The 125,843-nt window shown below is 50.6% G+C and overlaps 5 protein-coding genes across 6 annotated transcripts; 4 read left to right on the top strand and 1 right to left on the bottom strand.

The window, feature by feature from the left end:
- Positions 1-4,245: 4,245 nt before the first annotated feature.
- Ihh (Indian hedgehog signaling molecule) lies at positions 4,246-11,012 on the top strand. The gene is made up of 3 exons (XM_075951297.1): positions 4,246-4,996; positions 7,360-7,621; positions 9,208-11,012. Exons 1-3 carry the CDS (start codon positions 4,682-4,684, stop codon positions 9,864-9,866), a joined length of 1,236 nt encoding a protein of 411 aa, XP_075807412.1. The 5' UTR covers positions 4,246-4,681; the 3' UTR covers positions 9,867-11,012.
- Positions 11,013-20,550: 9,538 nt separating this feature from the next.
- Cfap65 (cilia and flagella associated protein 65) lies at positions 20,551-54,481 on the top strand. Its single transcript, XM_075951365.1, has 33 exons — positions 20,551-20,615; positions 23,186-23,344; positions 25,098-25,282; positions 27,481-27,583; positions 28,355-28,521; positions 28,643-28,842; positions 29,092-29,237; positions 29,738-29,960; positions 30,317-30,582; positions 31,407-31,607; positions 31,818-32,192; positions 34,463-34,600; positions 35,859-36,104; positions 36,759-36,983; positions 37,851-38,009; positions 38,181-38,331; positions 38,633-38,761; positions 39,832-40,045; positions 40,343-40,471; positions 46,132-46,308; positions 46,511-46,577; positions 46,742-46,852; positions 47,892-48,083; positions 48,172-48,330; positions 49,241-49,384; positions 49,673-49,786; positions 49,962-50,069; positions 51,339-51,383; positions 51,596-51,798; positions 52,421-52,549; positions 53,020-53,493; positions 54,079-54,216; positions 54,329-54,481. Exons 2-33 carry the CDS (start codon positions 23,225-23,227, stop codon positions 54,438-54,440), a joined length of 5,550 nt encoding a protein of 1,849 aa, XP_075807480.1. The 5' UTR covers positions 20,551-20,615; positions 23,186-23,224; the 3' UTR covers positions 54,441-54,481.
- An 8,300-nt stretch (positions 54,482-62,781) lies between these two features.
- Positions 62,782-66,873, top strand: Cryba2 (crystallin beta A2). Of its 2 annotated transcripts, none has more exons than XM_075951718.1 (5): positions 62,782-63,286; positions 63,474-63,638; positions 64,255-64,396; positions 65,750-65,892; positions 66,267-66,873. In XM_075951718.1, exons 2-5 carry the CDS (start codon positions 63,478-63,480, stop codon positions 66,412-66,414), a joined length of 594 nt encoding a protein of 197 aa, XP_075807833.1. In that variant the 5' UTR covers positions 62,782-63,286; positions 63,474-63,477; the 3' UTR covers positions 66,415-66,873. The 2 variants fall into 2 exon arrangements, with proteins under 2 accessions (XP_075807833.1, XP_075807832.1); XM_075951717.1 differs by having other exon boundaries at positions 63,471-63,638.
- A 3,516-nt stretch (positions 66,874-70,389) lies between these two features.
- On the top strand, positions 70,390-74,011 carry Fev (FEV transcription factor, ETS family member). The gene is made up of 3 exons (XM_075951455.1): positions 70,390-70,560; positions 71,223-71,297; positions 73,055-74,011. Exons 1-3 carry the CDS (start codon positions 70,509-70,511, stop codon positions 73,630-73,632), a joined length of 705 nt encoding a protein of 234 aa, XP_075807570.1. The 5' UTR covers positions 70,390-70,508; the 3' UTR covers positions 73,633-74,011.
- A 20,970-nt stretch (positions 74,012-94,981) lies between these two features.
- Cdk5r2 (cyclin dependent kinase 5 regulatory subunit 2) lies at positions 94,982-97,485 on the bottom strand. Its single transcript, XM_075951703.1, has one exon. The coding sequence runs from the start codon at positions 97,294-97,296 to the stop codon at positions 96,190-96,192; it is 1,107 nt and encodes a 368-aa protein (XP_075807818.1). The 5' UTR covers positions 97,297-97,485; the 3' UTR covers positions 94,982-96,189.
- Between the last annotated feature and the right edge of the window lie 28,358 nt (positions 97,486-125,843).

Genomic DNA, 125,843 nt, shown 5'->3' with positions numbered 1-125,843 from the left:
TTGCCTCGGCACTTGGGGAGCCGAGATTACAGGCATGCAGCACCACGCCTGGCATTATTCTCATTTTATGAATGAGAAAGCTGAAATTCTGCAAGGTCACACGAGCGGAAGGTACAGAGACAATGCTCTGCTCCCTCCAGGTCTGATGCCGTCTCTGCTGGCTCAGAACTGCTGTACCCTGAGTCACTGCAGGACATCTGACTAACTGCGTTCCTGGAACCTCTCTGGTTGTGGCCCAGCGCCACTGGGTTTAGAGCTGGATAAACCTGGTCAAATGGCAGAACTATGAAGGGGAAAAAATGGGGAAAAAATCCATTTTAACAGTATGGATCCTATGTAGTTCGTATGTGTATGTGAGTTTAGAGCATGTGTACCTATATATATATATATCATTATGTACTATAAATATGCTGCATTGCTACTATAGCATTAGAGTAAGATTTACTAAAGCTGCAACATGATCGTTTGCCAAACAGATGTTTAAGTTATTGGGTCCTATGATATATTTTCCAATCCTTTCTCAAAACATTTTTGTTGTTTTTTTTTTTGAGACAGGGTCTCTCTACACATCCCTGGTTGACCTGGGGCTCACTAATGTAGACCAGGCTGGCCTTGAACTCACAGAGATCTGCCTGCCTCTGCCTCCTGAGTGCTGGGATGAAAGGCATGTATTACCATGTTGGGCCTTAAAAGCATTTTAATGAGAGAGAGAGAGAGAGACAGAAATAGGAGAGAGAGAGACATGGAAGGGAGAAAGAGAGGAAGGGAGGGAGAAAAGGAGGGAGGGGAGGAAGGAAGGGAAGGAGGGAGAGACACAGAAATAGAAGGAGAGAGAGAGACATGGAAGGGAGAAAGAGAGGAAGGGAGGAAGAAAAGGAGGGAGGGGAGGAAGGAAGGGAAGGAGGGAGAGACAGCGCTAGCTTGTGGCTTGTATAGAAGTCAGAAGACAACTTGTGAGAATATGTTTTCTAGAATATGTTTTCTCCATTTACCACGTGGATCCAGGGAATCAAACTCAGATGGTCAGGCTTGGTAGCAATTGCCTTTACCTGCTGAGCCACCTTGTCGGCCCTTGTCATCCAATGCTTTACAACCCATTTGTTTTCTAACTTTTGCTTTTATAGAAAAGAAAAGAAATTATATTTCTAAAGCAATAAAGTTTTCTTTGTTCTTCAAAATAGAGATGATTGAGGTCTAGGTGAGAAAGGAGAGAGCCTGGGGTGTGCTGTGCCCTGATGAGGCAGTCACTGACGCCGGCTGCTGAGGATGAGGTCACGATATCCCAGACCATTGGTGCCTCCAGAATGGAACACCTCAGTTCTCCAGTGTTAATGTTGACAGCTTGGTGGTAATCAGAAAAAGCATTAGGCTTTGTCTGATATCACTCAGGAACCGGTCCAGTTCAGTAGCCATCTGTCATCTCCTGAGCAACTAAGAACACAAGCAGCAAAACAGTGTTCTAAGTTCTTTCACATTTTTTAATTGTTTATTTTCTGTGTATGGTTGCTTATGCACCACACGTATGTGGAGCCCATGGGAGTGAGAAAAGGATGTTGGATACCCTGGGACTGGAGTTATAGTCAGTTGTGAGCTGTGGGTGCCAGAACTCAAACCCAGGTCTTCTGCAAAAGCAGCAAGTGCTCTTGATAGCTGAGCCATCTCTTCAGCTCCAATGAACCAAGTTCCTAAGGCTCTGACTTGAATTTAAAAAGCCCCAGGGTATAATGGTGCATGCCTATAATTTCAAGGTAGAAGAGGCAGGAGGATTGCCAGTTCAAGATCAGGCTAGGTAATATAGTGAGATCATGTCTACAAACAAACAAACAGAGTTTCAAGTCACTTCTAGTAAACCCCACCATCCTTCAGGTTTGTTTTTCAGTAATGGGGACTGAATCCAAGGCTTTATGATTTCTTAGTACTCTTTTCTTGGGTGAAGTGGAGGAGGTGGATATGATTGCACGTCACTGTATACGAGCATAAAGCTTAAAGAATAACATTTGTAGAGGATTATTTCAGAGAATCTAACATCTAGGTATCTCTTTGCTCTGCCGCTTGTCCTCTTGTGTCTCCTCTTTCTGACCTTTTGAATGTAAGTCTCTAAAGATCCGATCACTGTCAAGTTGGAACTACTTACACAGTGGAGCCGCCTCTGGGCATCAGGGGTGCCTCTGCAGAGCGGTGCCCCCTTAGCTGGCGTGGCTTCCTTGGAGGCTCAATCCCTCTCAGCCAAGTTGATCCCTTGGGTGCAGTGATTGGAGGCAGCTGCCCTTCATGAGGCACACTGTGGAGGCTTACCTGTCTCAAATCGTCTCTTTGTAACAGGTGCTTTATCTAATTAGCAAAATCTCCACCTTTACCTCTCCGTTCCTCTCTGTGCAGGTTGCTGGTGGTGGGTAGGTGGGCGGGCTGGTGTATGCTGAGGATTAAATCCAGGTCCGCACGCATACAAAGTACCTGCTTATGTCTACCACTGACATTCATGCTTAGCCCCATGCCTAGCAGGCATTTCTCCCATTTTTACTAATCTTTACAACTCTGAGCTTCAAGAAATAACCCTGTGATTACTCTACCTGTTAGGCTAAAGTTTGATCTCAAAGAACTTGGAGTTAGGTGTGGTGGAGCATGTCTGTAATCCTAGCACTTGAGAGGTATAAGCAGGAGGATCAAGGTCTACACAGAAAGGTTCAGGCCAGCAGAGTGACATAGTGAGACTTTGTCTAAGGGGTGGAGGTGGGGAACTGGAGAATGCTTTACACTCCAAAGCTATCCTCTTTCCTTAGGACGCACTGGTGCTTAGAGAGCTGAGTCTTGAACAAGGGGTAGTGGCACCTTTTAAGTATATATAATAAACCCTTCACTTGGGAGGCAGAGGTAGGAGGATCAGTAATTCAAGGTTATCCTCAACTGCATAGCAAGGGTTCAGCCTGGTCTACATGAGATCCTGTTTCAAACAAACAAGTAATTGACCTCAACTTCAAATATAAATCAGCAGCAACAGTCCAGTCTCCTTTAGGAGAGGAAGGTGGGCAGATGGGGTGCATGTATGTATTATAACCATCATGATTTGTCTAGCGTGTCGAGCACGGTGGTCCTTGCTTGTAATCCCAACACTCAGGAAGTGAAAGCAGGAGAATCCAGAACTAAAGGCTAGCCTGGACTACATACTTGAGACTCCATCTGTGAAGAAAAGAAAGGGGGGGGGAGAGCTTAAACTTTTAAATTCTAACTTTATTGAATTTGTGAATATGTTGCAACTGATGTGTGATTTGACATTGTGGTGGTGATTTGTGCCTCTTCTTGTTTTGGCAGATTAAGTCATTCTGCCTTCCTGAATGTCCTATTAAAGTGTACAACCAAGTTCCCTTCCTCTGTAGAGTTCATGCCCGCTTTTATTTGTGAAGTAGACTAGAGTGACCCCGTGCAGTGCCTGTATGCAGGTGGTTTGGGATCCTTTTGGCTTTCTTACCCAGCCCGGGCTCCTCGAGTCATTGTTGCTTGTCCCATGGCACCAGGTGCTCTTCCATCTCTGTGACTGTCCTCATTTTTGCTACTCTGTCTTGGCCTTTCCTTTTGCAACTTTGTCCCACTTGTTTTAACAGTGTTTCCAACTCAGAAGCCCTTTTTGACCCTTGACAAGGCTGCATTCCCCACCCCAGACCAGTTTCGTACATGGCAGGTATAGGGTCGTGGAGTGTGCACTGGGTCAATACAGAACTCGGCTCCTCCAAACTGAGAAGGCGTGTTGCCTGGGCCAGGGTGGGGCACGGAGTTATGAATGGCCTCCAGCTTTTGGGTTTGCTTCTCCGCAGGGGACACTGTAGGCGGCTGTGCGGTCCGCCACTGCCCCCCGCCCCTTGTGTCCGGCTGCGACGTGGGTTGCGGTCTCCGTGGGGGTGGCATCTCCTGTCCAGGAGGTTTGCGCCTGGCGGGGCTCCCCGGAGCCGCGAGGAACCGGGAGGCGAGACCAGGGCGGGGTGAAGCGCGTCCGGGCGAGGAGGACAAACGCAGGCAGCCGCGCAGGGGGCGCAGAGGGCAGCGGGCGGGCGGACGCGCGGCTAAGGAGCGCGCGGGACAGGGCTGACTAGCCTAGGGGCCGCCCGCCCGAGGGGGAGGAGGCTGTGCCGCCCTTGCTGCAGGTTCGCTGTCGAGCGCGCAGGAGGCAGGGACATGTATAGGGTGCGGTCTGCGCGGGGCCCCGAGCCCGGATCTCTTCCATTTCCCCTCTCACTCGACCCCGAGCTGCGCCGTAGACGGCAGCAGCTCCCGCTCTGCCCGAGCCGCCTGACCGCCGGGCCGGGGTGCTAACCGCGGGTCCCTCCAGCCCGCCGGCCCGGCCAGCCCAGCCCAGCCCGCCGGCCCGCAGCCCCGCCGCCCGCCGCCCCCCGCCGTCGCCGCGTTGCCAAAACAAACGGGCCGGCCTATTTATTGGCGGCCGGCGAGCCGGGCAGCTCAGAGTCGAGGCGCCGAGGGGGACAGCACGCCGCCACCAGCCAGGGCCCCGGGCCCCCGCCCCGCACCTGAGTCCCGCCGGCCTTGAGCCGCGCTGCGCTGCCCATGGCGCCCCCGCCTGGAGTCCCCAAGAGCCACCCAGACGCCTGAGCCCCCGAAGCTCTCCCAGCCACGCGCCCACCCATCAGCCCACCAGGCGCCGTCGCCTGCCGCTCTCCCGGGCTACCCGGCCATGTCTCCCGCCTGGCTCCGACCCCGACTACGGTTCTGTCTGCTCCTGCTGCTGCTGCTGCTGGTGTCGGCGGCGCGGGGTTGCGGGCCGGGCCGGGTAGTGGGCAGTCGCCGGAGGCCGCCTCGCAAACTCGTGCCGCTTGCCTACAAGCAGTTCAGCCCTAACGTGCCGGAGAAGACCCTGGGCGCCAGCGGGCGCTACGAAGGCAAGATCGCGCGCAGCTCGGAGCGCTTCAAGGAGCTCACCCCCAACTACAATCCCGATATCATCTTCAAGGACGAGGAGAACACGGGTGCTGACCGCCTTATGACCCAGGTGAGAGCGATCGGTCCTTCCAGCGCGCCATCGAAGCACCGCCACCTGCCCGGCACTATCCTCTTGCCTGGCACCTTTTCCCGACTGCCTGGCACGCCCCCTGGCACCTGCCCTCATGAATCCAGGGTGTCATTCTGCCCAAGACGGGCTGGCCAAGGGACCCCGCGGGAGTGCTGGCATCCCGGATCCCGCTCGGTGTCTTTGAGAGGAGTTCTCTGCTGCTGCCAAGCCCCACAGCTCAGCAGGTTGGCGGGCGCCTCTGCCCGCCGCTCAGGTCAGATCTGGCACTCGAAGGTACCTCGACCTGGCTGCCTCTTGAGCCTCCGGGGACCACGCCATCCCTCCTGGCCTAACATTTCTCACAGCCCAGCTCTGGTCATTTCAAAAGCCACTTGGCACCCCTAAGGCGGAGAAGCTCAGGACATCAGGGACCCCCGTGGCCTTTCCTCCCCATGTGCCACTTGGTTAGCTGCGCTGCCCTCTCCTGGAGCCCTGTCTTGGCTGGCTCTGGGATTAAGGAATAGCAGGGAAAAGTTGAGTTTGGAGGCAGAGGTAGGAAAGGGAACCAGCCGGGTAAGCCCACGTGTCTGTCGCGAGGGTTGAGCAGCGCGGTTGCGGTTAAAGGGTGGGGTACTGAAGCCTTCAGGCTCTGAGACCAAGCTTGGGGGAATCCTTGAGCTTGGTGGCGCGGACGAGAAGGATGGGGAGTAGGAGAAGGGATGCCTAGGAAGCAGAGATGACACTAACTTATCTCTCCACGCGCACGCGCGGAGCAGGACCCAACTCCGCCAGACAACAGGGTCGCACACTTCCTTCTCCGAAGCCTTGTTCGCCTTGGGAAAGACGTACGCCCCTTCCCGTTGGGGTCTACCGTCCCATTCCCTATGAATAGGCTGCCACTTTTCTAAATCTTTAGAGAAAGCAACTAAACCACGGCCTTCAGCATGCGCCCTGGCGCCGGGGCTGGCCAGCCGATGTCGGGGCCGAAGGTTGGCCGGTGGCCGGGCCGGGCTGGGCGCCGAGGAATGCAGATAAGGATCCGGGCCACAGGCTGGGCAATCATTGACAGTGAGCGCCCAGGCTCTGTACCAGAAGGAGGGGGTAGAGGGGACTAGTCGAACGAACGGGAGCTGGCTAGTAAGGCAGACAGACATACATGAGGTCTAAGGACTGTCAAGGGTCTAGAAGCAGCCCGTGGAGCTACCTCCCCTTACTGTGGGTTAGCACCCCCAAGCAGCCTGCGCAGTTGGGAGGACTGACTAAGCCTTGGATTATAGTCACTGTTGACTCCTGGGAGGCTAAGTCCAAGGGTCTGTGGGGCCCCGAGCTCAGTGGGGCAGAGGTAGGTTGATACTTGGCGGGCCTGGCACCTCACTTCAGCGGAGGGCCCCTTCCCCGCTTGTGAGAACTCCACCCCCTTTCCTCAGTCAACTGCAAGGTCCTTCGAGACCCTTGAAGAGGCAGCCACCACCGATGATCCTTGTCCCCAGGGCACAGCTCCACTCCCACACTGTTCAAGGAAGATTCTGAGGATTCCGGGCGGTTTCCTGAGATCAAAGGCTCGGGTTTTTCACGGGCCTCTTCCTAAATAGGGACAACGCACCCTAGTAGAGGTGTGAGAGCTCCCTGGTCCCTGGCGGGGGGGGGGGGGGGGAAGGGGGCACGACCTCTCTGTCCTAGTCAGATGGACAGGGTACTGGCTCTCTGCCTGTCGTATATCCAGCTAAGCGTGGGCAGACGTGGGCTCAAAAGAAGGCCCCGAGAGGAACGTTTCTGTGGCAGTTATTGGAGGGATCTAAGCAGACCTGGAATTTTCCTCCAACACACCCCCTGACCCACGCTGCTGGCCGGGTCTGCACCTGCCGTGCTGGCAAGGCTCAGTGTCTCGTGGCCTCAGCTCTGGGGCTGCGGTGACACCTACTGGGCACCTTTGGCCTTGCATGCCTAGCAGGTCAGCCCGCAGGCAGTCGAGTGTTACAATCCCTCCCCGCTGAACGCCCGCCTTGGTGCCTAGATAAAATGAGGACCTCGCCTCTGGAAAAGCATAGCTACACTGTGGCGAAACCAAACTAACCAGGGGAGAGGGAGCCAAGCGAAACTCCACTGACTGGAGAAGAGTCCCCTGAGGGTGCGTAACTCCATGCGCCTTCCAGATTTGTGGCGCCACTATGTGGCCTAGTTCCCTGGAGACTCCCGACTGTGGGAGAACACATTTAGAGTGCTCTATTCCTAAGGGAAAAGGGCAGAGGTCCTCCCAAGTTTTCCAAGTCTTTTGAGTGGTGTGGGAGAGTCGGCTGAAACTTCTGTTACCTGCACCTGGGTAGGGCTCCCTTCCCTAACTGCGAGCTCCTTCCCCTCCGCAGCGCTGCAAGGATCGTCTGAATTCGCTGGCTATCTCTGTCATGAACCAGTGGCCAGGTGTGAAGCTGCGGGTGACCGAAGGCTGGGATGAAGATGGTCATCACTCAGAGGAGTCTTTACACTATGAGGGCCGTGCGGTGGATATCACCACCTCAGACCGCGACCGAAATAAGTACGGACTGCTGGCACGCTTGGCAGTGGAGGCCGGCTTCGACTGGGTGTATTACGAGTCCAAGGCCCACGTGCATTGCTCTGTCAAGTCTGGTGAGCCGCTGCCGGGGGGCTGGACCCGGGGCCGGGGCCGCAGGGCATGGGCAGGCAGCGCAAGGCCCAGTAGGGCCAAGAAGGTGAAGATGGCCTCCAGGGGATGGAGGCGGGGAACCAAGGGAAGAGGATTTCGGAGGCGGCAGCAGCGCTCCCCGCCGCTGTTTTGGACTGCCTGCTCCTCTCATGTCCGGTAGTGCTATGGCAGGAGCCTAGAGAGACAGGGCTTATTCCCATGCCACTGAGTGCTGACGTGGTGGTTCACAGCCCAGAGACCGCCACAGGAAGTACAACAAGACAGAACAAGTTGAAGAGATGGAGGAAGACAGGCTGGCAGGCATCACGCCCCCCCCATCCAGGTCCATACAAAACAAGGCATAGTGGGGTTAGGGGCCAGAGTGTGTCCAGACATCAGTATGCCTGATCAGGAGATCAAAGGTTCAGAACCTACCACTCAGATGAGGTCAGGCCTCCCAGCGGGGCGCAGGCGTCCCCAACCTCTTCCCCAGAGCCCCAAAGCTGGAAAATTTGGGGTAAAAGCCCAAAATAAAGTGGACTCAATAAAGTGGATTTTCCCAGATTGGCCGCCTTGTTGATCGGAGCTGGCAGGCACTGGAGCCTTGTGCCTCATCCCCCGTCTCAACAGTGTCCTGTCTCTTACACTTAACCCACTCATGAAAGCTTCACATGGTTCTCCCGCGGGCCTCTGTTGGCTGCAGGCTCCACCCTCTACATGGGACCATACAGTAGTTGCACGCACAGACTGACACATAGATCTTTTTCGATGTTTTTGATCCACCTGGGTTCACAAGGGGTGATCCTACCAACACCCCCTGCCCACAACCTGACCCTTCCAACGGTGTGTGCTTACAATCACATCTCCCTTCATCTAAAACACTGACCTAGGGTCAGCTCCCCAAGTGGCCGCTTCTGCGCATGACTCCTGACCCCAGACAGTGTCCTCCATTCCGCCTTCTGATGTCCCTGTGTCCAGTCCCTGTAGAAGTAACCAGCACATGAACTGAAAATAACGATTGTTGTCCGTGCCATTAACTCTCCCCTGAGCGCTCACTCTGAGGGGTCTTAGGGGTTTGTTTTCCCCAAGGGCTGGCCTTGCTCTAACTTCTATAGACACAGATGGTCAGCTCTGTCATAGCGCTATACTTGGAAGGCCAGTCTGGGAGGGCCATTTCTTGGAAGTGTTTTATCAAGTGGCAGAACAGACTACCTAGACCTCTGCAAAGCTAAGCAACTTCCCATTTTCACAAGATGGCAGCTTTCCTGGGGTCAGGCTTAAGCAGACAATGGCTCTCCTGACCTCCAGCCTCTGGCTGCTTTACAGAGGAATATGAGCAGACAGAGATGCCACCTGGTGTTGGAGCCCCTGCCTGCGCCTCTCGTTGGCCAGGGTTTGGGCTGGGGAGAAGAGGGACAGATTATCATAATACGGGTTGGCGTGGGTCATCAGAAGCTGAGGTATAGTGATAAGGAGATTGTCTAAAAACAGAGCAGCCACCCCTGGGCAAGGGTGGCCAGGAGAGGGGCACTGTACCTGAGTAACACCTTCATGTCCCTTCTACCCACAGAGCATTCCGCTGCTGCCAAGACGGGTGGCTGCTTCCCTGCTGGAGCCCAGGTGCGCCTAGAGAATGGGGCGCGTGTGGCCCTGTCAGCTGTGAAGCCAGGAGACCGGGTGCTGGCCATGGGGGAGGATGGGAACCCCATCTTCAGTGACGTACTCATTTTCCTGGACCGTGAGCCAAACAGGCTGAGAGCTTTCCAGGTCATTGAGACCCAGGATCCCCCACGTCGGCTGGAACTCACGCCTGCGCACCTACTCTTCATTGCTGACAATCACACAGAACCAGCAGCCCATTTCCGGGCCACGTTTGCCAGCCACGTGCAGCCAGGCCAATACGTGCTGGTAGCTGGGGTGCCCGGCCTACAGCCTGCTCGGGTGGCGGCTGTCTCCACCCATGTGGCCATGGGGTCCTATGCGCCACTCACGAGGCATGGGACACTGGTGGTGGAGGATGTGGTGGCCTCCTGCTTTGCAGCTGTGGCCGACCACCACCTGGCTCAGCTGGCCTTCTGGCCCCTGCGACTGTTTCCCAGCTTGGCATGGGGCGGTTGGACCCCAAGTGAGGGGGTTCACTGGTACCCCCAGCTGCTCTACCGCCTGGGGCGTCTCTTGCTAGAAGAGAGCAGCTTCCATCCGCTGGGCATGTCTGGGGCAGGAAGTTGAAAGGACTCTAACCACTCCCCTCCTGGAACTGCTAAGCTGGATCCAAAGGCCTCCTCGCCAGGAAGGCTCTGACCCTGGAAGGCACCTGGCCTGAGGACGCTGGTCTCCATCCTCTGTCCAGAGCGGAGACACCATCGAGACCTGACTAGGTGGTGCTGGGCCCACACCCTTATCTCGGTGTAGTGGTAGAGCTGTGAACTGAGCTGACTGGGGATGGCTCTCTTTTCCCAGAGACCTTGAAACCCAGCGAGCCCAGGTGGCTCTTCACCTCCCACCTCCTTACAGGGGAGGACCCGTTCCATCTGCCTTTGGACTGCTTACGCCAGTGTTTCTTGGGGCCTGGGTTTGTGATGTCCCTGTTGGCAACTGGTCACAGTATGAAGAGAGTCTACCTGTCTGTAGGCTTACAACCTCAGTTAATGCTGCTAGATTCCCTAGGAGCCAGTGGGGAGTTGGCTGGACTCATTGCCTTCCAGAACTGAAAGACCACAGCCACCCTGGCCATCCTGAAACATGACCTTTATCTGAAGGCCACACTCCTCCAGACACGTCCCCAGAGTCTCTGTTCCAGGTCGTGTTACCCTAGTGCCTAGGACTGGGGGAGGAGCCTGGGTACCCTTGCCATCCCTGCCCAGGCTAGTCTCCCTCTTCTGCTGAACCCCAACCCCCAACCCCTCCTCCAGTCTGTCTCCCTCGCCTTATTTATTTGTACGGAGGGGAAACCCATGGGAGAATTTTGGGAATGTTTTGGTCTTTCCTTTCTTTTGTAATAAAAATTATTTAAGTTGTTAGAGCCATGGAATCCAGGATTCTGAGTGGAGCCAGTATATGGTTAGGTGCAGTCCTGCATGGGTCTAGGAGCCTCCTTTAAGGGCAAACCTCAGAGCTCCTAACCTCACTCCAAGCCCTTTTTAATTTGACAGATGAGTCTGGGCGAGGGCTTGCTTACTGTTTTCCCTAAACATGGCTGTGCCAGAGACACAACAGAGGAAACTAACGTGTGGCCTTGTCACGCCCCCAGAACCATGATACTGTGTCCTAGTGAAAGTGGCCCTCCTGTTTGTCCTAAACCTTCTCAAGGAGGGCCCGTCTTTTAAACTCGTTTCTATCGGTAATGGACTGAAAAGATTCTATGGGATTCTGACTACTTGGACAAGTCAGAGGTCCCTAAACCAGCGGTTGTCAACCATCGGGGTTACCTGGGCAGCTTGTGTAAAGGATGCTATTGACTTCCAGGCTTCTGTCTTCATAGCTCCAATGTGAGGCCCAGGAATTAATTTTTAAATATCTCACACGTGGCGAATGGTCTGTGGATGCCGGTTAATCTCCTGTCACCAGGAGAAAATACTTGAGAAAAAAAAACAAACAAGAGAAATGGTTTATTTTGTCTCACGGTCTCTAAGGTTTCATTTCCTGGCCAGCTCCACTGCTCCTTTCATGACATCTGGGAAACAGAGACAGAGAGAGCAGAAGGTCTAGGGTCAAGTCCCACCCTTGGAGAACCCACCCACCAGTGACTTCCTTCCTTCATCCAGGTCCCACCTTCTCACAGCCTGTTCAGGAACGAGCTCATCACTGAAGGAAAATGTTAGTGCCGCTACTAAGCTTTCATGGGGGGACATTTCATATCCCAAACCACACCACCGCACGGAAGTGCTGCAGTGTCTACTGCAGTGTCTGGAGAAGGCTCAGTTTATTGCCAAAACAGAAAAGCACCCCTCATTTTCAGATAACATAAGGCAGATTTTCCTGCCCAAGCCAGGTCAACTGAGGAGAAGTAGGCAGTGATACTCAGGTAACAGCAAGGAAATTGGAAAACAAGACAACACAAAGCGGTTTTCCAAAGCTGAACAGGGTGTCACTTGCCCATAAACCCAGCTCCTGGGAGGCTGAGGCAGAAGGATTGTGAATCAGAAGTCAATCTGGGCTATGTTCTGAGACCTTGTTTGAAAACAAAACAAATAAACATCTTTAGCTGGTCATGGTGGCACAAGCCCATAATTCTAGCACCCAGGAGACAAAAACAAGAAGATTGTTAGGAGTTCCAGGCCAGGCAGGGCTACATAGGACCTTGACACAAAATAAACAAGCAAGCAAATCAATAAGTTTGCCCTGGGGGTCAGGGTCATAGGTTCCCACAGACAGCCATCTGATGAAGACTCTAGACTTTACCCGTGTGGCCTATTTATTGCTTATAACAACCCGTGTGGTGTGTATGCTAATGTCGCCATTTTCCAAATCATAGCACACTGGAGGTGACACCACAAGGGGCAGAAGCAAGACTTGTATCCGTCTAGTTTGTCCCTCAGGCCATCACGGCCATAGGCTTTCTTATCCTGGGGTGAACTTGTGACCACTCCGGAAGGCCACTCCTAGCATCCCAGGCCTGGGAGTCTCTAGAACAAACCCATCTCTTCAGGCCAAAAGATTCACAGTTCTTGTAGAATGAGAAATATGAGGTGGCAGTTATGATGTCCTTGTCCATTTTCTTTCCCACTCTTTCCTGGTACTTTCTATCTGGTAGATCAGGCTACAAAGACATTTGGAGAACATGAATACATAAAGTAGGCAGCTCTCCAGGCCATGGAGGACAGAAAGAGAAGGGAAGGGGAAGGCAGAGGCGGGGGGGGCATAGGTCAGGGAGCAGGGGAGAAAACAAACATAAAAAATTAAAATAATAGCTGGGCAGTGGTGGCGCACGCCTTTAATCCCAGCACTCAGGAGGCAGAGGCAGGCGGATCTCTGTGAGTTTGAGGCCAGCCTGGTCTACAAAACTAATTCTGGGACAGGCCCCAAAGTTGCATAGAAATCTTGCCTCGAAAAGTCAAATTAATGAATTAATTAATAGTAATGGTGATGGTGATGATTACCAAGGTAACAGGAGTCAGTGGGGAAAGGCCTAGAGTCAACGAAAAGGGCCTGGAGAGCCGAAAGCAGGGAGGGACTCATGATAGGAGTTTCCAAAAGTTTCTCTGGCTTCCGTATGGAAGAGACACTAGCAGAGACAGCGCGGAAGCAGGGAGTCCACTAACTCGCAGAAGGGAGGTGACCTGGACTGGGGAAGTGGCCATGGGGCTAGAAAAACGATGACGGAATAGATATTCAAGCAACAAAACCAAAGACTGAAGCCAAGACTAGGTAGGTCATGGTGGTCCAAAAAGGACCAGAGTTAAGTTGGGGGCTCGTCAGCACAGGCTTCACCTCTCCCACCTACAAGTTCCATTTGGCCTCAGTGGCCACCCCGAAAGGGTTTTCAGGGCATTCTCAAACAGATGTCCTGTCTCCTTGCTGCCGAAAGCTGGATTCCTGGGTACATGAGGCCCTCCTCGACACTGAGGCTCCTACTCTCTCTGCCTGTATTTCCACTCCATCTTACTTCACCTGGTATCACTGTGTGAGAGATGGTGAAGAAGAGCCATTTTCTTCTCATGGTTCCTGGGGTCGGGCATCCACTATCAAGGTGTTGGCATCTTGGGGTCGGGGGCTTCCGTTGCTGTGCCGTCTGAGGGCATAATGCTAAGAGCGCTAGACAAAGCGGGGAAAGAAAACACTTCATCTCGTGGGGATTCACTTGGCAATGGTTAACCCATCTCCAGGATACTGGTATTTATTTATGCACGCACAGGAGTGGAGCCCTCCCAATCTTATCACTTTTACAGGTCCTATCTCTCGATGCAGATATGCTGAGAGTTATTTTATAACACATGAATTTTGAAATCAAACCAGGGCACTCTCATACCACATTGAGAGTGCATGGAGAAGGCACTCGGGTTATCCCTCTGTTCCCAGGTTTCAAGTCCACATGTCCCCGGGGGAGACCTGGAGATAGTGAGATCTGGAATATCGGGGTTCAGAAAACAAAACCAGATGACTTCCTAGGTGTTGGGTCTCTAGAGCTGCCTGGGGAGACTACCCTCAGTGAGAGAGGCCCAGTGCAATTAGGTACCCACTCCTGTCTGTGCTGGGGTCTCTGAATGTACCCAGCCCAAGCCAGTCCTGCAGCCTCCTCCCTTGTTTCAAAATCGTCCTGGGTGTGGCTCATTGGAAGCCAAGTGGGTCTCTCTCCTCTCTTCTTGCACAAATGGAAGACTTTTGTTAGCGGGTAGACCCTGTGCTGGTCAGAGCGGAGACCAAGCAATGGCTCTTTAGGTGGTGATCTAGCGCTGTGGAAACAGAAATAGGCCCACTCCGTTAAAAATACATAATGCTGGGCCTTTATGGCCCTACAGTACTTGGGCAAAGGTAGGTGACCGGCTCATCAGGAGCTAGTGTGTGGAAGGGAGGTTCAAGGCACCCTCAGGGGCTGAGGGAAGTGACAGCCGGCGCTAAAGGGAGACTAGTATGTGGGCTGGGAACTGGGAACTGTGGCAGGGCTAACAGCCTTTGTGAATGTTCAGCCCAGCTTCCCAAAGAGCACTGATTTTCCCTGTAAGGGAGAACACAAGCCCTATTTCTCACTCCAGAGGGTGCCCCTGTCCAGATAAACCTCTCAGGGGTGACAGCTCCCACCACCCCATGCCCTCTGGCCTCTGGATGACTGCACCTGCTGGGGCTCAGCCCCACATCCCACACCCCAATCAGCTTCTCAAAGCCTCTTTGTTTCTCAGGCTGAACCTGGCCAGCCCGGATCTGATAAGGGCCTCTTTGGGTAGATAGCAGCCCAGCCCCGTGTGCTGCGCTGCTTTGAGCCACACCCACTGCCTCGCACGCACGTACACATGCAGCTTACTCAGGATGGGCAGAGGCACGGGGACCTTTCTGTCCGAGCCAGGGTGTGTTTGTCCTCTGGTGTGGTCCTACCTGCAGCCCCTTTATAAACACCTCTGTCATCCCACAGGGAGACAGAATAGGAGAATTAGTATACCCGTTTCAGAGACGAATAAAATTAGGTTCCCAAAGCAAAAGCACCTTGCTTGTGTTCACTTCTTCCAATCAGGAACTCTTCCCAAAGGTTAAGTGTGCTAGACGTGCTATTCACATCCCTACTTCCAGCCCTAAACACCAAGTGAGGATATTGCTACTTCTTCCTTTGCACATGAAGAAACGAAGGCCCAGAGAGGTGAAGTTGTTTTCCCAAATGCAATAGCAGAGCCGAGATCAGAGGCTTCCTTCAGTAGAAAGCTAGGGAGGTGGGCTGATGCATCCATCTTAGGGGTAGTAAAAGAAGGTACTCCTAGTCACAAACTAAAGGACCTGATGAGTCCAGGAGTGGCCATAACCCTGTTAGAGAAAGATGGCCCTGGAGGAGGAATGCCTTAGTGCTGTGGGGGAACCCAGGATAAGGTATGGGGTGCTGAAAATACATTCACAAGTTCTTTGCTCTTCCCCCTCCTCAGGAAAGGCAGGGCTGGTCTGAAGCTGAGTAACTTCTAACAAGGAAGAAATGACTGTGCAGCTTCTTTCTAGTTCTTCCTAGATCTGGGTGTTCGGTTCATGGCCTAACAAAGCTCTTCACCAACAGACTGCAGCAACCGTCCGCCATGGGAGTGTGTCATCGGGGACATCATTCTAATGTGGTTCCGGGCATTGAACTCAGATTGCCAGATTTGTACAGCAAGTGTTTTACCCACTGAGCAATCTTGCCCATCCAGTTCCAGTTTGAATCAATCTCTCTCTCTCTCTCTCTCTCTCTCTCTCTCTCTCTCTAAGGTAGGGTTTGTCTGTATAATCCTGACTGTCCTAAACTCAATCTGCAGACAAGGATGGCCTTAAACTCACAGAGATCCACCTGCTTCTGCATCCCAAGTGCTGGGATTAAAAGCATGCCCCATCACCATATAGATAAAATCATAACTTTATACTGGAAAATTCTGGCAAACACCACTTTAACAAAGAGATCAAGGTTAACAGCACCAGTAACGCAAACTGGCATGGTTAAAAAAAAAATCTAATGAAGGCAAAATCTTGTGGACCAATCACAAGTGAGCTCTTTCCCCATCTTGGCCCAAGAGGACTTTCACGTTCAAAGGAAGCCAGCTGTCCTGTCTTTATTGCAGCACGAAGTCCCTCAAATCCAAGGTCTCCATTCATTGATCCTCATCATTGGCAGAGGGCCTGTCACATTTAGCTTCTCCCTTTTCGCCCACAGGGTCTTCTCCCGGCCCTCCCGTTCCACGCTTACTTGAGGCACCAGCACCACGGACAGCTCCAGCAGTCCTGGCCACCCCCCTTCCTCTTTCCTTCTGCTTCCTAGCTTCTCTTTCCTAACTCCAAGTCCCCAAAGCATAAAATGAACTGAAGAAGGGTATCCTTAGGAGGATGGTAGAGTGGAGTGTTTAGGAAGGAGCCTGGACTCATCAAACTAAATATGAATTCAATCCCATCACTTAGATTTGAGGAACTTCATGTTGAAATAAAGTCCTGGGTGTACAGTTGCTGGTAGGGCAAGAATTTGTGCCCAAGACTGAGTTGAAACTAGTATAGTAGAGCTTTTCTGGCCATTGACTGAACTCCCCACCAAGCTTGGCCTCCCTGTCTTCCTCCCACATGCCAAGACTCTCTCCCATGGCCCAAGAATTAAAGGGTCAAGACCTGGCACCATGTGGGCTGGAGGACACTGTTCTGGCTAAAGACAGTGCTTCTTCTGTGAAATACAGTGCCTACACCTTACCACGTGTTAAGCGTTTTGAATACAGCTCCCACTTGTTCCAGTTTTACAGGTGAGCAAAGAGAGGCTTTACAATCTGTCTGACATTGTTGAAAGACGGAGCCAGCCAAGCAGTGGTGGTGCGTGCCTTTATTCCAAGTAACAGAGGCAGGTGCTTCTCTCTGTGTTCAAGGCCAGCTTAGTCTACAGAGTGAGATTCTGGACAACCAGGAGAAACCCTGTTTCAAAAACAAACAAATAAACAGGCAAAAACCAACCAAACAAGAAAACCCCCAAAAATCAAAGAGAAAGGTGGAACCAGGACTTGAGCTTAATTTTTTCTTTTTCTTTTTCTTTTCTTTGGGGGTGGGGATTCATGATAGGGTTTCTCTGTAGATTTGGAGCCTGTCCTGGAACTTGCTCTGTAGACCAGGCTGGCCTTGAACTCACAGAGATCTGCCTGCCTCTATCTCCCTAGTTTTGGGATTAAAGGTGTATGCCACCACTGCCTGGAGAGTTTAAAGATGAAGGATTGGAGAGATAACCCAGCATTTAAGAGAACTGGCTGCTCTTTCAGATGTCCTGAGTTCAATTCCCGGCAACCACATGGTGACTTATAACCATCTGAAATGAGACCTGGCACCTCTTCTGGCTTGTAGGCATACATGCAGACAGAACACTGTACACATAATAAATAAATAAATAAATATTTTTTAAAAAATTAAGATTAAATATTATGGGATTGATTTTTTTGCCCCTGTTCCTTTACTCTTGGCTATGTGACTTTCTACTCTGTGGCAGTCTAAAGGACAGGTGAGGGACAAAGCTGTCTAGGAGGTGATGAGGTCTGCCTAGGAAAGCCAGAAACCCTCAGTTAGTCCTAAACAGGTTGAAACTCTTTCTTTTGGATTCTCTTATCATATGACAGATGTAATGGTTAATCCTCATTGTCAGCTTGACTGATTCCTCTAGGAGACACGCCTCTGGGCATGTCTATGAGGGTGTTTACAGAGAGATTAACTGAGTAGGAGAGACTCACCCTGAATGTGGGTGGCATCGTCCCAGGAGCTGGAGTTCCAGCCTGGATAAAAGGGGGGAAGAAGAAGCCCAGGAGAGTATAACGCTAGCATGATATTTTTTTCTTTGCTTCCTGATGTGCCAAGCTGTGAGGAGTCCCAGACACATGCCCCCTGCCATGAACTCTGCCCTGTTCCCTGCCATTCTGCAGCACACCATCTCAAACCTTGAGCCCAAACAAATCCTTCCTCCTTTAAGTCCTGTCTATTAGGTGTTTTGTCACAATGGTGAGAAATGTAACTAATACATTAGCCTCCAACCCCTCCCCCCCCGGCTTTGGAACAGCAGCTCTTTCATCTGTAAGTGCTGGGTGGACTTGTCCACCGGTCAGCAGCGCATCTCCCGGCACTTAGGTACCCGTGTTTGGCTTTGCCTACCTCAGCACAGCAAAACAGCCTGTGTCCTAAAGAAACAAAGGAGTGAGATGTGGAAAGGAGAAAATGCACTGCAGAGAAACCGAGGCTGGTAGAGAGGAAAGGTGAGGCCAGGCATGGTGGTGCACGCCTTTAATTCCAGCACTCAGGAGGCAGAGGTAGGTGGATCTCTGTGGGTTCAAGGCCAGCCTGGTCTACAAAATGAGTTCCATGACAGCCATAGAGAAACCCTGTCTTGAAAAAAATGAAAATATAAACAAAAAAAGAAAGAGAGAAAGAGAAAAGGAAAGGAAAGAAGGAGGAAGGAAGGAAGGAAGGAAGAGAAAGAGAGAGAGCTTGTGCAGAGAGCTGGGTGGATTATTTATGGAGATCAGAGGGGTGGGAAGAAAGTGTTTATTCATTGTTTTCACATACTGAATCAATCTTCACACTGTGCTTTGAAAGTTAATCAACAAGGTCTTTGTGTCAAATGCCTAGAACCCTGAAGACTGATGCAGCGGTAAGCCAGGTCTACAAAACAAGAACCTGTTTCTACAAACGAAAGAGAAAAAAAAAATTATCCACAACAAATAGATAAGGAAATTGAGGCTTGGAGAGACCATGTGACTTTTTTCAAAGCTTTACAACCAGAAAATAACAAAGGTTAATCCCAGGCCTGTCTGATTTTGCAGTCCAGAATCTTCTCTATTCCAGGAGGAGGTGGTTAGAAGACACTTGGGAAGCAAGCTTAGCATATGGATATTCTGCACGCAGTGAAGTCGAACTTACTAAATGTGCTTTGACCCCCAACCCCAGGCTTCAGACAAAGATTTCAGGTCTCCCATGCATTCTTTTTCCAACATTTTGGTCCTTATCGGCTTCCTGAATCATCATTCCCTCTCATTCACAGCCTTGAAACAAACAGAACCTGTGTCTGGGGGCTGGGGAGTGCATGACCCCTGGGATCCTGCACCTATTATCTTCCAGAGACTCTGAGCTCCGAGAAGGGGACTTCCAAGACAAGTCCAGCTTCCGCTTTCCTCCACTCACACCCAGAGCCCAACCATACCTTTCCAGGTTATTCACCTTGCTGAGCAAAGTCCAGTAGGCGGGGACCTCTCCTTGGGAGTCCCCACATCAGTTGAGGTCACTCTGCAGAGCTTCCAGGAGGCAGTTAAAATTCCACAGAAACACAAGCCACAGGGCCTCTATGTCCTTTCTTCATCCCAGCTCAGAATTCACCAAGTTATAAACAGACAGGATTCTGGGAAGAAGTGTCTCATGGATGGAAACTGAAGGACACATAGCTTGGAAGACGTCTGGCTTCATCACCAGCTTTTCCTTATTGGGGTCCCTAAGGTCCCCACCAAATCCTGCTTCAAGGGTCAGTGCTCTTGATTTCTTTCTGGCTTAAGTATGAAAAGGTCCCCCCCCCTTTTTTTGATCCATAAAGTCCAGCTGAGTCAGGTTGATTAAAAAAGAACTTGAGGAAAAACAAAAAAGAAATCATTATAAGAACTCCAAACAGCGTCAACGTTACCACGTCCAAAGTACAGGCGTTTTATTCTGAGAGTCCCATTAAAGCCAGTGAAACACTCACTGAGTTCCACATTCCAAGAAAACCCCAGGTTTCATCGGACTGGCAGACTTACCTGACCTCCTGGCCTGCCCTTCCAGCACTCCGCTCTCCTCTGGTCATGTGATCTCCCACACTCAGGTCACTTTGCCACTCCAGTTCCTCTTCCACCTTACATAACCGAAGCCCCATCCTCCACGCAGGTTTATTTTCTGGGTTTGCCCCCAGCTGTCTAGGCTCTCTCTCTCTCTATAACTATACCACACCCTTTTCATTCTGAGAAGAAGTGGGTTCACTGTTCAGGCAGTAAAACATGTTTAATTGCCAAAGAATGAACTTTGAGATTCTCAGCTTTGTCTACGGAGTCTTCACCCAGTAAGACCTTTCTCCCAGCATACGCACCAACCATGCTCCCAAAAACCCCTACTCTGTGTAAGAATGTCTTCATACATTAACTTTTGTCTCTCTTCACACGAGTTAATTCTCCTTGATCTTGGACCAGAAGACACCCTGGAAGAAAATGCCCAAGACAGAAAGAAGTTACCAGGAGCTGTTTTCAACCAAACAGTTGTGGTCATAGGAAATGATGCCCCCTGTGAGCAACAATGTCTACCCTGAGAGATTAGGAAAGACTCCCATTCAGGTACTGAGCCCAACAATAACATCCGAATATGGATGTCGACTAAAGTAATGATTGCCAGGACGTCCTGAAAACCAGAACCACTTTTACTTTGCCGGGATTGGAAGATCACAGTAGCTACTGCAGCAGGGAAAGTCTGGGAATCAAGACTGAACATTAGGGAGATTAAATTTGGGCAGCAATGAGTCTGGGTGTAACTTAGTGATACGCAAAGATTTAATTGATACCCATCACCGAAAAAGAGGAGAAGGGAAGGAAGAAAAATAGAAAAGAAGAAAAAGAAAAGAAAAAAGAAAAAGATGAAAAGGGGGAAGAAAAGAAAAAAAGGAAAATAAAGAAAAGAAATGAAAAGGGAAAAAAAAGTGCGCTCGTTTGCTTTCTCTGAACCTTGACTCTTTTGGGTTGCCGTTGTTGCCCTGGGATACCAGGAGACGCTGTGTCCCTAGCGTCCTGTCTCTATGGAGATGCCAGCATGGCGGCAGCGTGAGTTCTGAACGTTGGAGCTCAGCAGAGAGAAGTAAGTGTAAAGGAATGTATCTGTACCGAGACTCCCTTCTCCGGGAAATCTCGGCGGGTCTTTAGAAAGCCTTTTCGTTATGGGCGAGATTTATTAGACGCGGGATCAGGGAGCCCTGGAGAAACCCTCTAAGTACATTTCGTTTCCTTCGTTTTGCCCATTTCTTCCCGAACTATACTTGGCAACACTTACCCTTCCATCCCCGTTTTTCCGCCGGTCATTTTGAAAAATTTTAAGATCGGAAATTAAGAAAATAAAAGGAGCTGGTAATATTCCCCCCCACACACTTTGAAACTAGAAATTTGGTTTAAAACAAAAGCAAAAATGCAAAACAACAAAATCCCCACAACTGCACCGTCTTTTCACTGCGAAATGTTGGAAATGACCTCATTTGTCCCCAGTAGGCTCCGCGCTCACTCCCCGGAGCCCGGGCTGGACCACTTTTCTACCCTATTTCCGTTCATCTCTTCTCTAGCCTTTCAGAGATAGATTGGTGTGTTGTTGTGCAGGGACTTTCAGAGAGTTGAGGCAGGCACTGTCTGTTGACTCTCCTGAGGCTTGAGAGATCAGGAAATGGGATGACAGAAAAGTAACACCCAGCTCCCCACACCCAGCTTGCATTTCTTGGACAGTTGGAGACAGGAACTTCTTTGCTTTGTCCCATGTCTAGCAGAGTGCTGGCTGTGTAGTAAGCGTTCATAAATGCTCTGTGAATGAATGGGATGAAGGCAGGGACAGAGATTGTTCCCCCAGCTGCTGGGGGAATCCTCTATGAACACATGAGTCAACAGAGACTTTCTGGTGTGTCTACAGGAAGTGTGTAAACTCTCAAAGGTGATCATGAGATTGTTGAATCTGAATACATTATAGCGCGAGGCACTTAACCACCAGCTTGAAGAGGGAGATTTTTAGGTTAAATAAGAGGCAAGTCACAGTCAGTCAGTGATGCACTCCTTTAATTCCAGCACTTGGGAGTCAGAGGCAGGCCGATCTCTGAATCTGAAGCCAGCCTGGTCTACAGAGCAAGTACCAGGGTTATACAGAGAAACCGTGTCTCAAAAAAGCAAAAAAAAAAAAAAAAAAAAAGGAGGGGGGAGCAAGTCAAGTGATATGTAATCATAAACAGTTTTAAGGATTAAAATACTTGTTGCAACTCTTGCAATCAATACTGCCTGACTCATCAGCTCTCCGTAGATGGCCACCCCAAACTGATACTATTTTAGATATTGAGATTGTTATTTAAAGAAGTGAAAAGGGTACTGAACAGTGTAAAATATACAGATATGTTCAAAATAAGTATTCCAGCTTTGCTGTCCAGTGTGGTAGCCACCAGCCAACTCTAACTATTGAGCATTTTGAAATTTACATGGTCTGAATTGAGAAACTGAACGTAAAATACCCTGGGCTGGAGAGATGGTTCAGTGGTAAGAATTCAGTTCCCAACACACACATATTAGGTGGCTCACAACTGTCTGTAACACCAGATCCAGGAGATGGGATACCCACCCCTGACTTCCACCAGTACCCGTATGCACATAGAGCACACACACACACACACACACACACACACACAAATAAAAATCTTTTTGTTTGTTTTTTCTTTGAGACAGGGTTTCTTTGTGTAGCCTTGGTTGTCCTGGAACTAGCTTTGTAGACCAGGCTGGTCTCAGACTCACAGAGAACTGCCTGTCTCTGCCTCTCGAGCGCTGGAATTAAGGGTGTGCACCACCACCCAGCCAAAAATAATAATAATATAATATTAAAAATAAGATATACTGCTTAGTATGGAAGCCCACTCTTTTAATCCCTGGGGAGGCAGGCAGATCTCTGAGAGCTTAAGTCCAGCCTGGTCTACATAGCAATTTCCTAGCCAGCCAGAGCTTCATAGTGAGGCCGTGTATAAAAAGCTAACTAAGGGGGCTGGAGAGATGGCTCAGTGGTTAAGAGCATTGCCTGCTCTTCCAAAGGTCCTGAGTTCAATTCCTGGCAACCACATGGTGGCTCACAACCATCTGTAATGAGGTCTGGTGCCCTCTTCTGGCCTGCAGACATACACACAGACAGAATATTGTATACATAATAAATAAATAAATATTTTTTAAAAAGCTAACTAACTAACTAAAACTAACTAGCAAGGTGAGTAAATTATGGAGACGAAGTCAGTAGTGTTCCTCTATTGTTCCTGCTTCGGTTCCTGCCTCCAGATTCCTGCCTTAACTTCCTGCCCTGACTTTCCTGGGAGTTGTAAGATGAACGCTTTCTTTTCTAAGTTGCTCCTTGGTCATGGTGTCTCTCGCAGCAGTAGAAGGCAAGCTAAAACACTGGGTAATGTCACGTGTGGCCACGGGAGAACATGGCCGCACAAACCTTATCCCAGAACCCTTGCATGTGGTCTCTTGAGCGGTCCTTCAGGTCACTGAGCAAAGCTCTGGACCTTGTGTTCAGCCTTCCTTATGGTGCCACCTGAGAGCGCTGGTCAGAATAAAGATCACACCTCTCCTCCTTCTCGACTCCGGTGAGTCTCCTCCATCAACCCTCTTCTTCACGTTCTTCCTCTGCTGCCCTCCCAGCTCTGGACTCGTATTGTTGGGAATTTCTGACTTGGCAAGATGCTCATCCGGGCAAACTCCGGCCACACCATGAGGCCCAGAGAAAGCGGAGACTACACTATAAACGATGGGTCATTCCTGAGTGCCAGCACCCTGGCGAGCAGCAGTGTCACTACCCAGGTGAGCCTCTGCTCAGGACGGTGGCTCCAGCATGGCAAGACCATGTGGGGCGTTGTGACAGGGTGGCAGGGTGAGAATCTGAGCGACTGACTAGCCCATACACACTCAGGCACCCACCCTCCCGAGGCGGACCCCTGGGAAGACTAGAGTACAGGCGGGCGCTGGGAACTGACCCGGTCCTCTGCCCGAGCACAAGCGCTGTTAACTTCCGAGCTCTCTCTCCAATCCTGCTGAGCATTTATTGATGTCGATAACCCGAGGTTTCATTCACTGTCCTTGACTATGTATTGTATTAGTAGTGCGTGCACGCATTTTTGTTTTTTGGTGTGTGTGTGTGTGTACTCGTCTATGTGGGCTTGGTGGAAGCCAGAAGTTACTATCAGGTGTCTTCCCCTCTCACTCCCCACCTTACATTTTGAGAGGTTCTCTCAAACTAGGGCTTGTCAGTTTGACTAGACTGTCTAGCCCTGGGATCTGCCTGTCTCCAAATCCCCAGCCCTCACCCCTCCCCAGTACTAGGGTTATAGGCACATGCCACTGCAATCAACTTTTACATGCGTGCTGGGGACCTGAACCCAGTTCCTCATGTTTGCCCAGTATGCAAACTCAGTTCCCCAGTTTGTCCCCTAAGCCTGAGCCCCCTGATTGAGCACTAGAGCGTCTCCTTATTTTCTGTCGAATCCTGTCTGATGCACTAACTGATGTTGATAAGGGATTGCTTTTCCTCATCTGTACCTCCTTCCTCCATAGCAATCAGGGAAAGAAAGTATATTGGCCATCCAACGTTCTTAGTAAATATTGAAACTGAGACTATAACCTCCAGAGAGAAGGAATTTGTATGTCTTCTTCACCATCCTAGCCCCAGCCCCTCGCACAGTGCCTGGCACACGGCAATCAACAAATGTTTACTGATTGAATGGCCCCATCTTGTGCTATGCAGCAACAAACAAATGATAACTGGTCAAAGATAAAAAGGCAGTGAGTTGAGTGTTCATGACGATGACCGTGGCAGAAAGAGGTGTCCAGTTTACCCATCCTCCACTGTACTACCTAAGGGGTCCAGCCCTCCTCTCTCCTCAGCTAGTAAGTGATAAGGATCAATGAAAGAAGTGATGTGTTTGGTTTTCCTGTTACAGTCAGGGAAACGCTGGCACACTGAGTCTTAAGTTGCACTTAAGCTGGCCTAGGAGGGCTTGGTGGGAGTCGGTCACAGGCCACTTGGCTCCTTCCTCTGCTCCGTTAGCCAGCTGAAGGTCTGGAGAAGGGGCTGTGGAATGTCCTGCATTGCTCCGTTAGCCAGTTGAAGGTCTGGAGAAGGGGCTGTGGAATGTCCTGCATTCTGGGGAAATGCCTGGGGTGGACGATTCAGGATAGGAAGGCTTCTGGGAAGCAGGGCAGGTTGAGAAAGAGAAGGAAGCGAAGGCTCCTGAGGAAGGGTGTCTGAGGATGCCCAAGGGACAGAACCCAGCAGCCAAGACCTCCATCTGCAAACCTGATGGAGTAGTTGGACAGGGCAGCTCAGGTAAGGCCTCATTGCTGGGACTTCAATGACCAAACATTTGCAGTGACTTTGGATGTGATGATGCCAGACTCAATTTTCTCCCTAGTCCACACCCCAGAGTAAGAGATGACATCATCCCTTAAGTGCTAAAAGTGGGATGAAAATGGGGCATTTTCGTCTGTTTTCTGAGTTTTAGCCTCCTATTCCCGCTAATTGGCTTTGCCTCTTCCCCTTTTCCTGCTGCCTAAACAGCTAACAAGTTCCCTGGACAGGAAGATATGCATCACCAAGAAACGAAATGACGGGAAGAAGAGGGTGGTCTGGGGCATCGAGGTTGCCGAGGAGTTGCAGTGGAAAGGCTGGGAGCTGGGCAAGGAGACCACGAGGAACCTGGTTCTGAAAAATCTCTCTTTGAAAATCCAGAAGATAAAATACAGGTACCAGAACGAGGGACCCAGAACCTGAGCCCTCAAGCCCCCGAAGTGGGTTCTTCTTAAAAAGAAAACAAAACAACCTCTAAAAACTCACCAGTTCTGAAGAACGTCCAAAACACACGCAGTGTGAGGGAGCCCAGAGGCAACACCTAGCGGGGCCTACATTATGGGACCTTCCTCCCCACAGAGAACCATCCTGCCTCCTGATGTAATATTCCCTTGCTGTCTCCAAACGGATTTGCCATGCATGTTGGCATTCTTAAATGATATAGCTTGGTTTACCTTATGAACTTTAAGTGAAAGTGTACGAGATGCTTTTGAAACCTTGATTTGTCTTTCTGTATACACCTCCAGGTCGTGAAGGTATTCCCCTGGAGCATTTTCCTAAAGAGACTTTCTAATTGTTCTTTTACCTATAAGGAATTGCTTTTTGTGAATGGTTTGATGATATATTTCCTCGACTGAGTGTCCGATTTTCTCAGCACCATTTATGGAAGCCTTTAGTGGCCTCCTTGCCACTGGCATACTGATTGCTGATGTGTTGATGTGTGGCTGGGGTCGGCTCTGTGCACCTGATCTGCTAGTGTAATCCTGGCTTAACTGCTGCAGCCTGAATTAATTAGTTGAATTTACAGGAAACTTGATATCTGGCTCTGTGAATCCTCCACCTTCTCAAGATTGACTGTTGTTCTTATCCCTTTGAATGTTCTTCAAACTTAAAATCAGATCAGTACACACACACACACACACACACACACACACCTATATTTTGTGTGTGATAGTGGGATTTGACTGATTATAAAAATCAATTTGGGGCATTACACGCTACAGTACTGAGTCCTCCTACATCTGATTCTCAAGTTCTGGGATTATAAGCTTGTGTCACCGTGTCCAGCTATATGTAATGTGCTTAAAGTTGTTTTCATTTTTTGTTTGTTGATAGTTTTTTGAAGACTGTTGATTTCTTGTTTGCTTTGAGCTAGGTTCTTACTCTATATCCGTGCCTGACAAAGAACTCCCTACATGGACCAGGCTGGCCTAGAACCCGCGGCAGCACCAGCTGGATAGGCGTTCTAACATTTTAAAAAGTTGTTTTTATTTATGTGCATATATGTGTATGTCTGCATGTGTGTACATGCATGTGTGTATATGCATGTGTGTACATGCATGTGTGGATGGGTGACCCTGAGACCAGAAGAGGGCGTTAGATCTCCTAGAACTGAAGTTAGATGCAGTTGTGAGCTACCATGTGGGTACTGGAAACCAAATTTGGGTCCTGTGAAGGAGCAGCAAGTGATCTTAACTACTGAGCCATCTCTCCAACACCTAACATTTTTTAATTGGGATATCATTTGTTTTGTCTTTTCCCTATTTTTTATCTATCAGTTATATCAACTGACTTTCTGCATTATTTCTGGATAATTTCAATATTATTATGCTTTTTTACTAATATTTTGTTTCTGAAATTAGTCTGTAGTTTTCTCTCTGCCTATGTCAGGTTTTAATAATAACATACGGTTGTTTCAGAGACTACATTGGGACTGTTTCTGTATTATCTGAAGGAGGTTAAAACTGAAACTGTCGGGATGGAGAGAGGAATCAGCCATTAAGAGCACTGGCTGCCCTGAGAGGTTCTGAGTTCAATTCCCAGCAACCACATGGTGGCTCACAACCATCTATAGCTGGATCTGACGCCCTCTTCTGACATGTAGGCATTCATGCAGACAGAGCAATCATACATGGGAAACAAAAGAAACAAACAAACAGAAAACTGGAACCATCTTTCCTCTCCTGTTAAGTCAGAACAGCCTATCCATACCGCTCTCCATGGCTGTCATCTTCAGCAGAGATGCAGGTCTCAATGAAGGCCTGCAGGAGTAGGAGGAGTAGAGAGCCCGCTCTGGGGGCACAAACCTGCAGGATTGGGAATTCAAGGCTCCCTGTAGTGAGTTTGAGGCCAATCTGTGCTACACAAGAGCCTGTCTCAAAAAATAAAAGGAGTCTCCAGAGCGAGTTGCAGGACAGGCTCCAAAGCCACATAGAAACCCTGTCTTGAAAAACAAAAATAAATAAATAAAATTAAAAGGAAGAGGAAGAGCTTAGGTCCCCTTGCAATCCAGCCCCCTGTTGAGCTTCCTCAATCTTCCAGCTTTGGCTCTGAGCCCTGCTCTGCATGCCCATCGCCTGGCTCTTCTCTGCAGGCCTCCCAAGACCAAGTTCTTCATCACCATCATCCCTCAGCCCATCTTCCTGAGCCCAGGCATAACCCTCGCACTCCCCATCATCTTCCGACCTCTAGAAGAGGTAAGGCCTGCTGGAGCAGCAATGCAGTGTGGGAAGGGGCAAGAGAACAGAGACCTCAGGTGGGAGGGCTGTCCGAGCAGCAGGGATTTCCCCACACACCTGTACAGCCTGCATTTGGGAAACAGAGGCAGCTGGTTTTCTCTGGGTGAGGGGCCATCCTGGTCTACATAACAAGTTCCAGCCAGTCAAAATGAAATCCTGTCTCAGAGAAAAAAAAGTCAATCAAACAAACAAACAAAATATACAGCTTAGGGAGACTCCTAAAGGGGCTCAGATCTTGATCTCACCCAATAGAAGGGTGTTCCCCCCCTGGGTATGGGCTCATAAAGGCTGTAATTATCACCAGCAAGCTCCAGATTCCTTAGTCTCTTGATCCTGCAAAAACTTCCTCAGAATTTTTTTGTGAAACTCTTGTCTTTGAGGATCGTTACATTGAGTGATAGTCTCACTGTGTGGCCCAGATTACCCTGAAGCCTCTAGGCTCAAGTGATCCTCCTGTGGCCATGCCAGACAGCCACAGTTACAGGGGTATGCCGTTGTATCTGGCTTTTGGGGATTCCTTGATTCCCTCAAAAGTGGGCCTTTTCTCTCAGAGGCTAAGGCAACACAAGAGTTCAGGAAGTTCTGACACAGTGGGCTACAGCCCAGCCCACTTTCTGGGGATTATTAGAGGAATGGCTTAGTGAGGGTGGGATGGATGATCCCGAGTTTTACCTGGGTACCACACGCTCGCTCGCTCAATGCTGACTGCCTCTGCCTCCTGCCCTGCAGAAGGAATACACGGACCAGCTGTGGCTTGAGAAAGAAGAAGGGGTGTTCTGTGTGTCTCTGAAGGCCACCTTGCCCTGCTGCAAGCTAGTCTGCCCAACATCTCTGCAACTGCCCATATGTGCCATTGGGGACACAGCGGAGACTTGGTTCTGTCTGAGCAATGTGGGGTGAGGAGGAAGGGCGCAGGGAAACAGCAGCCTCTGGGAGGAGAGCTGTAGGGAGCAGAGGAGACAAGCGTATGCCCGAGGGGGCAAAACCCCAGGACCTGACCTACCCCCTCACCCTTAGGGACCTGCCCACCTTCTTCACCTGGGAAGTCCCAAACCCATTCCAGATACTTCCCAGCACGGGGTTATTGGAGCCAGGCCTGGGTTGTAGAGTCAAAGTGACCTTTGAGCCCCTCATAGCTGTCATCCATGAAGTCGAGGCACTGTGCTGGTATGGAAAGGGCACCAAGCAGAAGAGCAGCATACAGATCCAGGCTGCAGGTGAGCCTGACTTCCCATCTGTCCCCAGAGACCTACAGCCCTCCCTGGGTTTCAGACCTCAGTGTGCCCCCACAAGTCCCCACTAGCCTCTTGTCCCTTCACCTGCCCTGGCTTAGCCTTCTATCAAGTCACAGACAGCCCCTCCCGGTGGTGGGCAGGGGACCAGGACATATGTCCTATAGGGACTGTCCAGCTGGGGCTATAGAGGCCCTGAGGGACTCCCCTCCAGACACCCCATCTCTGCCCCAGCTAAATGTGCACAGCTGCTGGTGAGCATAAAGCACAAGCAGTCGGAGGACCAGGATGCCAAGGGCTTCCAGAAGGTGCTGCACTTCGGTTCTGTCTCCGTGGGCTGCACCGTGGAGCGGCAGATCAGGCTGTACAATCCATCCATGGTGTGCACTGGGAAGGGGTGGGCAAGCGGGAATGGGCAGGACTCAGGGACCTCGAGCCTCGGTATGCGTATAACCTCTCCTCGCTCCTCTCTACCCTCAAGCCCAAAGCCTTGCACAGTTGTGTCTTGTCTATTGATACAAACACAGGACACACACGTGTGTGTCAACAGCCATCAGCCGGTGTTCCTCTCTCTCCTGTCAGCTGAGGCTGGGCTCAGGTGCCCTGTAGGCCCCTGAGTGTCCTGACCCCAGGTCTAAGGCTAGCCCTCATACTACCTTTGGGTGAAGAAAAAAGATGCCCCCCCCCGCCACTTTGGGCAGCCTTGTGATGGGACACACAGCTTGGCCCCTTTGTCCTGGTGTTACCTGTTGCTCACACAGGCCGGACTGGATACCTGTTGTCCCCGATCCCTCATGTGGCTTCCTCAGTATGATGTACAGACTGCCCTGTCCAAACTTGTGACTAGAACCTTTCCTCCCCGCAACTCCTGACCCTACAGGTTAACGCCCCCTTCAAGATTGAAATGTCTGAAGACATGCTGACCAAAGACCATGCCTTCTCATGCTCCGTGGGCCAAGGTATTGTGCCCCCAGGAGAGAAGAAATGTCTGTCGGTGTTCTTCCACCCCAAAACCTCGGACAGCAAAGCCATAGACTACTTCTCCATTGTGCCTTCTGGTTGTGCCTCCCAAACTGTGCTCCAAGTCGTTGGTCTCTGTAAAGGTAATGGCCATCCCAGGAGGCTGTACTCCCCCAGAACATGAGCTTCCCACGAGGGATGTCAAGGGAGTCTGCTCCAGAGAGACCTTTGCTTCCTGGTCCCTCTGCCTAGGTGTCTGCTGTCCCCTGGTGGCCATGTGGGGAAGCTTTATGGACACCTGGTGATGCCATCTCTCCACACAGTGATGATGGAACTCAGGAGTTTTCAGGAGCCCTGGCCTTATCCAGCCTGGCCATCTGGCTCTAGGGAGCACCTCATCCCAGGAATGGGACCGCTTACGAAAGCTCCGTTGAGGCTGTCACCCCAGCCCCCACAAGGCAACAGGGTCCTCTCACAAGGCCCCATCTCCTCTGCCTAGGTCCTGATGTATGTCTGCAGCACCACTGCGTCAACTTCAGCTGGGTCCAGCTCGGGGAGCACTCAGAGCAGACCCTGTGGATCGAGAACCAGTCGGACTGCTTGGCTTACTTCCAGTTTGACATTGACTGCCAGGAGAGTGTCTTCAGCATCAGACCCACCTTCGGAAGCCTGGCAGGCAAGACCCGAATGACCCTGCACTGTGCCTACCAGCCCACACACCCGATCATCTGCTTCCGGAGGGTGGCCTGTCTCATCCACCACCAGGTGAGTGACGGAGAAGGGACCAGGATGGGGATAAGGGAGAGGCCATAAAACGAAGGCAAGGCTTGGTGGGCAGCCCCCTCTTTTCAGAACATCTAAGGCTGTCTGCCAGGGCGAGCTTAGAGGCGGAGCATGGCCCGGGTGCACGAAAGCTCACTAACCCAGGTGGGAATGCCCAGTTTGCCTTGGGCTCTGCTGCTGCTGCTGCCATTGCTGTCAACAGGCTGGGAAGGGGAGCTTTGGCCACCACCCCACAGCATGTGCAGGGTGAAGACTCCAGCTAGAACCCCAAGCCAGCCCCTTGGGCATGTGATGTGCAGTATCTGGAACAGTGACAGCGTTGAGACTGAGCTGTAGCCCCTTCTCTTCAGCTGGGCTCTGGGCTGCACCCCTCTACCTGGGGGGGGGGGGGAGTTCTCTGCCCAAATCTCACAAATGCCGCAAGAGCTCTGGGAGGCCTTGGAGTGAAAGGGTAGAACAGACCTGGGTTTTTGCCACCCCCACCATGGGCAGAGCTAAATGCTAGTCTGGTAGGCTCTTGATTGACACTGACACACAGGGAGAATGCCCAGGAAACATGGGAAGTGGGGGGGGGCAAACAACAGCCGAGCATCCTTTCTTCAGGATGAGATGCTCCTCTTGACTTGCTCTGGAGTCCCACTGTCTCCTCAACCAGCAGGCAGCTCTCAGGATGCTCTCCTGACCAACCGCCCTTCAGCCTCTGCTCCTGTCTTTCCTGTGACCACCCCCACCTCCCCTTGCCCCACCACCATGTTCTGTCTCACACGGACAAACGTCACCATGTGATGTCGACTTTGGTGTCACAGGACCCACTGTTTCTGGACCTGATTGGGACCTGCCACTCAGACAACACCAAGCCAGTCATTCTGAAGCCTCAGCACCTCACCTGGTACCGAACACACCTGGCTCGGGGCTTGACGCTTTACCCTCCTGATATCCTGGCTGCCATGCTAAAAGAGAAAAGGCTGGAACGGGATGAGAATGGGGCCCTCATGTTGCCTACTGCGGTATGTGGGGTGCCAGACATTCCAGCTCCCAGGGAGGCAGGCTGCTCTTTCCAGGTCCCCGGTCCCTTCCCTGGCAGACATTGAGTAGGCCTGTGTCCCACACCGCTGTAGCTGGGGATAACTGGCAGGGAGAGCCTGCAGTCTTTTCTGGAAAGGAGGGAACAGCAAGAAGTCAGCAGCAAGAGGAATGATATTTGAACCCTGTCCCAGTCTCTCCCTGTGCAGGACCTGGAGGACTTGCCAGCCCCGAAGTACCCCCAGATCCCACCCATGATGGAGTACTTTTTTGACGGCACCAGGGACCTGGCTGTCTTTCCCCCAGCTGTCAGTCTAGAGCCTTTTGATGTGGACTTTGGTGCCTGTCCTGGGCCTAAGGCCCCCAACCCTATTCCCTTGTGCCTGAGGAACCATACCAAGGGCAAGATCACCGTGGTCTGGACTCGCAGATCTGATTGCCCTTTCTGGGTGACCCCGGAAACTAGTGATGTGCCCCCACTCAAGTCCATAGCCCTGCGCCTGCACTTCCAGCCAGCCTCCCCCAACTGCCTCTACGCTGTGGAGCTGGAAGCCTTTGCTCTTTATAAGGTATGTGCACACAGATGAACAGGGGGGACGAGGTCCCTCCCTGTGTTTATAAGGTATGTGCACACAGATGAACAGGGGGGACGAGGTCCCTCCCTGTGTTTATAAGGTATGTGCACACAGATGAACAGGGGGGACGAGGTCCCTCCCTGTGTTTATAAGGTATGTGCACACAGATGAACAGGGGGGACGAGGTCCCTCCCTGTGTTTATAAGGTATGTGCACACAGATGAACAGGGGGGACGAGGTCCCTCCCTGTGTTTATAAGGTATGTGCACACAGATGAACGTGGGGGACGAGGTCCCTCCCTGTGTTTATAAGGTATGTGCACACAGATGAACAGGGGGGACGAGGTCCCTCCCTGTGTTTATAAGGTATGTGCACACAGATGAACAGGGGGGACGAGGTCCCTCCCTGTGTTTATAAGGTATGTGCACACAGATGAACGTGGGGGACGAGGTCCCTCCCTGTGTTTATAAGGTATGTGCACACAGATGAACAGGGGGGACGAGGTCCCTCCCTGTGTTTATAAGGTATGTGCACACAGATGAACAGGGGGGACGAGGTCCCTCCCTGTGTTTATAAGGTATGTGCACACAGATGAACGTGGGGGACGAGGTCCCTCCCTGTGTTTATAAGGTATGTGCACACAGATGAACAGGGGGGACGAGGTCCCTCCCTGTGTTTATAAGGTATGTGCACACAGATGAACAGGGGGGACGAGGTCCCTCCCTGTGTTTATAAGGTATGTGCACACAGATGAACAGGGGGGACGAGGTCCCTCCCTGTGTTTATAAGGTATGTGCACACAGATGAACGTGGGGGACGAGGTCCCTCCCTGTGTTTATAAGGTATGTGCACACAGATGAACAGGGGGGACGAGGTCCCTCCCTGTGTTTATAAGGTATGTGCACACAGATGAACAGGGGGGACGAGGTCCCTCCCTGTGTTTATAAGGTATGTGCACACAGATGAACAGTGGGAACGAGGTCCCTGCCTGTGTTTATAAGGTATGTGCACACAGATGAACAGGGGGGACGAGGTCCCTCCCTGGAGCCTGAAGAGCAGAGTCTAGTCACAAGGATGACAGGGGCCACAGGTACCATCCTCCCCAGGCTGGCTTCTCTTGTTTTTCCTTGGCTGGACAGTGCCCTCTACTGGTTCGATCCTCCCGGACTCATGGCCTGACACCGCCCTCCTGATCCCCACTTTTACGTGTCTTCCTCCGTCCCCTCCCCCCAAGGAAGAACTCAGCTAGGCTCAAGCACTTTGGAAAAACTTAGTTAGTACCTAGACAGGAAATCCCTGGGGGTCTTAAGGCTTCTAGTCCTTGAAGGAAGTATTCCAAAGGAAATGACCATTTTTAGTTGGTAGTTTGTGTTTTGGGCTGTTTTTCACAGATAGGGTTTCTGTCACTATGTAGTCAGGGCTGGCCTCGACTCATTTCAGCCTTTCTGCCTCAGCCTTAAAACATGGTTGTGGTACTTTGTTTTGTTTTTGTAGAGACGATCTTGTCTAGTGCAGACTGGCCTTGAATTTGCTGTACAGCCAAGGATGACTTTGAACCCCTGGCCTTCCTGCTCCCCTTTTCTGAGTACTGAAATTGCAGATATGAAATACCACACTCAGTCAGTTTGGTGCTGGGGACCAAGCCCAAGGCTTGATGCATGATAGGCAAGCACTCTGCCAACTAAACTATACTCTCAGCCTCTGTTCTTCTCTTTCTTTCTTCCTTCCTTCCTTCCTGACAGGAAAGTCAGATATGACCAGTGAACACCTGAAATATGGTGGTCCAAGTAGAGATGTGTATCAAATATGCCCAAATTTCACAGATTTAATATGCAAACACCTCAGTAAAAGCTTTTATAACGATTGCATGATAACGTGATTGGAGTTTGGAACTGTTAAGTTTAATAAAACATATTATTGAAATCAATTTCACATGTTTTTTTTTTAAACATGGCCGCCAAAACATTCAAACTTGCATCTTCAGCCAGAATCTGTGGCTCGTGTTATATTCCCATTGGCCAGCGCTGTTCTGGGCTGGTCCTAAAGAATGAATGCTGTTTCCCATCTCAGCCTGTTTCCCTTCCACAGAGTGTGCAGAAAGCCAGTTAGAGGCTCCAGCAGAAGGGGTGGGACATGGCTGTTCCCCGCAGTCTCCCTCCAACCTCCTCTCTTGTGCCCAACGTAGGATACCTGCAGCACAGGGCAGGGAGGGGCAAGGTGGGTCGGACTGAGCTCTGAATTTCCTCATGGCCTGGCCCCTGCAGGTCCTTCAGAGCTACAGCAATATTGAGGAGGACTGCACAGTGGCCCCATCCTGGTGTCTGAAGGTCCAAGCTCGAGGACACAGCTATTACGCTGCCTTAGAGCACCACATCCCCCAGTATTCCCTGGATGCACCCAAGGTGAGCACGGCCCCAACAACAGGGGAGCAGGATGAGGGTTTTCCTTTCTAATGGCCTCAGTAATACATCCCCATGGCCACCCTGGCCATCTGAGGGATCTAGGCCAATGAGTAGCTTGCTCTTGGACCTTGGTCTCAGCATAAGAACAGTTTAGCAATTGGGCACCAGCCCTTCTCCACTCCTTCTGGAACCTTCACCTGGTCCTCCACACTTTCCACCTCCTTCATTTGTCCTGCTCACTGGGCACCTGCTGGCTCCCAAGCCCTAGACTGGACCCTCGGGGTAAACCAGTCCAAAGCATGAGAGTTGGAATTGCTAGACCACTTCCCAGATAGACCTTGGGGACATTGTCTACCTGGGAGGTGTGGATGACACAGGACTGAAAAGTGTATGGCCAAGTGTCCAGAACCCAGTTCTGCTGTCCCTTCCCAGGTTCTGGCTCTATGTCAATTTTTCACTAGTTATTTTGTTTCTGGGAAGGGCACCACTTTGAAACAATGGCATGAGACCATCCTGCTTTCTCCACCAGCCACACTTCTGCTTGCCAATCCCAAGCCTCCTTAATATCCATTTTGAGGCCACCCCTTCCTAAAACAAAGCTCTCCTTGATGCTAAAGGGTGTCTTCTCCGATGCCTTTGGTCCCTCGCCAGCTCCTCACAGTGTGACTTGATGCCTTCCCACAGTCTAGTAGCAGCCCGCATGGCTTCCATATTGACTCACATGAACTCGCCGGCACAGAGGGATAGGAACTTGGACCAGGAATAATGGGCCTTGTGTTGTGCAGTCTGTTTAGCTTTCAGCCTACTTGTGGCCATATCCAAGCTGGCTAAGAAGTGGTTAGGAGCTGGGACTATTGGGGTTGATCCCCTTCTGACACCGGCGTGAGAATCACCTAGAAAGAGTACTCCACTCTTCTGAATAAGGATGGATGAAAGTAACACTCCAAAGTTTGACTGGAAATCACAGATAAAAGCAGTTCCTCCTCTAAGCTTGAGGACCAGTCTTACAGGCCCGACTTTCTCTGGGACCTGGGACCACTATATCCCTGTGTGTGGAGGGCTTTGGAGGACAGGAGTATTCTTTGGTGGCAGGCTGTAGCCCCCCTTAATTCCCAGGAATTCTTTTCTGGTTGGGCTGTGTGCAGAGATCTTAGGTTTCCTTGGAGACAGCATCATCCAAACCCGAGTGTCCCTGGATGTGTATCGAGGGGTGGAGACCTGAGGAAGGGTCCCTTTCCCTCTTATCCCCAACTCCCAGATGTTCCCAGCAGTGTCTTCTGGGGAGCCTTCCTACAGAAGTCTGCTTTTGGTCAACAAAGGTCCCATGCTGTTGACCTTCAGCCTGACTCCCAACAGCAGCTCAGACATTACCCTGAGGCCCTCCTCAGGCCTTGTGGCTCCTGGGGCCCACCAGGTCTTCCTTATCAGCACGTACCCCAAGGGCACCTCGTGGAAGCAGCACATTTTCTACCTGCAATTCAACTTTTACCCGCAGTATCTCAAGGTAGGAAGTAGGGATGGGGAGGCTGGGTCCTTAGGCCTTAATATTTTTAGGGTCCCTACCAAAGTAGTTTGTGGGTGTGGTTGGGGAACATTTCTCTAGTAAATGTTCATCCATGACAACTCTACTGCTCCTTGGTGTGTTGGGGCCATGGAATCTGGGGCGGGGTAGGGGGAAGCTGCAGAAACCCCAGACTCATACTGCAGGTAGTGGAGCGCTGTTTGCAGCCAGTCCATGGACAGCACTGGATAACAGACCCAATCCGACCCCATGAAAAACTAATACATCTTCTCTTGGTCCCTGAGAGTTTAATGTTTGTGTTTTAAAGACAGTATATCACTATATAGGCCAGACTGGTCTTGGACTCAAGGCAATCCTCCTGCCTCACCTAGAGCTGGGATTTCAGGAGTGATCCACCACACCTGGCTCTGGGTTCTTTTTTTTTTTTTTTTTTTTTGGTTTTTCGAGACAGGGTTTCTCTGTGGTTTTGGAGCCTGTCCTGGAACTAGCTCTTGTAGACCAGGCTGGTCTGGCTCTGGGTTCTTCAAGGTGGAAGGCAGCTTTGTCAGTCCCCGTCCAAGGGTGAAAATCTACACAGCTATGCCTAAACAAACAAGCCAAAAGGTCATGGCACTATCCTTCCTTCCCCTGGCTCAGGAAGTGAGCATGCAGAGCAGAGAGGAGCCCCTGCAGCTAAACCTGGACACCCGCAAATGCATCTTCTTCAAGCCTACCTGGGTGGGCTGTTCCTCCACCAGCGACTTCACCTTTCACAACCCCTCACGGCTGCCCCTAGAGTTCGAATGGAGAGTCTCTCAGCAGCACCAAAAGATGCTGGCGGTCCAGCCCTCCAAGGGCATCATCCATCCTAATGAGAACCTTGTGAGTGCCTGGACCCCAATGCCAAGGGTAGATGAGAGGATACCTGCCCTTTCCGTTGCCATCTCTTGTGGTTCTCATGGCCTGTAATGTATACCTACCTAAACAATTTGTAGTCATGTCCCCTCCCCTGAGGTGTAGTAGGTTTTAATAATACCTTCCTCACCCCCATCTTACAGGAAATTGAGACTCAGGGGAAGGGTATTTAATTAAGATACAGATTAGGAGTGCGGAGTTGGGACTGAACGCCGCATTAGTGATGTCAGGGTCCCAACATGGCTAAACTTAATCGTTCATGGCACCCAAGCAGTAAGATTCCTGGCATGTGGTTTGGATCAGCTGTGTGACAGCTGGGTATGGTCCAAATGGGTGACTCTCTCAACTAGGGCTGAGAAAGGAGACACCCAGATGTTCCAGATCAGTACGAAAGGGGAACCCAAATTGGCACCTAAAACAACAAACTTTGTCCCTAGTCTGAGGTAGGTCAGACTCAGAGCAGTAACTACCAATACTTGGTATCCATAAACACCCAGGGAAATGAGAGCCTAAGAGATTCCACAGATGTAGAAACTCACTTGAGTTTCTGCCCCAGCCCCCGTCACCAGGTATCTGACCCTGGTCCAGCTATTCCACTTCTCTGAGACTCCAGTTTCTATCAAAATGAGTCTTCCCTGTCATGGAGATGTAGGATTGAGGGGCTTTCGGAGATGAGATAATGTGTGTGCAAAGTACTCGGCACTCAGAAAAAAAACGGGCAGATGGGAAGTGGTGTCAAACTTTGGTAATGGGACCTCCTGCAGCCAAAAGGCAGCCCGGGAGGGGGCGTCCTGGACACGTGCATGCAAGAGTGAGTCACTTCTGTGATCCCAGACGCTGACATGGATCTTCAGCCCTTTGGAGGAGACCAAGTACCTGTTCCGAGTGGGGATGTGGGTCTGGGAAGCCAGACAGTCCCAAAAGACCAATTCCCGAGCCACCGTGCACTACTGGATTCGGCTGGTGGGCATGGGCGTTACCGGATGCCTCTCTGTGAGTGGAGACGCTGGTGGGGGTGGAGCCAGGGCCCGGGTGGGAAGGAAAGTCCCAGGTGCCCAGCCTTAAGAAGGCAGGGTACAAGGTGTGGATCTGTCTTTCCTTGGGGAATGCTCTGAAGGCTAGGGGTTGGGGAGCCGCCCGGCAGCTGGCTGTCTCTGATCTCAGGCAAAGCCAAAGGAGCTGGACTTTGGGAACGTGCTGGTGAACAGCCGGGAGGTCAAGTCTTTGGTGCTCCTGAACGACGGCAACTGCACCCTCTATTACCGCCTGGTCCTGGAGCAGCAGGGGCCCAAGGACTTCAACAATGACCCCTGTGGTACTGAGGCCTGGGCTGGGTCTGGGGTCAGGGAGGAGTGTGTCTGTGTGTCTGTGTGTCCTTAAAACAGATAACCCACATATGGTGTGGGTCGGACAAGACAGCTGAAACCCTGGTGTGTCTACTGTGTAACTGTGGCGGGTGCCAATGACATCGAGATGCGTAGTTCTTTTCACCCCAGCCTGCTCTGCTCTCAGGGAGTGTTGTGGTGACCCCGGGAAGGGATCTGGGGAGGAACATGGGAGGCCGGGACACCTCTGTCCAGTTGCCCACTGATGACCCCTGCACCTTCTCCCAGCAGCTCTAGAATTGAACCGGTTGGAGGGGACCATGCCGCCTCATTCCCAGGATACCATCTACCTGACTGCCTGTCCTAAGAACCGTTCCCAGTATTCCTGGACCATTAGCTACTGTCTCCTGTCCCACAGAGGTACCCGGGTACTCAGTAGAGATTCGGGTCGGGAAGGGGAGAAGGGAAGAGATAAACTGTGAGATATGGAGTTGGAGGCATGGCGGGTGAGGATCTGATGTGCACACTGTGTCTGTCCGTGTGATATCTATACACGTATCCCTGAGCTGTGCTGACACAAGAGCTAGGAAATGTGCTGTCTTCTGTGGAGATCACAGGCAAATAAATCTCAGTCAAACTTCAGCTCTCCCCTCCATGAGATGGAGTTGCTATCATCCCCTGTGCCGGCTGGAAGTTCCCGGAACAGGCACCAGAAGAAGATGTACTCAGTGGGATGGGATTCCTACTCTCCCACGCTTACTGGCAGTGTGGTACTTCCTAAATATGCCTTAGTTTCCCCACTAATAAAAGCAAGATGATCATAGGCCACAAAAGAGAATGAAGTAATAACATCACTATATTGACATTGAAAGCACAGTGCTAAGTGAAAGAAGCCAGTTAGAAAACACCAAGCACTGAATAATTCCATGTTTGAAGCATCCAGAATAGATAAAATACACCGACGGAGAATAGAGTAGTGATCGTTGGAGGTGGGGGAGGGGTAGGTGGGGAAGTGTTGACTAGTTGGTATTGAGTTTTTCAAGAGGGACAATAGAAACTTTCTAAAACTTGGTGGTGGTAGCTGTGTGCCTGTGAATCTATAAAACCTACTGAATTGTATATCTTTTTATTTGTTTGTTTGTTTGTTTTTCGAGACAGGGTTTCTCTGTAGCTTTGGAACCTGTCCTGGAACTAGCTCTTGTAGACCAGGCTGGCCTCGAACTCACGGAGGATTAAAGGCATGCACCACCACTGCCCGGCTTGAATTGTATATCTGAAAGAGTAGTTTTGCAATCTATGAATCAGGCTTTATTGAGTGAGTTTGGAAATAAATAGTGGTACACGTTCAATGGCAGGATGTGTGTTAAGGTAATGCAGTGCCCAGCACATAGAACGTCTAGACAAGGGCTGGCTGCCATTGGAAATGTGCTCAAGACTGCTTCTAGCCAGGGGAGCTAAACCCTCTGCTCTCCCCATGCTCGTGCCCCCAGACAGTGTGGCTGGCGAGACGCAGAAGCTGTGCCATGTCTCCCTGGTAGCTGTGTACCCTTTACTCTCCATCCTGGACATCTGCTCCATGGGCAGTGCTGAGGGCATCACCCGGAAGCACCTGTGGCATCTCTTCTCCCTGGACACACTCAATAGTTACTTGTCACGTGACCCAACCCTCACAGAACTCACCTACAAGGTGCCTACCCGGCACAGGTAAGCTAGGCTCGAGGTCGGGTAGGAAAGATTGGACCATCTACCAACAACACTCGAACACCAGGCCTTTCCCAGGAAGCTGAGTGTGGGGGGAGGGGTGGAAGAGGGATCGAGGGGGCAAACTCTTACCTAGTCCGAGGGGCCTGGAAGGGCAAGGATTGGCTTGAGGACTAAGGAGCTACCTCACTGACCCTGAATTCCAGACTTCTCACTTTGTACCTGGGGGTGGACCCCCAAAGTTAGAGCCCTGGCTTATCTCCATCTCCTTGCACTGAGCCATTTCTCCGCCGCACACAGCTTGAACCCTACGCCCCCTGTCTTCACTCCTCTGAAGCTGGACTTCAATTTCGGAGCAGCGCCACTAGATGCCCCACCGTCAGTGGTACTCCTGGTACTGAAGAACAGCGGACTGGTGTCCCTGGACTGGTATGGCTGGGAAGGGGGCTGTTACAAGGGTCCGAGACCAGAGCTCTAGGGACCAGGAGCAGGAAATAGCCCCCGACTTTCTGGGGCTTCCTGGGAAACTTGGGGTGGCTCCCCCACTGACAGGGTAAGGGTGTTGGAGGAGACTGCCACTACCCACTGTACCCGGGGGTATGGCACTGGCTGCAACCAGGTTCTTGGCAGTGTGAAATTCCTGGAAACTGGATGCAGCTGTATCAGTAACTTGAGTGACGGCTGCAGGCTAGACACTGTGTTTTTCCAGCCTTCACTCCTGGATCTTTACAGTGACCCTGTGAGAAAGAGGTCTCCAGATTAGTTCAAAAGACAGGGACTGAGGGGCAGTGGGCTAAGGCCTCAGTCAAAGACACCTGCTACTAGAGGCAGACCCAGGTTCAAATCCAGATGTGCCAACCCCAAGGTGCCTGCCCATACCAGTTAGTCAGCAAGAAGACTTCAAGTTCCTTCTCATAAATCGGGACTGTCTGGGCACCTGGCTGCCTGCCAGATCCCTCTGCTGCCAGAGAGGAGCCTGCCACTAGAGGGCGTGGCTGAGCAGAGTGGAAACTGGCCACGAAACAGAGTCACCTGGCCGGTCACAGGAAGCCAGGCTTAACGACCTGAGCCTGCCAAGCTTGCCCATTCCCCTGTCCTTCTGCCTTCTCATCAGAGCCCAGAACTCATGCCCGGCTTGTTCACCTGCCCGGCAGGGATATGCTTAGATTTCTTAGTAAATGCCTGTTTTCAGGGTTTCGGTTCTGGTTGAGTAATAAGAAGTGTAAAAGAAAGGTCTTTCTCTGGATCAGGCTAAGAGAGACAGGACCCAGCCTGAGGGTGCTGGGAAGGAGAGCGAGTGACCATGTGAACAGGGGCATCTGGTCGGAACCTGCCGGCCCGAGCAGAGGGTGAAGAAAGGGGCTGTGCTGACAGGCATATAATGCTTACCCCTAAACTCTGACTGCCCATGCCTTCATGGTGTTGAGATGGGGAGGCTGGCTCATAAGGTGGCAACTGATGGGAAAAGGCAGGATTGTGAGTAACTAGAAAGTTTAACAGGGGTACTGGCCTGGCTGGGGAAGCCCATAGCCTGGCTTGAACTTTAGATTGGTGCTGGCTGGCCTGCTAAGTAGGCCAAGAGCCAGTGTCTGTAGGACTCGGGATGTTGGCCTGTACCCTGGGATATTTTGGTGGACGTGGACACCCATGTACAGGAGCAACCCAGCTCACGCTCTGTGTGGAGAAGGTCTGGGGTTGGCAAGCAGGGCAGGAAAGACTCGGGTAGAGAACTGACTGGACTGGATCCTCTCAGCAGGAGCTCCAAAGTACTGGAAGCCGGCCAGGCTTCTTCCAGAGCTCAGGTGGCCTGGCTGCTGCTCTCCTGTGCTTTCTGTGCTGTGGTTCATTTCAATGTCTTTTTTTTTTAAGATTTATTTATTATTTATACAGTGTTCAGTCTGCATGTTTGCCTGGCGGCCAGAAGAGGGCACCAGATCTCATCACAGATGGTTGTGAACCACGATGTGGTTGCTGGAAATCGAACTCCAGACCTCTGGAAGTGCTCTTAACTGCTGAGTCATCTCTCCAGACCCCTCAATTTCATTTCCTAGAAGATAATTTTTGCAAACTCCAGCATTTCTCTGCTGAGCTCATAAAGAATAGATGGAGGCTTTTATTCCTCCCAGGACCTGCGGTGCAAGGGGAGTGTGGAGTTGGTCTGGAGATGGTAGTAGGCAGGATGAAGGGAGACCCCGAGTCGGGGAGGAGGATCAGAGAGCCATGAAGCTGCCTTCTCCCATCAATCCTTTTCCTCCTGACGCTTCTGCTGTGCTTGACTTTGGGATATGGTTGCAAAGCACTTTGCATTCGAGTGGACAGCCTCAAAGATGCTAAGTAGGCTTCTTACCATCACTTGCTCACTAGTGTGTTTTTCATTTCATTGGCTAAATTTGTCCCAGGTGCTTACTAGGAATAGAAATATGGACCAGGCCAGTTCCTGCCCTCTCGGTGCCACAGGAACCAGGGGCAAGACAGCCTTCCGGGATGGGGTGGTGTGCTGGGAAGGAGGGAGGTGTGACACTCACAGGGTCATGACTCACATTTGGCAGGGTGGCAGTGAGATCAGAAAGACTTTCAGGAGGACTGAGTGTGTGGTAGCTCAGGAGGGTGGTGCTTGCCTAGTTTATACAGAGCCCTGGGTTCAACCCCTAGCATGCTGGGGAGGAAGAGGAAGTGGGGGTTGAAGAAACTGAGAAAAGGAGGAGGACCTTTAATGAAGCTGAGGTACAGGCAGGGGCAGGACATGAAGGGCCTGGAATCTTCCTTCAGAGAGTTTGAACTTGTTAAGGGACTGATGAGACGGGAGCTGCCGAGGGGAACAATGGCCTGGTTAATGTTCCATGGCCTCTCACTCTGATCTCCAGGGGATGACGGATTAGTAGGGTGTCGCTGTCCTCCAGATTGTGACAGGAAGCATGCATGCTAGAACAAGTCAGGGTGCAGGCGGTGGTGGTACATGCCTCTGTTCGCAGCACTCAGGAGGCAGATGCGGGTGGATCTCTGTGCGTTCGAGGCCAACCTGGTCTACAAAGCAAGTTCCAGGACAGCCAAGGCTACCCAGAAAAATCCTGTCTTGAAACAACACACACAGACACAAACACACACACACAAACAAACAAACAAGTCATGGGAGAGGCAGTGAATCATTTCATCAGGAGGCCAGCTGAGGGACTGTGTGAGGAGATGCAGGCACTTCCCAGAGGATCCTGAAATAGTCAGAGCTCCCGCTCCGCTGCTGGCAACATCTCCCATATAAATATAAAATGAGGGAAGCAGCAGACCAACCCATACAGCTGATGGGAGAAAAGTCAGAACCCTCCCCCTCACGCTCATGCCCGTGCTGGGGAGGCCCAGGCTTGGGGGTGCACTCCGCTCCCAGTGTTTGCACCCCACACAGACGACGGGTGCCTGGCAGAGTGGTTCTTTAAAGTTTTGTATAGTGAAGGCACATACTATACAGATTTCAGCCATCATTGAATCGGCCACATCCCCTCCAGAACGCGAGCTGTGAAGGAAGAATGGATGCGGTAGAGTCCAGATAGCTCTAGTACATTCTTTTTATCAGTTGTACAACATTCTACAGTATAAAGGGACTTAAATTGTTAGGTCACCCCTGTGTTGAAAGATTTTGTTCCCAATAAAAGGAACAAAAAATGCTTTTGCCTTTTTGCCACCATAAAGATAGTTTCATATATGGCTGTATGTGTGTGTTTGTGTGTGAGTGTGTGTGTGACTGCGGAGATGGCTCAGTGTGTGTGTGTGTGTGTGTGTGTGTGTGTGTGAGTGTGTGAGTGTGTGTGTGACTGCGGAGATGGCTCAGTGTGTGTGTGTGTGTGTGTGTGTGTGTGTGTGTGTGTGTGTGTGACTGCGGAGATGCCTCAGCGGGTCCAAAGATTGCCGCACAAGCACGAGGTCCTGAGCTTGGAATCTCGAATCCACGTAAGGCCAGCCACAGGAACACACGTCTGTGGCAGGATGGGAAGAGGGGGTGGAACTGTCATCCCAGGAGCTTGCGGGCAGCTAAGCTGACATCCACAGTGGTAAACAAAGCGTGTCTCAAACAGGATGGGAGGCAAGGACTGACACCCAGAGCCGCCCTCTGACCAAATGCTGTGTCACGTGTGCTTCCCACACACACACACGTGCACATTTATGACATACGTGCACTCAGTGTGAGTTAGTATATTTTCATGTCTGCAATTTAATCGTACATGTGGATCCCTGAAAGGACGGCTTCTGGATCAAAGGACACATAGGTGTTTGATCTTAGTAGATGCTGCCAGGTTATTTCCTAAAGCCAGCAGAATTTCCCTCTCGCTCCACCAATGTTTGAGGATGTCTGCTCTTTCTGAGCTTTACCAGCGCTGCACGCATCTGTTTTCCAAATGCTTTGTTTTCCAGTGAGAGGAACTGGACAGACCCCTTGTGAGTTTGGAGTGTAGGTCCCTGATTCCTGTGAAGCTTATCGGCTCTTCTGCCTTCTATTTCTGGGTGTCCTCTGTTCAAGCCCTGGCCCAGTTTACTCCTGGGGCCAATTCCCTTCCATTTCTCAGAGAGAGTTCTATCAAGTGGTGGCCTTGGGACCCTTCGTCACTAGCTTTTCCAGATGGTTGCATGACAATATCTACTTTGCTACAGTGTGAGGCCTTGGGATGGGTGGTTCTCCTCACATTGCTGTGTCCTTCAAGATCCCCAGCCCTCTGGGAACCTGTTCTCTAGCCTGTGTCCAAGCCTCAACACCCTCCTCCTCAGGGCCCCTGGGTGGTACTGCCAGCATTCTGAGGAGCTGCAAATGCCCTCTTCCTGAGATGTAGACAGGCTGCTTGTTCGTTTCCCAGCCGCCCAGACCCAAAACAATCACCCAGAAACTGTATTAATTAAAACACTGCTTGACCAATCACTTAGGTGTATTGCTAGGTAGCTCTTGTGTCTTAAATTAATCCACTTCTACTATCTTATATTTTACCACGAGGCTCGTGGTTTACTGGTACCACGTCTTTCTCCTCCGGCAGCTACATGGCATCTCTGTGACTCCACCAACTCTCTCCCTATATCTCTCTATATATTCTGCCCTGCTATAGGCCGAAGCAGCTACTTTATTAACCAATGGTAATAAAACATATTCATAGCTTGCAGAGGGGAATCCCACATCACTGAGACCTTATGGAAGAAGGGTCAGTGGCCCGCCCTAAGTGGCTCGCGTATACAAGTGACACCCTTGGCTCCTGGTTTCCAAAAGGAGAGCCCCAGTCTTCACTTTCCTTTACTTGTTTTGTGTCTGGTTCTGTCTCTAGTTCGCTTTTGTTTGTTCAAAGATGGTGTCTTAGTCACTGTTCCATTATTGTGATGAAACACCATTTCCAAAACAAGTATTATAAAATTAAGCATTTAATTGGGTGCTTGCTTACAGTTTTAGAGAGTTAGTTCATGCCCATCATGGCAGGGAGCCGACGGGCATGGTCCTGGAGAAGTAACTAAGAGCTCACATCATGTCCTGCAGGCAGCAGGTTTGTGAAACCTTCCAAGCCCGTCCCTCCAGTGTGGCCAGACCTCCTCCAGCATGGCCACACCTCCTCCAGCGTGGCCACACCTCCTCCAGCGTGGCCACACCTCCTCCAGCGTGGCCACACCTCCTCCAGCGTGGCCACACCTCCTCCAGCGTGGCCACACCTCCTCCAGCGTGGCCACACCTCCAGCAACAAGACCATACGTCTTAATCCTTCCCAAACAGTTCCCCTAACGGGATCAAGTATTCAAACATATGAGGGGCCATTCTTCATCAAACCACCACACAGGGTCTCATTCTTTAAACCCAGCTAGTCTGGAGTTCACCATGCAGCCTTAAATTGACCTTGACTTTCAGGAGTCCTTCTGCCCATTCACCCAAGTGCTAGTGCTACAAGTGTGGGCCATCGTGTTGACTATTTCTAGGTTTGGGGACATTTATGAAAGGAGAATCCACCTAGCTACACCTACTTACCAGAACCTGGGCCAACTTCTGAACTGGGGGTGTGAAATGCAGGGGGTATATATGGTGAAAGCCCCTCTGCCTGTCTCATGGCTTCACTCCTCTCCTTTGCCTTCTCCAGGGCCTTCCTCTTTCCAAGCGACCAGCAGCTGGATCTGGACCTGTGGGTGGAGCAAGCCGAGCTTAGCAGCACTGAGCTCCACCAAATGCGCGCAGAGGACAATTGCCTCTTCTCCATCAACCCCAAGGCTGGGACCCTGAGCCCCGGGCAGGAGCAGATGGTGGAGTTCAAATACAGGTGCTCCTGCACCCCGTGCCCTGTCCCGCCTTCCAGGGGACCCTAGACAACCCCGCCCCTGGGAAGCCATCTCCTGCAGGGGAGGTCTGTGTCATCCCTGCCTCCTCCCAGCTCAGAGGTGGTTGTCTGGTTCAAAGCTACACTTGTTTTCCCACCTAAACAGGTCTCTGGAACTCACTGTCTCCTTGTCTCCTCCTTCCAGCCACTTGTTCATTGGCACTGATCGCCTCTCTGTGCTCTTCAAGGTGTCCCATGGACGGGAGATCCTGGTGAGACCTCAGATGTAGTCCCGCTGGGGACCAGCTGTGGGAGCTCATTGCGCATCCAAGAGAGGAGCAGGGAGTGGTGCCCCTGGGGACCCAGGGCCTGCATCTCTGCTGGGTGTGCCAGTTCTTGCAGGGCAGCATGCCATCCATGGGCTCTTTGTTTCCAGCTACACTTCATAGGCGTGACAGTAAGGCTGGAGCAGAAGTACGTGCACTTCACCTCCACCAGTCACCAGTTCATCCCTGTCCCCATTGGGGACACCCTGCCCCCTCGCCAGGTCGGTGGCCTGTGTTAAACCTGTCTCCATGAGGTATAAGCATTGCTCTCTGCGCGTCTGTCAGTCCGTACAAGATGGCAGACACTGCCCCACGCGGGATGACTGGGGAGATCCAAGGCCAGAATCCTCTTGTATTTAAGCCCTTTGCCAGGCTCCATTCCCACACAAATTGCTCCCCTGTTAACAAAGGGGTCTTCTAACTTCTTTGATCATGGACCACGCTAGTATATTTTATACCATTTGTGTTTCACTCCAGCGTTCCACTCACATACACAATGTTACTGCAAATCTGCTCCTATCTACAAAGTACACAAATGACATCTGCGTTTCTTTCTGCCCTGTCCTAAGTGCTAGCTATGGCCCGTCAGTTCATTTAGACCTGTTTGCTAAGCGGTCTCAGCTACAGTTTGGAAATCACTGCTCTTAGAGGCCCCTCTTTCCAGAGAGGTGAGGGTCAGAATGTGAATTCAGAAGCTGCCAACTTTTTCTTTTGTGGGTAGGTGTTTGTACGTGTGTGTGTGTACATGTTTGTGTGTGTGTATGTGTACATGTTTGTATGTGTGTAACTGTGTGTGTAGGTCAGAGCTCTTTTTTAAAAGTCATTCTCTACCAGCCAAGCTAGCTCCAGGAAGAGAGTGATTGAGGAGAATATCTACGGTAACCTCTGGCCTGCACATGTATATGCAAACATGTGTACATGCACCCACGACGGTGTCTGGTGTAAGTGTCCCTTCTGTCGGGATTTGAGGAAATGCGCACCTAGCCCACGCACCCTCTAAGGCTTTCAATCTAGTCCACGCTTGCACTAGGCTCTTGTGTAAACTGAGGGCAAATGAAGTAAGTTGCTGTTTTACAAACAGAATTGCTGATATCCTAAAATGTTACAGACGGACTATTCACGTATCAGAGGGGAAAATGACTGGGGGCGGGCTCCGAGGTCTATCGTGAAGATAAGCCGCCCTCTCCAAATGCACAGTCCTAGGCTATCCGCTCTGCAGTCCTGAGCTGGCTGGCTACCTTCCCATTCCTGCCCTTGCAGATTTATGAGCTATATAACGGTGGCTCGGTACCTGTGACGTACGAGGTCCAGGTGAGCGTTCTGTCACAAGCTCAAGAAAAAAATTTTGACCATCCTATTTTCTGCTGCCTGAACCCCAGAGGGGAGATCCAGCCAGGCACCACGGCTCGGATCCTGTGGATCTTCTCACCCATCGAGGCCAAGACCTACACAGTGAGCCGTGGCCTGGGTAGTACTGGCAAGGGTTGGTGTTGGAGCTGTGACTTCCTCGCCGTACCTGATTTCACCGGTTCCTTCCCAGGTGGATGTACCCATACACATCCTCGGATGGAACTCAGCTGTCATCCGCTTCCAAGGAGTGGGATACGACCCCTACGTCATGGGTGACACGGCTCCTTTCCACAACATCTCCTCATGGGACAACAGCTCCATATACTCTAGACTGATGATTCCTGGGCAGGTGGGAGGAAGGAAGCTTGGAGGGTCTTAGAGTCCAAGGTGGCCAGCGTCAAGGGCTGGGAAGGCGGAGAGAGAAAAGGAGATAGGTTAAGGAGGGATAGAGGGTGAGGCTCCAGCTTCAGAGAGCACCAGCTGTGCAAGGGGCTTACCCTGGCAGCCGATGTCTGGTACCCTTGGTATACTAGACGTAGTATGTATGTGTGATGTGTAGTATGGTATGCGTGGGACACTCCACCTTCTTCAGCGCCCTTGGTCCCAGCCTTGTTTGTAAGCACAGGGCTAAGATCATTATGCAGAAATCTTCCTATTCTAGGTACTGTCTTCATATAAAACAGTCCCTCTCTGGGGCTCAGGTAGATTTTGCTCAAGATATTAGTGGTCACTAATACTACCGTTAGTCCACACGCTTCTTATTGTTGGGGGGCCTGGCACATTCATCTAGTCACCCATTTATTCAGCTACCCATATATGTACTTTTTCATCTACCCATCGAACCTCGTACCACTTACAAATCTATGCATCCTTCCCTCCAACCTTGTATCTATGGCCCCACCCATCTAATCGCTGCACCTCTGCCCACTTTTCCATTAAGAGCCCCATTAGACCCCGAATTCAGGATGAACACTGGAAACCCCGGGGAACACAGCAGGCTTCAGGGCGAGGCTTTTGGGGGTTATCCTAGCTCTGCCTGTGCGAGGAATTTGGGGAAGTTGCCTGTGCCCCTGAAGCTTCACAGCTCACCCAACTCCAGGAAACAACTGTGCCTACAGTAGAGGGCCACTGTGAGGCTCAGACGTGTGGGAAACTCCTAACACAATAATCGCCCGGCTGGGGATGCGCAGGAACTGGTAGTGTCTCTACGGTTTCTTCTGCATGCCCCCAGACTGACACTGTGCTGTATTCACCAGCAGAGCGTCTTCCTGTCCCAGTCTCACATCTCCCTGGGAAACATCCCTGTGCAGGCCAAGTGCAGCCGTCTGCTCTTCCTCAACAACATCTCCAAAAGCGAGACAATTGTCTTCACCTGGCAGCCAAGGTTCTTAGACTTCGGAGAGGTGAGAGTCCTTTGCTCCCACAATCAGAACTTGTGGCCAGGATCCTGACCCGTTCTGTAGAGCCCCATCTCACCTCTTCCTGTCCCGGCCCGCCCCACCCTCTCCTATCACGTTCCACCGTGCCCCATCCCATACCCTCCTCTCCCGCCCCCTCCCATCCTGTCTCATTCCATCGCATCTCATCCTGTCCCACTCTGTCTCATCCCACCCCAGCTTGTAAGAGCCTGCCTGGTCCTATCCTCTGCCATCCTTCCTCCCAAACCCACAGGACTGTCCCTAAATCAACAGGTAACTGTGAGCCCCATGGAAGGAGAGGTGGGTCCTGAAGAGGCCACCCCAATCCTGGTGACCCTGAAGGCCTCAGTCCACGCCAGCTTCTACAGCGTGGACCTGATATGCAAGGTAGGGACCAGCTGCAGAGAAACACATGGGGGCTGAGACACAGCTCCCAAATATGGGATAGAGGAGGGCTCCGAGTTCTCTAAACCCTCAGAAAAAGGCAGACGCCAGCGTACCAAGCTAAGCTCCAGCAGAGAGCAAACAGATCTCGACTTCTCTCGCCTTGTGCTGGGCTCAGGTCTACCGGCAGAAACTCATGCATCAGTACCACAAGGACTTACAGGACTGGAATGAGGAGAAGGCTCGGCAGGAGGTGGAGTTCACCATCACAGACATGAAAGCGAAGGTGAGGAGAGTGGAGTGGGCCTGGCCTTCCCCGATCCTGCCAGCCTTACCCGAAGAGATGGAGGTGATAGCCTGAGGTAGCCACCCTCCATGGGAAACTGGCCAGTCTGCCCACTAGACTTGCTAGACTGGGCACAGCAGCTCCACAGCTCTCCTCAGCCACCAAGGGTGAGGAAGGCTGGCTGGAAATCCCTGGCTTCACGCAGAAGGATTTCACAAGAGCCTGTTGTGTGCTGAGTGCTGAGAACACAAAGGAAATGACACAGAACTCACCTTCTGACGAAGGACACTGCAGGCTCTGGAAAGAGCCTTAGGTTTGATTCTTGGTTTTAACCTTTGCTAATTGGGTGACCCTGGTTAGACCACTTCACCTTTTAGTCCCTTGACTATAAAATGAAAATAACATGAATTAGGGGTTTTCTTCCATATATTCCACAGGTGAAAGCCAGGCAAGGCAAGATTGGCCCTGAGCTGTTCAGTGCGGTGTGACTGAGTGATGGGAATTCTTTGTAGCATTTGTTCCCCTTTTTTCTGTACAAAATATGAGGATTTGGTTATTCAATTTTTTTAAACAGGGAGTTCAGCTCTTCCTGTCACAGTCTCTTAAGTGCTGAGGTTACAGGCACAAGACACCACACTCAGTCAACAACAAATGTCTTAAACGATCTTGTAATGCTAGTGAACTATCCACTGTCTCCACAAGCTACTGCTACAAGCATGACCGTGCACAGTGTGCCTACAGTCGAGCACGTATCCAGCGTGTTTCCAAAACACAGGCTGCTCTATCTCTGCCGGGAGACCAATAGCAAACATAAAGCATCCTGCTTCCTCCTAATTCCACCCCCTGCCTCCACTCACATTTGTATTCCCAGTCTCCTCTGTGACCACCACACAGAACTCGCAGGAAGCTTCTGCTGCCCTGAAGCCTGGGCCCCTCTGAATTCGCATCATATAGGCAAGCGCGACTGCTTGTCTTCAGGATGTAGGCCATTTCCTTGTCTCTCTGAGTCTCAAAGACCCAGAGCACCAAGGACGAGCACCTTCAGGGCCGGCCTCTCTCCGTCTAATCAACCTCCTTGTCCATTCTTCATTTGACTAAGCAGATTTTCCTTGTGTGTTCCTAGGCGGCACTTACCTAGGGAAGGTTCGAGAAAAGGGGTATCATGGGGAGGTGGGCAAAACCGAGAGGGAAGCAAGGTCTGGTTATACAGAGGGAAGGAAGTGGGCATGGCTGGGGCTGTCAGATCCTGAACTGGGATCTCTCTTACAGAGGAGAGCACCTTGCACAGCCTGTGAACCTGTGAAGAAGTACAAGGTGAGCCAGAAGTCCCCCGCCTGGCCATTCTCGGGGGTAGCTGAAAAGGTCCTTGCTTGTCTCCAGAGATACCCTCCAGCCCTGAGTCAACCTACTAGAAGTGAGGGAGGAAAATACTAGTAGGCAAGAAACCACCCTAGGGTGCGAGGCCAGGAGGCTCCTCGGCAGCGTGAGTAGAGCTCCCTATCACCTCTGCCTCCTTCTTCCTAAAGACCCTGCCTCCCATCACAATCCAGTCATCTCTCAGCCGACCTGCCAGCTGGAACCTGAAGCTGGCAAAGGAGGAGACATCGTGGCCGTGTCCTCAACCACCGGCGCCAGGCTTGCTCTGTCTAGGCCTCACTGCGAGGGCCCATGCCCTTGACTACTACCTGGCCAACTTCTTCTCTGAGTTTCCCCACCACTTCCTGTACCGGTGAGCTCTTGGGGGAAGCGCGGGCCACCTTCCTGTAGTCTGAATCCTCTCCCCCATCTGTAGGACAGCAGAAGCCCACACTCAACCTTTAGGAAGGGCTGAAGCAAGAATTGGGGCAATGAGAATCATCATTACTGTTTCTCTCTCTCTTTCCCTCCCTCCCTCCCTCCCTCCCTCCCTCCCTCCCTCCCTCCTTCTCTCCCTCCCTCCCTCCCTCCCTCCCTCCTTCTCTCCCTCTCTCCCTCCTTCCCTCCCTTCCTCTCTTAGTTTTCTGAGACAGGGTTTCTCTGTGTAACATCCCTGGCTGTCCTGGAACTCACTTTGTAGACCAGGCTGGCCTTGATGCTTAGGTCCCTTTGAAGAGAGTAGTAAAGAGGCCCCTGAGGGATCCACCAAGGTGTCCCACCCTCCCCTGTTGCCCATTTGAAGCCTCTGGGTCACGCTCTAAGCTAAGGGTTGGGTGCAGCTCTTCGGGTACAGCAATACTATTTTGTTAAGACTGGGTGTGTCCCCACCATATTTGTGTCCTCATGACTGGGGCAGCCACCATCATGACTTGTGCCCCTCCCCCTATAGCCTAGTAGCTTTCCAAGTCCACTCAGAATATCCTGGTCTACCTCAGGGAGCTGCCAAAGAAGAAATTATGCAGAGAAGAATCAAAAGGTTTTGAGGAAGAACCCCCTGATAAGGAGGAGCCTGTCTGGAGGCAGAAGAAGCAGCTTCTGGTTGACTGTCTCATGGCCATCATCAGGTACCCCCTGATCTGAGCACTTTCATCCTCCTCCTTCCACCCCTCCGGCTGCTTTGGACAAAGCTTCAGAAGCTCCAGTACTCCACTCCTGAGGAAAAGAGAATTTCTGCTGGAGGACCCTTGGGACAGAACCACTCTGATAGAACTGGCTAGACAGATCTTCAGGGTTGAATCCTGATTGGTCGCTTCTCTGTGGCTGGTCTGATGTTATCTATAGGCAGTTCCCCATGGCCTCGGGCAGTCTGCCCTTTATGTGCGTCTCTCTGGCTCTGCCTGTACTACATCCTGTTCACCTCTAAGACTCTACAGGGCTCAGGGTTGCCATGTTCTAAGGGCGCTCCTTCCAGACCTGGCACTTGATAGTAAAATCAGCAGCCAGAACTGTCCCTTGGGAAGCAGGGAAGCCAACACTGTCCTAGCCGAAAGCCCTTCCACTATATTCCATATCTTCTAATTTTTTTCCTACTCAGAGGCCTGCTGGAAGACAAGACCTTCCAGGAGGCTGTGGACCAAAGTCTGGTGGAGCAAGTTCCTTACTTCTGCCAGGTCTGGAACGAGCAGTCAGCCAGGTTCCTGGCCCACAAGAGCAGCTTGTACTTAGTGCCAATCCTGTCCCTGCCCGCCAGCTGCTATGAGAACGGGAAAGGCAAAGAGCACGGGGAGGACAAATGCAGCTCAGGGAAGGATGCAGAAGAGGAAGAGGGTGAAGATGAGGAAGAGGAAGAGGAGGCAGAAGAAGAGGAAGAGGAGAGAGAGGAGGAAGAACTGAGCAAGGAGGAAATGGAAGAGGAGATAGACAAAGGGGTAAAGCTGACCTGGTCAGAGATCAAGCCCACTTCACAGCGCACTGGGTCCCAGCAGTCCTTGCAGTGGCAATGGCAGCAGGATCTGAAAACGATTGTAAAAGAGGAGCAAGAAAATGATGAGAAAGAAGCCATTGGAAGGTGAGTGGCTGGGACCAGACGAGATCTGGGAGTGCCTTACGCTGAGGCTGGCTTCAGCTGCGCGGGACTCTCTTCCTAACTTGGGTCTCAGCGACAACCTCTTGGTGTAGTGTAAAATTTGGGTGTGGGATTTTCAAGAGAGCAGAACCCAGATTTATGTAGTGTGTGGTACCGGATTGATAGCGTTTTCCAGCACAGTGCTCCCAGGAGTGGGGTGGAAGTCTTCAAAGTCTCTCAGTGGACAGGTAGGACCAGAGAAAAGGCTTGACTTTTTCTGATACCACGATCTTCTGGGGCTTTTGAGGAGCGGCTTATTCTGTCCCTTTGGTATTCCTTGACCACACACGGCCACTTCTGCATCCTCTTATGACTGCTGTCCTCCAAACCTGGCTCTGCGATGGCCCCACACCTAGCATCTGTAACATTGTAACAGGACGCCCCACAGTGTTAGGGCTGGGGGTAGGGCTTCCGATGGGAATCTGGGCAGAGCCCACTGCACGCTGCACTTGTGCACAGCTAAGCGGAGAAGAGACTTGCAGATCTGAAATCTTGCTAACCAGAGCAACACCCCCCTCCTCCTCCCAGGCTACCAGCCTTCCTCAACCTGCAGGAGGCGATACTAGAGAACATGATCCAGAACATTCTGGTGGAGGCAAGCCGTGGAGAGGTGGTGCTCACGTCAAGGCCCCGAATCATTGCCCTGCCACCAGTCAGCTTGCACAGGTCGGAGCCTGGGGTTATACTCATTGCTTGGAGGGGAGCAGGACAGGAGAGGCATTCAGATGCATGTTGGCAGCCCCACCCCCATTCCTACCCTTGGCTTTCTGTTTTGCAGGCCAGACATCCTGTTGCCCATGCAACAGGGAGAAGTTTGCTCTGAGATGCAGCAACCTACTACCGACTGTTTGCTGGGGTCAGCATCCAGCCCCTCTTACGTTCCTGCCTAAATTCCCCTTGTCCTGCTAGTAAAACATTTAGTGCCCCCCTTATGTGCTTGGATTTTATTTCCCTCTGCCTGGAAACAGAAGTTTATTAAGATGGGTGGAAGGTGAGAGCTGCCAGTGTGGACGGCAGAGACCCAGCGTACCTTGAGAAATCTGAGGATGAGTTTCCCGTGGACCGGCAAGAGGGCTAGATACTGGCAGAGGGGTGCTGGACTTAGTCTGGCCAGTGGAGGGCGCTTCAGGAGGGGCGCAGTTGGCTTTGCTACAGCGCATCCTGGAAGAACTTAGTGCTAGGCCTGGTGAGCTAAACAGGTGGCCATGGAGGCGGGAAGGTCAATCCTTCTACATCTGTTCCCCAGCACCTCCAGGGCCAGCCTGGTTCCCTGAACTCAGCTAAGAGGTTAAGAAATCGAGCCGTGTTGGCACACGCCTTTAATCTCAGCACTCGGGAGACAAGAGGCAGGCGGATCTCTGTGAGTTCGAGGCCAGCCTGGTCTATAGAGCCAGTCCCAGAACAGTCAGAGCTACATAAAGAAACCCTGTCTCTAAACACCAAACCAACACCAAAACAAACAAACAAAAAAAGGTTAAGGAGGATACTGAGGTTCGAAATAGTGGGCCAGAATTAGGGTTTGGACACTTTTGGAAGTCACGGTTCAAGGAACTAGAGACGCCACTCAGTGACGTCCATTACCAATCCTCAGACCCAGAGATGTTCTGTCTTCACTAGGACGTCCGCCTCTTTTTTTTTTTCCACCTAAGCCCTGCCGGGCAGCCTCTGTCCTCTGCTCCTCCCTGAGCTCAGAGCCAGGTGGGTGGAAAAGTGACATCTGGTGTTGTTCCAGAGGCACTCAGGTCCCCGGCACCCTCCCTTGCACGCCCCCCCCCTCCGCGCGCCCGGCGGTGCCGCTGCCACGGCCAAGGCCTCTCTGCAGAAGCTTGGTTTCTGAGCCTGGGCGGGGGGAGGGGGACGCTCCGCCTCCATGAGTCAATATTTGCCCCGAGCAAACGGGCGCCCGGACAGGTGTGTGTGTGTGTGTGTGTGTGTGTGTGTGTGTGTGTGTGTGTGTGTGTGTGTAGGGGCGGGGACTGACCTGGCAGTATAAGAGTGCTCTGAACCCTGGCTAGGGCACAAGCTCCGGGGCGTGGGCTGGGGACGAAGCCAAGCTTGGCTGGTTTGGGCGGAGGGGCAGAAAAGCTGTGGAAGGTGGCCCGGGAGGGAGGGGCGAGCCAGGTGTGCACCTGTGGCGTCCGCCGCTGCAGCCGACGTGTCAGCCACAGCGGTGCGCAGGTGAGAGCGGGCGGCTAGCGGAGCGGTGGCGCTGCGCTCGAGGAAGATCACCGACGAGACGTCGCCGAGGACCGCCGCCAGGCCCCGGGTCCTCCGCTCCGGCCCCGCGACGAGCCCCTCGCACAAACCGAACCTGAGCGTTTTGTTCGTTCGGCTCGCGTGAGGCAGGAGCGGCTTCTCAGCATCAGCCCCGGGGCAGGCCAGATCGCCACGCAATCACCTGCCAGCCGCCGCCACCGCCACCGCCACCGCCACCATATGGGTCGCAGAGACTGCGCACCGTGCCCGGGGGACATCCGGCTCCCGTCAGGCTCCGCCTGCCCTGCCCGCAGACTCTGAGCTGCCAGGGACAGCTCCCTGCCGGGTAATGCGGGCTGAGCAGGCTCCAGCGGGGGTGACCGGAATGGGCTGAAGTCCAGAACAGAACCCCTTCTGAAGGTGGAAACTGGGATTCTAACCCTGATGTAGCAAAGTGAATTCTGTGGCCTTGGGCAAGTGTTTTCCCAGCCTCTTGGTTCTCTCATTTGAAAAAAAAATGAGGCAGAGTTGTTTCTCATAAGATTGAGGGCCTCAGCCAACCTCTCTATCCTAGTTTCTGGGCTCCTACTGAGTCCCTTTAACCTGGCCCTCTAAGAGCCGGTGCCCCAGCTGTGCGGCTGTAGAAAACCCGGGTGTGGTGAGCCGAGGCTTCTGTGCAGACTCCAATCTACCCCTCCAGCTCTCTTCCATGCTGCCTCGGCTACCCCGAAATTTCACTTCTGCCACCTCCCCGTCTGCCTGTCAGTCCAATCATATCTGAGATCAGCAGACACCAAGGAGAACAAACACAGGATCTTCAGACACAGGACAGAGCTCACCACCTTTCTCAAACCCCATAATCCTGTCTTCTCTGCTGCAGCCCAGGCAGACAGGCTAGACTGAGTTTAGGGAGCGCTCAGCTCAGCCAGAGTTCCGCCAAGGGTCATTAGCCACCACCCAGATCTGGGATGGGCCACCCCCTTTTCAGTTACTTAAAATGCCTGCAATGGCCTGCAAGAAGGGGATTGTCTTACACTCTGGCAGAGGAGCCCAAACCTGTACACAAGGCCTGGAGGAGAGGCTAGGCCAGAGAGGGGTGATTTCAGGCGCCTCCATTCCTGCTTCTGAGGATGGGTAACAAAGCCCAGCAGCAGACTGAAGGTAGAAAGAGGCTCCTTGTACAGCAGCAAAGCCCCCCCCCCCCCGGGCTGGTTTGCTATTAGGGTCAAGAAGCAGTGGTGGAGAGTGGTACCCGCACAGATGCCAGGGAGAGGGAAAACAGGGTTATAATTCAGAACTTCCTAGAAGCGCCGTCTTATCCCATCCACTACCCCTTTCCCTAGCCCTGAGATGCCCCCCACAGGATCTGCGGAGTTTGCTCCTAAAAAATGGTTTTAAAGTGACTCTGATGAGGATCCCAAGGCCAGGCTGTGTCCTGGCCTCTTTGACCAGGGTCTTCCCTCCTTGCCCTCAGTGGTACTGAGTGATTTACCCTCAGCAGTCTGGACCACCTTTCCTGTGTCTTTGATAGCATACACCCTCCCCCCCCCCGCCCCAATTATAGTATGGAGCTAGCTAGCACTCCTTGGGGGTTCTAGGTCTTGAGTCTGCACACAGAGGTCTGTCCTTGGAATGGCCCCCACGTATAAAAACAGCCCTTGGAAGTAGGGTGACAAAGAGAAACCACGCAGTGGGCTGAGGATCTAGCTTGGTGATGGGCATTAATTACTGCCTCTGCTAAAGCTTCCTTCCCACATCCCCACCCCCTGCCCATTTCCAAGATTCACTTTTCCAGGCCATCGTGGGGCATCTGGCCTCTCCTCTGGGTCCCTCCCTGTCAGATCGAGGTGGAGTCTGACAGGCCTGCAGGTGCTGGGATAGAAGGGGGGTACCCAGCAGCTGGTGTGCGGGCTGCCCCTCCCCCTTCCTGCTCCAAGCCAAGCCAGAGCCTGCTTCCTGTCTTCCCTGTCAGCACTCCGGGCTGGGGGGAGGGAATAGGTAGGGGGGAAGAGGAAAGGGACAGATCAGTTGAAGCGTTGCCCTTGGGGAGGGGGGTGATGGGGAGACTGGGAAACAGCAGAGGGGAAAAGGCCAAGGGGACCACGGAGAAAGAAGAGGCCCGAGAACAGGGCAAAGACAAAGAGAGAGTAGCTCAGAGCCAAGTCAGGTCAGAAGCAGAGTGGAGCGCTCAGGTAGAGAAGGGAGCGCTTGAGAACTTTCAGACGGTGGCGGAGGCTAGAGCTAGCTAGCGGGGAAACCAGGGGCAGAAGCCGAGAGAAACCAGACACATGCAGGCGTGCACACACGCACACACACGCACACACACACACACACACACACACGAGGTGTGCGTGTGAAAGAACAAAAGATAGAAACCAGAGAGGAGTGGGATAAGAGGTCCAATGGATGAACAGAAATAGAAAACCAGAGGTGTGGTGGAGGGAGAAGGGAGAGGGCGGCCTGTGGAAGTGACCCCAAGGGAGGACACAGAGGTGGACCTCAAATGGCAACAGCCGGGACTGGTAGGGTGAACACCGCCTCATTAAAAAGCCAGAAGATGGATAGGTACGAGGCTTGTGCATGCAGTCCCTGAACAGTGCCGGGCATGACTCCATCTTTCCCTGACAGGTCACTGCGGAGCAACTGCCCAGCCCCCACCCACTCCGGTGCATCTGGCGCAGCCTTGGAAGTTCTGGGTTCCGCGGCCTCTCAGGGTCCGTGTGAGAAGGGGGCTCACATCCAGGTGCTAATCCCTCTCCAGCCAGGTTAGCACCGGAGCCTTGGTGACCTTCTCGGAGATTAATCCCCATGGAGACGAGACTCGCCCCCTCACTCTGGCTAGGCCAGGTGGGGCAAGGCTGGGGCAGGATGGGGAGAGCAGGGCCTTCCTCAGACATGGCAGGATCAAGGCTGGAGGACCCCTCCAGCAGCTAGCTTAATTTACAGGCAAAGCAAGGGGTGGGGCTGGGGGAGGCCAAGGAAACCAGAGGAAGCAGAGGTCAGGTCTTCAGCTCCACTCCCCACCCTTGTTCCCTTGCCAGCACAGGGGAACTTGGAACACCTCCCTGACCTGTCAAACTTGAGTGAGCAGAGTGGCTCCTGGGATATGGAAAGTGAAAGGCCTCTTGTGGAGTGTTCTGCTGGCTTCCCTAGAACCAGGATCAGGTTGGGAAAGGTGCTCTCTGCCTTGACCCCTCCTGGTCCAACCCCACCCCATCCTAGAGGAAGCGGGGAGAACCCTGAGACTACACCATTTGTTGAGTGTGTGCTGCAGGGTGGCTCTGTGTTTTACATACATTTAAATCCCCACCGTAGTCAAGACAATGATTCCCATTTTACAGAGGAGAAAATGGACTTTGAAACAGAAGAGCTGGCCGGGTGGTGGTGGCGCACGCCTTTAATCCCAGCACTTGGGAGGCAGAGGCAGGCGGATCTCTCTGAGTTAGAGACCAGCTTGGTCTACAAGAGCTAGTTCCAGGACAGGTTCCAAAACCACAGAGAAACCCTGTCTCGACAAACCAAAAAAGAAAAGAAAAGAAACAGAAGAGCTGGGATTTGATCTCAGGCGGCAGCTTGGCTTCAGTGCCTTCATGGACACAGCTAAACAGTGAAGAAGATGCCTCTCTGCTCTGGGTTACTGCAGGGGGCATGCGTGCCCATCAAAGGATACAAGGGTGTGTTCCAATGTCAGCCCTCCCCCATGCTTGGCACATAATATTCTAATTGACAGAACAGCTGTCTCCCCACAGGACAGGGCAATCACACATCAGGTTGGTGGGATCGTTCCCCTGTACCTGTTACTGAGGATGACTGTACCAACACCCGACTGTGAACCTGTGTGCGTGTGTCCTTTCCCTGCCTCCTGCCTTCCTAGAAGAGTGTCATGGCCTTGTGTGGAAGTGGGTGAGCAGGGGTGAAACTGCCTCTCACCCCTCTGGTGGAGGTCAGCTCTCCAGTCCTACTGAGGACAGATAAGACAGGGTGGGATAGTGTGGGTGGGGCTCCCATCTGTCTGATGAACTGGGTTTGTCTCACACTGACTTATCTCTGTCTCCTGGGAGACAAGGCTTGTACAGCCCCAGGGAAGGAAGTCCTCTGCTTGTTCCAGACCAGAAGTGGGGTGGGAACCAGAGGAACCAGGCTGCCAAGGAAAGGCTGCCAATGGGACTCGGGTGCATGAGGGCACCACTCACAGAATTTGCATTTTTCAGTCCCCAAGGCCCTGGATAATTTCCCTGTGAAATTAGGGGAAGGGGTGGGATCAGGCCACCTTGAGGAGAAGACATTAGCCACCAGTACCTCTAAACTGTCCGGCAGTACTGAAAAATAGGGCTCTTCATGGATTCAGACTCTACACACAGGCAGTGTCTCTTCCCTAAGCGTTTTTTGGACCTTTACTGAGATGGGGGTGTGAATGAGAACTCAGAATTGGGTCTGGGCATTTATCTGCAGAGTCCACAAGTCCCCACATGGGATGGAGGATTTGGGTGGAGGGCAAGATCCTTGCGGAAACATTCGTGGATCTGAGGGTCAACGTGGAATGGGTATTTTCTTAAAAACATGAGTTGGGGCAGACAATAGAAGAGGCGATGTGGATAAGGTCTTAGGACTTCTGCAGTGTGTGTGTCGAAGGTCCCTGCGTGAGATGATTGCCTCAGTGGGCTCAGAGTGGAGACTGCCTCGTGAGATCTCCATGTGGTTTGGGGGTACAGATCTGAGGTTGCTGGGCTGTTTGTTTGTTTTGTTTTTTTTCCTGACTGGTCCCTGAATGTCAAATCTGTGGATGTGGAGGAGGTAAAAGGGATGGTACTGAGCTGGCAAACAAAGCCACCTGGGCATCCATCCTTCAGGAAGCTCTAAGCTCAACTGGTCTGGGAAAGCAAACAGGAACAGCTGTCGGGGGTAGAAGGGGGCATGACGGAGAAACCAGGGGCTGGAACTGGACCAGCCTGGTGGAAAAGGGAGGATAATGGAGGAGTCCACAGCATGGAGACAGTTTGGTTCTGCCGCACCAGGAAGTAGGGGCTGCCTGAGAACCTCGAGGCCTCCATCCTTTAGGGGGACCTTCCCGTTCTTATTCTCTTGGGGGACACGGGACCTCAGTTGCTGTAGGCGGTGCGAGCAGGTGTGGTGGTGACAGACGCACCATTTAGCTGACTGCAGATAGAACTGAAGGCCGTGGATGTGTGGTGAGACCTTTGCATTTTCCTGATGAGGAAACCCAGGTGCAAGCAGAGTTGGGGAGGCTGGCTGCTGTCAGGAGAACTTCCAACTGGAAAGGGTAGGCTTCTCATATAGATCACCACTCCCAAAACCAGGAGCGCATCTTTCTAAATCCTGAGGACTACTAACCATGGACTGGAAGCTACCCCCACTCCAGGCCAAGCTCCTGATAAACATAACATAATTTCAGAGGTAACACATGAGCCCACAGTCACAACAGCACAGTAGCTTACAGTTAACACCACAGCAATCACACACACACACACCTGGCTTTTTTTTTTTTTTTTTTTTTGTCAGTGCAGACTGACTCTGCCCCCTGATGGCCACCTCTAGAATTGTCCAATGGAAGCAAAAAGATCTTTTATTATTTATCATTTTTTTCAAGCCTTACTTCTTGATGCAGCTAGGACTTGTGAAACAGAAAAGAAGCAAGAATAGTAAGCATCCAGGAGTAACTGCTGCCCTATAGGGAGTCTGAACTTTTCCCCATAGTCTGGGGAAAAAAACACAGGCCTGTTACGTGTGTCTAGCCCTCTCTAAGCAAGAGTCAAGCAGCCAAACAGTAATTCTGGCTCCACCCTCAATCAAACCTAGTCAGACTTGTTCCATTTTACCCCCATGTTCTCCTGGCTCGAAGTATAATCTCATCTCCAGTTCATGTATGTCAATCCCAACAGTCATTTCTTACTGGTGAACGGAGAGGCCAAAGGGAGGTGCTGCCTACCCTGTCCCACCCCCAGAAGCCCAGAACTCCAGAAATGGGATTAGTAGGACAGGTAAACCATCACCCACTTCACTGGAGACTTTCTTGCCTTCCCCACAGACATTTGGCCCACAATTGGTCACCTTGTTAATTCACTCCATTTTAATTGAATTCCTGCTCTGTATCCAGCACCGGGCTAGGCTGGAAGATGACAACTGGGAACAAGGCAGACATAGCTCCTCCCCGTTTGTGTGGGGCTTACAGCCTAGTGAAGGAGGCACTGGTGCCTTCGTGAACTGAGGAGGGCATCTTTAGACGGACACAAGCTAGACAGAAAATAGATGAGGGGTGACTAGCATCGCCCGCAGAGTGGCAGAGGAACTAGCCACGTCAAGAGCATGTGGTTAAAACTCTCCAGGGAGTGCGAAGGACAAACGGACGGGCTTAGCAGGTTAGGTGAAAGAAGGCGCCTTAGGTAGCTTCCCTGGAGTTGGGGTAGGAGGCAACAGAGAAGAAAGCCTGGATTTTCTTAACTCTGAAACTGGCCAACTATGAGTTTGCACAAAGTTCCACACCAGACTGAGTTTCAATTTCCACGTTTGTGTTTGCAAGTTGAACCCACCAGGCTGCTGTTGAGTCTACAAGGAAGGAAGTTGGCAAACAGTAACAAATTAGTTCACCCCCACTGCCGACTCTCCTGCTGGGATAGCTTCTCACCACCAAGGAGTACTTGTTAAAGCAACTGTCTTTTGACAGCTAACAGTGAGGCCCTTTCCTTCCTGCAACCGCCTCTTTGGGTCTCTAAGCCTTTTCTCCTTTCCCCCGCCCTTAACCGCTTCCCAGCCGGCGAATTCTAGGGCTCTGGCCGCCTTGGCACTCTCGCGGGGGCTGGGGAAAGGTTGAAATGCTCTTTCTACCTAGGACAGTCAGCCCCTCCCTTGGCACTTGTATTTCTGAATCCCAGGCAAACCTAAGCGCTCCCGGATTCTTTTCTGAGTTTAGTGCCGCCTGGCGGCGAGACCTGGTCTCGACCTCGGGACGGGAGAAGACCAGTTGGTAAGCCCCGCTCCGGAAGAAAAGGACAGCAATGGACAGATCTCCCAGAGAAAAGAGGCCTGGGGGCTTGGCGCTAGAGAAGGGTCTGCTCCTCTCCGGCCTAGCGACGCCCAAAACAGAAATCTTCATTTAGGGAATTTTAACATTGGGAAGAACAGTGCTGTGCCAGGCTCACGTGGTCTTAGAAAGGCTAAACCCTAGGCTTAGCCTTCATGCCTGAGGGTCTGTGCCAGGATGTGCGTGTTCTGCCCTCAGGCTTGGAGTCTCTGCCAGGCTTAAGCCTCACTGAAAGAAAGCGCGGAGTCAGCCTGGGTTCCTGCGGACACGCGACGTGCGCCTCAGCACTTTCCGTTGTCATTCACTCGGGATGGGCCAGATCGGTGGGTGGCTCCGCTGCCTATGCAGACCAGAGCTGACCAAAGCCGGCCCAGCTGACTCAGCTTGCCCACCACGCCCGGATCCCCCAGGGAGAGGCAGCCAGACGGAGGTATAAAGCGGTGCACATCAGGCTCGCGCGCACCCTCTCCATTGTCCGTGCCTGCGGTGCTCAACCCTCCGGTGAGTACCTGGTGCTGGGGAAAGGGAGGGAGAAACGAGGGAAAAGCCCTGTCCCGGGGCAGCTTGTTTCTAGAGCCAGGAGGGATCCAGACCTAGGGACCCTCACTGCCATCGAGGACGGGCTGCTTAGGCTAAGTACAGGACTCCTGAGAGCTTAGCCGGTGATCCCGCCCTTCCTAAACAGCAGCAGCATGAGCAGCGCCCCTGTGCCGGGCGCCGTGCCCGCCTGTCTCACGCTCTGGGATGAGGAGGACTTCCAGGGTCGTCGCTGCCGTCTGCTGAGCGACTGTGCGAACGTTTGTGAGCGAGGAGCCCTGCGCAGGGTGCGCTCGGTTAAGGTGGAAAACGGCGCGTGAGTGATCCTTCTGCATCTGTTTAGCTAACTTAAGGGGTATCCGGCTTCTCTCATTCCCACCCCAGCCAAAGTCAGAGCCTGGGACTTCATCCTACACTCCACTATGACCAGAGACAGACTCATCAACAAGATAAACCTTTGTTCTCTCCAAAACTCACAACCCTCCCCAAGACAAAGATCTATGGGGCCCGCCCTGAAACCCCAATGGTTTTCTTTGTGCGAAGTCGGGTAGCCGTGTGCAGACAGATCCTTTCTGCTGGCCCCCATCTTAGTATCCAAGAAGCAGCTTGGGGACCTGGAGAGAGCTCTGCAGGCCAGAGACTCGGTTGCATCCCTAGGAAGGCACATAAATCCCTGCAGATAGTCCTTGGTCTGGTGATCTTTGTAACCCAAAACATTCCTTCTAACCTGTGGGCCATGAGTGGGAGGCCTAGGCCCTTCCAACCCCAGAAAGCATTTGGTTTGGGGGCTTCATTCGCCAGAGGGACTGGGTGTGTCTGGGAAATGGTCTAGAGTTTGGGTCCCTGGGTTTTTTTCTTTAACCACAGCAAGAAAGTGATGACCCAGAGGGAGATTGCAAAGATACCTCCCAGTTCCCCTTCTCCTTTTTCAGATGGGTGGCCTTCGAGTACCCCGATTTCCAGGGGCAGCAGTTCATTCTAGAGAAGGGAGATTATCCTTGTTGGAGCGCCTGGAGCGGCAGCAGCAGCCACCACAGCAACCAACTTCTGTCTTTCAGGCCAGTGCTCTGTGCGGTGAGCAAGGCCCACTTCCTCTCCTCCCCTGTAGCCTACCTTCAGGCTCCAGCAAAAGCATAGTGTCTTGGAAAACCTATCTCCCCCGAACAGTATATGTGAACAAAATTTTAATGGGGCGGGGGTGGGGGTGGTCGTGGTCGTGGCATTACTCCAGAACCAAGAACCGTCTGAACATTGGGATTATGGAGACACGGGTGTGGATCAGCACCATGGACAGCATCAAAGAGCCGCTAGTTGTGAGTATGCCCGGGCCCTTCAGCTTTCAATCCACCACAGGTGTAAGGGAACCTCTGTCAGCACACACAGTCCCGGGAGGCTGAGATGGATGCTGTTAGCCCCATACACAGTCTTAGAAATGACGTTCAGAGGCAAAATGTGACGTCACAAGGTCAAACATGTTAACATGCCGGTGACACTCAAATTCAGTCCAGGGATCGGACTGAGAACAGGGTCAGTGTCAAGGTGTCTCTGAGTGCTGGAATGGTGCGTGTGTGTGCGTGCACGTGTGTATGTGTGCGCGCGCGTGCATGTGTGTGTGTGTGCATGTGCACATGTGCATGTAATAATGAGCCAAATGTCCCAAAGAGGACTCACTCTCCTGCTCACTTATGTATTGCTGAGTCCTGGGGCTAGTGGTGAAGGTCAGAGGACCCAGTCCAGTCCAATTTCTCTGTTCCAAGAGGCTGGAAGGGAGATAACTCTGTAGGGGGAAGACCCTTGTGATAGGCCAGATGCAACCACCACCATCATGCCCACCTGTATGTTCTGACTGTTCCATCCAATACCCCTTAGCTGGGTCCCAATCTGAGAGAGGCAGTGATGGGGAGCTGAGCAAGGGATGAGTAGTCAATGAGACCGTTAATGAAATATCCTGGTTAGTGGGCCAGATTTTTTTTTCTCAGAGCCTGTGATTTCCTTCTGAAAAGGAGGGACACGGGGGACAGTGGTACATGCCTATAATTCCAGCTGCTTTGGAGGCTGAAGCAGAAGGATCACAAATTGAAGGTCGACCTAGTATACGCAACAGGGTTTGATCCCTGTTACCACAAATATAACAAAGAGATGACAACAGCAAAGGGTCCTGTCTCAGAAGTCTCTAGCCTTGAGCTCAAAGAATCTCTGGGAATTGTCTGGCCTTGGCACATAACTCCAAGTCTTGGTAGGGCCCAGGTGGAGCCCCTGAGCATCCCAGCGGGCCAGACCCACTAGGAGCTGATGGGGTGAACTCCTGAAATGTCTAAGAGGTGGCATGATATGTGCCGAACAGGAACTGGGTGACTAGGGTTAAAATTATATCCATGAACAGGGCCTGACCTCTCTGTAACCCCACCCCCTATTTCTGTGCCTCAGAACCACGGTGACAGCCGCGTGACACTGTTTGAAGGGGAAAACTTCCAGGGTTGCAAGTTTGAACTCAGTGATGACTACCCATCACTGCCTTCCATGGGCTGGACCAGCAAAGATGTGGGTTCCATCAAAGTCAGCTCTGGAGCGTGAGTCCTGGGGGCTGGAACAGGGGAGGCAGGAAGAGTGGGCAGTCCAAGAGAAGATGGAGAGATGATGGAGGATGCTAGAAGCCAACAGAGACTGGGGGAGGGGGGAGAGGAAGAGAAAGAGTAGGAAAAGGCAATAAAGACCAGAATCCAGGGATTTGTGTGGGAATGTGGGGGGTTGAAAACTTGGGTAAAGAGGAAATGAAGGGTGGGCGTAGGAGACAGGCTAAAACAGATCACAGGAAGACCCAGAGCAAAAAGCAGGGTTGAAGTGTGGCTTTGGAGCTGGCTGCTGGCAGCTGGGACTGTTGAGGGGACCACACAGGTGGGAGCAATGCAAAACCTACTCACTACCATTTTCTTCACTCTCGTAGGTGGGTGGCCTACCAGTACCCAGGTTACCGAGGCTACCAGTATGTCTTAGAGCGGGACAGGCACAGTGGGGAGTTCCGTACCTACAGCGACTTTGGCACACAGGCCCATACTGGACAGCTGCAGTCCATTCGAAGAGTCCAGCACTAGGCTCTCACTAAGTCATCATCACCCTGAAGATTCTAATAAAAGCTCTTGACTCTACCTCCCCTCTTGCCTCTTTCCTTCTTGCTCTCTCTCTCTCTCTCTTTCTGTTTCTCCCTCTTTGTTTCTCTCTCTCTCTCTCTCTCTCTCTCTCTCTCTCTGTGTGTGTGTGTGTGTGTGTGTGTGTTTGTGTGTGTGATGGAACCTAGGACTTGATACATTTGTGTAAATAAGAAGTAATCTCTCCTCCTCCTCCTCTTCCTCCTCTTCCTTCTCCTTCTTCTTTCGACAAGATTTATTTGTGTAGCCTTGACTATCCTGGAACTCTTTCTGTAGTACAGTCTGCAGGTTGCCTCAATCTCAGACATCCTATGGGCCTCTGTCTCTCAGATTAAAAGTGTGTGCCACCACTGCCCAGCAGGCAGGTCATCTCCATTCTTTTTTTTTTTTTTGAGGATTGTTTCTTCCAATAAGGCTCCAGAACCTTTACCTATCACTTATAACCTAACTGCGAGGAGCATGGGTGTGCTCTGGGAAGCTAGGGAAACAGCCAGCAAGAGTTGTGGGATCCAATCAGATGCAGCCAGCTCCAGATCTTGACTTGGGGCGGGGTCACACACCCGTGTAGGTCAAAGCATTGAAAATAGCCCAGATGGTGCCTTGGCCATTCTATAGATGGATCAACAATCCCATCATGAATTAGGGTCCAAAACTGAATTTCAACCACCACACACTCCTTGGGTCAGCAACCACCATGCAGGACAAAAATTCTGGACCATACACAAAAGCATTTCTTGATCCTGTATCCCTCCCACCCCAGGCCATCTTCAGTCTGCATCTTCACCCTGGTCTTCAGACAGCCAGGGGAACCCGCCAGTGTCTTTCAAAAGTCACCTTTCTTTTGTTCCCAGAAGAATTCATGGGAAGCCCCCCTGTCCACTATGCCCTTCTACAGAGGATACTTTATCACTTTGAACCCAGGCCCAAGACTATAGCAGCAATCATTTGTACCTCCCATGATATTAAACTTTGCTATCTACCCCAGAATGGAAGTTATTCATGCTTCGCCTGTGTCCAGGGGTGGTTGTGAGGATTTAATAACGGCCCCCTAAGGATATGTGTTGTGCTGTGAAAAGCATTGAAGCAGTGGATGTAGGACCCTCCACCTGCCCTGTCACGGGTCTCAGAACCAAGGGTCCGAGCTCTCAGTGGGTATGAATTCTGCTTCAGTTCTGAATGGGCTCTAGAGTCCATGGCTCCTGTTGCATTTGACCCTCATTCTTCATCTATCTCATTAACAAAGAAACTGGGGTTAAGCCCAATCAGTAACTAAGCCAGGGTTTGAAAACAGGGTCCCAGGTGCCAAATTCAGGATCAGTTAAGGCTAAGCTGAGCTGTGGCTAAAACCTCAGTTTTCAACAGAGCCTGAAACATGTGGGTTCCTGGCTGGCCATCTCTTTGCAGGACAGTAGTAGTATTAACAAAACTAAATGCATACAACTTGGTCCTTGTCCTTATGTACTTACCATGTGCTGTCTTATGAAAAGCTCATGATATGCAGATGATGCTTACACCATCAGTTCTAAGACAATAAGACTAAGTACAATACTTCCTCGGAGTCACACAGTTGGGATATAGGCAAGATTTCTGAACCAGAGCTGAATCCAAGCCCCAGGACATCTTGGCTTTAGGCCCCATCTTCTCACTACCTGTTTCCAGAAATAGGCAGTGTGTGTGTGTGTGTGTGTGTGTGTGTGTGTGTGTGTGTGTGTGAGAGAGAGAGAGAGAGAGAGAGAGAGAGAGAGAGAGAGAGCTCCCTGGTCCCTTCTCTTGGACACACAATTGATCATCCCCCTTCTAGGAGCATCTGTGGTCACCTCTAGGACCTGGCAGAGGGACCCTGGATAGGTTGCTGCTGCTGTTGGGTTTGTTTGGTCCAACTTCTGCCAGCACGGATCTTTTTAGGTTTTTCTGGATCCAGAAGTCACATTCTGCTTCCCACACCTATCAGCCCCTGGCAGCTTGTAAGGAGAGGTTGACGTCGTCACAACTGAGGGTTTTAGTCTCTGGTTCTCCCATTCTAGACAGGCTGGTGGTCTGTAGACTCAGGAGGAACCATGATACACGGCTTGACAGGGAGACAATGGAGGGGAAGCGACCAAGGAATCTCACCCCTTCAGCACCTGTGTTCTCTTCAGACTGGGCACAAAGTCTGAGCTGTTGTGTAGGACCCACAATTCTCCCTTCTGCCTCAGCCTCCTGCTGACAGTACTAAGTGGGTAAACCTCCATGCCCTTCAGCTCTTCCTGTTCTTACCTTCTTGCTGTTGGAAAGAGCTATAAGAGGGCACAGGAGGAGGACTGAGATCTTGGCAGTCCCTTAAGGCCCTTAACTGCGGTGCCCTAAGCTTGCTTTCCCAAAACATCCCAACCTCTGCTTTTGCTTGATTAGATCCCGTATCTGCATCCTAAAGTCTCCATCCCTGTCTCGATAGGATTCTCTTGAATGTCTCATCTTCCATTCTCTCACCTGTGTACCTTTGCCTAGCAAAGATGAACTCTCCCGTGATTGACAGCAAGTGAGGGTGGACAGGGTCCCTGCAGAACCCAAGTAGGATTTTTGCAGCAGTCTTCATACAGGCACCCTGGGAACAAGAACCCTGCAGGAGTCTTGTCCATTTCCAGCTCTCCTAGCTCCTGTGTTTAAGCAAGAGAGAGGAGGACACAGAAAATAGCAATTCTGACAGCAGCTACCCCCTGCCCTATGTGTCAAGTATCACATACCCAAGTGTCAGAGGGTTGTAGAAAAAGCATTGCTGACCCAGGGTACCAACTTCAGTCTCAGGGCTAGGAAGTCTCACAGGTACCCAGACACCCTGCTCTACCTGGAAGCCACATTAGGAAAGACACATGTACAGAGCCTATTGGGATCCCTGTAACCCTGCAGCTGCAGCGTGGTTCATCCATAACCAGAATGGGAGTGTTTGTGAGAGTGGGGAAGGGAGGCAGAGAAATAGTTGTAGTGAGAACTGGGAAGAGGAATAGGACTCTACAGGAGAGAAATCAGCTTACATCTATTCTGTCTCGGGCTAGACAGAGAGGCTCCAACAGGCAACCAATGTACAGGAACTGAACAGATGAAAAGAGGGGAGGAAGAAAGGAGAAAAGAGGAGAAAAACAACAGTCACAAGGCAGCAAGGAGACCTAAGAAGGAGGTGAGGCGAATAAGGAAACGACCAACTCAGAAGTTGCTAGGGGAGATGCCCCCAGTGTCCTGCCTGAGGCGTGGGGCCAGGCGAAGACAGGAAACCAATGAAAGGGGAGACCGAGAAGGAGATCGGGTCTCCAGGGACCAACAGAGAGGGAGAAGGCACGGGGGTGGGCAAAGATAAAGGGAGCCACGGCAGCAGGCCGGGAGCGCAGCGACAGGCGAGAGGGAGGGAAGCGGAAATTTAAAAGTGAAGATGCAGATAACGCAGCCTGGAGACGGGGACGGGGGGGGGGGGGGGAGGTGGAGAGTAAGCAGTGAGGGAGGGGAGGGAGAGGTTGGAAAGAAGGCTCTGGGGAGGGGGCCTGAGGCTATGGTCCGAATTGGGGCTAGCATTCCCACCCAACGATGTTTGCCGAAGTGTCGGGGTGACAGAAAAGAAGCGCGCTCCAGGCTCCCCGTCTGATCGCGGAGCTGGGGGCCCATCCCCCGCGTGTTTCCCGGGCTGCGGAGCGCAGGGGGCTGCCGGGTGCGCTTGGCTGAGGCGCTGCGCGTTGGAGACTTTATTGCGATGGGAAGATAAGAGGGGCGGGGGCGGGGTCTGGGGGGCCGAGGCGGCCGCACTTTAATTAAAACGGAAATTGCGGCCCCTGCCCGTGCGGGGCCGGAGGGCTGCAAGCCGCCCTGTAGCTAGGAGCTTCGCTCCAGGACCCCCTCCCTCCTCGCCACACCCTGGCTGCCCGCTCCAGCCAGGCCTTGCCGGACCCGCTGGCGTCTACTCTTTCCTGTCACCCACAGTCGCCTCGGGCGGGGATCGGCACCCCAAGCGCAAAGCTGACGTGCCCCCCCAGTACCGGTCCCCCCCATCTCCCACCGCCCAGTCCCCGGCAGCGATGAGACAGAGCGGCGCCTCCCAGCCCCTGCTGATCAACATGTACCTGCCAGGTACCAGGGACCAGCCGGGGGCTGGAGGCACCAAGACCCTGGGCGGGAAGTCTAGGTTGGGGCAAGGGCCAAGTTCGATGGATCAAAGGAAAGGAATGATTCCAGAGAGTCGCTTTGTGGGTGTGTGAAAGGGACTGATGGTTGCATATTGGGGCATTCAAGGTAGACAGCGAGCTCCGGGGTTTCATTGTGGGTCTAGATAGGACTCGCAGATTCCGGATCCTAGGAGGTTGAAAGCAGGGGTCTTTGGCGTGGTGGTCTCCGGGCTCCAGCTTTGCCAGAAAGCTGTTATCCGCTGGGCGTCACCTCTGCGCCCACAAGGGTCCTCACCTTCGTCCTCCGAGCGTTCACACCGGCCCAGCCTTCCAAGCGCCCCCTTCCTCTTTACGAAGGGCTCTGCTAGCTCAGACTCAGCTGGCGCGATCCCCTCTGGGTTTTATAACGCTCCAGCCGGCCCCTTCGGAAAGCGGATTTCCTTTTTCCTGGACGCGTTTCCTGACTTGGGCGCTATGGAGGGGCTCTGCGCCGAATGCGCGCAGCCTAGCTTGGGGAGGAGGAGCTGGGTGGCCCGGACCCCAGAGCACTGCAGCCCGGGGCCCTTTCTTCGGTCAAATCCGCAACTTCCGCCTAGGTCTGCTTGACTGTTTTCTTCTGCGCTGCAGATCCCGTCGGAGATGGTCTTTTTAAGGAAGGGAAGAGCCCGAGCTGGGGGCCACTGAGCCCCGCGGTGCAAAAAGGTGAGCTGAATGATACACTGGGCTGATGGAGACACCATAGTAGATGAGGGGCAGGGTTATGAACCCAATAGGACGGGTACCCCTGCCACTAGACGGGGCAGAGAGGTGTGCACCCACATTCTGGAAAATTACAAGGCTGTGGGTAGTTTGTGCAGAGACCCTGGGAAAACACTGATTTGGTCTTTAACTCCTGCAGTTTTTTGAGTCCTTGCTCTAGGTTTACGGGACAGGTCAGATGAAGGAAGGGGATCTTGGCCCCCAGATCCTTTTTGTCAAGGGTGGATGGTTTTCCAAGCTTTCAAGCGGCGGCTCTGGTGCTAAGCATCTTTTGGGGGAAGGCTCTCTTTGGAGCAAAGTCTGAATACTTCCTGTCGGGGGTGGGGGTGGGGTCAATAACTACTTTCTAAGCCATCCTAGGCTAGCAGAGGCCTTAACTGCTGGCAGGCACTTCCTGCTATCCCTGCTGTACTTTCTGACTCGCCAGCCACGCCAGCCTTGTGTTTGCTACCCAGGTTCGCTGTGGCAGACAACAGGCCTGTCAGTCAATCATCCTGCTGATGGCTGGCGTTTCAACTCTTTCCTGTAGCTCCTGCCCCAGCCAGTGACCTAATCTTACAAGAAGCCACAAAAGATGAGACGGGCAACTGCTTTTCTTTTCCCGAAGGAAGGGGATGTAACACCCAGCAAGGATGGGGGCCCAAGTCTCTGTTGTTCCCACTTGGGGCTGGATGCATCTTTTAGGCCAAAGCTTCCCGTACTACTGCTCTAAAACCAAACCCTGACCTCCCGGAAAACCAACCAGCTCTTCACCAGTCTGGTCTAGAGGAATTGGGGTTGAAACTCTGAAAGAAAGACCTTTTTTTTTAGGGGGGGAGGGGAGAGTTCCCACTGAGTGACATGGAAGGAGGAGAGACCCACCAGGCTCCACCTGAGGCAAGTCCGTTTTATTCTCTAAAAGGACTGGGGACAGTTTGCTAAGATTTTTGTCGCTTAAGGCTTCAAAGCCGGAGAGTGTGCGCTCTGGGTCACTCACCACCAGAATATTCAGGGAGATCCTCCTTGTCACTGCCAGCATCCCTGAGATTTATAGGAAGACCAGCCAGGACTCCTGCTCGATGCTTTTGCAATCCTACCTCTTTCCTTAGAGCCGCCCCCTTCCTTCTTCCCCAGCATCGCGGAGGTCGGTGCACCTGAAGCTGATGAGGCTGGGGTCGCCCCAAGAATCAGCCTCTCTCCTCAGTACCCAGGGCCTCTGTTCTTGTCTGTCCTGGTGTTACTTCAAGTCAGGCCTGTTTTACTGTGTACCTTTGGGTGGTAAAGACGGACTGTCTGGCTCTCCTACGGGTCGCACTATAGGCACACTGCACCGGGCTGTCTTGCACCTCTGTGCAGTCACAGCCTTAAATAAGGGAGTGTGCCCAGGGTCGGGTAGGGTCTGATGTCTGCCCCTTACCTAGGAAAGCCTAATATGATTCACCACGGCTTCTCCACGGGGGAGACAATGCTACTCCACACCCAACAAACCACAGAGCAATGTGTCCTAGCTCTTCCAAAATGAAAGACGTTTCTATTGTGCTCTGCTGGTCTGCACGGGTTGACCAGCTGCCTCCTGCTTCTCACAGGGGTTCTGTCTGAAGTGCCCTTGTCTTCTTCAGCGGGAATTGGCAGTGGTTTGTGTTGTTTTCTTGCTTCGCCTCCACCACCCCCTCTGGTTCCAGCCTGCCCCGTCCTTGGCTGACCGCTCCCCTTCCCCACAGGCAGCGGACAGATCCAGTTGTGGCAGTTTCTGCTGGAGCTGCTGGCAGACCGTGCAAACGCCGGTTGCATCGCGTGGGAAGGCGGTCATGGCGAGTTCAAGCTCACCGACCCCGACGAGGTGGCCCGACGCTGGGGCGAGCGCAAGAGCAAGCCCAATATGAACTACGACAAGCTAAGCCGCGCACTCCGCTACTACTACGATAAAAACATCATGAGCAAGGTGCACGGAAAGCGCTACGCCTATCGCTTTGACTTCCAGGGCCTGGCGCAGGCTTGCCAGCCACCGCCCGCGCACGCCCACGCCGCCGCCGCAGCTGCAGCAGCAGCCGCTGCCGCCCAGGACGGCGCACTCTACAAGCTCCCTGCTGGTCTGGCCCCGCTGCCGTTCCCCGGCCTCTCCAAACTCAACCTTATGGCAGCCTCGGCCGGCGTCGCGCCCGCTGGCTTCTCCTACTGGCCCGGCCCGAACGCCACCGCCGCAGCTACCGCACTCTACCCCACCCCGGGCTTGCAGCCCCCACCCGGGCCATTCGGCGCGGTGGCCGCCGCCTCGCACTTAGGGGGTCATTATCACTAGACGGGGCGGCCTGGTGAGCCAGGGCCTCTCCCAGACGTCCAGTGGCCAGTCCCACCCTCATCCTGGGAGGAGCCCCGAAGCTTTCCCCGACGTTCCTTCAACACAGATTTCATTGAAGCAGCCGTGCCCAGCCCAGGGAAGAAAAGATGGAAGCTTCTGAGGTCTTTCTAGAACACCAGGCTTCCAGCCCCCCATTATCTCCACCCCAGGAAGGGCGATTTGCCCCCACTTTAATTTTTCTCTTTCAAGTCTCCAGATTCTAAAACTCCCTTGGTGCCGCTTTCTCTTCTCACCTGCACCCCTGGCTCCCCCTCTACGACCCCTATTTTTCTAGTTTCTTTCCTGATTTTTTTTTCTCTCTCTCCGACGACCTGCTCCAAACTCCAGTACCTCCACGACCCCTATTTTTCTAGTTTCTTTCCTGATTTTTTTCTCTCTCTCCGACGACCTGCTCCAAACTCCAGTACCTCCAGGCTTCTCACACTCCTTCTTCCCGGGATCTGAGAAGGCTTGGTAAACATCTCTGCGGTCCCCCATCCCCAGCCCAACACAGGCTTCCTTCTCTCCAACCCCCACACTCTGGCTCAATGACCCAGCGTGTAGCTAACCCTTTCCTCCCCATTAAAGCTCCCAAGCTCTCTACTGCCTCCTTTCTGTTCATTGCTGTACCAGGGCCCTTTTCGGGGAGGCCAAAGACGTAAAAGGCTCAGCGTAGGCAGAGCAAAAGACCGCCAGAGAGTGACTGTAAGCAGGCCTGGGTGTCGGTGGCTGGTGTCCAGGGGTGAGGAGGAGCCGGTGGGTGGGATCCTAAGAGGGTTGTCTCTCACCCTCGCCCCATCCCATCCCAACTTTGAACCCAACGGCCACCCCACTCCACCTTTCTCCATCTCGCCCATCATTCTGCTATCCCCTCACCTCATTCCAACAGGCAACCCATAGCCTCTCCCTTCACTCGCTCCCAACCTTCCATCAGCCATTCCATTTTGCCCTTTTAATACCCTTCCCCGCCCCCACTCCCTACTCCGTCCAATTCTCTTAATACCTTCTCTCACTTTTTTTCACAAAGTCCTGCTGCTGCCAGTAGCTTTGGCTCCCACCCTCCACCTTAGATGTGTCTACTCTTTTAAAAGGATTTCTCCCCCTCGGTCTTGGCGACTAGTTCTCTTTTCCCGTTAGTGGTGCGCGCCCTCTGCTGGTCCGAGAGAGGGCAGGCCGGGCTACAGCTTAGTCTAGGAATAGTCGGTGGCCCATCAGGCGCTTCACCTACTGGGGACAAGAGGACCAGGTTGCCTCCGTATTTTCTTTAGTTTTCAGCGCGAGGGGCAAAACGAGCAACCCAGACCCCTCATCCTGGATCCGGCCTTGGGAAGTCTTGGAAATGGCCCTTGTGACCCTTATCTCTGATCTCTCCTTTTCCAAACCTATTGTCTGGGAAGTGACCTTAGACGTTCTCCTCAGAAGAAAATAGCCCTAACCAGACTTCTAAGCCAAGATCCCTGCCCTCTCTTCCCCGTGGCCCAGGTATTACTTTCCACAAGGATAGCTGTATCTCTCCAGAACAAAGGGTCTTTTTTGTTTGAACGGAAATGCCTTGGGCCTGTATCAAGCATGCCCGCATGCAGGCAGGGAGGCAGGCAGGAGATTTCCCCTTAAGGTGGAAGACTGTGCAGTTGGAGTATGGGGTGAGTATGAATGAGCATTCCTTCCCAGATGGACCATCCAGGTCCACTTCAGAAGGGAGTCCTTATCCACTACTCTTTCCCCTCCATTTCCAAATAACACATACTTCCCCTAGGGGATCCAGTCAGGCTTGGAGGTACATGCCTGTGAGCTCAACACTGAGGACTAAGAAGCAGAAGGGGGCAGAGTTTGAGGTCAGTCTGGGCTAAAAGCAAGACCCTGCCTCAATAAGCAAAACAATAAAAAATCTTGCAAACAAGCATACGAAAGGTCTCCATTAAATACCAGTTGGATAAAAAGTGTAAGGCGTGAGTCTGGTAGAGAAATCATCTATATCATCATGCGTAGGCCACTCTTTTTGTTTGTTTGTTTTTGTTTTTTGAGACAGGGTTTCTCTGTAGCTTTGAAGCCTTTCCTGGAACTAGCTCTTGTAGATCAGTCTGTCCTCGAACTCACAGAGATCCGCCTGCCTCTGACTCTGAGTTCTGGGATTAAAGATATGCGCCACCACCGCCCGGCTCCAGAGGCCACTCTCTCCCTCTGTCTAAGGCTCTTCCCTTTTATTTGTATTTTGTTGTGGTGTTTGTTTGTTTGTTTTGTTTTTCAGGACAGGGTTTCTCTTGTGTATGCTGAGCTGTCTTAGAACTAGCTCTGTAGACCAGGCTGGACCACAGAGATCCATCTGCCTCTGCCTCCCGAGTGCTGGGATTAAAGATGTGTGCCATTACCTCCTGGCTCTCTTAGCCATTTTAAAAGAGATCCATTCATTTTCTTTTATGTGCTTAAGTGCTCTGCCTCCGTGTGGGCGTGGGCGGCGCACTAGTGCCTGGTGCCTGCCAAAGTCAGAAGAGGGTGCTGGGAGCTGAACACTGGTCCTCTTCAAGAGCAACAAGTGCCCTTACGTGCTGAGCCATCTCTGGAACTCCTACCTATACTCTGCTCTTGGCACTACCATTCCAGAACAGGCACATTCCATGTCCTGTCCTATAGCGCTCCCGAGAAAGAGAATGGACTCATGTAAGTCAGAGCGTACATGAGCCAGGGGAGGGCTGACCTGCTAGGGGCCCAAGACGTGCAGGGGGCGGTGGAGGACCGTTTGCAGGAATGAAGCCCGCCAGAGGAGACCAAGGCAGGGTCGAAGTATCTGAGCTGCCAAGAATTTCCCGGCAAGGGTTAGAGGTCCTGTCCCTAGAGCTTTATATGAAGCAATGGGAGAGAGAATCCAAGCCATGGCAAGGCTGGGGCTAGCAGGGGCTGTGTATGAAACAGTGTTGTCATAGGAAACACGGTGAAATGTAGGAAAACTGGGATTTGGGCATTGATGAGGATGTGGTATTTAGGGCGAAGGAAGGTATCCCACCTCCTGGAACAGCGACCCCACCACACCCCGGGAATGAAAAGCTCAGTGTAAGCATTTTTGGAGTAGGACAAAAGGGAGTCACACAGTGTTGTAGACAAGGGAGTGAAGAGGAACAATTTTGGAGAGACAACAGTAACAGCGCTATAGTCTGGGGAAGAGTGTGAGAGCTGTCCTCACTTATCCAGAGATGGGTCCTGGGGGAGAGGACCTGCATGAGGATGACGGAGGGCAGTGCCGGGCGTGTGCTGGGCGTGTGCTGGGCGTGTGCTGGGTGTGTGCTGGGCGTGTGCTGGGTGTGTGCTGGGCGTGTGCTGGGTGTGTGCTGGGCGTGTGCTGGGTGTGTGCTGGGCGTGTGCCGGGCGTGTGCTGGGTGTGTGCCGGGCGTGTGCTGGGCGTGTGCTGGGTGTGTGCTGGGCGTGTGCTGAGCATTGCTAGGTGTGTGCTGGGCGTGTGCTGGGCGTGTGCTGAGCATTGCTAGGTGTGTGCTGGGCGTGTGCCGGGCGTGTGCTGGGTGTGTGCTGAGCATTGCTAGGTGTGTGCTGGGCGTGTGCTGGGTGTGTGCTGGGCGTGTGATGAGCGTGTGCCGGGCGTGTGCTGGGCGTGTGATGAGCGTGTGCCGGGCGTGTGCTGAGCATTGCTGGGTGTGTGCTGAGCGTGTGCTGGGCGTGTGCTGAGCATTGCTGGGTGTGTGCTGGGCGTGTGCTGGGCGTGTGCTGAGCATTGCTAGGTGTGTGCTGGGCGTGTGCTGGGTGTGTGCTGGGTGTGTGCTGCGCGTGTGCTGGGCGTGTGCTGAGCATTGCTAGGTGTGTGCTGGGCGTGTGCTGGGTGTGTGCTGGGCGTGTGCCGGGCGTGTGCTGGGTGTGTGCTGGGCGTGTGCCGGGCGTGTGCTGAGTGTGTGCTGGGTGTGTGCAGGGCGTATGCCGGGCGTGTGCTGGGTGTGTGCTGAGCATTGCTAGGTGTGTGCTGGGCGTGTGCTGGGCGTGTGCTGAGTGTGTGCTGGGTGTGTGCAGGGCGTATGCCGGGCGTGTGCTGAGTGTGTGCCGGGCGTGTGCTGGGCGTGTGCTGGGTGTGTGCCGGGCGTGTGCCGGGCGTGTGCCGGGCGTGTGCCGGGCGTGTGCCGGGCGTGTGCCGGGCGTGTGCTGGGCGTGTGCTGGGTGTGTGCTGGGTGTGTGCTGGGTGTGTGCTGGGCGTGTGCTGGGTGTGTGCTGGGCGTGTGCTGGGTGTGTGCTGAGCATTGCTAGGTGTGTGCTGGGCGTGTGCTGGGTGTGTGCTGGGTGTGTGCTGGGCGTGTGCTGGGTGTGTGCTGGGTGTGTGCTGGGTGTGTGCTGGGCGTGTGCTGGGCGTGTGCTGGGTGTGTGCTGGGTGTGTGCTGGGCGTGTGCTGGGTGTGTGCTGGGCGTGTGCTGGGTGTGTGCTGAGCATTGCTAGGTGTGTGCTGGGCGTGTGCTGGGTGTGTGCTGGGTGTGTGCTGGGCGTGTGCTGGGTGTGTGCTGAGCATTGCTAGGTGTGTGCTGGGCGTGTGCTGGGTGTGTGCTGGGTGTGTGCTGGGCGTGTGCTGGGTGTGTGCTGAGCATTGCTAGGTGTGTGCTGGGCGTGTGCTGGGTGTGTGCTGAGCATTGCTAGGTGTGTGCTGGGCGTGTGCTGGGTGTGTGCTGGGCGTGTGCTGGGTGTGTGCTGGGCGTGTGCTGGGTGTGTGCTGAGCATTGCTAGGTGTGTGCTGGGCGTGTGCTGGGTGTGTGCTGGGCGTGTGCTGGGCGTGTGCTGGGTGTGTGCTGGGTGTGTGCTGGGTGTGTGCTGGGCGTGTGCTGGGCGTGTGCTGGGTGTGTGCTGGGTGTGTGCTGGGTGTGTGCTGGGTGTGTGCTGGGCGTGTGCTGGGCGTGTGCTGGGCGTGTGCTGGGTGTGTGCTGGGTGTGTGCTGGGTGTGTGCTGGGCGTGTGCTGGGCGTGTGCTGGGTGTGTGCTGGGTGTGTGCTGGGCGTGTGCTGGGCGTGTGCTGGGTGTGTGCTGGGCGTGTGCTGGGTGTGTGCTGGGCGTGTGCTGGGTGTGTGCTGAGCATTGCTAGGTGTGTGCTGGGCGTGTGCTGGGTGTGTGCTGGGTGTGTGCTGGGCGTGTGCTGGGCGTGTGCTGGGCGTGTGCTGAGCGTGTGCTGGGAGTGTACTGAGAGTGTGCTGGGCGTGTACTGGGCATGTGCTGAGCATGTGCTGGGCGTGTGCTGGGCATGTGCTGGGCACGTGCTCAGAAGCTGAAGTAAACCGATGGAACTTTGGGCTAAGAATCTCAGGTGTGGCACATGTCAGGTCTTCTTGGGAAGTTGAGAGTGGAGATGGGTGGGCTGGGCGACTCCCTAACCTTGAGCTCCGTGAGGTTCTATAAGCAGATGAGAAGGGATTTCAGTCACTGTGGTAGAGCTGGAAGATGTTCAGTTAGTTGATCAGACTTGTGAAATCCCATTCTTTCTTTTTTTTCTTTTTTCTTTCTTTCTTTTTTTCTTTTCTTTTTTTTTCCGTTTTTTGTTTTGTTCTTAGAGACAGAGTTTCTCTGTGTAACATCCTGGCCATCTTGGAACTCACTCTGTAGACCAGGCTGGCCTCAAACTCACAGAGATTCACCAGCCTTGGCCTTCTGAGTCTTAGGATTAAAGGTCACCACCGCCTGGCCTGAAATCCCGTTCTTATGCCCACCTAACTCTGTTCTTTTCTGTTCCTATAACTAGTCTGGGAGGCTGATACAGGACTGGGAGCAGGAAACCCACGTTACAGTCGTGGCTTGTCAATAAACCTGCTATGTGATCTTCGGGTAAATGCATTTCTTTTCTGAATTTCCATTCTTATGAAAACTGTGAGCTAAACCATGGATTTGCAAACTGTTGTGTGGGATCCTGGGGGGTCACATGGATTCTCTCTCCAAAGCATTTGTGCAGGCGATCATAATGTTCAAGCTAGCCTCGGGATCTTATAAGTGAGCGCCATTTCTCCAGTTCGTCTCGGTTCCAGCTGCTCGCTTGCTGCCGTGATACAGCCGAGTGTTGGGGCCACTATTCTACTCAAGCCCCGAGGAAGACCTTGTCTTGCAGTACTGGAAGTTGAGCCCAGAGCTTCTAGAATGCTAGGCAAGTTCTCTACGTCATTTTCAGTCCCAAGAAGATATACCCTAAACCACATCCAACTTCCTGATCCAGGAGAACAATAATAAACCAAGCCCCACTTTGTTAAATGACCTGGCCAAAGCCCAGGGGCTTCTCTGGGGCCTGTGCTATCTGGTTCCCCTGCCAGACCAATGCTCCTTCCTCTGGTGACTTCTCTCTTAATCCTGGACACCCTACATGCCCTTGCTTTCGTGACTCGTATCGTCTCTGATGCCCTGTGTGCTTTTGAAGATGGCGTCACAGCTCTGACAACACACACATGAAGATCTCTGTCCTTGCTGGTTGAGACTTGAGTGACCGTGGAGGACCTGCGCCACCTACAGCACTGGGTCTGACACTGCGCTTTCCGATGAGATGTGGATAAATTCTTCCTTCCTGGGATGCACAGTCCTCAGAGCCTTAGGCGCCTCTGGTTTCGTTTTTCCCCCCATGCGTCTTTAAGATTCATCCGACCCTCTCTAACTTGTTTGTTTGAGCTGTTCAGGACTCAGTCTGCTGATAATAGAAACACGCCTCTTTCCTCGCGGAACCTGGCTAGGTGCCAGGCTCTGTTTGGTGCTAATGTTTTACAAGCAGTCTGCTCTCTGATTTGATGACACTTGGCCAAGTCACCTCAGGTTTCCAAGTGGGGAAACGGAGGCTTGGAGGAGTGAAGTGAATGGCCCGAGTTGTGTCCCCAGAGTCGAGTTCCTCACGGTTCTCCAAGTTCCTCTCAAGCTGCACCTGCCTGGATTGTTTCTCCAAGTGAGTGTGCCCTGCACTGCCGGTTGCGGGTGAACACTAACTGCCCTACCACAGCCTGAGGCACTTGGCTAGAAAAGACAGCAGCTTGTTCCCTGAGCATCCCTCCTTAGGCTTCTGACCCGTAGGGAAGATTAGCCAGCTGTTGGGTAGCTCGTTGCCACCCGCTGTCTTCACCTCCACACACAGCCCTCTAAGCTTGCGATGGATCCCTAGGCTCTGGGACGAGGTGGGGTCTCACTCTGATTATGATGGCGTGTTTGTTTTGTTATGATGGCGTGTTTTGTTTTGGTCAACATGACTTCTCCTTGACTTTCCTCCATCCCAGGACGGTGCATCTCCTATTTAGAGGAAAGCAGCTCAATGCTTTATTGATTGTGGCCTTTTTTTTTTTTTTGACGAGCATTCTCTCTGGCTAGAGCCAGTTTTCCATTTTCTCTTCTCCTGTCTTGTTATTCCTGTAATAAGAGCGGTGTAAGTGCAGCGGAGAGCAAGGGCTGTGTGCTAGACCTGCTTAGGTTGAGTGCTGGTTCTCTCACAGCTGTGTGCCTCAGTGACCCCATCTGTAAAGTGGGTATAAAGACAACAGTACTTACCTCGTTCGTAGGTTACTATAAAGGTTGAATGGCCATGTAAGTACCCCAGCATGTCTATTAACGCTCTCCATTATTTAAATGAACAAATATTGATATGGGAAGTCCTTCTGTATATGTGTTGCTTTTGTTGGTTAATGAATAAAGAAGCTGCCTTGGCCTGTGCTAGGGCAGAGTAGAGCTAGGTGGGGTGGGGGGACGGCACTAAACTGAATGCTGGGAGAAAGAAGGCGGAGTCACAAGATACCATGTAGCCACCTCTTGGGGCAGGTGCACTGGAATCTTGCCAGCAGGCCATGAGCCTCGTGATAAAATATAAAATAATAGAAATGGGTTAACTTAAGATATAAGAGTGAGCTAGAGGGGCTGGAGAGATGGCTCAGAGGTTAAGAGCATTGCCTGCTCTTCCAAAGGTCCTGAGTTCAATTCCCAGCAACCACATGGTGGCTCACAACCACCTGTAATGGGGTCTGGCGCCCTCTTTTGGCCTGCGGGCATACACACACAGACAGAATATTGTATACATAATAAATAAATAAATAAATGTAAAAAAAAAGAGTGAGCTAGAGATACGCATAAGCTAATAGACCAAACAGGGTTGCAAATAATATAGTTTCTGTGTGGTTATTTTTGGGTCTGGGTAGCTGGGACCCAAATGGGCATCCCTCCCCAACAAAATAGTAACAACACAAAGGTCAGGGAGGTGGCTCAGCAGGGAAAACCACCCGTCACCAAGCCTGACCTGAATTCGGAGTAAACTCAGGAGATCTACACGGTGGAAGGAGGGAACTGACTGTCTCGAGTTGTATCCTCACCATTCCACATGCATGAGGACAAGCATATGTCACTCACGTATGTACACGCACACAAAATAAGTAAACAAGACTGTAATTAAAGCTAATGCTTTCCTCCTACCCTTCTAGTCTCAGCCAGATGTCCTGGGAGGAAACTTGAGTGGCCACACGTACTTCCCTAAGGCAGTCCAGACCTGGTAACTTGTCTCAGGATAAGAAAGGGCAGCGTAGCATCCGAGGTCAGCAGCATCCAAGGTCAGTCTCACACTGGGAAGGGCTCTCCTACTTACGGAAAGGTGCTTCATACCCTTAGGACCTCCTCGAAGTGAGAATAAGGCCGGCACTGAAAACCTGTGTTCCAGGTATCCTTTAAGGATGTTTCATTCTCTTCGCCATCAGAACACTCTAGGGCTGGTCCTAGCACTGGACTTAGTCTGTAGACAAAGAAAACCAAGGCCCAAAGTGAGAGAGAACTCGCTTGGAATCTCAGAGCCTCCTGGTGGTGGGGATGAGATTCAGCTACCATAGCCCAGTGTTTACTCCATTCCTGCCCCTTGGTTATCACCACATTCACAGTGGAGCGAAGACTCAGAGCTTCTGAGAAGTCCAAGAAGCAACATCCCCAGTGGAACCCTGAACAGGTTCCTAATGCCAGCGTTCACCAAAAGTTCAGGACGAATGGTAAACAGGGGAGGCACTTTTAAAATCTTGTGACCATTGCGTTTCTCTCTGATGGTGCGGTCTAGTAGAAGTAGCCTAGGTGGGTGCTGCTGCAAACCTCCACACCCGTCCTTTGGGGAGTTAAGCCTGCTTATTTTTCTGAGCCTGAGCCGAGTGACTTCGTTATAAAATAGAGGTATTCCTGAATACTGAAGGCAACCTGTGCCTGAACAGTTCAGTTCAGAGTAACGCTCCAAGCACGTACCGATCAATGCAGAGACCAGCTCTGGAAGTTGGGCCATTCCCTACTGTCTAATCCTCTAATTCTGCATCCTAGTTTTCCCATGAATCAGAGAAGTGATCTCTCTCTCTCTCTCTCTCTCTCTCTCTCTCTCTCTCTCTCTCCACCGTTTCTTTTTTAAATGTTTATTTTTATTCTATGTGTGTGTGTGCTTTGTCTCACGCATGTCTGCACACCGCTTGTGCGCTCGATGCCTACAGGGTCACAAACAGTTGCTATCACGGAGGCTGGGGATTGAACTCCATTCCTCTTGGAGAACAACCAGTGCTCTTTCAAGGTCGAGTCACCTCTCCAGCACCCTCTGCTGTCTTGAGGCTGGAGGTGAGGAAGTAGCTGAAAGAGGCTGGAAGGCCAGGTCCAGAGCACCAGGTTCCTCTTTCTGGATCAGGATGCCAAGTTGCTTAGCAACACAGCAGTGATTGTCAAGGAGACTCTAGGCAGTGGGTTTTTTTTTTTCATACTGCAGCATGGAGTGATCTGGCTGGTGTGGGTGGAGAGAGAATTGGAGAGAGTGTAAAAGGGTCTCAGGCTTGGATGGTAAGGTCTGAGATGTGTCCTCATTCTCTGTGGTTATTTCCCCAGTCACTCCACTATTTCCCTGTGGTTTTCTGTGGTTGACATAGTCCCAGGGTCTGTCTTATGTATTCCCTCTGTTCAATGACCACATTTTCGACTCTGGGTCTAGACCACCCTATGTGACTTAAAAGCACATCCATCCACATGATTTCAAATGACATTTGCAACAGCGCATCTTTATTTTTGTTGCATTGCATTTTACTTAGCTTGTGTATGTGTGCATGTGTTCATATGTGAGTCTACGTGTGTGAGCACAGTCACAGAGGCATCCACCCTCTGGTATCAGTTGTTACCTTCTGTGGTATTTGACACGGGCCTTTCTCCATTGTTTTTAAATACGTATCTATTCTATTCACGTGTATGAGTGATTTGCTTTCATGTATGTATGAGCACCATGTATGTCCCTGGTGCCCATGGAGATCTGAGGAGGGCATCAGATCCCCTGGAACTGGGTTTACAAATAGTTATGAAACACTGTGTTGAAGCTGGGAACTGAACCCAGGTCCTCTGTGAGGGCAAGTATTTTTAACCACCAAGCCATCTCTGCAGCATCTGACAGAGTTTCTAGTCCACTCCTATGTTCCCCCAGGTAGCTGACCCTCAAGCTTCTAGAGATTATTATGTTCCCACTTCCCATCTCATGGTAGGAGCACTGGGGCTGTAAACACACACACACTACCATGTTCAGCTTTTCCTAGGCTCTCTGAGTGTGACCTTAGGTTTGAACACCCAAACAGCAAACACTTCATTCACTAAGGCATCGCCCCAGCCCACAGCAGCTTTTTGCATATGATATAGCCCATAGGGTCTACACCTGCAGATTCTACTAATCAGGGATCAGAAATATTTGAGGGGGTGGGGAGATGACTCAGTGGGTAAAGTACTTGCTGCATAAGCAAGAGGATCTGAGTTTGACCCCCAGCATCCATGCAAAAACAAAACAAAGCAAGCATGACACACACCTACCACCCTGGTGGGACAGGGAGACCAGTGGATCCTGGATGGAGGCTTGCTGGACAGCCAGTCTAGCCAAAATACCAAGTTCCAGGTTTAGTGGTAGAACCTGTCTTAAAACTTTAAAGAAGAAGAAGGAGAAGAAGGAAGAAGAAGAAGAAGAAGAAGAAGAAGAAGAAGAAGAAGAAGAAGAAGAAGAAGAAGAAGAAGAAGAGAAAGGAAGGAAGGAAGGAAGGAAGGAAGGAAGGAAGAAAGAAAGAAAGAAAGAAAGAAAGAAAGAAAGAAAGAAAAAAAGAAAGAAAGAAAGAAAGAAAGAAAGAAAGGAGAAAGAAAAAGAAAGGGTGCTAGGAAGATATCCCATGTCAACCTCTGACCCCCACATGCACCTGCATGGGCAAGCATACATACCTGCACACACACACGTACACATGTGAACATCACTTACACACAAAACCACGGAGCATGCAAACGTCTTCCTTGTCAGTATTCCCTCCAATATTACGCACCGCAGCTTATCACACAGTATTTACGCTGTATTAGGCACTGTAAGCAATCTAGAGGTAATCTAAAGCCTATGAGGGAATGTGCAAGGTTCTGTGCACACACCACAGCATTTTACATGAGACTCAAGTATCTATATGCTTTGTTTATGGAAGGAAGGCCATCCTCGGACGCCCCCTCTCAATACTGAATGATGCATTTTTTCCATAGATGACTGACAGTCTAGGTGTGGGGAACCCCAGGGTCCCAAAGCAAGGAAATAATAGAGCCAAGATTTCCTGCAGATCTCAGATTATCCCTACCACTCCTTATAGTACAGACAATCATTTAAGCACTAGTACACAGGTGTGGATGCAGCCTTTAGGGTCTCAAATTTGCACCTTTTCACCCCTGCTCACAAAGTAGGTCAGTAGGCCAGGCCATGGCGTACTCCTTTAATCCCAGAACTCAGGAGGGAGAGGTAGGAGGGCTTCTGTGGATCTGAGACCAGGCTGGTCTACACAACAAGTTCCGGGCTAGCCAGAGCTACATAATGAGACTCTGTCCTTAAAAAATAGTTGGAAGTGGGGCTCGGCTCTCCATCCTTTTGTTCTCAAGCAACCTAGCAGATTCCTGGAGTGAGGAGACTCAGGAGAGGACAGGCCTGTTGCCCAGAGGCCTAGACTCAGGAACGTTGCTGTGCTGGCCTGACGGAAGTCCCTCCTCTACACAGCAGCAGCTGAAGCAGTCCCCCAGTTGGCATACCAGAGAGAGACACGCAGGTCCCACTGGGCTTCAAGCTTGGCAGCAAGAAGTAAACACATGTTACCCAGGTCACAGGAAAGCTCGTGGGAGGCCCAGTCTCCAGGGTCCCCGCTGCCTCAAGGGCCAGCAGAGCTGATGAGAGCATCCTGGGGCACCGTTCTGAACTCTGTCTCTGTCCCTTAGGCCCCTTTCAATATTTATTAATAGCTCAACTACTATAGCAATAGTTCCCACTTCAGAAACAACCATATTCCTATCACTGGCATTTGATTGAAACAAGAATTATGAAAGCCTGGTTTCTGCATGGTGGGTTTAAACTAAAAACAAACAAACCTGAAATCCAAAAGTGTCGGGTGCTGTCTGGGGGCAGCAGCCAGCGACAGAGGCTCAGCCTCTGCTTCTCATCTTGCTCTGAGCGTCACATCCTGCTGCCTTTAAATGTCTTGAGAGATAAAGGAATTGAGAGGACATCCATCCTGCCCCACCTATGTCGCCAATGTGTACATGTCAAGGATGATGCTGTCAGGTATGGTTCAGTCGGTGCTCAGAACAAAATGAGTCGCTTCAGTGATCACACTGACTACATTTTGACAACTTCTAAAACGTGGCCCGAGATGATGTACTGTCCACAAATCTGAATACTCAAATTTATTTTTTTTGTTTATGTTTCTGTTTTTGTTTTTGTTTTTCAAGACAGGGTTTCTCTGTGGCTTTGGAGTCTGTCCTGGAACTAGCTCTTGTAGACCAGGCTGGCCTCGAACTCACAGAGATCCACCAGCCTCTGCCTCGCGAGTGCTGGGATTAAAGGCGTGCGCCACCGCCGCCCAGATGAATACTCAAATTTAAAAGAGAAATAAGAAGGTAGTTGTTGAAAGACACGAAACATTGTCCAAGTTATGGATAACGTGCTGAGTATAGTGTCAGATACATGGTTTTAATCTCAGCACTTACAAGGCTGAGGCAGAAAAATAGGAGTTGAAGGTTAGCCTGGGCTATAAAGCAAATTCTAGGTGATCTTGGAGCACATAGAAAGACCGTCTCAAAAAACAAGCAAGCAAACAAACAGAAAACCCACAACAGGTCAGTAGTGAAGAGCACATGTTGCTATTGCTAAGGACCCTGATTCAGTTTCCAGCATTCACGCGGCTGTAACTCCAGTTCCAGGGGATCTAAGCCTTCTTCCGGCTTCCTCAGGCTTTGCATGAACATGGTGCACATATATGCGCCTGCAACAACACATATACATAAAATTACATAAATATTTTTTCGAGACAAGGTTTCTCTGTGTAGTCCTGGCTGCCTGGAACTCACTCTGTAGACCAGGCTGATCTCAAACTCAGATCCTCCTGCCTCTGCCTCCCAAGAGCTGGGACTAAAAGCATGTGCCGTCACAACTGGTCCTTTGTTGTTTGTTTGTTTTGTTTTTTAATAAATATTTCTAAATGTCTCATTATAAAAATATAAACAAAGAGTTTAGGGCAAAGAAAGAGGTTTTCACGTCTTTTGACTTTGTTCTCACGGCTACCCCTGAGCACTGTATGGTCAATGCAGTAAGCGGGCAAAAGACGAGGCTGCAGAAACGGCTTAGCAGTGAGGAGCTTGCTTGGCTCTCGTTCATGGTGAAGTAGACATCATTTGTGTGTGTAGCTGAGGGGTTTTTATATTAGTTCTTTGGAAGTTTCATGAAATGTTTTGGCCACATTTACCCCTTCCCCAACTACTCCCAGATCCAGCCCTCTTGCCTACCTATCCTTTTTAAAAGAAATCCTTCAGGGCCTGTTTGTGCTGCCCAAATATTCTTGGCTGTGTGGCCTTCTGCTGCAAGGTAGTCAACTTACCAGAGGCTATACTCTTAGGGAAAATTGTCTCCCCATTCCTACTAGCTGACAACTGCCAGTAGCTCCAAGGCTAGGAGTAGGATTGTGTACACACATGCACATGCACTTACACGCACACACACACAAACACAAATACATGCACACACATGCACAAACACACACACATGCACACACACGTGCACACATGCGCACACATGTGCACACACGCACACACACAAACACACACATGCACACACACTCACTTAAAAATAAATCTTCAAAAAAAAAACCAAAATGACCCCTTGTATCCAGGACAGTGCTAGTGCACACCTTTAATCCTGGTACTCAGGAGGCAGAGGCAGACAGATCTCTGTGAGTTCAAAGCCAGCCCTATCTACAGAGCAAGTTCCAGGATAGGCAGGGCTACATAGTGAAACCCTATCTTGCAAAACCTGAATAAAATAAAATTAAAAATAACCTTGTTTGTAGACAGTGAGCTGACTGCCTAGAAATTTTAAGAAACTAAATTGGAAAACAAAACTAATAAAATTTCAGTAAGATATAAGATTAACATCATCAAATCTATGCTTTTCCTATAACTTTGTATGAAGAAGAAAAAAGTTAGGAATCGGATATTTATTTATTTATTTATTTATTCAGTATCATGCCTGTAGGCCAGAAGAGGGCACCAGATCTCATCATAGGTGGTTGTGAGCCACCATGTGGTTGCCGGGAATTGAACTCAGGACCTCTGGAAAAGCAGTCAGTGCTCTCAATGGCTGAGCCATCTCTCCAGCCCCTTGGAATCAGATTTATAATGGTAATAACAATTATGCTCCTAGTGGCAAGCATGGAAAACATCTACATGAAGTTGTAAATCTTCACCAAGGCACAGGAGAAAAAAAAAATCCCAGGAAATGGAAACCCATGTGTGTTTCAGGGTAGGATGACAAATACTGTAAAATTCTCAGATCTTCCCAAATTGACCTGTGAAAGCGATAAAATCCCAGTGCAAGGGGGCTGGAGAGATGGCTCAGAGGTTAAGAGCACTGATTGCTCTTCCAGAGGTCCTGAGTTCAATTCCCAGCAACCACATGGTGGCTCACAACCATCTATAATGAAATGTGGTGCCCTCTTCTGGAATACAAACATACATGGAAGGAATGTTGTATACATAATAAATAAATAAATCTTTTTAAAAAAATCCCAATGCAACTCTCAAAGAAATTTATAGAACTTGACATGATCCGCTTTAAGGCTCTTTTACTAAAAGAATAATAAAAGCCAGTGAGATAGAGTGGTGGGGCCCGAGGACTGAAGTTCTATCCCTGGGACCCAAAAGGCAGGATGAGAGAATGGCTTCCCAAAGTTGTCTTCTGGTCTCCACATGTGCACCGTGACACTCACGCTCCCCCAGACAAATAAATGTAAAAAGAACAGTAAGTATAATGCAAAACTAATTTGTCTTTTATTTTTCAGTGCTGGGGTCAAATCCAGGGCTTTGCACATGCAAAGCAACCAGTAGCCGAGCAGGACACAGCAGAGCTTTTAAATGGATATTTTATTTATTTATTACGTATACAATATTCTGTCTGTGTGTATGCCTGCAGGCCAGAAGAGGGCAGCAGACCCCATGACAGATGGTTGTGAGCCACCATGTGGTTGCTGGGAATTGAACTCAGGGCCTTTGGAAGAGGAGGCAATGCTCTTAACCTCTGAGCCATCTCTCCAGCCCCTGAAATGGATATTTGTGTGAGAAGATAATGTGTGGTAAGAGTTGGTCATGGTGGCCAATCCCAGAATCCAGGAAACTGAGGAGGAGGCCAGCCTGGATAACATAGATAACTCTGTTTCAAATTAATCACAGTAGTAACAATGATTATAGTAATAAAACCATAAAGGGGGCTGGAGAGATGACTCAATGGTGGTTATGAGCACTGGCTGCTCTTCCAGAGATCCTGAGTTCAGTTTCCAGAAACCACATGGTGACTCACAGCCATCTGTAATGAGATCCAATGCCCTCTCCTGGCCTGCAGATGTACACGAAGAGAGGGCACACATATACATAAAATACATAAATAAATAAGTCTTTAAAAAATAAATTCCAGGAGCTGAGGAGACAGCAAATGTTGCTTTTACAGAGGACCTGGATTCAATGCTCAGTATCCACATGGTTCTTCAAACCCTCTGTAATTCCAGTTTCAGGGGATTTGGTGCCCTCTTCTGGTCTTTGTGGGCACTAGCACACTCAGTGAGTATTCATAACTGCAGGCAAAACACTTATACACATAGAAGAAAATATTTTCACAAAAATTTTGCATAATAGATGAATTAATGAAACAAATACATATAAACGTACCAGAAAAAAATTCTTAAAGTTAGATGCAAAATAATCAATGCTCTATTGGGCAGTAGTGGCACAGGTCTTTAATGTTAGCACCTGGGAGGCCAGTCTGGTCTACAGAGTTCCATGGTTACACAGAGAAATCATGCCCCCCCCCCAAAAAAAAGCTCAAATACCATAAGAATAGGAGAAAATCTGAATACCAAGGAATGGGTCCACAGTTGTATTCTAAGGATGTATTTAGTCACATATTTACTAACAATGGAAGACAAACATAAAGACGGTCACTTTTTTTGTTTATTTGGTTTTTCAAGATAGTGTTTCTCTATGTAGTCCTGGCTGTCCTGGAGCTCACTGTAGACCAGGTTGGTCTTGAACTCAGAGTTCCACCTGCGTCTGCCTCCCAAGCCCTGGGATTAAAGGCGTGCACCACCACTTCCCAGCAACTATAATCTTTTGAAAGCTCATTTATAATTGCCCTAAGGAAGTAAATGAGAAGAGATGCTACAAGCTGGTGTTTACCACAGCCGAGCCGGGCGAAAGCTGCACACATCAGCTTTCATTTATTTAGAGACTAATAGGTGCAGTGCTGTGTCTCTGTCTGGTTTTGTTTGTTTGTTACCTTTTGCTTTTGTTTTTTAGATAGGATCTCCTGGCTGACCTGGAGCTCACTATGTGGTCTTGAATGTTGGCATTCTGACTCTGGAATGTGGGCATTAAAGGCGTACGTCACCAAGCCCAGCCTACAGCAAGTTTTTATTTTAATATTTACTATTATGTATTAGTTACTGTTTTCTAACTGCAGAGAATACTAATATCATTTATCGTTGTTTGAATTGTATGTCTGTGCGTCACTGTGCATGCAGTGCCGCTGGGAGCCAGAAGAGGGCATCAGCTCCCCTGGGACTGGAGTTACAAGGCTCCCGAGCTGCCATGTGGGTGCTGAGGATCCAACCCCAGCCCTTTGGGTGAGCAGCCAGGGGTTTTTAACTCACGAGCCATTGCTGCAGTCCTATTTGTGGATGTTTGAGATGTGGTTTTGCTACAGCCTAGGCCCACCTTAAACTCATGACCCTCCTGTCCCAGCTTCACGAGTGAAGAAGTCACAGTTGCGTAAGCCATGCCCACCCAACTCATTCTTTTTAACGGAATGGTGTAAACTTCAGTGAGATATGTCAAAATCTACTTAGCTCTGACTAAGTCCTGGTGGATATTTAAATCAAATCCAACTTTTCTCTTTCCAAGCCATAATAAAGCTTTTTTTTTAAAAAAGAAATCACCGTCTTATCTCTGCATTTCTTCAAGTATTTCTCTAGCACCAATTCTACAGGCTGGAACTTCTGAGTTGTAAAATCTGGATATTTACTATATTACTAGATATTTTTAAATTGCCTCCTTATCTAAATCTGTATGGCATTTTCTTTCTTTAACTCTTTGCTCAGATTCAGATGTACTTTGAGGGCAAAGAATGAGAAAGCATTGACCTCTTTCTCCCCTTCATCTTAATGACTACCCGGTTGTAAACAAACCATGGCTCTCCTAGTTTCCCCAGTGAATTCTAAATGCTACTTTTGCCCTGCGCTGGTCCCCAGCATGACACAGTTTATCTCTGGACTATCTTTTTTCCCCTACTGGACTGTCTGTTCATGTGCCAGTGCCACGTACTTGAGTAAGCCCTCTACACTCCCTTCCTCCTGGTCTTTGACGGGCTGTCCTTGAACTGGTGGTGTTTCTGCCTTGGCCTCCAAGGTGCTGGGATCACAGGCGTGCCCTGGCTGATTTCATTCGCTCTTCTTAGGGTTTCCTTGATATCGTGTGGTTTCTCTAAGATAATATGCGAATGAGTTTGATTATATTTGAGTTGAGGGTCTCACTATGGTATGCAGGCTGACCTGGTCCTCTAGGGTCAAAGAATCTTCCAGCCTCAGCCTTCCAAATAATTGTAAGCCACCATACTGTTCTGCCCTTCTCCCCCCCCCGCCCCCGCCCTTTGGTGGAAAACCAAGCAAGAAGTTTATTTTGTATGGAGAATTTATTTCTCTATTTATATTTTCATCATTACGCTTCCTGACTTTTAGGTTGCCATATGTAAAATATATAGACAGACTGGTTTTAAAATCTGTGGTCCTTAAGCTAAACATTAACCACAGACAGCTGACTAAGAGGTATGAATAAATGGCAATGGTATTTAAGAGGAGCCAATAATTATTATGGGCAATATCTCCAAGCAGAAAGAGATCTTAAGAGCAGCAGACTGCTCAGGAGACAAGCTTGGGGTGGGGAGTGGAAAAGACGAGGCAGTGGTCAAGTGTGCCACTCACAGCAGCATGTAAGGGAGTGAAGAACAAACACAATTCCAAGCTAGGTACGGTGGTACCTGCCTGTAACTCAGGAGGCAAAGACAATCGGGAGTGCCTCAAGTTCAGGGCTAGCTTGGTCTACAGAGTTTCCGGGTAATCCTGGCTGCATAGTAAGACCCCAAACAGTAGGGAGAGAGAACGCCATCTAAAAAGGGGTGCTTGAAGAAGGGGCCGTTTTAAGGATCCCTACCTATGGCTTCTAGCTCGCCCTGATATTCTGTTGGTCTGACTGGGGTGGGAACATTGTTTTGGGAAGCTTCCTGGCAGAGTCTTTCCAGAAGTGCACATCTGAATGCCTGAGGCAGAGTACCAGTGTGCAGAGGCCATAGGATAGATAGCCTCCTGGATACTGCCAGGCGCTCTGGTTGCTGGGCACCCTGGCTGGCAGGCAAAGGGGTTTCCATGACAACCACCCTCCCGTATCTGAACGTTTATTTATTTATATTTTTACATTTCTCTTCTTCCAATAAGTACTAAGGTATTCCGGGGACAGACCAAGCATGACTCTCAAGACAGAATGTCCTTCGCTTCAGCAAGGGCGGCACAGAAGGGGAGAGCACACGTATGTATATAATATAATTGAAGGAGCCTTCATCACTATAAGTGTATTCATGTCTGCTTGAAGTAAAATAATATATGCCTTTGGCTGTGTACTGATGTATTCCTGGTGCAAAGGGGTGCGTCTCTTGTTAGCCACCTATTTTATTTTCCAGGGCCCTCTACTCTTCCCAGGCCCTGTGCCTTGGTCCTTTGCAAGGGGAAGTGCTGAGTCATGGCTTCAGTTGGGTTTCCGTCTCCATTTCCATTAGTTTACCCCTAGCTCTTCTGAGCTCTCCAGAGAGTTTTAGGCCCTCTTCACCAACCTGGATGCATTCCCCTCCCCCACCTCAGCTTCAATCTCTGCTCTTTGCTCTTCTCCTCCCTCGTTTACAGTTCGTCTTTAGGCTTCTCAGAGACTATTGTGGGAGCTTCTTCCTATTGCCCTCCACCCAGAGAAAACAGGACTTTGTGCAAATGTAACCCGGAAGGCTCATTATTCCCTGCAGTCCAGCTGACCATCTTCCAGAACCCCACCCCCAGTTCTAATCGGATTATGGCAGTATCTCTGGCTTTGGGATCTAGCAAATTGACACTCCTCACTGACGGATTTTTTTTTTTGCCTTCTCATCTGAGTTCTTCGGTGCTAGACCATAGGTTTCAGGGGGCACATGAGGGCGTGCATGTGTGAGCGCACGCGCGTGCCCTTGCGAGTAGAAAGAAGAACTCATGTGTCCATGAGTTCGGGGCAGTATCTTAAGTCTCCCAAGGGCAAGATTTTTAAGGCTCTCCATCAGCTTTCGGGTCTCTTCCTCGTGTCGTTTAGGCTAATCTAACCCTGAAATACCAATCAAGTAGCTAGTCTCAGTAATTAGTTCCAAATTAGGAAAAAACAGGATGCTTTCCCTACCCAAAGGTAGGAAAGTGGCAAGGTGGCCCCGCCCGCTCAGTCTGGTTACCATAGCGACAGCCGCGAAGTGACCCAAGTGATCCTCCTTCCCTCCTCCCAAATCCGGAGAGATGACGGCACCGCGTTGACTGCGCCAAATTTCAACCAATAGGCGTCTGCTCCCGCCTTCCCTTCCGCTAGCTCCCCCTCCCTTCTCTCCCCCCCCCCCGCCCCCGCCCGCCCCGAGAACTCGATTCACAAATTGGACCTAGGATTTCCGCCTCCAGGCCGGGTGCTTGGGCTGTGGGTACAGGCCAGGTGAAAGCCAAGTCCGGTCCTCCGAGGAGGGCAAGGGGGAGGCAACATCCCTGGGTTCTGGGGACAGACTTCTGTAACTTGCTGCCAGAATAGCTTACACCCCACTCTTAAATTATTCAGAAGCTCTAGCTGAGGCCGAGTCCCCCTCTCTTGCGGATAGTGCAAGCCCCCACCCTGCACGAACGCACTCTTCAGCACCACGGACAGCGAACCCAAGGCCTTTTCTTTCCGGAGCCCCTCCCGGAACTCTTTCTGGATCTTCAGAGGCCTCAGCAGCGATCGCGTTCGCAACCGCAAACATTCGGCCAGAAGTCAGTCCTCCTAAAGCGGACGCAACACTGAATGTGCTGTTTCGCTGTGTAACTAAGAAGGCAATCGGGGAGACTAAGCAGGGATTTATAGCCAAATGGCTTATTTCCTCCCTTCTTTCCATTCGGAATAGCTTCGTCTCCCCTTTTGTTTCTGCTTATATGTGCACTGTTCTGGGGGTCAAGGGTCAAGGTCTGAGTCTCAAGCAGGGATGGGTCTCCAAAGCCTGCCCTGGCTAGGCGTGTGTCCAAAGCAGCCTCAGTGCAATTCCGTAGTGACTGGTTACATAGGGGTGGTATCCAGTTCCCAAATGAGCGAGGTCAGGCCTGCCTAGACTCCTGATCTAATATATGGTGGGAAGAATGAAGAAAAGAAAAGGAAAAACAGTTATCGTGGCCAGCCCCTTCTGTCTCAAGGATCACCTCATAGAAGGGGAATGACTGTCCTTACCGTTTGTCCCTAAGTAGCCCGGGCATTTAATAAGAAGCTAGGGCAGACAAGATGGAGGTCAGGATGGGGAGGTGGATTCAGCCTCAACCCTTGGCTTATCACGCTTTACTCTAAAATGAAAGCCAGTGGGGGCATGTAGCAGGTTGCAGCTCTCGGGGACTTGACTTTCCCCTCTAGACCCCCATTTCTCACGCTCTTATCTTGCCCCTGAGTTTCACCCCTACTCCCGTTTATTTCCACCCTCCATGGACCCAAAGAAAGGCCGGCGCAAAACCATCTGTAGGCGCTTCCAGCGCTTTATAGTTCTCTCCAGGACAAACGGACAGACAGATAATGCGGCCCGCGCCGTCGGCCCGCATCATTGGCACCTTGGACACGGCCCCAGGCCCAACCCAGTTCCTGGTACTCTCCCAGGAGGATTCCGGTCCCGCCCAGCTCAGCACCTCGGACAATTCCCGGCCCAGCCCCCTCCCCACCCACCCTCCCTCCTAAAACAGCGAAATAAATTAAAGTGTGGGGAGGGGATATAACAAGAAATCTAAGGATAAGGAAGAGGGCGCCCCTCCCCCAGGGTAAGAAGAGGTTTCTTTCTCTTTCTACCCATCCGCAGAGAAAACACCACCGCTGCAAGCGAGGTACTCTACCAGGTTAGATCTTGCCCTCAAATCTCAGCCTCCTGAGTGAAGGCAGCAGCCTTTCCCCCCTCAACTCCCAGCATGCAACACGTTGGAAAGGTGGGGAGAGACTGTGGGGGTGAGGGAAAGGACCACCCTGATCTTTGCCTGGGCACCTGGGACTGCAGATTCTTGTCTCACTTCAGTCCATCCAAATAAAAAACTAAGGGTCTTTTTGATCTGGGGAGAGGAGTGCAGAATCTCGGGGGGGGGTTGGGGGGGATGCAGGGTGACTCAAGTAGAGAGGAAAGACAAACAGAGGGGAAGGTGGTGACACATGACAGGAGGAAGGAATAAGAACAAGAAGGGTACACAGCAACACAGGTGCGGGAGAAGCAGGGCAGGCAACAGGGTACCATCAGGCTCGGGGTAGGGTGGGGAAAGGTAAAGCCCAGGGAAACCAATAAAAAGGCAGAGAGAGGGAGGCAGCAGACAGAGGAAGGATGAAGACACAGAAAGGTGAGGAACTGGCAAAACCCAGGGTGGTGAACTTCGAGATGGCCACAGCAGGGAAGAGAGGAAGACCCGGGCAGAAATGGAAAAATGGAGGCGCAGACAGACGGAAAGGGTGAACGAAGTTGGGGGTGCCCTTCCCGCGATCATCCCCCACGCCCACCCCACACCCAGCAAATCCAGACACCGCGGCCTCTGGCGTCCTAGCCTCCACCTTCCCCTGCGGGGCAGGGGTGGCTCCTCCTCGGCCCAGCCTGGGCGTAGAGCGGCGATAATAGCGGCGGAGGCTTGATGGTCCCGGGGGTTCCGGGTGTGTGTGAGGGGCTGGGGCGGGGGGCGGGCGCGGCCCCTGGGAATCCCTAGCGGTCCAAGTTCATAGTCCAATGCTTGGCTCCGGCCGCGCAGCTGTCCCTGGCGGTCGAGGAAGAGGTGGTGGACGGGCCTCCGCTCGGTGGACCCCCGGTGCCTGCCGCGGCCTCGCCCTCGTTCTTGAGGTCTTGAAAGACTTGCGTGAAGAAGTGGGGGTCGGCGTTGAGCCGTAGCATCTGCGGGCTGAGCCGCTGGATGAGGCGCAGGCAGCGCTGCCAGAAGCGCTCCTTGTCGGGCTCCACGAGGAAGGGCTTGAGTGGATAAGAGATCTCGTTGCCCATGTAGGAGTAGGCGAGGTAGAGGCAGGTGAGGAAGGCGGCCTGCAGTTCGGCGGCCGACGCCAGCTCGTCCCCGCGCAGCGACTCGCGGCACAGCAGGTATACGAACACCAGGTTGGCGGGCGTAATGAAAGCCTGGTCTTGCCAGCCCTGCAGCAGCAGCGAGCGGTCCACGCCGCGGAACCAGCCCACCAGCTCGCCGGGGCTCAGCTCCTTGAGGCGGTAGCAGCGTCTGCACACGAAATCGCCGAGGCAGCGCAGCAGCTCGCCCGTGGACGCCTGCACGATGACCCGCCGCGGCGAGCCTCCGGGCGCTGGCGGAGCCGCCTGCGGGGCTGGGGGTGGTGGCGGCGGCGGCTTTCCCCCGCCTGAGCCTGGTGGCGGGGCGGCCGCGCTGCCCCCCGACGGGGGCTCGCAGGTGGCAGCGGCCGCGGGCACCGTGGGCACAGGCACGGCCAGGGGCTTGGCGGTTCCGCCACCGTCGGGGGCGTCGCGGCCCTTGCGCAGAAGGTTCTCGCGGTTGCGCTGCTGGACCAAAGGGTCGGGACCAGTGGACGCTGGCTTGGGCGTCACCTTTTTGCTGCCTTTCTTCTTCTTGGCCGAGGCTGCCACCAGGCGCTTCCAGGTGAGCGCCGAGATGAGCACGGACGGCCGTTTGAGCCGGCTCTCGCCTTTGCCGCCCTTGCCCGCCGGTGGCGCACCGTAGCCCCCCAGAGCCTCGTCCCCCGCGGGCGGCGCCTTCTTTTTCTCCTCCGGCAGCCCTCCCGGCCTCCGGCCCTTGGCCGAGGAAGCAGGGGAAAGCGACAGCACCGTGCCCATCCTGCAGAGCGGGGCCGGCGCCCGGGCCCCGGTGGGAACCGCGGGCGGCGCCGCTGCTGCTGCAGCCCCGGGGGACCCGGCGGTGGGGGGCCTAGCCCCGGCCGCGGCGCGCGGACGGGCGGGGGAAGGAGCCGCTCTGCTGCGCCGCGGCGGCTGCTCTGAGCCGAAGCTGCGCCAGCTGCAGAGTCAGCCCCACCCCTTGGGCCCCTTCTTTCGCCACGCCGCGCCCGCCTCACGCAGCCAATCCTGACTCAAGATGTTTTTGATCGGCAGTTTCTCTGACCAATGGAATTCCTCATGTTAATCTAAAGTCCCGCCTTACCCACCGCCCGGAGTCTTCGGTCCCTAACCTTTACCCAAAAGGGGAAAGGGGGAAATGAGGAAAGGAGAAAGGGAGGGGGTGTGATTCTGGGGTCTCTTTCTCGGCCTGAGTAGTGCGGGGGCGAGGGGGGGGGGATTGAAGTGATATGGAAATAGCTGCTTCCATCTCTTCCTCCAGGTCCTAAAACCGTGGGTCTGAATGTGTTTTGATACTCTGGGTCCAAGCCGCAGTACAGAAGCCATGGGAACAGCCTTCCATTTGCTCACCTCTGAGTTTATTTAGTAGGCAATATGGCTGTGAGTCGAGACACCCCAGCCGCACCTGCTGGCGTCTCCAATCTGGACGTCCAGTGACATTCCTCTTCGTCGCCTCCCCATCCCCCAGCACTTCCCTGCTCTGTTAGAGAATGCTAGTGGATGGGACTTTGAGCAATCCCACCCTTCCTCCTTTGCAAGAGGAGTCTTTGATTCCTGGGGTGGGAGCAGGGAGTCTCAAGATAAGTCCCTAATGCTTCCCTACGTGATTCCCTGCATCTGCTCCTGACCCCTGGACAGCTCCTTTTTGATTGGTTGTCCCACCAACATATTGATCTCACCCTGGGGTGGGTGATAGATGGTTGGACTCTAGGGAACTCTGCAAATTGGATCAGTTGATGACCGCAGGCTGGAACAGCAAATGGGGCCTTCTGTGTGGTAATAGGCCCGGGAGGGTTGGCTCAACTTCCAGTCAAGACCTGGGTCCGGGCTGGAGAGATGGCTCAGAGGTTAAGAGCATTGCCTGCTCTTCCAAAGGTCCTGAGTTCAATTCCCAGCAACCACATGGTGGCTCACAACCATCTGTAATGAGGCCTGGTGCCCTCTTCTGGCCTGCAGTTATACACACAGAATATTGTATACATAATAAATAAATTAATTTAAAAAAAGACCTGGGTCCATGTTGAGGTGGATTTTAATCGTTAAACAGCGTCTTGCTGCTCAGGTCATCCCACTCCCAGATGCTAGCTAGCTGCTAGACCGGGTGCTACCGATTTCTCCAGATCCTTCCATTCTCTCCGCAGTGCCCATAGGCCTTTGTCCCAGACTTTGGAGTCTTTCAGCCTTACCTGCAGGTTGTGAGCACCCCTTGTTATGGACCTGTTCAGTGTACCTTGTAGGACCCTTCTCTCCCAGCCATGCTGTAGATTCCATGCCAGGAGTCTCCCAGTTTCTTAGGTGTATCTTGGACGCCGGCATGGGGGGTGGGTTTGGTGGACAGAGAAGTCCCTGCCTGTCGATTTTTCAGAATTGTTCTGGAATGTCTCTCTCTAAGGCACCATCAGGCCTGCCTCCATCTCCACCAGACCAGCACGACACAAAGACTCCCTGCTGTCGGGATCAGTGTGTACCCACAGTCCTCTGTGTGTGTGTTTCCTATAGAAAGGCTGTGCTGAGTCCCCTTGGCTTCAGCTTTTCTCTGCAGTCTCACAACCACTGCTCACCCGCCCACTCCCAGAAGCTGAGGTCAAATCTCCCTTCACTACAACCATGGTCACGTACAGACTTGGGTTCTCTCTCTCTCTCTCTCTCTCTCTCTCTCTCTCTCTCTCTCCCTCCCTCCCTCCCTCCCTCCCTCCCTCTCTCTCTCTCTCTCTCTCTCTCTCTCTCTCTCTTATTCATTGTGGGGGAGGTGCACCTGCTTGTCACAACATGTTTGGAGGTCAGAAGACAGCCTTGGGAAATCAATTTCTGCCTCCCACTGTACGGATGGTGGGGACCAAACTCAGATCCTTAGGCTGGGCTGTGAGTGATTTTACCGGCTCAACTATCTCTCACCAGTCCCAATGCGCTCTTTCTCAGTGGGGTCTTTCTGTGCCCTTGAGTTTGCTCTTTATTCTCTTGTGCCCAACCTCTCATTCTCTCCATAGCTATGGGGAAAAGTTCCCTCTTTGTGGCTCCTATAACGGGCCCCCCTTACTTCTGAGTCAGCCTTTATTTGACACCCAAGGAATAGTTGGCTCACTTGGTATTTAAGGACGGGCCCCACCGAGACTTTGCTATGCTGGCCAAAACCTGGCATGTGAATCTGAACGGCACTCGGGTCCTAGCTCCCAGGGGTCTCTCATTGACATGAGGACTATTGCTGGAACCACTTAGGACAGGGGCTCTGTACCATGGATCTCACAGGCTGGTGTCCCTACTCTAGGCTGTGACCTTCTCTTACCCTGTTTGTCAGAATCAAGAACTCTTTCCTGTTTCAGGGTCACCAGATCACTGCTTCTGAGAATCTCGTATCCCTTACTCCATCTGAAACTCTCTTTCTGGCTTACAGGCACTCCTCTTTCCTGCCCTGATTTCCTGATTTCCTGGGTCTCTGAGAACGTTCTATGGCCATCTATCAAGCTCTTCAAATCCCACCTCCTGCAGGAAGCTTTTCTGAACTGACTGAAAGAGTAAGCTAGAAGCACCAAGGAGTGAAAGAGAAGCACATTATACAGGGTAGAGGCCCAGGGGGATAAAGATGGTGGAACCAGGAAGACTTCATGGAGGAGGGAGACTTTAGAGAAGGTCGGTGACTTTCTTGCCACATCTGTAACTGTTTTCCTGGTTGCATTATGTTTAGAGCCTGTGTATGATTCATTAATTGTGCTAGTTTCTGGATGTTGTTTCTCATCTGACCATTTCCTGTATGGCCTCTGGAACCATGCTGAGAGCAGGCTCCCTGGTTGGCTCTAATACTCTTTAGATGCCAAAGCTATGGCAGCAGGTCTAGACTAGACCAGGAGCTACAAGGCCCAGGACTTACTGATGAACGTCCCCACCAATTTACCTTAGAAAAGCCCCTCACTCCCTCCCTGGGCAGGTGAGCTAGGAATGTCTCCAAGCCATGCAATGCAAACTCCTTAACCATTTAGCTAACCTTCCCTTCTACCTTTCTGAGGATTTAGCCTAAAAGATAGGAGCTAGGAGGTACAGCCCAGAGCTTGCCATTTACATGACCTTGGGGAAGTCATTCTGTCTCTCTGAGCCTCTGTTTCTTCATGATAAAACTCAGGAATTTGGCATGTTTTACTTTTATTATCAGATAAGAAATCACTATTAGAAGAATAAGATAGTATTTTAGGAATTGCACAGAAAGAGTTCCTACAGCTTCTTCAATCCTACAGCTCTGATTCCAAATCAAATTCGGCCTAAGAATCTGCTTCTCTCTCTAGCTCCAGCTTCCCCCTAATCTGTTTCTGTCTGCTGGGCTCAGGCTTTGTGTGCACAGCATCCATGTGAGGCCTGTGTGTCTGCAGTTCAGCCTGGGAGACAAGGCAAGTGGAGCTGGAGCTATTAGCAATGCAAATTATCCCTCTGTCCCTAGGAGCTCTACCGGAGACCCTGGAAGGGAGGCTAGCATAGGAAAGGAGGCCCAAGCCGCTTCAGATTCAGGGTCTCCCCAGTAAACATCAAACCTGGAGATCCCAGACCCTACATGTTGCGTCCACACATCTTTGAAGGTCTCCTACAAAGAGGCTTGCACGGGTTCTTAAAAGAGCCAGGGTGGAGCTGCAGCCTAGGCATCTGAATGCTTGGAGCCTGCTGCCAGCCCCCAGCTCCCATAAGATCCACCAGCTCCAGTCAGGCTCCCTGGTCCTGAGATGTACTGAGAGGTGAACCAGCCTAGTCCTCCCTCCCTCCCTCCCTCCCTCCCTCCCTCCCTCCCTCCCTCCCTCCCTCTCCCACGGGCTTACCTCAGGAGACCTGAGTTGTCAAGGCTCAAAGCCTTAGGGAGGTGAACCCCTCCTAAAATAACAAAGTAGAGTGAGAGGGGACATGCCTGGGAAGGACAGGAAACTGACAGGGGAGGTGGGCTAGCTGCCAGGAGCTCCCCATTTTCACCTCTGTCCTTAATAGGAGGCTGTGTTAGGACTTGATTAAGGAGCCCACATAAAGGTTCCTTAGAATGGGGAATAGAATTGGGAACATGGAAAAGGAATGTGATACTCTGGGATAGAGAAGGGACCAATGCTGAGCTAGGGGAAGATGCAGAAGAGCGAACAGAAAAGGGTGCAGGTAAGTGTAAGCTCCATTGCCCTGCCATGAACTCTGGTCTTTCGGTGATGGAAGAGGGAGTCATGTCCTCCTCCTTATTACCTATGTGGGCCTCTCTCATCCTCATCCCCATTGCTAACCCCAACTGCCTGGGTCCTGTCTTGACCTTCTCTTGGCTTTCTAGTCTTCGAAGCTCTACCCAGCAGTTTTCTGTTAGCTCACCTCCTGCCTCCAACCAAGCCCCTTCTTAGCCTTCTCTCCTTTGCCCTGCACCCCAAGCATCCCCCCCACTCAATCTCCTCACTGCTCCCAGGATAGCACTACAGATGCGATGCATGAGCAGATCAAGAAGGGCGGGGGTTGGTGGCTGTTGCTCGGCTGAGATATTCTTAGCCTGTCTGGGGGCTGGAGCTGGAATCAGTGTTTCCATCTCAACCAGGCAGGTGGCTGCTAGAAGCTGCCTCTGCGGCTGGATCTTCATCCAGGGCAGCGTCCCTTACCTTCTCCCCATTCCACTCACTGAGAACAGCCCTTCGGAGAAGCCTACCTTCCCATCCCTGTGTCCTCAGCCAGGAGGCTCCCAGAGAGATGCACAAGCCCCACTTCTAAGGACTCTTAGGAAGAAATGAGGGACCTTGAGAATGGTCCCAATGCATCCCAGAGCAGCTCACAGACTTTTTGGTGCCCTCAAGTCCACTTCTGCTCCACAACAGTCCCTGAGGGAATTTGGTCTCTTTCTTATCTTGGTTTACAGGGATCTCTCCTGACATGGGCTGACCTCTGGGGTCCAGTGTACCTATGATACTGAATATGAGACTCACTGGCCCAGACTTCTCTTTTAGCACAGTGAGCAGCCAGGAAGAAACCTAGCTGATTCCTTCACAAATAGCTCAGAAATTGCCTGTCCTCTTAAAGGAGACAGAGACTCCGGTGTGAGTTTCAGACTCGCTTGGGTCTAGGTTCTAATCCAGTGGTTCTAATCCACCTAGGAGGTGCAACCTCCAGAAATTGTCTTAATTCCCTTGAGATCTATAAAATATCATCGAGGGCTATTGTAAATTTTCATTCTTTTTGTTTGATTTTTTTTTTTTAAGACAGGGTCTCACTTTGTAGCCCTGGCTGGCCTGGAGCTTAGGTGCACAGACCAGGTGGGCCTCCAAATCACCGAGAGCCACCTGTCTCTGCCTCCTGCACTCCGGGGTCTGAAATGTGTCTCACACACCCAGCCATGCTACCTTGTAAAGTTCTGCAATGCATGTGAATGACATGTGCTTGGTGTTCAAAGGTGTTATGTATGTTATACGACCTCCATTTCACAGACCAGAGAAAGTCTGCCGGGCTCACACCACGAGCACGCATTTCTTCATTGTCATTTTTCCCTTATTAGGTCCTTCTCTGTTAAAGTGGTGGAAAGGAATGCACTATTGTTCCTGTTTTTTGTTTGTTTCTGAAGCCAGGTTATATGGCTGTAATTTCCTCTTAGCTAGTGCACTGACAGGCACCACATCTTGGACTTTTCTTGGGAGGTTGTTTGATTTGACTCGTAGGGTTATCGACTGTTGGCTGTTTGTCTGACCCTAGTAGCCTCGTCTGGTCCCGCTGCGGCCCTTTAGCTCTATGAGCCAGCACTGTTCCGGGCACTACCCTCACCCTGTCTTCTATTTAGAAGGTGTTCTTCACATCCCACAGCCTCTCCAAAGATCTCCACATGCACTGGAGAACCTGTTCTGCTTTCCAAGGGCTTGGAGCAAGATGTTCTGCAAACTTAGGAAATTCATGTGGATAGCAGACTCCTTGAAACACTTGAGTCTATAAAGTATTGGATACGTAACATAAACACACACACATACACACACACAAACAGGGTCCAGGCTACAAAAGAGGTACAACACGGATCACGGAGACTGAAAACATGGCAGTAAATAGCAGTGCAATGACCAGCACCCTGGGATCATTTGCAGAGGCCAGGCTTTAATGACCCGTTAATCCTGCCCATCCCCCTCTCCCCTCAACATTACAGCTAATCTAACTCCTGCGTGCCCTACATTCTCATATGCAGGAGTTCCAGCAGACTTTTAAGGAATGTCTAGTTCCCCCACTTGATGCTGGGTCCCCTTCAGGCCACAGCTTTCTTGTCCAGTTCGGCAACCCACTGCCCGCAGTAACAAAGGCTCCCTGAGGAAGGTATCAGTGAGTAGCTCAGGTGGAGGGCCCTGATGGGCCTGCTAATTGCTTCAATACCTTGTCTGCATAAAAGTCATTTGTATTTGCCTCTTAATTTGTTCAGCATTAAAGGCAAGTGGGGGATGGGCTTTGAAGCAAGTTGTTAGTTTACACTTTCCTCTTCCAAGTTCCAAAATAGGAAAATTCTTTCCCCACCTCCACCCAAGATAAGGTCTTATCATAAGCCCAAGATAACAGGGTTACTATCACTGTGACCAAAAGCAACTTGGGAGGAAAGGATTTGTTTGGCTAACACTTCTACATCACAGTTCATTATCAAAGGAAATCAGGACAGGAACTCAAACAAGGCAGGAACCTGGAGGAGGTAACCTGCACCGTGGAGGGGAGCTGCTTACTGGCTTGTTCCCCACGGCTTGCCCAGGGTTGGCACCACCCACAACGGCCCGGGCCCTCCCCCATCAAAAACTGATTAAGAAAGTGTCATACAGGCTCACCTACTGCCTTATCTTATGGAGGCATTTCCTCAATTGAGGTTCCCTCCTCTCAGATGACACAAGTCTGCGTGAAGTTGAGATAAAGCTAGCCAACGCGCCACCTCACTTTGCTAAGGACTATTTATTACTTCTTTATTTTTATTTTGAGGTATAAGAATCAATTCCAGGATCTGCCAATGCTAGGCAAACACTCTACCGCTGAGTTCATGACCACGGCTCTCAAGACAGTCTTTCATGCTGACCTCCTTTGCTTGAAAGCACACCTAACTTTATAAACTGGATGTTTTCATTTGCTTGTTTGTTTGCTTGCTTGCTTTCAAAAGAGGGTTCATCTGTGCAGCTCTGGCTATCCTGGAACTCACTCTGTAGACCAGGCTAGTCTCGAACTCTGCCTCTGGGATCAAAGGCATGCACCACACCACCTGGCTGAATTAAGGTTTTTAACGATACTGCCCAGCAAAACGCCCTGAGGGAGGTGTGCAAAAATACGGCTTTTCAGCTCCTCTTCCAGACTAGAGAAATATCATTTATCTAGGCTAGTTCAAATACAGAACAACTGAAGGAAAAGGCTAGGAGAGAGAGACTGTATTCCACTTGTCTCTCTGGAGGGTACCATTATCCCCTGCTGCCCATTCGGATCAGCATATCCTGTCCTAATTTGCCTTCAGGAAGTCACTTCTTCCAGATTCTCAACCCATGTGATTTACTTGAGATTAAACCCAACAAAACCCCAAAGGTTGAGTCCCGCCAGGTACCAAGTCACCTCCTCTGCCCATCTCAATGGTTCCAGGTCCTGTCCAGCATCTATCTGTTTGGAGTCTTCACTGGGTCCCAGTGCCCCCTTCCTCACACTAAAAGCTTTGGCACAGAAAAGCCATGCACAGAATCAATCTTCCTTCTGGGCCATTGCCAGGTTGCACGCCAGAGGTGTCCGCTTCCTGTTCAAGTAAGTAATTTGATGCTTCCCCCTGCATAATACTTCTGAATCCCATGTACCTGCCAGCCAGCACCGGCTGTGGTCACAGAACCATTTGTTGTCCTTAGGGCTATTAGCACAGAGCCTCTGGGGGCAGGGGATAGGTGGATTTGGGCTTGAAGCCACCCCAGAGTCCTCATCCAAGATTGCTTGTTTGGTTTGCATCTGGGGAGTATCTGAAGGTTTCCATCAACACAGAGCTACCTAGTTTCAACATGGGCCATCTCTGTTTTTGTTTTATTTTAACCCCTACCCCACAGTTATTTACTTTGATGTGGCTTGTGGACTAGGCTACCATACGCCAATAATTTCCTATCCAATCTCTGGAAGTCTATGGGTAGGTAGTTATGGTTGTAGTTTGAATCTTGGTTTTGTTGTTGAGAGGTTTTTATTTTTATTTGTTTGTTGTTTTTTAATTTTGTTTTTGTTCTTGTTTTTTTGAGACAGGGTTTCTCTGTGTAACAATCCTGGCTGTCCTGGAACTCACTCTATAGACCAGGCTGCTTCGAACTCACAGAGATCCACCTGCCTCTGCCTCCCAAGTGCTGGGTTTAAAGATGTGTGCCACTACCGCCAGGGTTAGATTGAATCTTAAATGTTCTCCTAAATCTGATGAGTTAAAGGCTTGGTCCACAGAACAGTAGTGTTAGAAAGTGGTGGAAACATTAATTAGTAGGACTAGTGAGATATCTTAGCTCACTGGAGACAGTCTCGGAGACAATAAGGGACTCCAGTCTTTCCATTTCTGTTGCTTTCCCACCATAAGGTGAGGTGATTGATTTTGCTGTAGGCCACGATGTGTCACCACACACGAAACAAAACAACCCAAAACCAGGCCAAACCTATCATAGATGAAGGCCTTAAAACTCTGATGCAAATGAATGTTTTATAGCTTATCAGTTGACTATCTCAATTCTTTGTTGCATTAACAGCAATTTGGTTAACACCAGCATCCATTCATATTTTTTTCCATTTTTTCTACTCAGTCAATACAATTTGAGTTTTAAGATTGAAATGTTCATTTAGTAAATTAAAATTGGTTTATAAACTGATCAAACTGATCTAGTGGTATGGAGCTCTTCCTCTCTCTCTCTCTCTCTCTCTCTCTCTCTCTCTCTCTCTCTCTCTCTGTGTGTGTGTGTGTGTGTGTGTGTGTGTGTGTATGTGTATATTGTCTTAGTAGATATCCCAAGCAAGCACTCTACCACTAAACTATATCCTGAGCCCCCAATTTGTTGTTATTGTTTTGTGCACGTGCATGTATGTAGTATATGTGCAAGGGTGTGTGCGCGTGCGTGTGTGTTGCGTGGGGGGGGGGGGTATGGGTGTGTGCCTGTGGAAGCCAGAAGTCAATGTCAGGTGTTAGTCAGAGAGCTCTGAGGATCTGCCTAGTTCCGTGTGGTTCCCTCAGCACTTGGATTACAAGTTTGTATTATTTCCACACTCAGCCTTTTTAAACGGGAGCTGGGGATCTGAGCAGCTACCCACACTTGCATGGCAAGCACTTTACCACTGACCTCCAGTATTACTTCCTGTGAGGCTTCTGTACCTTTTCCAGGTTCTGGAAATAGCACTAATCTTCCCGCAACCCTACTTCTTCGGTCTCCACTTCCACACTGCTCTCCCTGCTATTTTTTCATTATCTGTTTTTTCTCCTTGGAATACTCTTTGTGTTGGGGTTTGGGTCTACTTTGCTGTCTTTTTCAAGTTTTGGTCAAAAGTCACAGCGCACGCATGTGTGCTTGTAGACGTGCGGGCATGGGTGCACACGCACCTTAGACGGGAACTGAACCTCGGGTGTCGTTCATAGGAGCTGCCCACCTTGTTTTGTGAGATGCAGGCTTGGTTGGCTGGTCAGAGTGCCCAATGGATGTCCATGTCTCACTGAGAGGGGAAAAGGAGAACCAAAGCAGAACCGGAACTACCACTGGAGAGGGAAAAGGGGAGACCACGTGTTCCTTCTCTGGGGGCGGGAGTAGTTTAAATAGCGTGTGGGAGTGGTCTTGACCTTCCCTGGGAAGGGGTCACCGTTTGGTGGGCTTTCTTGGAGGTGGAGTTTGGACTGTAGCCACTCCCAGAGGAGGGGGTTGAAATGGAGCTTTCCACTCAACATTTCAAAATGGATGTTGGAGGGGTGCTGGGGTAAAGCCCTCCTATCCAACATTCCAAACTCTCTGAATAAAGGGATGCCAGGGAGCTGAGGTGACGCTTTTAACCAAACATTCCAGACTCTTTTTGGATAAAGGGGGTGCCAGCTCAAGTCTGGTTACTTCCTGTGGTCTTGGGGCAACGTGGGAGAGGGGAGAGCTGTTTGTGGGCTCACGCTCAGCGAGAGGTGTGGCCAGAGCGATATTTGGTTTACTGTCATCCTGGAGACCTCAGGCAGTTGTTCTTTGAGGGAGAGGAGAAGGCAGGTGCTCTGGGAGCTCCTTCCGCTCCTTCAGCCAATAGCCTTTGAGATACCAGTCCACTTGGGCGTGGTCTCTTGTACTTTAATGCAGCTGTAAAGCACGTGCTCCCTCTCTTGCTTCTGGCTCTCGCTTCCAGCTACTAGACTCTTCCTGTTCCCTGTCCATGCAGAGGACTGTGATCTAGGACAGTGATCTGTAAGTTTCTCCTAAATAAATAGCTCTTTATTAGTCATAATTCTGAACTAGTGTGGGATTATTTTTTGACTTCTGCCATCAGGTAGGTGGCTAGGAGAAAAACATATTGTGACTATTGGCCCTATGAATGGGACTAGCCATGGGAAGTCATTAACTGCCGGAAAGAACGGGATAGAGAGAAGTGCCCTGGTTGTACAGGAGAGGCTCGGGTGAATAAGTGAGACACGAGAGCAGATATGCTTTTTAAAACAAGATTTTAGGGGGCTGGAGAGATGGCTCAGAGGTTAAGAGCACTGACTGCTCTTCCAGAGGTCCTGAGTTCAATTCCCAGCACCCACATGGTGGCCCACAGCCATCTGTAATGAGATCTGGTGCCCTTTTCTGTCATGCAAGCATACAGACAGACAGAACACTGTATACATAATAATAATTTTTTTTAAAAAAACAGATTTTAGTTGATAGGTGTCCTTTTGAGCCAGGAGAGTTGGTACCAATGGTGAAGTCCCAGGAGCTGGTGCAGGTGTTGGCGTTGTCTGGAGGGCCATTTGTAAGTTGGTCTTGGCCCAGACAGCAGGAGCGACCTGTAAAATATGCTTGAAAATGCATGGGGTTAAAATAGGCTCTGGAGACTGTTAGTTTTTACCAGACCAGATTTCTTGATAAAGCAGCAGAACTTTTTAGGAACCTGCAGGTATCTCTAAAACAACTAGACAGGAACATTTTAGATGACAATTAAAGGGAATTGGGAACTCTGGATCTCTGAAGATACACCTGAAACCTGTTAATCCTGGACTATGAAGCCTGTGAAAGAGGCACATCTGTCTGTATTTTTCTCAGGAAATTTAACAAATGAAGTAATGAGTTAAGTCATCAAATGTCATTAGACAGATCTGGGAGGGATACATGAGCAGAAATGAGACAGCTTTTTTAGCTACGCAGGCAACCTCAAGTCTCTCCGTAGTCCTTGGCAAACACCAGCCTTCGAAGCAGTGCTTGTCATTAGCTGCTGAGTCCAGGAAGCACGAAGATTTTCCTGTGGGGGGAAGAATAAGTCTACCTGTCTTGAGACGATCGATTCCCGGTGTAGTGGTCCAGGGAGTTGATGAAGTAGAAGACCATCTTTGCTGTGTGGGTGGTTTTTGCCATATCCAGAAGCAAGTGGAAGGTCTTCTGTAACCAAGCATCTTCCTGGAGGAGCTGTAGGATGCTGCAGGAGCTGGCATGTCTCTGTGTTAGAAGCTATTTTGTTAAATGCCATACTCTCAGATCTGTAAAGGCACTTGAGAATTGGGTACCATTACCTGTTAGTTATATTTAAACCAGACATATAGGTTAAGTTTGACATGTACTTTACCCAATTAGTTACAGCTTACCAATGGTAGTAAATGAAGAAATTAAAAGGACTATTTTAATAAGTCAAAGGATATTAGCACACATGGGTACCCTTACCCAAGATGGCAGTGAGGTCAAAATAGTGGCTACCCATGTGTTTGTATTTTTTAGAGCTGTCGTAATCTGGAGTTATATGTTTTACAAATCTTAAAACACGCACACATACACACAGAGAAATAAGACAAGCATACTATGGAAACAAACATACACACACACACACACACACACACATAGACATAAAAGCATAGTGTGGCCACATTATTTTAACAGACAAGACAAATAAAACTTTTTTTTTTAGGAACCTGTGTCAGCTGACCAACTTAAAAATCCTGGTGTAGGCAGCAGAAACCAGGGAAGCACATAGGTGGTCCCATTAAGGACCAGATTAGCAGACCCTGTCAGAAGGAACAGAAACAAAGGATGAACACCTATACAGTTTTAGAGTGGAAAGACGGTGTGTGTGTGGGGGGGGGATCCGGATCCATCGTAGAGAGTCCCAGCATGACCAGATTAATGCCAGGAATGGAGACAGACAAACAGGTAGAGAAGAGGGGAGGGGAGTGAGGGCGGGAGCGCAGCATCCAGAAAACAGGGGTTTTTGGAGCCTTGTTTGTTTTATATTAGGTGTTAGCCCCAATTTAAAAGGATTTTTGTAAAAGACAGCCCAAGGGCATTAGAGGGTCTGGCTTTGAATTGCAAGAGCCCATTTCCACAAGTCTATGCCAAGACTTAGAACTCAGTGCCTATCACAACACGTCTATTGTGATCAGACTCTTGAGTCAAAAAACAGAGGGGCGTGAGAAATGTGTGAGCAGACCTCTCCATCCCACACAATGTCACCTCAGCAAGGACTGCCGTGCCGTGTGGGGTCAGGGGCCTGGCACAGACCGTGGTTTCCACAGACGCCCTAACAAACAACAAACATAAAGGTAACGGGCCCTGGGCCCTAGCGGCATGTACCTGAAAAGGGGGAACTCACTGAGATGAAGCCGACCTTAGCCTGGTGGAGAGCATGGACGAGAAGGGCGTTTCCAACAGGTAGCCCTGGGCCAGTGGGGAAAACAGCCCCCCCAACATTGGGACCTCCATATGCTAAGTTTTTTCTAGCCCACAAACCTCTCCACTGATGTAATAATCCAAATCAAACCAGATCAAACCGAATTAGAAGATGCTCAGGTTTAATGGATGCCAGCGCTCCCAGGTGTCCCCCAGGAAAACACGGAGAGGTGAAAAGGAGAACAGGAACAGCGGGGAGGGAAAAGGGGAGGCCACCATGCCTGGCTTTTTAATATGGGTTCTGGGGACAGAACTTGGGTTCTCATACTCGCCTGGCTAGCACTGTGAGAAACTGTCTCCACAGCCCTAAGAGTCATCACCTTCATATCTATTTTCTTTTGATTTATGTGTATGTTGCGAGTGTCTGCCACATGCGTGAAGGCACCTGGAGACCGGAAGACGGCATCTGATCCCTGGAGCTGAAGTTACAGGTGGTCATGAACCACCTGACATGAGTGTTAGGAACCGAACTTGGGCCCTCTGGAAGCATTCTTAACTGTTAAGCCATCTTTCCAACCCCAAATTTACCAACTCAATGCTGGTCACCCCCACCCCAATCAGCCTTCTATGAACTGAATAACGCCCCTCCCCAACATTGCTATGTTAAGGCCTGATTCCCAAAGTGACGGTACTTGGACACTGAGATTTTGGAAGAGAGTTAGATGAGACTGAGCAGCCTCATCAGAGGGGAGCCCAGAGTCCCCACCACCATTACACTGTGGGAACACAGTGAGCTAGTCAGAACCCGACTATGCTTGCAGCTCCCCAGTAGGTAGCTTTGCCCGCTGAGCCATCTTGCTGGCCCTCTACCAAAATGTTTGTAGCAGGGTCTCTCACTGAACCTGAAACTCGCCGATTGGGTAGACAATGCCGCCCAGAATTGTGAGCACATCTGTGAACTCTTAGCTCTTACACTGCTCATTTAATCAGTATAAAAACCTTTGCTAGGACCGAGAACCCCAGTGAGTTACATGTGGCCAAGGCTCCGGCTACTGCGTTTTGTGTTGTCTTCTTCCCAGGGCAGAGCCACTCTCTGGATACCTCATTAGGAACTGGGCATCTATGTCCTCCTAGGTTTGGTGACACCGGCCACCATCATCGCCACTGCTCAGAGCCCCAGCCTATCCTCAAAAGCTCTGCGGCTTTTGCTTGACAGTCCTCCCCCATGAAGTTATGTTTTCACAGAAGACAGGCCCAGAGCCAGCCTAGAGCTAACATCTGGAGCGTGGACCTTCCCCAAGGTGAGGCAAAGGGACGGTAACGAGCAGATTTGAGGCCCCACTCCTCCCTAAGGGGCAATTGGAAGCTACTGGGGGAGTAAGAGTCATTTTCATCAGTGGTGTGACCTCTGGTAAGTTGCCCATGCTCCAGGAAATATCCCCCTCCCACGGTGAGGTCTTGCTGGAAAGGGGGGGGGGTTCTGAGAGATTGGAAGGGAAATAGAGGTGAAGATCATGAAAATATACTATATGTGTGTGTGCACGCATGTATGTGTATATATATGTGTGTGTATATATACATATATATATATATGAAATTGTCAACAAATAAAAACAATTTTGAAAGGTTATTTTTCCTGGTTTTATGATGTTTGTGGTATTTATCCACTTTTTAAAATTTATCATTTATTACCATTCCTTTTCTCATACTAAATATTAAACTTTCCTGCCTAATTTTACACTCACAATTTTATGATCTTTCTTCCAAAAATATTTTTACTTGTGCGCTGGCAATTTTGTACACATATTTAACGTGTCTTGATTATATCCACCACCCCCCCCAACTCTTCTCTCCCACTCTCCCCAGCCTCCCCTAACACCTGCCCCTCCCACATTCATGGCCTCTTTTTCTTCTTTATATAACTCACTGAGTCCAATTAGCACTGCCTGCAAAAGCATGGGCAACCCACCAGTGGCCATACTCCTGAAGGAAAGGTGGATCTCCTTCTTCCTGCACCAGCCACCAAGTGCTCAGTGACGGGTGGGGCCCTATGGCACCCTCTCTCATCCATGCCAGAATTGGTGACTGGCTTTCTCTCATGCAGACCCCTGCAGCTGCTGTGAGTTCGTGGGCAAGATGGCCATTGGGTCATGTCTAGAAGATGGCATTTCATAGTGCTCCTCCATAGCCTAGGCTCTCACACTTACTTTTTTCTTTTTCTGCCATCTTTTCTCACGGCGGTCCCTAAGTCATGTGGAGGTAAGGGTGGGGGTTGATACAGCTGTTCCATTTACGGCTGAGCTCTCGATAGTTACTTATTCTCCGCACTTTGCCCAATTATGAGTCTATTATTTGACAGCCATCCAGTGCAAAAAGAACTCTCTGACTAAGGTTGAGGGGTAACTAATCTCTAAATATTTAAAGGCAGTTTGACAATATGTCAGTTTAGCAAAACAATAGTAGCCGGTTTCCCCCACTAGATCCTCTATGTCTTCCCCAGCCATGGGCTCTACCAGGTGAATTCCTGGCTGTGGAGCAGGCCTCAGATCCGATCAGAAAGCCTAAGAGTCACATCACTACTGCGCCGTGGACGCATCTTTCCCGGAAGGTCAGTTACTGTGGCGTGGACGGTCCATAACTGGATGAGTCCATGACCTCTTTTCTCCCTGCAGCCTGCACAATAAAGCTAACCAGCAGTGAAAAGCTTCCAGGTCAGTTTCTACTTGATTTCTCTGCCCTGCAACCAAACTATGTTGTATCTTGAACAACAGGACCGTACCATCTAGTGATGGTGGACAACCAAGAGCAGTGTTAATAGCCTCTGTCATCTTAGGGATCCTCTGTGCCTTTCTGATCAATATCTCGTAGGAAGATAGACCATACCTGACACTGACATTTTCATTTAATAACCACTGTCTTCTAGAAGAAGCATTGTCCACCCATTCAGGTAATTCAACGCCTTTAAAAAATTATATATTTGCCGGGCGGTGGTGGCATACGTCTTTAATCCCAGCACTCGGGAGGCTGAGGCAGGCGGATCTCTGTGAGTTCGAGGCCAGCCTGGTCTACAAGAGCTAGTTCCAGGACAGGCACAGAGAAACCCTGTCTCGAAAAAAAATTTAAAAAAAGTTATATATTTAAATTAATTTACAAAATAATGGGTTTCCATAAACCTTTTATATATACTTAACTTAGTTATCTTACCCCAAACTCCCTGCTAAACTCTGTTTAAAGAGGTCCTTGAGATTGTACAACATTCAAGTTCTTTAAAACTAACCCTTGTGCTAATAAGACAGAGGCAGCAGCTGAAGAAATGGCTCCATAGTTAGGAGCACTTACTGCAGAAGGACCTGAGAGAGGCTTCTCTTTGCAGTAGACGATGAACACAGAGAGCCATAACTGGCCAAAGTATGGAGAATAGAGACAGGGGTTATGCTCAGTCTTAAATGGGACACCTGTATCATTTCACTGCCTCCCAGGGCTCAGGGATCATTTCAGAAGAGGGGGGCTAGAAAGAGAATAAGAGCCAGAGGTGGTGGGGACTACAGATAGCGTCCCCCAAGCCCAGTGGGGCAGCTACACAGATGAACTCACACTGATGTGGCAGTATGTACAAGTGCCATGTAAGCTCAGTCCTCAGTCCAATCCCAGCGTGGAGAAGGGACACAAAGATAAAGGGTCACCCTTAGCAGAGGAACTACTGGCAATTGGAAGCTGCTGGAAGACAGTTTTCTTTAGGAATGCAGTCTCTGTCAGTTGACCACACTGCAGGGGACGGCCATACATCCAAGAAAATGTGGGCAGCACAAACTGAACTTGATGGGGGACAGATGGGCGAAATGAATTGGGTGGATAAGGAAGGGAGGGTAACTCTAGGAGACATTGAGGAAGAGTGAATGATCCAAAAATACTATACAGGTTCTCAAAGAACTGATGGAAAATGATCTTTGTATCTAGTTGATTATGTGATCTAACTGAATCTGGGGTACCAAAACGCATCAAATACAGTTGGGCATTGATGGTGCACACCTTTAATCCCAGCACTAAGGAGGCAGAGACGGGTGCATCTCTGTGAGTTCGAGACCAGCCTGGTCTACTAAGAACTAGTTCCAGGACAGGCTCCAAACCTACAGAGAAACCCTGTCTTGAGAAAACAAAACAAAACAAAAAAGCAAACAACAACAAACATTTTAATCTTGTTTAGGGCAGAAAAAAATCCCATTATGTTTGCATGCCACGTTTTCCTTATCTATTGCTCTGCTAGGTGGGCTCCATGACTTAGTTATTGTCACTAATGTTTCAGCAAACATTTCTGTGCAAGTGTCTCTGTGATATGTGGGCGCACGTCTTAATTACTTGATGTGTTGAGAGTAAACTGGTAACGGGACACCCTGTGATCCTCAAACACTCTCCTTTGCTTTTCATTACTGTCTTAGTTCCTTCCAGGCCCTATAACAGGATACAAGAAACTAGACCGTTTATCACATCAGAGGCTTACTTCCCATGGTTCCAGAGGCTCTGACAGACTCCATGTCTTCCTCATGGATGGTCATCTTTCCGCTTATCTTCACACGGAGGAAGGGAAGGTGATTTCTAAGCTACCTTCTATAAAGGCACTAGTCTTATTCATGAGGGCCCTACCCTCATGACCTCATGATTTCCCAGAGACACTGCCTCTTTAGACAACTGTCTTGGTGGTCAGCATTTTAATGTGTAGCTAACAAGAAGGGACATAAACACTGAATACCTTCCAAAGACTTTCTCATGCCACCACCAAAAATCAGGAACTTAATGTTGATGCATTACTTCTCAGAAACTTGCAAAACACCTCCAGATTTTTCCAATTTCACCAACTGCCCATTAATGCCCCTTTCCATGTCTGGAGAAATAAGATGAAATCCACATTGCGTTTAGTTGTGTCTCTCCCCTGGTGATCTTAACCTTAGTGTTTGATGAACATGGTCTCGGCTAGCTCCTCGGTTAAAAAGATACTTCTTTCCCTGCTTTGAGACTGTATTCCATTCCTCATAAAATGTTTGAATTAATTAATTTATTTATGTCATTGAATTTATGGATCTGTTTTATACAGTGTGTTATAGCCTGTTACTATCTTTATTTCCATGTTCAGATTGTCCCAGATTTAGCCAATGGGAGCTCCTTCGAGCTAGTTCCTATGCTCCTTTGATAGAATAGATAAAATTCTTTGAATCTTTGAACACTTTTATTCTGACACAGTAAGATATTCTAGGCTTATCTTATAATTTCCCTGTTTCAGATCCGGAACCAGCCATTTCTCTGAAGAAACCTAGTTTCTGCTAAGGAGGGAAAAAAAAAAGAAGAAAATTAGAAACAAATATTTGGCTGTTATATGTGTCCATGGTCATAGGAGTGCTATCACTTTTAGCCCCTTTAAGTGGCAAAGCTATGAAATACTGAAGTGGCTCCCACCCCCCGTGTGTGTGTGTGTGTGTGTGCGCACGCGTGCGCGCGTGTGTATGTCTCTCTGTGTGTCTCTCTCTGTCTCTGTGTCTCTGTCTCTCTGTGTGTGCATGTGCGTGTGTGTGTCTCTCTCTCTGTCTCTCTCTGTCTCTCTGTCTGCTGTCTCTGTCTGTCTGTCTGTCTGTCTGTCTCTCTCTCTCTCACACACACACACACACACACACACACACACACACACACACACGCACCCCTCTATATCTGCCTGGACACATTGGGAACTTTACATCCTGACTAAACTCTGGGACTCTATCTATGGTTATCCCTCTTGTCTTTTTTTCTGCTGTGACTTCTTTCTCCAGCAGTGAGAACCCAGCCCCCAAGGTCCTCAGTCTGTTTGCTCACGGCATCAATTCCTTTCTACAATTCCTGTCTTGTCTTGTCCCTACTGTCCTTCTTCCCCAGCCTTTCCACGTGGGTTCTGATGTTGTGGATTCTTTGGAAGTGATGGCAAAGCCTTTTTCAGCTCTTAGTGGGTTTAACTCTGCATTGCTAGAGTGCCAACCACGGGTCATTAAAGCCACCTGAAACTAGTGGCTTCTGAGTTGTCTCAAAAAAATAAAGAAATTTGGACAAGAAGAAGAGTGAATGTAGAGCTGGGCGGTGGTGGCGCACGCCTTTAATCCCAGCACTTGGGAGGCAGAGGCAGGAGGATCTCTGTGAGTTCGAGACCAGCCTGGTCTACAGAGCTAGTGTCAGGACAGGCTCCAAAACCTCAGAGAAACCCTGTCTCGAAAAACAAAAAATAATAATAATAATAAAAAAGAGTGAATGTAGGAGGCGCTACAACGAAGAAGCATTGGTATGCTGCTCTGTCTAGTTGTCTTTTATGGATCTTGTGATGGGAAGTGGATGGAGACTGAGTAATAGCTCCTGGAACTGGACATGTTTGTTTTTGTTTTCTGAGATGTGATTTCTCTGTGTAGCTCTGGCTGTCCTGTCTAGATAAGGTTGGCCTTGAATTCAGAGGTATCCCTGCCTCTGCCTCCCTAGTACTGGGATTAAAGGTGTGTGCTACCACCGCCTAGGATAAATGGTCATTTTTCAGTTTATTGAGTCCATGCACTCTATGCATACTCTGTAGGCCCAACACAATTACTCCTCCATTCATACGGTCATGTATGTGCACTATGTGGCTAGCTCATGGTCCACCATGATCAACCTTGGTCCCTGTCCTTACTTCCTAAAGGACACTCTCTCCTGTCTCACTGACACCTGTGCTGGGTCATGCACGATGGGAAAGCTCTCCTGTGCTCTCAAAGAGTTAAACGCTTTTTGCCATAGACGGCTCCTTCCTCTGTACATGCTGGTAACCATGTTCCTGGGCCTTGGCATCCTGAACGGTACCATGTCCAGATGATGTTGTCCACACCCCACGCAGGCTCCTACACCCAGGCCAGGCTACCTTGCTGTACAGCTGCCCTCCTTGCCCGCACTCGGGCTCAGACACCATGTACACACCTTAAGTATTTTAACCATAGTGAAACTTTATTAGATTTCTCCATGATAATTAGGACCAAGACAAAAATGCTACTACTGTTATTTCTAATCAACATTAAACTGAGATCAGAGCTAAAAATAAAAGGCATTGAGATGGAATAGAGGAAATAAAATGTGTTTATTATTCAGAGTTTACAGGATTTTGTTTAAGGAAAGTAAAAAGAGATTGGAGAAAAATCAGTAATGAATGCAGCAACATCACTAGATACAAGGTCAATATTTTTTAAATTATATATATATAAAACAATAAAACACTGTAACATTTTAATGATATCATTAGCATCCAATATGCATTACCAGCCAGGTCTGATATTCAGGGACCTGGGGCAGAAGGCAAGAGAATCAAAAGCTCAAGGCCAACCCCAGTAACTTATGGGGTCCATTTTTTTTAAAAGATTTATTTATTCATTATGTATACAACATTCTGCCCGCACGTCAGAGGAGGGTGCCAGATCTCAGTACAGATGGTTGTGAGCCACCATGTGGTTGCTGGGAATTGAACTCAGGACCTCTGGAAGAGCAGCCAGTGCTCTTATCCTCTGAGCCATCTCTCCAGCCCCCTATGGGGTCCATTTTTAAGGTTTATATAGAAAAAAGGGGGATGCATAGACTGGTACTATACCTTAGAGCGCTTCTCTAGCAAGTGTGAGCTATTAGATAAATCTGGATGCTAACTAGATCTTGCAAACCTGGTACACCTGCTACACAGATGCACACACACACAAGGAAGTGAAGGGGTGATGGTTAACTATCTCAATCATTTAAAATTGTTTATATACATTAAATAAATATATTGTTGATTTAAAAGGAAATATATCTATATATAGGGAAATGCTGCCCCCCCCCAGCAAAAAAAAATCAAAGCAGTCTAAGTAGCAGGGGGAAGTAAACCACGTTAGTAGACAATTAGACTTGAGTGCTAATTTTCCCCAAATTTACCAGCTGATTAAACGATATGCTGAATAAAATCTCAGGGGCTGTTTCAAGCAAGATAGGCTAATTCTAAAATTTCCCTGGAAATCAGAACTGAACTGCAAAGATGACACTGAAGGGCAGGAAGCTGGATTTAGCAATGCGTGACGGCAAGGAAACCAGGCCAAGTTACAGAGCAAGACCCTGTGCCCACCAAAAATAAAGGGAAGGGGGAGAGGGTGAAAGGGAGGGAGGGAGAGAAGAGAAAAGGAGAGAGGGAGGCAGAAATGGTTAATCTACCAAATATCAAGACTTATAAATCAGTAAAACATTGATATTGTGATATTAGTCCAAGGGACAGTAGTGCAATAGAGAATAGAGTCCAGAAATGATCCCAAAATTTGTGGGTGTTTGGTTCATCCCCTTGTATGTGGCAAATATCCCCAGCACTTGGGGGACTGAGGCAGAATGGTCGTAAGTTCAAAGCCAGCTTAGTCTGCATAGCGAGACCTATCTCAGATGACTCAAGGAGCCAGGGAGACAGCTCAGCTGGTAAAGGCACTTCCCGCCACGCCTGAAGACCCGAGTTTTGTCACACAGCGGATAAAGAGAACTGACTCCCGCAAGGTGACCTCTGACTTGTAGGTGCAAAAGCCACAGCATCTCCCCCAGATAAATAAATATATGGAACAAAACCCCGAAAAATAGGCTGTTCCAGTGCCCTGGGGATTCGTGTTTAATTTCGTTTGTTTTTGCAATGAGTGTTGCTGGAGCAATTACAAATTTATTGTCTACCTCATACCACAGGCAAAAAATCTATTATAGATGGGTCATAGAGTAAAACATCCCCCCTCCAATACTGAATCCAGGGCCTCCCACTGGCTAAGCAATGTGTTCCATCACTGAGTTCCACCCTCAAAATTGAGTAAAACTTCTTTAAGGTAACAAAGGAAGATGGATATTCTTATGCCTTGAAAGAGACAAAGACCTCCTTAACAGAATACAAAATCACTAAGTCTATGGGCTTTGTAAGTCGAACTACGCACACTGTAACGACTTCCAGTGGCCACAAATCACATCTGAGGGCTGGGGATTGAATGGAAGAGTGCCTGCCTACTCTGTGAGGCCCCAGGTTCAATCCTCAGTAAAGGCTGGGGGTGGGGGATAGACATTCCAGAAGTCCTGTTTTATGGACCTGAGCTCGAATCCCCAGCACCCAAGTAAAGATTGGGTGTGGTGTCGCATCTGTAATCCTAGCACTGGGGAGGTGGAGACAGGAGGATCCCTGGAACTTGCTGTTCAACCAATCAGTGAGCTCCAGATTCAATGAGTGAGACACAGCCTCAAAAAATAAGGTAGTGGGTCAGGATGACTCAGCAGATTAGAGCATTTGTTGCTCTCACAGAGGACCGAGGCTCAATTCAGAGCACCCTTGTGGTGGCTCAGAACCATCCATAACTCCAGTTCCAGGGGACCCAGGGGACCCAGGGGACCCAGGGGACTCCAGCCATCTTGGAGTTAGCTCTCTCTGCCTCCCGCCTGTGGTTCAGGATGCAATCTCTCAGCTACAGTTCCAGTGCCATGGCTGCCTACCTGCTGTCATGCTCCTTCCCCAGCTGGTCATAGACTCTGGCCTTCTGGAACCGTGAGCCCCAAAATAATGCTTTCTTTTATAAGTCACCTTGGTCATAGAGTCTCGCCATAGCAATTGAGAAGTAAGTAAGGTAAGCTTGTGAGGCCACGTGGCTTGATTCAGAACTCTCAGCTTCCCAGTCACTCTAGCCAGTCTGGAGCGTCTGGGTCCTTCTGTGTGTGGACAATGAACTGTGTGAATTCCATATTTCAAGTCTTGGCTCCAGCAATGGTGGCATTGCCCTCTTGCTCTGTGACTACAGATAAAACCGCCAGGCTTTTAGCTTGCTCTCTGATGAGTTTACACTGAAGGAGGAAGAGGAGGAGGAGGGGCAGGAAGAAGAGGAGGGGGAGGAGGGGGAAGAGGAAGAGAAGGAGAAGCCAGACAGTTTGATTCTCGCCAAGTTGTATCTCTGCACATCTCACATCTGCATTCGTGAATGGCCGGATGCTTTGCAGCTGGGGTGCCCGCTGGACATCATATGGGACAGACAGGAGAATTTCCACAGGACAAAGGCTTAATACTCTTCTCCAAATTATTCTGGACCCAATTTAGGAACCTCCTCAGACCTTAGACTGATGATGAGTTAATGAAATTCTTGTCACATATCACAAGGAGTCTTGGAGATCAGGCAGCCCAGGTTCTAAAATCAAACATTTCAACTCTCTACACAGGACCAAGTTCTTTCTATCCTTAGTCCTTCCTTCCTTCCTTCCTTCCTTCCTTCCTTCCTTCCTTCCTTCCTTCCTTTTTCAATCTGTTGCATTTATTTTTATATATTTGGGAAGATGTTCAGGTAGAGGTCAGAGGACAAGTTTTAAAGAATTGGTTCTTTCCTTCCATCTTGTTTTTAAGGAAGAATCTCTTGATATTTCTGCTACTGTTCTGCATATGCAGGCTTTGGGTCAATTCCTCTGTCTCTGCCTCCCAGCTTCCCATAATACTCATTAAAAGAAAATAGTCTTGGGGATGGAGAGATGGATCAGAGGTTAAGAGCACTGTCTGCACTTCCAGAGGATCTGGTTCAATTCCTAGCACCCACACAGCAGTACACAATTGTCTGTAACTCCAGTTCCAGGGGATCTGATGCCCTCACACAGAGATACATGCAGGCAGAACACCAACGCACCTGGGAAAAAATAGTCTCCACCTCTTACTGTCTTCATTGATAATTTAGTCTGGAAAAAAATTAAGGCAGAATATCCATCCCAGGCTGACTTCAGACTTCCTATGTAACCCCTTCATAATCTCAGATAAACCTGAATTTTCTATCCTACTGCCTCCACCTCCAGAAGGCTAGGATTGGAGGCGTGTGCCACGATGCCCAATTTATGTGGTTCTGGAATTGAAGCCCAGGGCTTTGGGCATGCCAAGCACTGAGCTCCATCCCAGTCCCTGAAAACCAGTCCCAATAGAGAGTTATATAGTCCTTGTCTTGTTTTGGATTTTTTTTCTGTACTGAATAATATTCCATTTTAAAAAAGTAGTGTTATGTGCTCAGCTGGTCCTCCCTTGATGAACGTTTATTTTCCAGTATTTTTCTATGATGAACAATGGTAAGATGCATAGAAGTCATTCCACACAAGTGCACACACCACGGATAAATTTCTAGAAGTGGAACTGCTGGCTCACAGTGATAAGCACTGTGTCTTCTGTAGAGGTTGTATCAATTCGTACTTCACTCTTCTCTGATACTTTAAACGGACCAGAGAAACTGTGTGGGTGTCTTGGTGGTTTCTGCACCAGGAAGCAAAGATGAAGGTCCAGAGAGACTCCGCAGTGGTTAAGAGCACATAACATTGCTGCAGAGGGCCCGTGCCAGGCAGCTGGCAAAAGCCTGTAACTCCAGCTCCAGGGAACCTGATGTCCTCCTCTGGCCTCTAATGACACTGTACGCAAACGCACAACCCCTCCCCCCACATCAATAAAAACTTACAAAAATAAACATGTATTATATATGCTTATATATAAACACACACATGCTTTTTTTTTTTTAGAAAGGGTCTGGTCTCATGTAGCTCTGGCTGTTCTGAAACTCACTCTGTAGACCAGACTCACAGAGATCCTCCTGCCTCTGCCTCCTAAGTGCAGGGATTAAAAGCAAGCACTGTCCAACAGTTTTATTAACTTAAAAGAATAAAGGCAAACAGATCAGTCGTCTATTAACCGATCATAAGAACTGGTTCCAGCATGAGCCTCTTACAACTAGTCCTGCATCCCTGTAGAACCCTACCCAACCCTTACTGTTGTCAGAGGCTTCCATCTGCACAGCCTTGGTTTCAGAACTTAATCACCTCTGCCTCTGGTGGTCCTGTCCGTAGACTATTCCTCTCTGAGTGTCTTCTCTCCCCACCCCCACCTGCAGTCTCCTAGCCCTCCCCGGGACTCAAATGAAATGTCCCCTCTCCCATTTAACAGTTCCATGACACTACCAGGGAGAATCCCAATCATAGCTCCAGTTGCTAGGAACATCATTGCTCACTGCGTCAGTTAAACTTCATCGTCAGCTTGACGGGCTACGACACTGGGAGACACAGCACTGTGCCGCCTGTGAAGGTGTTTCCAAAAATAACTAACTGAGTGGGAAAGACCCTCCCTCACAGTGGGTGAGCCTTGGAAAGCAGGAGGTCTGAAGAAAGAGCAGAGTCACCTGCAGACCTTGGCTTCTTGCTGGTGTGTCTGCTGCCACCGCCACTGTACTCCACTGAAGTCATTGTCCAGCTTCTCATGAAGCCCAGCCACAAGCAGGGATCTTCCAGGCCTCCGGCACCAGGTTGGGACTGCTGTGTCTTCTGGCTCGCGGACTAGGCAGATAGCCATTCCCAGGCTCTCCAGGGTACAGAAAGGCTAACTTTGGGCTGCTCAGTCCTTATCCTGAAAACCATTCCAAGAAAGTGCACTTTTTAAATGTATATCCATTCTGCCTGTTCTGTTCCCCTGGAGAACCCTGCCTCATCCACCCACACGCTTCTCCCACAGTGAACTTCAGGATAGACGCCTCCTCCTCCTTGCCTGGCACGTCACCTTCACAGGAAGCTCACTGAGAGTGTGGGAAGAGCACAGTTGTGTAGGGCCTGCTGGGAACCTCAGCTCCTTTTTCCCTTCCCAGCAGGCCAAAAATACGACACTTTCGGATGCTGACTCCTTTCCATATTTGTGGGGTTTCTTCTCCCAGAATCTTCTCTGGTAAAAGTGATGTCCTCGGTGCCTACAATGGTGCCTGGGGACAGCAGGTGTTCCCTAAACACACTCCAAAAAAAAAATGGGTGTCTAACCAAAAGATCTTCTACAACAGAGCTGCAAATTACTCCTGCCTGCTAGGTGTGGTCAGAGGATAGCATGCCTATCTTTCTAAAAGCCTTAAGCTTTGGGTTCTCAACTGGGCGGGGTGGGGGGTGGGCAGATCGGGCTTGTCCGCGAAGGATTGTCTAGATTAGGTTAATCCAGGAAGGAAAACCTACCCTAAATGTGAGCTGTACCGACCATGGGCTGGAGTCCTGGACAGACTAGAAAGCGATAGAGAGCAAGGCATTCGCTGCCCTCTGCTTCCTGACTGTGAGTGTCGCAATGCCGTGCAGCTAGCTGTCCCACGCTCCTGCCACTGTGTACAGCGCCGCGCCATGACGGGTGACGCCGGACCTTACCCTCGAACTCAGAGCCAAACAAGCCCCTTCGCCCTGAAGCTGCTTTTGTCACATGCTTTTCACATCAGGGAGAAAGTTAGCAGTGCAGAAGCAAGGTGGTGCAACGTCGATCCCGGCACCCAGGAGGCTGAGGCAGAGCAAGGCTGGTGAGCTTGAGCCAAGACGAGTCAGTGCTACACGATCGTCAAAAGCAGAAAACAGACACCCCTCCCCCAAATTATACTAATAAGCCAAAGAAGGAAAAAAAGAGAAAAAAGGTGGACAGAGACCAAACAGGACAATAGAAATACAGCACAATAATGATCAAACTAACCATATTTGCAAAAGCAAGTTAAATGTAAGTAATTCATTAAATAGTAGGGGTTATCAGTTTGTATCCAAGACTCAACTCTATGTTATCTAAAAGAAACGTGTTTGAAACATAAAAAAACGGGTCCAGTAAGACCACTCAGTGGTTAAAGACACTTGCCATTAACTAGGATGACCTGAGTTCAATCCCCAGGACCCACATGGTGAAAAAAGAGACCAGGCCCCCCTAAAAGGTTGTTCTTTGGCACAAGCACATATACACACCACACACACACACATGCACTTTAAGGAAAAGAAATAGAAAAGGAAAAAGAAACAGTTTGAAAGTAAAAGGAAGCCATGCTAAAATGAAAAGGAAGCGTGTGGTTATATTAAATATCCAACAAAATAGACTCGCTGTGGGCCAGGGGGCAGAGGCAGGTGGCAAGAACAACACAGATCATTTTAGAGTGACGTAAAGGGACCAACTCACCAAATGGACACAATGGAACAACTAACGCCAGTTTTAAAACACATGATCCCCAAAGTGACAGACTGCCAGGGAAAACAGGCACATCCATATCCAGATACTGCAGCATCCACCTCTCGGTCATGGACTAAACAAGCAGGCAGGAAGTCTCAGAGCTGCAGGTGACACCACCGGCCGACTTGACCTCACTGACATTTATAGAACCCTCGAAAACTGCAGCGTCCACGTTCTTCCTAAGAGCACACGGACTCACTACCAAAGCAGGCCATGTTTTGAGCATAAAACAATCTAAATTATTGCTAAAATTATTCAAGTCATACAATGCATAGTCCCTAATCACACTGGAATCGCATTAGACACCATTAGCAAAAAGTTCTCTAGAAAACTCCCAAATATTCGCAAGTTAATTAGCAATAGTGTATTTATTTATAACTAGCTAGTTAGTGAAACAAAAACTTGAAAGGGAAATTAGAAAGTATTCTGAATGGGTAAAAGTGGAAACATGAACGAGGCATTTGCCATACAGCACTCGTGAGGCGTATGAGGCAGGAGGACTGCCAGGGCTATAAAGTGAGACACTCTCTCGAAATAAGCAAACAAAGAAATAAATAAAATATAAAAGAAAACATGACTCACTCACATGTGTGAGTCATTGCTAGAAGCACAGGACAGAACTCGTTTTTGCTGCCGTTGCTCATTTGTTTGTCTGTTTTTGAGATAGGGTTTCATGTAGACCAGGCTATCCTTTTAACTTATATGTAGCCAAGGATAACTTTATATCCTGCTGCTTTTGTTTCCTGAGTGCTGGTATAGGTTTGTGCCACCACAGCTGGTTTTTGAATGGTGCCGGGAATTGATACCGGAGCTTCCTGAATGCTAGGCAATCACTCTACCGAGCCAGCCACATCTCAGCTCCAGCACCTGTAAAAATTTAAAAGGTGTCAAATCAATACTAGCTTCCAGCAGAAGATAAGAAACAAGTAAAATTGGAAAGAAAAGAAAACTAAATGAGGAATAGAAGGAAAAATCAATAAGCTTTAAACATAGGAAAGTGCCAGTTATGTTGACATTGGCTTTTAATCCCAGCACTCAGGAGGTTGAGGCAGGTGGATCTTTGTGAACTCAAGGTCAGCCTGGTCTAAACAGTGAGTTCCAGGACAGCCAGAGCTATGTATCAAGACCCTATCTCGAAAATAATAAAAGTAATAATAATAATAATAAATAAAAATAGGAAAGATCAAACCTCAGTATAGCTGTAACAGACTTAAAACAGATTCAAGCAATTCTAAATTCAATAGGGAGAAATTTAAAATAATAGTTAATGAACTGAAAGTTGTTTCTTTTTCTTTTGAGAAATATCAACAAACTGATAAGCTTCTAGCAAATGTCCTGGTTTGCTTTCTATTGCTGTGATAAAGCGCCATCACCAGAAGTAACTCAGGAAGGAAAGAGTTTGTTTGGTTTACAAGTCTGGATTCCAGGGCGTCAGGAAGGGAAGTTAAGGCAGGAGCTGAAGCAGAGACCCTGGAGGAGTTCTGCTTACTGACTTGCTCCCCATGACTTGCTCAGTTTGCTTTTCTATGCTCCCCAGAATCACCTGC

Source organism: Microtus pennsylvanicus, chromosome 17 (assembly GCF_037038515.1).
Source record: "Microtus pennsylvanicus isolate mMicPen1 chromosome 17, mMicPen1.hap1, whole genome shotgun sequence".
Lineage (NCBI taxonomy): Eukaryota > Metazoa > Chordata > Mammalia > Rodentia > Cricetidae > Microtus > Microtus pennsylvanicus.
This window is presented reverse-complemented; position numbering and strand designations above follow the sequence as displayed.

Bases quoted from the DNA above. Each gene is read 5' to 3' on its own strand.
- Ihh (XM_075951297.1), top strand. From the start codon at position 4,682: ATGTCTCCCGCCTGGCTCCGACCCCGACTACGGTTCTGTCTGCTCCTG. The intron at 4,997-7,359 runs GTGAGAGCGATC...TCCCCTCCGCAG, and splicing joins CTGACCGCCTTATGACCCAG to CGCTGCAAGGATCGTCTGAA. The intron at 7,622-9,207 runs GTGAGCCGCTGC...TTCTACCCACAG, and splicing joins GCATTGCTCTGTCAAGTCTG to AGCATTCCGCTGCTGCCAAG.
- Cfap65 (XM_075951365.1), top strand. From the start codon at position 23,225: ATGCTCATCCGGGCAAACTCCGGCCACACCATGAGGCCCAGAGAAAGC. The intron at 31,608-31,817 runs GTATGTGGGGTG...ACCCTGTCCCAG, and splicing joins CCCTCATGTTGCCTACTGCG to TCTCTCCCTGTGCAGGACCT. The intron at 50,070-51,338 runs GTGAGGAGAGTG...TCTCTCTTACAG, and splicing joins TCACAGACATGAAAGCGAAG to AGGAGAGCACCTTGCACAGC.
- Cryba2 (XM_075951718.1), top strand. From the start codon at position 63,478: ATGAGCAGCGCCCCTGTGCCGGGCGCCGTGCCCGCCTGTCTCACGCTC. The intron at 64,397-65,749 runs GTGAGCAAGGCC...TCTGTGCCTCAG, and splicing joins TCAGGCCAGTGCTCTGTGCG to AACCACGGTGACAGCCGCGT. The intron at 65,893-66,266 runs GTGAGTCCTGGG...TCACTCTCGTAG, and splicing joins ATCAAAGTCAGCTCTGGAGC to GTGGGTGGCCTACCAGTACC.
- Fev (XM_075951455.1), top strand. From the start codon at position 70,509: ATGAGACAGAGCGGCGCCTCCCAGCCCCTGCTGATCAACATGTACCTG. The intron at 70,561-71,222 runs GTACCAGGGACC...TCTGCGCTGCAG, and splicing joins GATCAACATGTACCTGCCAG to ATCCCGTCGGAGATGGTCTT. The intron at 71,298-73,054 runs GTGAGCTGAATG...CCTTCCCCACAG, and splicing joins GAGCCCCGCGGTGCAAAAAG to GCAGCGGACAGATCCAGTTG.
- Cdk5r2 (XM_075951703.1), bottom strand. From the start codon at position 97,296: ATGGGCACGGTGCTGTCGCTTTCCCCTGCTTCCTCGGCCAAGGGCCGG.